The following is a 144,179-nucleotide window of genomic DNA, read 5'->3' as shown; positions in this document are numbered from 1 at the left end:
GATACACCCTGACGCATTTTTTTTTGATGTTTTGGATCATAACTGTGAAGATTCTATCCCAATCCAGGTCTGTTTCCTGATTAGTAACTACGTTGTTCCCCTCAAACTATCTACACCTGCCTGGATATCAGGTGCACCTACTAGAGATGTCCCTGTACAGTTAATACGTCATTTGCTATAGATCTCCTCTGTCTTCCTTCTTTGTGTCTCAGCTGCTTGTGTTACTCCCTTGCTCCTGATGTGTCACTAGCTATTCTCAGGATTGTGTCTACCAATCGTGTTTACAATGCTTTAGTCTTGTGGCTAATTTTTTCTGGCTGTTCAATTTATGCTCACAGGTCACATTTCATGCTGGACTTTGTGAAATAACAACATTACTTCTGTTCCAGTTTTAACTACCAAGCAATTTCCCAAGGTTAATTCCCCTGGTTTACAATATTCAGGTAACATTTGTTACACACTTATCTTCAAGACAAACGCTCCTGACATTTAGATGCCGCCCCCTTGAGGCTGCTTTACGTTGTTGTTGTAACCTCCGGTGTGGTAAAATGCTTCTGGGCCCCCTAGGGGCGGCCTTGCAGCTTGTCCTTGTAGAATCGAAAGCACGGTGATGATCACGTTTATATTCTGTTGATAAAACACATCCTGGATATTCCAGGTTTTAGTTACCTTTTCCATTTCAACCGGATTTTCCTTTCACTAGCCGCTGTACTGGTTCTGCAATTGCTGTGGTTAGGCACAAAATTCCTGCAATAGCTGAAGAACCCCAGTGTCTTACATATGCCTCAGGCTGGTTTTGGTCGGGGCATAATCCTAATGTCCTGCTTCCTGTCATTGGACATGGACCGAGTTCCTTGGGATATTTAGTGTCCCAGGTACTGTACGACAGCTTGTCCAATTTGTGCCTTTTTGGGACTTACTTTAAAACCTATTTCCGTTATCTCAAATGTCTTTTCCATAACTCGAACAGAGTCTAGCACGGAGGCTTTGATAACTGCTTTCCGTTATCTCAAATGTTCCAGTATCAAAGCCTTTACTTCTCACTTTCTGTGGTTCTTCAACCACTGTATCTGAAGTCACAAGTTCAACTTATATTTTCCTTTGTTCAAAACTGCTAAAGCCTGCCGTTTTAACATTTTAATTTTTTCAAAGTTCCTTTTAACTTTCGCAGATAGCTCCCCACTTGCCCAGGAGTTTGACCTGATCCCTGAAGGTATTTCTACATTGTTTCCAAACATTATAGTTTTATTTCTATTTTTTGAAAACAGATCAGATTTAACTTTTTATGTTAAATGTAACTCATTTTGTTGTGTATTTTCTTAAACAGTGGTACTTGAAATATTCACACCAAAATTAACTCTTCACTGCTTCCATCCTAATTTCTGCTCCCCTTTTCTTGTATTTGTATTTATTGTTGGATTATGAAATGTCAAATATGGTAAAACTGTTTTTGAATCGGACTTCTCATTTATGCTTATAGTGATTCACAGATCACAGAATGCAAATTACTTGCTTTATAATTATGTGCCTAACTTCTGTTTTAGAAGCTGAACATCAAAAACTCTGATCTTTTGCGCTGTAACTTCAATTTTGTGACACAGTATCTCAGAAATTACCTCTTTTTAAGCTTCAGCTTCTGACTCAGTATGTTTACTTTTAGTAAAAGGCTTCCAAACACAAGAGTTTCCAATACAAACAAAACGTTTATCAAGGAGAATCACCTGAAATATCTCAAAGTCCCAATTCAAATATTGTATTGCCAATCTTTTATTTAAAAATCTTTTTACTGAGCTGGAAGCTTTCGCATCAAGATTTTACACAAAGGAATATGGGGCGTACTTCCCCAGTGATTTTATTTTTAAAGCAACATGCATTTTTTACTTTTGCTTAACAAACCTATCCTTTGTGCATTTCCTAGCTCCAGAACAGATCTTCCGAATAACTCCACAACTGGGTTTCTAAATTAAAATGTAATTCAATTCTAGGTTCATACTTTCTTAAAACTTCCCTCATACAGGGCAACACTGCAATGGGTTAACAAAAACTTTCACTCTGTCTGAAAAAGTGCGTGGAGCCAAAACAACAGACAGCTCCACCACTTTCTGAAGCAGGCTTTCAGACACATGAAAAATTCATTAATTCCCACCTCAAATATTTCCTGTCAAAAATCACACAATCACTTTCATTCAAAGACAGACATTCACAAAAGTATCTCTTCATTCAACAAAACTTATTGTTTGGCTGGCTCTAATTTTGGATCCATACTTTAATTAAAAGTAGTCAGTAACAGTTTTTATTATGGTCTTCCGAAAAATATCAACTAAGCTTGCCTTATGGCCCCCAATGAATCCTTTATTTTCCTCTGCTCCTAATCATAACCCTGTTCGTGTGGGGATACAAATGTGGGGCAAATTCGTCTGTCCATTCCCTTCCGTCATTTATATCTATTTTTATACTTTCATCCTTTTGTCTTTTGTCACTTTCTCTGTCCATCTCACCATCGGGTGTCTTTCTATTCATCTTTCCGGCTGTTAAACTGCTCTTTTTCACTTCATCATATCCTGGCTTATCTATCTTCTTAACCTTTTCAGATTTATCTCTCAGAAACTCTTCTGGTAGTTTATACCTCACCCCTCCAAATGCCTTCGCAGATTCCTTTGCCATTTCTTACACTGGGGCTTTTTCCCCAGTTCCCGTTTTACCATCTTTACTTAAGCGGAACTATTTACACCGAGGCTTTTACACCGATATCCCCTATACATACTTATTCTCCCGACACATGTATTTACTTACAGTGTCCTGACGCAGCCCTCAACTGGATTTACTGGCTGCATGGACTCTGCTTCAGATTCGTTGGATCTGGTTACTTTGCGAGGAGAATTCCTCAAGGTAATTCTCTACTCTCTCGTTTTTCGGTTGGTTTGGTTTTTTGAGTCTAATCTGCCCGTCCAGTAGATCCTGCTGACTGCGCCAAATTGTTAGGGTGAACTTCAAACCACCACTCGGAGTCCGTTAGCCTTAAAGTAAATGCAGTTTTAATGAATAAAAGATACAAGCCAGCAGGAGAGCTATCCTTGAAGGAATGCTCAGAGAAACTGCCAGAGACATCTTATTGTATACAGTTTCAGATTATAGCATTACGTAATTACGCAAGTTACAATTAATACGTGCTGATTGATTAATACATGATTATCTGGTAGGTTGCTTCCTCCAATCTGGCCTCTATATGCTTTAATTGGTAATTCAGGATACATGTTCTTATGATTCTTCTTATTTAACTTGTAGTTTGTTATAGAATTCAAATTCTATGTTATCTGTGTCTGTGCCGAGCTCCCAACGCATTTCGTCTATGAATTGGAACATCTGCTCCTCTGCGGAAGGCATCCCACACATGCTTCTCACAGTCTGAAAAACAGGATGTGGGATCCATTTAAAAAATCTGTTAACTCCATTTTAAAACATCCCAATTATTATTATTAATTGTAATTACGATTTGTGATCTGCCCTTTCAGTCGATTATGTGGTATCTTATCGAAGGCCTTTGGAAAATCTACATAAATTACATCTACTACATTACGTTAGTTTACGCTATCTGCTACTTCTTCGAAAAATTCAAACAATTTGGTCAATTCAAGACTTTCCCTTTTATAATCCATGCTGACTATTCATTTTTGATTTCTAGTTGTTATTCCACTTTCTCCTTTAGTAGGGATTCCATTATTTTTCCTACCAACGACGTTAAGTTGACTGGGCTATAGTTCCTCAGACACGTTCCATCTCCCTTCTTAAAAATAGGTATTACATGAGGTATCTGCCAATCCTCCGGCACTGCACCTTATTCGAACGAAATATTAAATATGTTTATTAATGCCTCTGCTATCTCTTCCCAAGATGTAATTCGTCCGAAGCAACCATTTTATCCTTTTTCGGTTTGATTAGTTTAAATAATATTTTCCTTTTGTTCTTATTAAATGCAGTTATTTCATTTCTAATATCATCCGATGTCATGTCCACCTTTTTGTCTCCCTGATCAATACTGATGCAAAGTAATTGTTTAATATTTCTACCTATCTCTGCCTGTGGACAACCTTCTGTGCCATGTACCTTGGTATGTATTGTGGCTGTCCTCCACTCAATCTGTATCTATATCGTTAAAGGTAACGAGTATATCATACCATTTGGATAGGAGCAGTGTCTCATTCTCAGCCTCTCCTCAGTTCTCGCTACACGGCACCCAACCAGCCACGGACTTTCCTGAACCTGGGTTTTTTGTAGGATGTGACTGTTTTCTGGATTAAACTATCCAGAAATCACTTATCCTGTGTGATTCAGAATGTGTCGAACTCGCACTCCAGCCCAATTACTCTGAGCCAGAGAGAATAAAGCAGAGACATTTCCTGCAGATGTGGGAATGCGGGGCGGATTTGCTGTGCACAAACTCACACACATTACAGTCTCGACTCATTGCCTACCCTGCCATCTTTAGTTATTTTTTAAAAATGTATTTGCTTATTTACACACTGAATTAATTCAATTAGTTATTTTTTTTACAACGGTTATTTATAATGATATTAATTAATTAGGTTATATAGTTAAATTATTAATTTAATAAAGTGTTGTTATTGCTCCCAGGTCTTAGTTTAGACCAAGCTTCGAGAAAAAGGCAATACTCACCAAACATTCATCTATCTGCTCTATTTTGGAGACGAAAGCAGCACATCCTTCCACCACTGTTCCCATTCTAATTCTCTCCAAATTCCGTTTAATATCACTGTGCTGAACACACTGTGCATCAGCAGTTAGTGTTTATTCTTATACCTTTGGAGACACACACAAGGTGTCTCAGCTCCATGCCCATTGCTCGCAGTAATTAGCACATATTGAAGACTAACACTTACAGCTGACTGATAGTTAACTACCACTAACAGGCAGTTTCTGCTAACTACATTTGTTAAAGTCCTAAGTTCAATTCAAAACGTTAAACTAAATTTCCCTTCTTGCAGTTAATACTCAGCCAGACTCACCCAGGACTTACCATTGAATCTCACTCGCTCCCCATTCCCAAGTTTAACACTCTCTTTGTGCCCTCCGTTTAAGATCAGGATGTGGTGACAGAGTAAACTCTGGCATGGTGTGCTGGGCGGAAAGGGGACGGGGTGTGGAAGGTCGCTCTGTAAATTTGCAGTCTACAGGCAGTCGGGCTGCTGACTCCACGAGCCCCCAGGGAAACCACAAGAAACAGGCTCAGACCAACGTGCAGCTGTGGCCACCAAATGTCCTCTTTCTATGTTGCAGACGTTAAGCAACTCGATGTAAGTTGATGTGTGAAGGAGAAGGGATGTCTGAAAGGCGATTGTGGGTCAACCACAGACCAGGGCTTGGTCAGAAGGGCAGGTCTGTGATGTCACAATACTCAGGCACAGTGTCATGGGGGTTTCACCGCTGTATTACTTCACAGGTACAGCAATACCTAGCAACAAACTCGTTACGACCTTCTTTGAACACTGTATACTATGGGCTATGTTTAGCAAGGAGAATTTACAGAGAGTGAGGAGGAGCTGAGTTCAATGTGCGGGGATCACTTCATCCTGCATATCACCGCATTGTTCAGGCAGATTTACAAACGAACTTCCCAGTGGTGAATGTCACTGGGACATACTCCGTCTGCAGGAGACCCTTTAATCCCAAAGGTAGATTATCTGAAACAAGGATACGTCGCTATCAGCAGGCGCTGGGGCTGCTCAGGTTAAACCCCACTGGGAGAAAAACACAAGGAGCCTGCAAAAGGCTGAAAGCACTGACATTTGACCTTTTGAAAGCCTCCCTCCCTGGCTGTTGTTTGGTCCCAGGCCATTTCCCCCGCAGTTTCCCTGTGAGTGCTGGGACTGAGCGGCCCTTCCCCGCGCCTCTGTGTAACCACATCAGACCCGAGCCTGGCGGTCGGGAGCTTTATACACCTGTCCCAGGCCGCACCAGAGGTCTTAGTGGGGTTAGAATCTGCAGGGGCCCAGCTGTACTGATCCCCGTGGACTTCCCCACCTCTATCATTTTTGTTAGTCACTGAATCCGCGCGGTGAAAGATGAAAACAGGCCTCACTGTGTGTGTATCACAGAGATGAGCGGATTGGGCAGAACGCCCGCCCAACACATTGTGTGATTCTCATTATTTAACACATTTAACAATTACAGTAAAGATTTATTTCACCACATTCTTCAACTCCTCTCAGAATTTCGTCTGGGTAAGGCATCAATACATGTGTTGGTGCAGCAACTCAGGAGCTGAAGCATAAATCCCATTTCCTGTATATAATCAGGTAGATGTACAGGAATAAATTTTAACGAATACAATCGATTAACCACAGAAGACAACATAAACACTGCCCATAAGAGGATAAAATTCCCGGTAAAACAAAGAGTAAAATTATGGATTTCCTTCGCTTCTCCATCTCTGGCTCACTGGGATTCTCCCCACTTCTGTGGGCCTGGAGTCTCCTGCGGGCTCTGCTCGATACTAAAAGTGTTTGACAGTTAAAGCATTGAGCAGACGTAAGAACAAATGGAAAAACGGTGTAATAATATAATGAAGGAATTCAATTACTGTCCGTGACGCATAGACATCCCATCCAACAAAACGCAATCAGGGATTATTGGAAATCTGATACATACCTCCAAACATAAACTACCAGAAAGTGTTCTATACACAGAACAGCGCACTCACTGTTCCCACAACCACAGTCACCGTTTTCTCGGTGCAATATTTGGGTTTGAGCTTCTGACAAGAAATGGCTATACGTCGATCAAAGGTAAAAGCAGCTGTGAACCAGATGGAACAGTCTGTGACTGCGTAAAGAAGGATGGCATGGATATTACACACTTTAATGTCCCACATGAACTCAAACGCGGTTGAATAACGAATAGAAATCTTCCTGGATATCAGGTCGAGGAGAACGACAGCAGATCCACCGCTGCCATTGCCACCAGGTAACGGGTGACACACTTGGAGAGACCGCACCTTCGTCGAGACAGGATCATTATTGTCACTAAGTTCACTGCAAGGAAGAGAAAAACAGGGGATTTTATTTCAGCTTGAGAGCAACAACAGCTCTCTCAAAAAATTATGTGTGAAATGTGTCACGATTAAATGAACCAGCCAATGGGACTGGTGGTGTGTGGGTCAGGACTGATGAAATCATCGGATGGGATATGTGGTGTTTGGCACAGGTACAGAATGAACCAATGTATGGGACGTGTGGATGTTGAGACAGGAACTGAATGTACCAGTGGATGGGATGTTTTGGTATTGTGACAGGGAGTGAGTGAAGTGGTGGATGTGATGTGTGGGTTCTGGGTCATAACTGAAAGAATTAGTGGATTGGACTTTTGCCAGGTGGGGAAAGCGCTGAATGAGACTCTAATATAACGCCATATCCAAGTCAGAGGAAGCAATTATTCAGCAGAAGAAGCCGCGAGTTTTTGAATAGCCTGTGTCCATTGAGGGGAATAGATTAATTGTTGCAGGGATGGGAATGTAGTATGTGGACAGCGAGGGGAATGGAATCTGTGTCCATGGAGGAGAATGAAGTTGGGGGCCAAGGAAGGGAATGGAGTCTGTCGCCAAGGAAAGGAATGGAGTCTGTGGCCAAGAAAAGGAATGGAGTCTGTGACAGTGAGGGGAATGGAGTATTTGGCCAGGGAGAGGAATCGATTCTTTTCCAGGAAGAGGAATGGAATCTGTGTCCAGGGAGGGGACTGGAATCTTTGGCGAGGTTACGGCGGTTGTGTCAAAGGCTGAAGAAGATGACTTGAATTGCATTATGTGTCGAAATCAGAACCTTTACAACCATTGTATTGAAAGTACACTTTGTAACTGGCTTAAGCTGACTTTCCAAGAATATTGCAAATAATCTTTAAAGAAGGGGCTGTCGTTTACAATAGACTGATGATGACCCATGTTGTAAGATGTCACAGAAGATTTTCGAACGTCTCTGTTTACAGATGGAACCGTGTCAACCAGCTGCCTTTCACCTTGTGTGAGAAAGTTACAGACTTCCACTTGACAGAGAGAGTTTGAGACTGGAAATATCAAAATATTTCACAATTCAGTGTTCCGTTTTGAATCCGCCAAAATAGTTGCTACCATGCGGCTCACGCCGAGATGTCCTGAACTGTGGCTGAACAAGGGAAATAAATCAACTCAAACTTAACTGAATAAACATTTTACTGGAAGACGTATTGCAGTTTTAACCCTATACTGATCATCTGGAATTAGTGACTGTGAGGCAGAGCGGGAGGCGGTGGAAATTATGACAACTGTCTATAGCTGAATCATTAGTGGATAATATCTCATATCTCAGTGTATTTGTGAACGAACTCTCAACGCTGGTTTCCACACATCTGTGTCATTAATTATAACCAGCGGTCTTAAAACTCTTGTTACGGCTGAACACATATTTATTATCCAACACTGGACATCAGTGCAGAAAGCTGACTGCAAGCTGTTCAATAAAGTAAATCGTTCACTAACATATCTTGTGTCAATAAAATCAAATTTCTGCCAAATTCTGTAAACCACTAACATCGGAAGCAAGTTGTGGAAACAACATACTGTTCATTGAACTGGGAGCAGCGAATCAGCAAATGATCAAACATTACATGACAGAAACTTCTGTGCATTGCAGACACAGAACAAGAGGTTTAAATTGATACAATTAATAACTAGAACTAAAGGACAAGGACAGCAAATACAGAGAAACATGGGTTACATAATTAATTGCAGATGAAGGACTCACCAGGAACACCAACAGCAGCGAGAAGCGTGTAATCAAAACGTTCCACATTGAAAAGTGACCACAGGATCCAAAGCTCAGTTGGAATCTCCCAGAACATGATTTGACTTTCTGTGAGCTCCTATGAGCGTTGTTATTTTTAGACAACAACCTCAGTCAAACATTGCTATACAGACATGAAAACAAATCCCTAATTATAGCCTGAGGGAACTCTCCAGTGAGACAATTAAACTGCATACTGAAGGATATTAATTACAGTCACTGAATAAACAAGTTGTCCGAACCTTTTCTTTGCATCACATTCAATTGCAAGATATCTTAAAAGCAACTTGGCTTTCAGATCAAATAACTTTATTCAAAACCAAGCACTATTGCTAAAAACAGAAATTGATCATCCCACAGTATCACAGCATGCATGTGAAGTGAGCAGCTTCATTTAGGGAGTTTCTATTATTACTGCGATATAAAATAACTCTTTAATTTCAGATTTTCAATTCACTTCTCGGGGTAACACAAGAGAATTAAAACAAATGGAAGGATAGAGGCAGGCTACGTAAAGGTCAGTAACATACATGGGGACTAACAGTACAGTGCTAATTAAGGATACATGGGGACTGATAATATAATGGTCAGTAAGGATACATGGGGATTAATAATACAAGATCAGTAAGAGTACATGGAGACAGATAATACAGTGGTCAGTAAGGATACATGAGGACTGATAATACAATTGTCTGTAAGGATACATGGGTACAGGTAATACAGTGGTCAGTAAGGATACATGAGGACTGATAATACAATTGTCAGTAAGGATACATGGGTACTGATAATACAATGGTCAGTAAAGGTATATGAGGACTGATAATACAATGGTCTCTAAGGGTACATGGTAACTGTAAATAAAATGGCGAGTAAGGATCCATGTGGACTGATAATACAATGGTCATAAAGTGTTCATGGGGACGGATAATACAATGGTCAGTAAGGGTACGTAGTGACTGTTAATATAATGGTGAGTAAGGATACATGGAGGCAGCTAATACAGAGGTCAGTAAGGATACATGGTGACAGATAATACAGTGGTCAGTAAATGGACATGGGGACAGAAAATATATTGGTCAGTAAGCTTACATGGGGACAGATAATACAATGGTCAGTAAGGATACGTGTATGCTGTTAATACAATGGTCAGTAAGGATTCATGGCTCCAGATGCTATACTGAAAGTCACAGGCCATCCTATGATTTATTTTCCTCAGAGCAGTGAATGGGGAGATTGAAGGTCAAGAATGGAGTGAAAGGAGCCGAGAAGTGAGGAGGGGAGAAGAGAGGACAGGAGGAGGGAGGGAGTAGATGAGAGGAGATGAGTGCGGAGGACAGGAGAGGAGGGGAATAGGAGAGCAGAGGTGAGGGGAGGAGATGAGTGGTGTGGAGAAGACAGCAGAGCAGAGTAGAGGATAGGAGGTGAGAGGAGAGGGTGGGAAGAGGAAAGAGAGAAGGGGAGCAAGAAGGGGAGGAAAGGTTGCTGGAGGAGAGGATAGATAAGAGGGGAAGTAGAGAGGAGAACAGAGGAGAGCAGAGCAGAGATGAGTAGAGGAATGGAGAGGAGACTTGATAAGGGGAGAGGAGAGGACAAGAGAGGATAGGAGGATATAGCAGAGGGGAAGAGAGAGGAGGGGAATGGAGATGATAGTGTAGGGGAGATGGTAGGAGAGGAGAGTGGAATAGAGGTGGGGAGAAGGTAGGAGAGAGAAGAGAGATGAGAGGAGAGGGGAGAGGAGGAGAGGAGCAGAGTGGAAAAGGGAGGAATGGGGAGAAGTGGAGAGGGGCGAGAGGATGAGAGGAAAGGAGTGTAGAGCAGAGGAGAGGGGAAGGGCGGTGGGAGAGCAGAGGAGAGACCATCAGAGGAGAGAATAGGAAGAAAGTGGGGGGAGCAGGGGCGAGAAGAGATGAGAAGGGAGGGGAGGAGAGGGGAGAAGAGAGGGGAAGTGGAGAGGTGAGTAGAAGAGAAGGCAGGAGAGGAGAGTGTAGCGGAGAGGTGAGTAGAGGTGAATGGAAAAGAAGGGTGGTGAAGTTAGGGGAGAAGAGGAGGAGGTGAAAAGAGGGTAGAGGAAAGGAGAGCAGTGGGGAGGAGAGCTTAGGAGGGCGAGGAGAGGAGTGAAGAAGAGAGCAGTGGAGAGGGTACAGGAGAGCAGAGAATGGAGAGGAGCGGGAAGGAGAGGAGAGGGGAGAACATCAGAGGACACAAGTGAGGAGAGGAGTTAAAATGAAAGGGGAGAAGAGGTGAGGAGGAGAGGAGAGGGGCGAGGAGAGGAGGGGAGAATTAGGGGAGCGAAGTAGAGATGATTGGAGTGGAGAGGATGGAGAGGAGAGAGGAGAGTGGAGATCGAAGCGACTTGAAAACAGGGGGGAGGAGAGGATAGGTGAGGATAGGATAGGAGAGGAGATGAGAGAGCAGAGGAGAGGAGATGAGAGGAAAATGGAGGAGAGGAAAGGGGAGGAGAAGAGGGTAGAAGAGAGGGGAGAATGGAGTAGAGGCGTGGAGAAGATAGGCGAGAGGGGAGAAAATGAGGACACAAGAGAGTTGAGGAGAACAGCTGAAAGGGGAGGAGAGTTGCGGAGAGGGGAGAGGAGAGAGGAGAGGGGAGAGGAGAAGGGAGAGGAAGGGAAGACAGGTGAGGAGAGAAGTGGAGAGGAGAGAGAAGGAGATGGGAGAAGGGAGGAGCCGAGTGATGATGATAGGGGAGTAGAGGTGAGAGGAGGAGAGAAGTTGAAAGGAAAAGGAGTTGAGCAGAGGGGAGAGGAGATGAGAGGAGTGTGGAGAAGAGGAGAGGCGAGAGGAGGAGAGTAGTGGAGAGGGGAGGAAAAGAGAGATGAGGGGAGAGAGGAGGGAAGAGATGAGCAGGGAGGGGACGAGAGTGTATCGGAGGAGAAGGGAGAAGAAAGCAGAGCAGGGGAGAGTGGAGGAACGGAGAGTAGATGTGATGAGAGGAGAGGAGAGGAGAGGAAAGTGGAGTGAAGAGGGGAGGGGATTAGAGGAGAGGACTGGGGAGAGGAGAGGAGAGGGTAGGGACGAGGGTAGTAGAGGAGAATAGAGTAGAGGAGGGGAGAAGGTAGGGGAGAGGAGATGAGATGAGCATAGGACACACGTGAGGAGAGAGGAGAGGAGAGGGGAGAGGTGAGGAAGGGAAGTGTTCGGGTAAAAAGGAGGCTTCTCTCCTTCAAGGTGGAGTAACTGATGTAGTTAATCGATACCTGCCCGTTCGTTGGGCTAAAAGGAGGCTTCTCTCCCTCGGAATGGACTAACTGATATAGTTAATCAACACCTCGCCCAGCTTCCCACTGTATAACGACCATGGAAGGAAACAAACGAACCTCAGGTTTATCGGTTTTATTACAAGCAATGGACGGGAAGGTTCAATCTTGAAACCTCTGAAATAGAGCGTTTTCAAGCATAACTTACACAGGTGTTGGAGAGGAGCAATCCTCCTACAAAATCATCGACAGGTATATTGCTATCAGCGAAGTTACATTGATTTGTTGACTCTTATCAGACGGGCTCTGAGTGGTACATACAACTGCCCGTCTCTCATCATTGTTTTGTTCAATTTTGCCCTCTACCCCAGTCGATCCGACGCCTGGTGTGGTTGTCCTGGCTTCTTTATCTCTTCGCAGGGACATTTAAACAAAACTGCTGGCTTTGGCTGTTTAAGTGGTACTAAGGTTAAGCTATAATATAATGCGTATAAGTGTGTTGTACCTTTATAAGGAAGTGTTGCATACATAGGCAATTGAAAAGTTCACAACCTTCAGCATAATTCTAATATCTACATACTTACTATTAATCCTTCACAATTCCCCCAAATGGCCCTTGGCTATATGCCCAAGATAGGCAATTTCGCAATTAATTCCACATGGGTGAGCTTCCAGGGTTGTCCTTGCACTTGGATAGTGACACTTCCCGAGCTCTTGGACCTATCTGTTGGCTTTCCCATCAAGGTTATACTATGTAAGTCATTTCTGCCGGATTGTCTGATTTCCCTTTCTTCAATGTTTTAACTATAGTACAGGCTAGGGTCTGCCTCTTACGTCGGTTACAGCTTTTAAAAGGATAATACTAGCAAGGTGACTACCCTTGCACAACAACCAGTACATTGAGTCCAGCATAGTTCGTGTGCAAGTCCTTTCTAGCCAACATTTTCTCGGTGTTCGAATTATGCCCCGCATGGGGTATCCTCTCATTCTTCTTTCTTTCCTGCACTTGGGGTCTTCCCTATTCTGCCGAATTTCTGCCCTGCCTAGGCTATCTTCTATGTTGTCGAATGGCGTCCAATTCAGTCGAGTTTGTTTCTCTTTCAGTTTGAATATCGGTTTTGCTTGTGGCCCGATGGCCTTCGTATAACCTCCTCAGGTAATGTCCATCATGGTCCCATCGATCTTTCCTCCTTTAGCTCAGGGCTTATAATAAATCCATTTATATCTGTCTCGTCAAGTGGAGTAAAGCAGAAATCAACAAGACTTAATTAATTCCTTCTCATTGCACAATACCCAATCTAGGATAGCCTGTTCCTGCTTAGGCTCCTCAACATACAGGTCGAAAAAAACGTCTCGTACACACTCCAGGAATTTATCTTCCATGGTATTATTGCTCATTTGGTTTGGCCAGTATAAATTCAGATTAAAGTCACCTACGATTACCGTAGTACCCTTGTTACATGCTTCTCTAATTTCCTGTTTGATGCCGTCCCCTACATTACCACCGTTGTTTAGAGGCCTATAGATAACTCCCACCAATGTTTTCTGCCCCTTGGTGCTGCTTAGCTCCACCTTTACTGATTCTACATCTTGATTTTCTGAGCCAATATCCTTTCTCACTCTTGATCGGATTTCATCCTTTACTACCAACGCACACCACCCCCTTTTCCATTTTGCCTGTCCTGCCTAAATATCTATTATCCTTGCCTATCGAATTCACACTGATCACGCTGCAACCATGTACCGTAATTGCAACTATATCGTATCCGTTTACATCCATTTGCGCTGCTAATTCATGTTCCTTATTACGGATGCTTCGTGCTCTCATATACAATGCTTTTAGATTAGTATTTTTAGAATTATTAGACATCTTAACATTATTTTGTACTATAGCCCTATTTGTCTTATCGCTATTTTTTCTTACCTGGACCCTATTTGCTAGTGCACTTTTTTGTTTGTATGCTCTATCCCTTCCTGATGTAAACTGTGTATCATTACCAAAGTCAGTTTCCTGCATTATTTCCTTTTCTTTTCTCCAGCATTCTGGATTCCTCTTCATTGTGAACCTCCCCTCCGCATTATTTATTTTAAATCCCAATCCACCTCCATAGTTATTTGATTCGCTAGAATTGTGGTCCCAGCATAGTTCAGGTGTAGTCTGTCCCTACGGAACAGCTCTCTCTTTCTCGAGTATTGGTGCCAGTGCCCCAAGAATCTAAATCCACTTCTTCGCCACCAACCTCTGAGCCACGTAGTCATCTCCCTGATTCGACTGACCCTATGCCAATTTGCTCGTGGCTCAGGTAATAATGCAGAGATTATTACCTTTGTGGTTCTGCTTTTCCATTTAGTCCCTAGCTGTTCAAACTCTCTCAGCAGAAACTCTTTCTTCGTCCTACCTCTGTCATTGGTACCAACGTGTAATACGACAAATGGACTCTCCCCCTCCCACTAAAACTTCTTCTCCAGTCCGGAAGCGATGTCCTTTATCCTGGCAACGAGTATGACACACAGCCTTCGGGACCCACGCTCCAGGTTGCAGAGAACCCTATCTCTCCCCCTAACTATAATGTTCCCTACCAAAACCAACTTCCTCTTTGCTCCCCCCACTTGAACGGCGTTCTGCAGCACCGTGCCTTGGTCAATCTGCTACTTCACCCCGCAGTCTGCACACTTGTCCACAAGGGTTTCAAGAACATCAAATCTATTAGAGAAGTGCAGGGACTAAGGCTCCGGCAATACTAACCCCTGGATCCCCGTACCTGCCTCACTCTCAGTCACACCCTCCTGTCCCTGACTACGTGCCAATTCTAAAGTATTTAATTTACACGGTGTAGCTGCCTCCTGGAGGAAAAGGTCCAGGTAACTTGCTCCCGCCCTGATGTCTCGCAATGTCTGCAGCTCGGAATCCAGCTCCTCAACTTGGAGTCGAAGTTTGTCGATTCGCAGACACTTACCGCAGATGTAATCGCCCTGGGCCAAAACTTCCAGAAGCTCCCACATATTGCAGCAGCTCCTGTTTCACCCTTATTTTATTTAATTATTTAGTTTAGTGTTAATCAAATTATTTATCATATATTCTTTATTCAATTAGTTGAACAAATATAGGTCAGTTTTTAGAATGAAGTTATATGCTATATGTTAATTTAAAAGAAAAAATTAGCCCACAATCTCTACCAATCACTTACCTGTGCTGTCACACAGCAGAGTTCTCCCCATCCGGAGCCGTGCAATCTCCTGGGAGAGGCAAAAAAACAGATAAAAACCCAGGCCAATTGTGGAATAAATCTGGGAAAATTCCTCTCCGTCCCAACCACGTGATGGAAATAAGCCCAGGATATCACACTGGCCTTCTTAAATTCCTTGAATTTTCAGGTCTGCTTTTATCCCCAATCTCGGGCCTCAGTCTACTCCAGCTCAGTTACGCCGCCGCTCTGCAGAAAAAGTTAGGAAAAACAAGGCAAAGAAACACCTCCACCCCCAACTTCACCAAACTCTCCCACTTACCAAACTCTCAGGTTTCCCACTCTGAGCTGCTGCACTCCGTCCTACCTGCACCCAGCCCTCGGTTTTGAAGCTGCTTGTCGCTCATATGAGTCACCGCTGGTCAACTATTTAAGTAACCGGTTTAATTAGCTTTAACCATCCAGTTTTTCGCAAACTTGTGGAGATCTAGCAAGTTTGTCTCTGCTTAAGTTTGAAAGAATCCTAAATATTTAACGGTTAACCTTACTTAGAAGCTATCAACACTTGTCAGTTGCCTCCAAATCGTTTAAAACAGATTGCTCGTTTAAACTCTCCCACTGACCAAAATCTCAGGTTTCCCACTCTGAGCTGCTGCACTCCTGGAGACCCGAATAATTGGGCTGGAGAGAGGGCTTTAACCTAAATAGTTGGGGGAGGTGTCAGGTGAGCAGACATTTAAAAAGTCAAAGGCAATAGAGTAGGGTAGCGGTGGGCGAAATGAGAACCAGAGAGGAAGGGACAGAATGCATAAAGATATGTGTACCAGAAAGTGGAGTCAAACCAGGGAAAAACGGTAAAAAGGCAACATTTAAATCTCTTTATCTCAATGCAAGTAGCATTCGAAACAATATTGACGATTTGACAGAACAGGTAGATAGATATACATGGGTGTGATCTGATAGCCAATGCAGAGACGTGATGGCAAGCTGACCAAGGCTAGGAATGGAAAAGTCAGGGGTATTTGACAATACGGATGGGTAGACAGAAAGAAAATGTAGTTGGGGTAGCTCTGTTAATAAAGGATGAGATCAGTGTATTAATGAGAAATGATATTGGATCAGAAAATCAATCAGTTTGGTTGGAGATAAGAAATAATAAGGGGAAGAAAACACTGTTGGGCGTAGTCTATAGGCCCCCTAAGTAGCTACACTGTTGTACAGAATATAAATCAAGATAATAACGGAGGCTTTTAAGAAAGGTACGACAATAAAGACTGGACAAATGAAATTGCCCAAGGTAGCCTTGAAGAAATGTTCATAGAGTGTATCCGGGATGTTTTCTTGAACAGTATGTTACAGAACCAATCAGGTAGCAAGCTATCCTGGAACTGGTACTGTGTGATGAGTTACGATTAATAAATAATGTCGTAGTAAGGGATCCTCGAGGAAAGAGAGATCATGGCAGGGTTGAATTTCAAATTCAGTTGGAGGGTGAGCAAGTTGGATATCAAACCAATATCCTGAAGTTAAATGAAGGCGATTAGAAAGGTATGAAGGCAGAATTGGAAAAAGTGGACTGGAAAAATAGATTAAAATGTAAGATGGTTGATAAGCAGTGGCAGACATTTAAGGAGTTATTTCATAACTCTCAAAAAACATTTATTCCTGTGAAAAGGAAATAATTTAAGAGAAGGGAGAAGCATTGTGTCTAACTAAGAAAGTAAAGGACGGTATAAAATTGAAAACAATGACATACAAAGTGGCCAAGATTAGTGGGAGGCGAGAGGATTGGGAATTTAAAAAAATCCAAAAAAGTACGACTAAAAAATGAATAAAGAAAGGGAAGATAGAGTATGAGAGCAAACTAGCAAGAAATTTTAAATCAGATAGTAAGAGCTCCTACAGGTACATAAAAAGTAAGAGAGTAGCTAAAGTAAACGTTGTCGCTCAGAGGATGAGACTGGGGAATTAATAATAGGGAACAGGGAAATGGCGGAGATTTTAAATATATATTTTGTATCGGTCTTCACGATAGAAGACAATAAAAACATCGCAATAATGGATAATCAGGGGGCTCCGGGGAGGGAGGAACTTAAAACAATCACTATCACTAAATAAAAAGTATTTGGTAAAATAAGGGGACGAAAGGTGGACAAGTTACCTGGAACTGATGGCTTGCATCCTCGGGTCTTAAAAGTGGCTGCAGAGATAGTGGATGTATTGGTGGTAATCTACATAAATTCCCTGGAATGTGGAGAGATCACAATGGATTGGAAAACTGCAAATATAACGCCCCTATTTTAAAAAGGAGATACACAGAAAGCAGGAAACTATTGACCATTTAGTCTAACATCTGTCGTTGGGAAAATGCTGGAGTCCATTACTAAGGAAGCACGAGCAGGACATTTAGAAAAGCATAATATGGTCATGCAGAGTCAGCATGGTTTCATGAAAGGGAAATCACATTTGACAAATATGCTGGAGCTCTTTGAGGGTGCAACACGCAGGGTAGAAGGTTGGATAAGGGGGAACCAGTGGATGTCATGTATTTGATTTCCAGAAGACATTCGTTAATGTTACTGCATAAGGGGCTGGGGGCATTGTATAATCCGGTTGGCAAACGGTACCTAGTGGGGTGCCTCAAGGATCAGTGTTGGGGCCTCAAATATTTACAATTTACATTATTGATGTGGATGAAGGGACCGAGTGTAATGTAGCCAAGTTTGCTGATGATACAAAGATGTTTGGAAAAGCAAGTTGTGATGAGGATACAAAATATCTGCAAAGGGACATAGACAGGCTAACTGCGTAGGCAAACATTTGTTGAATGAAGTATAACGTGGGTAAGTGTGAGGCTATCCACTTTGACAGGAAAATTAAAAATCAAATTATTATTTAAATGGGGAGAATTTACAAAATTCTGTAGTAGAGCGGGACATGGGGTCCTTGTGCATGAAACACAAAAGGTAAGTATACAACTGCACAGGTTACTGTGAAGCCACACCTGGAGGACTGTGTCCAGTTTTATTGTCCTTATTTAATTAAGCATATTTTGCGTTGGAGGCAGTTCAGAGAAGGTTCACTCTTTTGATTCCTGAGATGAAAGGGTTGACTTATGAAGAAATATTGAGCAGGTTGGGCATTTACTCATTGGAGTTTAGAGGAATGAGAGGTTATCTTAATGAAACGTATAGAATTTTGAGCGGCCTCGACGAGGTAAATGCAGGGAGGATGTTTCAACTCGTGGGGCATACTTTCAGAATAAGTGATCGCCCATTTGGAAGTCAGATGAGAAGGAATTTCTTCTATCAGAGGGTTGCAAATCTGTGGCATTCTCTGCCCCAGAGAATCCAACCTTGATCTTCAAATGTAATCACTGCAATGTTTGCAATATTAGAGGGCAGCAACGCTCCACCAATTGAACTAATGTAATACACACAGTCCAATCATCATGGCGATGGTTCCCTTAACCGAGACCAGTATATTTTTCTGTGGCATTATATGAGCGCAGTTCATGTTTATGGAGCACCACCTTGTTTTAGTTCAGTTATCTACTGGTGGAGTGCTGCACTATCGGAAGCGCCCTCCTTCACTCCAGTCCACTACTGGTGGAGCGTTGGTTTGTCTGAGGCGCCCTCCTTCACTGCAGTTCACTACTGGTCGAGCGCTGCACTGTCAGAGGCACCCTCCTTCACTCAGGTCACTACTGCTGGAGCGCTGTACTGTCTGAGGCACCCTCCTTGACTGCAGTTCACTATTCGTGGAGAGCTGCATTATCAGAGGCACCCTCCTTGACTGCAGTTCACCACTGGTGGAGCGCTACATTGTCGGAGTTGTCCTCTTTCCAAGGTAGTGCTTAATCAGAGATTGCTTCGACCTTCTCTTCACATTCATGGTCCGTCAAACATAGGGCTATTTCAAAGAAGAACATGGTGCTCTCGGTGTCCGCACCAGTATTGCCACACCAGCCAACATCAGAAAAACAATTTACCAGCTGCTGCGTGAAAATTTGCGGCTAATTTTCCTACACGTGCTCTTTACTTAAGGTGTGCAAATGTAAAACACTTGCTACATTTCTCACAGATAGGATGCAAAGCTGTTTTAATAGATATTAAAGAGATATTTTAATTTAAAATGAGTGTTTCCAGTTCAAATATATATTGCAATGAATGTTTCCACTCAAACCGGGAAATGTTGAACGTAACAGTGCTCGGGGCACCGCTCCCACTGAATCAATGCAATTGAGAAATCAAAGGAGCAGCGTATTTATAAAAACATAAGAATATGAGAAATAGGAGCAGGAGTAGGTCCTTTGGCACCCGACCCTGTTCCGCCATTTAATACCATCATGGATGATCTGATCATGGACTGAGCTCCGCTCATTTCCCGCTCACCAAAACCCTGTATTCCCTTATCGCTCAAAAATCTGCCAATCTCGACCTGAAATACATACACAGCTCTCTGGGGCAGATAATTCCACAGATTTTCAACCTCATCTCAGTTTTTAATGACCGGTCCCATATTATGAGACTATGCCGCTTTGTTTTGTACCCAAATGAGTGGAAATATCCTCCCTGCATCCATCTTGTCGAGCCCCCTCATTGTCTTATATATTTCGATAAGATCACATCTCACTGTGGGACCCCAGCTATTTATAATCTATATTAATCTCTTATGGGGTAGCGTGTGCTAATTATACCCGACTCTGTGATCACAATACAAGCAACATTTTGGATTAGGAGAGGCACCACCTTCAAACTTTCTGGACCCAAACACAAAGCTCACCGACAGTAACCATTAACACCCAAAGCTGAGCTAGCGGTCTGTCAGATAGTGCAGGAATTAGAGGAGCAAAGTGTATTGAAACAGGCAATAGCCTTAACTAATTCACCTGTGTGGCCGGTAAAGAAACCCGACAGGTCTTACCGACTGACTGTCGATTATACCACGTTGAATAAAGTGACACCCCCAGAACACACAATAGTGGCAAGTCCAGCCACAAATTTAAATGGCCTGGATTCAGAGCATAAGATATTCACCGTGCTGGATATAGCGAGTGGAACTTGGGCCATACCCTTGGACAAAGAGTCGCAAGGAAAATTTGCCTTCATGGTAAAGGGAAAACAATATACATGGCCAGAGTACTACAGGGATTCCATAACAGGCGGAGCACACTTCATTGAATATTTTCAGGGATGTTCGAACCATTAGACGTAGGAGAAGTTAGGAGCAAAGTAACATCTCTACATAATATCGTAAGGGAAGAGACAGATTCCCGCGGACAGAAAGGAAGCAATTCAATCAATCCCCAGGCCAGGAACCGTGAAAAGGGTCAGGCAGGTACTAGGGCTATTCAACTACTGCAGGAATTTTATTCCCGAATATATCGAGATGGTCTAACCTATACAGGACCAGGTCAAACCACCCAAGAGCCAGTAAACTGGGGCCCAGATCAAGAAACTGCATGTGCGCGGTTAAAACAAGCTCTCACAAGTGCTCCAGCCCTGCGACTACTAGACCAGAATAAGCCTTTTCACGTCTATACCTGCCATACTAACCATCATTATAACGCGTTAGTGTTTCAATTACATGGGGACAGGCAAATACCAGTGGCATATTACTCAGATAAATCGCAACCTGCAGCTGCAGGATTGTCCAGGTGTGTTGCTGCCCCTGTCTGTGCGACTTGGCCATCAGAGTTAGCGAACCAATAATAATGTCAGGATGCATTATTCTACATACCCAGCATACCTTTGTAGAATTATTTAACACTGGAAGGCTAAACACGAGGCATAAAGGCAAGGTGGGAATCAATGCTCTTACCTCCCCAATGGGGCGGTAACAATAATAAAAGACGACTGTAACACCCCTGCAGGGTGGATCATTACGGAAGGAGCAGAGCATCAGTGTAGCCCCAACAGAAGAAGACGAGGGAAGTAGTCAGGCAAGTGAAACACCGCTTGAGCAGGCAGACATGGATCTATATATAGATGGGTGTCAGCGCTGTATCAATGGCACACCAAGGACGGGATGCACCATGGTAGATAGCATCGGACAGGTCAAAGGGGAAGGACGGTTAGAAGAGAGTCTATCAGCTCAAATGGTTGAATGAGTGGCTCTCACTCTGAGTCTAGCTAAAGGAAAAAGTGTAAACATCTATACAGGCAGTCAATATGCTTTTGGAGTATTGCATGATTATATGCTAGCCTGGAGCAGATGCAGATACATGACCTTTGGAGAAGCACCGATTCAAAATGAGATTGTTAAGAACCTAGTGGAAGCCTCCCTCTTACCCCAGGAGTGTGCGATATTAAAGATCAAAGAGCACATAAAAATTAATGATCAGTATGAACAGGGGAATGAATGGACAGATGAAGCAGCCAATTGAGTGGCAGAAACAGGTACACTGGCCGGGGAAGCCCAAGGCGGAGCATGTACAATCGGACCTGAGGAAGTAAACATGCTTCAAGTACAGGGAGAAGCCACTCCGCAGGAACCGGAGGGGTGGATGCAGAGATGGGCCCAACAAGAGACCAATGGGATATGGAGGAAAGATGGGAATGTGCTGGCCCGGTATGCATCCAGCGGAGCCTATTAAATTCATACCACGGGTATTTCCATACAGGTAGAAACATCATGATAAACTCGATGTCCAGATGCTGGTGGTGGAAGGGATTGGGTAGAGATATAGGGGACCACTGTCGAAGGCGCGTCACAAGCATAAAATACAACCCAGGGGGAAAGTAAAGATCAGAATGGGACATCAGCCCCGACCGAAAAGACCTTGGGAAAACTTGCAGTTAGATTTTACTAGTCCGTTACCCAGCAACAAGGGGAAGGCATGCTGCTTAGTTATAATAGTCCAGTTTACGAAGTGAGTAAAAGCTTTTGCCACTTGAAATTGTTCAGCAGAAACCATGGCCAGGATCCTAGCAGAAGAAATAATGGCACTACAGCTGAACTCAGATCAAGGTGCACAATTCACAGGGAAAATAATGAAACAGGCCTGCGCTTAGGGATTAGGCAAAATTATCCCATATCAAGGAGACTGGAAAGTGATGGATAGACAGCATACCCCGCGGACTAATAAAGCTGAAGGCAAACCCTAATCGGACGACTGGACTGATATACTTTGAATTAAATGAAAGACTGGATATGAAAATTTGTAATGGAACTCTGTAAACAGTTACGTGATGTAAAGACACAGGCTAGAGATTAGCAAATCAAGGATTTAGGGAACGACACTAAGAAACAGAAGGTCCAACCACCCCAAATAGGCAGTCAGGTGATTACTCCAGAGAGGTCCAGGCTGGCACCCAAATGGACCGGACTTTATCAGGTAATAATGGTAAGTTATGATAGTTACAAGGAGTATCGGCAAGTGGAAACATTGGACCCAGTTAAAAAAGCATGGTCACTAACTAATCGGTGACGACCGGGAAATATTGCTTTTTGCAGGACTCTGGTGCTCGTGAAAACAACGTGGGGTAAGGTAGCCTCATATCAAGGACAACAGACTGAGGGATGGCAAGGCCTGTATTACAGGAACTCGGGCGACATTAGTTTAATAAAGAATCAAAAACACTGATGGTGACGGACGGAGCAACAGTAGACTTAAATAACGGGCATAAAACAAGGTAACAACGAAACGAAACAACATTGAGGATGGGCCAGTAATACGGGACCATAATGAGTGGAAATAAGACCGCGGTGAGTTTTATAATCAGGAGGGACAAACATACTGCATCCGGGGAAGGGGGTGCAGATTTCACTAACATCTATGAATGGTGGTGGCGGGATATCTCCAGAGATATTATATAATGACTTATACACGAACTAAGCTGGACTCAATGTATTGGTTGTAGTGCAAGGGAACTCACCTTGCTAGTATTATCCTTTAAAAAGGTGTAACCAACATAAGAGGCAGGCCCTAGCCTGCACTATCGTTAAAACATTGAAGAAAGGGAAATCAGACAGCCCGGCAGAAAGGACTTACATAGTATAACCTTGATGGGGAAGTCAACAGATATATCCAGGAGCTCGGGAAGTAGCACTACCTAATTGAAAGGACAACCCTGGAATCTCACCCATGTGGAATTAATTGCGAAATTGAATATCTTGGATATATAGCCAAGGGCCATTAGGGGGGAATTGTAAGGGATAAATAGGAAAGTTCTAGATAGGGGTTCAGAATGATGCTGAAGGTTGTGAACTTATCAATTGTCTATGCATGCAACATTTGCTTATATAGGTATAAAACACTTATATGCATCATATTATAACTTATGCTTAGAAACACTTAAACAGCCAAAGTCAGCAGTTTTGTTTAAAAGTCCCCGAGGAAGAGATAAAGAAGCCAGGAGAACCACACCAGGCGTCGGATAGACTGGGGTAGAGGGTAAAATGGAACAAAACAATGATGAGAGATGGGCAGTTGCATGTACCGCTCAGAGCCCGTCTGATAAGAGTCGACAAATCACTGTAACTTCGCTGATAGCAATAAACCTATCGATGATTTTGTAGGAGGATAGCTCCTCTCCAACATCTGTATAAATTATGCTTCAAAACTCTTCTATTTCGGAGGTTCTAAGACTGAACCTTCCCGTGCATTGTTCGTAATAAAACCGGTAAACCTGAGGTTTTGTTTGTTTACTTCCGTGGTCGTCATACAGTGGGAAGCTGGGCGAGGTGTCGATTAACTATATTAGTTAGTCCACCCAGACGGAGAGAAGACTCCTTTTAGTCCAACGGGTGGGCAGGTGTCGATTAACTACATCAGTTAGTCCACCATGAAAGAGAGAAGCCTCCTTTTTACCCCAACACCTTCCCTCCTCACCCCTCCCCTCTCCTCTCCTCTCTCCTCACGTCTCTCCTATGCTCATCCCCTCTCCTCTCCCCTACCTTCTCCCCTCCTCCACTCTATTCTCCACACCGACCGTCGCCCCTACCCTCTGCTCTCCTCTCCCCAGTCCTCTCCTCTAATCCCCGCCCCTCTTCACTCCGCTTTCCTCTCCTCTCCTCTCCTCTCATCAGATCAACTCTCCGTTCCTCTACTCTCACCTGCTCTGCTTTCTTCTCCCCTCTCCTCCCCTACACTATCGTCCCCTCCCTGCTCATCTCTACCCTCCTCTCTCCCCTCGTCTCTCTTTTCCTCTCTTCTCCACTACTCTCCTCCTCTCGCCTCTCCTCTCCTCCACACTCCTCTCCTCTCCTCTCCCCTCTGCTCACCTCCTTATTCAATCATCTTCTCTCCTCCTCTCCCCTCTCCTCCCCTATCCTCTCCACTCGGCTCATCCCTTCTCCCATCTCCTACTCTCTCCTCTCCACTTCTCTCCTCACCTGTCTTCCCATCCTCTCCCCTCGGCAACTCTCCTTCCCTTTCAGCTGTTCTCCTCAACTCTCTTGTGTCCTCATTTTCTCCCCTCTCGCCTACCTTCTCCACGCCTCTACGCCATTCTCTACTCTCCCCTACACTCTTCTCTTCCCGTTTCCTCTCCTCCATTCTCCTCTCATCTCTTCTCCTCTGCTCTCTGATCTCGACTCATCTCCTCTCCTTCCCTATCCTCACCTATCTTCTTCTCTCCACTGTTTTCAAGTCGCTTCTCTCTCCACTCTCCTCTCTCCTCATCCTCTCCTCTCCACTCCAATCATCTCGACTCCTCTCCCCTAAATTCTCCCCTCCTCTCATCTCCCCTCCTCCTCACCTCTTCTCCCCTTTCATTTTAACTCCTCTCCTCATTTGTGTCCTCTGATGTTCTCCTCTCTCCCCTCCTCCCTGCTCCTCTCCTTCCCTCTGCTCTCCCCTACCCTCTCCACTCCTCTCTTCCCCACTCCTCTCCTCCCCCTCCTACCCTCTCCTCCCCTCTGCTCTCCTTTCCTCTACCCTCTTTTCAGCTCCTCCTCTCATTCACTATCTTCTCCCTCCTCTCCTCTCCCCTAACTTCACCACCCCTCTTTTCCATTCACCTTTACCCACCTCTCCGCTACCCACTCTTCTATCCTCTCCTGCCCTCTCTTCTACTCTCCTCTCTTGTCCCCTATCTTGTCCTCTCCTCTCCTCTAATCTACTATCCTCCTTTCTCCACTCTGCTTTCTTCTTTTCTCTTTTCTCCTCTCATCTCCTCTACTCTCCTCTCTGTTGCTCAACTCTCCACAGCTCTTCTCTCCTCCACTCTCCTCTCCACTTCCCCTCTCTTCTTCCCACTCCTCCCCTCCCTTCTCATCTCTTCTCTCCCCTGCTCTCCCCACTCTCTTCCTCTCCTCTACTCTGATGGTTTCTCCTATGCTCTCCCGCCGCCCTTCCCCTCTCCTCTGCTCTACTCTCCTTCCCTCGCTTCCTCTCTCCACTCTCCACTTGTCTCCATTCCTCCCTTCTCCGCTCTGCTCCTCTCCTCCACTCCACGCTCCTCTTATCTCTCTTCTCTCCCCTACCTTCTCCTCACCTCTACTCCACTCTGCTCTCCTACCATCTCCCCTACACTCTCATCTCCACTCCCCTCGCCTTTCCTCTCATCTCTCTCCCCTCCCCTACCTTCTCCCCACCTCTATTCCACTTTCCTCTTCTCCCATCTCCCTTACACGATCATCCCCATTCCCCTCCTCTCCGCTCTTCCCCTCTCCTATCTTCTCCTCTCCTCTCTTTTCTCCTCTCTTGTCCTCTCCTTCCTCTTATCAACTCTCCTCTCCGTTCCTCTACTCATCTCTGCTCTGCTCTCCTCTGCACTCCTCTCTATTTACTCTATCATCTATCCTATCCTCCACCAACCTTTCCTCCCCTTCTTGCTCTCCTTCTCTCTTTCCTCCTCCCAACCTTTTCTCTCATCTCCTAACCTCGACTCTGATCTGCTGTCTTCTCCACTCCACTCATCTCCTCCCCTCACCTCTGCTCTCATATTCCCCTCTCCTCGCCTCTGCACTCATCTCCTTTCGTATACTCCCGTCCCGCCTCCTGTCCTCTCTCTTCTCCCCTCCTCACCTCTCTGCACCTTTCATCTCCATTCCTCACCTCCAGTCTCTCCATTCCCTGTACTGAGGAAAATAAACCATAGGACGAGCTGTGACTGTCAGTATGGCATCGGTCGCCATGAATCCTTACTGCCCATTGTATTAACAGCAGACACGTATCCTTACTGACCAATATATTATCTGTCCCTGTAAATGTAGATTATTTTCTCTCAATCTGGTTCAGCAAAATTACTGAAACGAATACCGTTTGTGCTTTAAACAAAGCAAGCTTTTATTTAAAAAGCAAATCCCGATCGGGGACTTATCAGACAGAAGGAATGCAACTCTGATAGAATGCACCCACTTCCTACGGACAAAGTGACGTTACATTTTAAAGGGACGACGGTTATACATTTTCGGCAAAAGATAACAAGATAGGGCGAGAGTGACATCCTCGTCCAGCCTATCCCTTTTGATCCCTCTTTCCCTTTGTCCACTCAAAAGCCGACCTAAGTATGGTTCTGATTTTAGACAAAGAGCTTCTGTTAATTTTTCAGGTTAATAACATGATTTAATAAGACCTTGAGGTTTTTCTGCAAGCTGTGGGTTTTGTTTCAATATGTGTTAGTGTTGTAACATTTCGCAATCTCGAGTCTGAGATGTCATGGCTATTCCTCCATGCATTCTTTGTTAGCTTATACTGTCCCTATACAATTCCCACGTTCTCAACTTCAATGTCTCTATAAATTTTTAAACATTCACATTCCCCTCTTTTATCATTCCATGATAACCCTGGTGACTATTCCAGGAGTATCGCATTCAGCCTTTCGCACTCTCTTTCCTGATCCATATTGTTGTTATTGTCGAGTAGTTCTTTACTTCGTTGGATCATAACTCGGGAGCCCTTGACCACAAGAAGGTTTGCTAACCTTGCCATCATTACTTTACAACAAAGGTTACGGCAACCAACAATTGGATAGGATCTCCAAGATCCATCTGATAGTAAATCAAACCAGCTAGATCCTTCTGCTGTTGTGTATAACTTCTGCACCTCCCTTCTTATGTGATCAGCGAGATTGGTTATGTTTTCTGAACTATCAGTAATGTAAGTGCAACATTCAGACCCTATCAGGGCACACGTTCCCCCTTTCTCAGTTAACAGGTAATCGAGGGCCATTCGGTTTTGTAATGCTACGCTCCTTATTGCTTCCATTTCAGCTGTGATGCCCTCCAGAGCTTCAGCAGTATTGTATTGGCCCCCCTCCTCTCGTGATAGTTTGGCTCTGAATCCATCTGACAGTCTCAGTTAGGGTTATTGGAATGGGGCGCAAAGGAATTCCCCCTTTGGAATGTATAGGGAATGTATAGGGAATGTGAACACACCCAACATCTAGAAAAGTTCCCATTTTGCGCATAAACATAAGACATGTACAAAAAGGTGTTTACATGGAGCTCTCGTCTCTGTCTCCCCTCCCATGCGCCGAAACTGTCATATATCAAGACTATTATACAGACTGTGGCATACAGACACAGTTTCATCTTATGGCTCAGGATTCAGATAAATAGTCCAATTATTTTGCTGATTAAAAGAGTTCAGTTTTCCCGTCTCTCTTCTCAGGTCACCGTCAGTGTAGCTGGCTATCTATCACTACGGGTAAAAGTTCAAACTGGTCCACGTTCCAATTAGGATGCCAACGACCTTGTTCAGCTATGGAGAAGAGGAAGTCTGGAACAGAAACAGGAGTTAGAATAACCAGTAAAATAGGTTCGTTAGAGGGTGGTGAGCTTGCAGTGGTGCAGGTGAACCCAGGCACTTTTCCCATCAACCTTGGTTGCAGTGGGGGTAGTGAGTAACACCTGAAAAGGCCCCTCACGTTGTGGCTCTAATCATTTCCGAAACCACACTTCCCTGGTGCCAGGAGGGACAATTCGGGCAAAACTGTGAGGTCGAGGTGAGCATCTTGAACCTGGTTGTGAGCTAGTCGCAGAGCCTGAGTCAGAGAAAGAAAATAGTTGGTCGTCAGTCGAGCTGAGATACCATATCTAGAAACGATTGCCCTCATTAACACCTTAACAACAGTTTGAGCCTTATTGTCCAGGGTAGGGTAGGCTACAATCCATCTGCTAAACACATCCACTATTACTAACAGATATTTGTAACACTGAACTTTTTGCAACTCAATGTAGTCCAACTGAAATGTCTCAAAGGGCCCTTCGGGTAGGGGCGTTTTACCCCAATCACAGGGGACTCCCTTCCCTGGATTATGTTGCTGGCAAACCAGGCAACGACTACTGATGTTCTGGGCGAGCACCTGGAGTCTAGGTTGCCACCAAGTAGCCAAAAGTGTATCACTCGTGGTCCTTGCTCCACAATGAGTAGCAAAATGCATACATTCAATAACCCACAGAGCTAACTCGTCAGACATGCAAGTCTGTTCCGCGGGAGTGGTCCAGTTTAGAAACATTGTCATAAGTACATCCATAATATTTCCACAACAGTTTATCTTTTTCAGGAGCGTCCTCCTGTGCTTTTATAACATCTTGGATGGTTGGCATTGGTTTTTCCGAGGCTAAATTATCCTTCGCAGGATTTTTTAAATCTGACTCATCATTTTGGGCACTACCATCTGTTGGTCACGAGAGGCCTGTTTAGCCTCTTTGTCAGCACAGTGGTTCCCTATATCAACCGGGTTTTTCCGGTGGTGTGGGCGGTACATTTATCAACGGCAATGTGATTGGGGAGCATGAGGGCTTGCAACAAATCAGATACTAGTTGCTTATGGGATATCTTATTCCCCTGTGAGGTTAGGAATCCTCTATTTTTCCATAATTGTCCGAAATCATGGGCCACCCCAAAGGCATACCTAGGTCGGTATAGATATTGACTTTGATGTCTTTGGCCAAGATACAGGCTCGGGTGAGGGCGAATAGTTCAGCTTGTTGGGCAGAATAGGCTGTTTCAAAAGCGGCAGATTCCAAGACCTGATTCTCCTGGTTTACTATGGCGTATCCCGAGATTTGTGTACCTTCTGGATTAATAGAAAAACTTCCATCAACAACAATAATACAGTCTGGATCTTCCATTGGTACATCAACTAAATCTTCCCTGATTGATGTGGCCTCTTGAATTAAAGATGAACAATCAAGACTGGGTTCTTCCTCATCTTGGGGTGGCTCCGTAAGAAAACAGGCCGGATTAATGGCAGTACAGTGCCGAAAGGACAGTTAGGATTGTTTAGTAATAGATCTCATATCTGCTTTGCCTGGCCATGGTGAGGTGTTGAGTCTGCAGTTGGCCCAGGAGGGCAGCTACGGAGTGAGAGGTGTTAAGGTAACGGTAGCACAGTCTTTCGGAATTGTACAATACAGTTGAAAGATCCGGTCATAGAGGGGCCGGCCCAAAGCCGGAGCTTGCAGCAGGGCTGTTTTTAGTTCCTTAAAGGCTTGGACGTCTGCGGTTTCTATTTCAAAGCTGCCTTACTTATTTGTATACGGGGTGAGTTGCTTAGTCATCAGGGCAACATTAGGGATCCAGGATCTGCAGTAATTGATCATCCCCAACCATTGTCGCATTTGTTTAGCCGTGCAAGGGACAGGAAACTGGCAAATTGTTTCGACTCGGCTAGCCTCCAAATCTCGGTGGATACTCGGTATTGCCTGTGATTTCAGTGGGTACTGTCGGATAAGCGCCAGTCCACATTGCCCTGCACTGGGATCTCAGTCGGATCAATGCGAGTATAACCCACTTGGGAGGGGTCCTCTGCCCACACATGAGGATCCACATAGTCAGGTATGTCAGAGACAGTATGATGCTGCAGAGTCGTTAAGACATTTCTCGGGGTCCCCGTGGAATTGGACTGTTCGGCCATGTTTTACAATTTGCACATCCCGGCTGGTAGTGTCAGCCTCGTCTATAGCCTGGCGCACCATAACTCCCAAATCTTTAGCGGGTGGGGAGGTAATACTTCACGAGTAATATGTTTTGCCACCGTTGGGGGCTGTCCATATCCACAAAATCTGCCTTCCCTTCCGGTCCAGTCACTCTAGCCCTTAATAGAATTTGCTTCACTTCCCCTTCGTAATCCTGATAAAAGTTCTGCAGGTCCTGATTCTTTCCACTGGGATCTTATGCTAGGGTCACGTGATAGGGTGCCTGTGGCAGGTCCAGAGACCACCACTGAGGGGTTCTAGTGGTATAATACTGCCGCTTAAGTGTTCCCTGTTTTACAATAATCCCATCATCTCCACACTCCAAATGCAACTGGAATTTGCAGAGGAGGTCTCTAGCCATCAAGTTACAGTCCAGATTGCTTGTGAAAACAAATCAATGTTCCACCGATTCTTCCTGGTAACCCATTTTAACCTGTTCTGACACTGGGAATATAGAGACTTGTCCCAGGAATCCTGACAGTCCCTGTGTTTCAGTGAAGGCGGGGAGTTTAAGCTTTGATTGTACAGAAGACATGAAGGCTCCCGTATCTATCAAGAAGGGTTGCCACTCATTCCGAATTTTTAACAATATCATCGGTTCGTCATCCAGGGAGGGTCCCTGCACAATCAAGCTGCGTAGTCATTACGAATCGCGGGACGGTTGGCCAAAGGGGTTGTTCTGGGAGAAGTTAGTGTAAGATCGCTGTCCTCTCCCCCCTTGCCCCCCTCCTCTTCCTCCTCTTCCTTTTTCGTGCTGACGGGAGGGACAATTTCTATTCCAATGTCCTTCTTGCCCACAAATAAAGCATCCATCTCGTCTTTCCCAGCCCCGACCTCTTCCCATACCAGGCCGGGGACAGTAGGGCGGTCCGTAATTAGCAGGGCCCGGGCCGTTTGGGTGTTTAGTATAACCGTATCCATGTTTATCCACACAATCCTGCGCGCAATAGTGCGGTTCCATCTGGTATCCCCTTGGGTCGGGTTCTGGTCCTTCCATCTGAGGCGGCTCTTCCTTTCTCGTCACGTATTCAGTCTTGACCCGGGTTGGGGGCGCACCTCCCCCCTCTCCTTTCTTTTACTGCCAATAATATTTAACCGCCCTTTCCATCTGCGCTTTACTGTTATCTGCCCAATTATTTGTCCGGATAGCGTGAGCAAACGAATAGGGCAGGCAATGAAGTTGGATAGCGCCGAATTGAGGAAAATCCTCTCCTGCCCTGAAGGCATTATCTCCTGATTGACTTCCGTATATTTCAATAAATCTTTCCATGAATTCATCGGCAGTTTCTTCTCGTTTGGGTTTAGTTTCTAATACTTTGGCCATATTGATGGGCTACTGAAGGGTCGTGCTGAGAGCATTAAAGATAGCGTTGAGGCGATCCTGCACATCGTTCGGGTGAGCAACCACCAATGCATCATGAGTAGCACGTCCTCGGTGAGTTAGAAATCCGGCATGCTCAGTTGGGCTCAGGGTTTGCTTTACCAGGGCCCACAGGACCCTTGATTCTGCATTTTATCCATGCATGTCGAGATCACTCCGTGAAATCGGAGTTCAGGGTTAAGTTGGGTTTGTGGATCCCTTTCAGCTTATTTATCTTAGCCTTTTAACTCTTCAATTTGTTTTGTTTGAGTATCTATTTCTTTATTGTATCAGGCAAGTATTATTACATAAGCTAGTTCTGTTTTTATTTTTATTCTGACTATCGCACCATTCCTCTGTTAGGTGAGTCGTTTTTCTATTAAGAAATCCGAATTGATAATGTTCAGTGTGAAACGGCTGTCAATGGAAAGGGTTAACTCCTTTACAGGTTTGTAAGAAGACCTGATGTCATTATGTGACTTCACGTAACCATCTGAGAAAAAAAAAATCTTTTCATCAGGAAAGGCAGCATTTGATTAAACTCCAATTCAAGTACTTGCCAAAGATATTTTTTTTAATTGATTTAAAACGAGACCACACATTTGTTTACTGAAATTCAATTTCGTCATCAGCCTCGGTCAATGCAAAGCCAACCATTTTAACTAAGTAGTGTATCGATACATTTCTGAGAGGTCCCAGTGGAACTCTGAGTACGTTTCTCGTGCGTGCAATCTTTCTTTAAGGCGTCTACGGTTTTTAATATGTCCTCCTTCTGTCAATGAAAGCCCTAATTTAATGGAGTTTTTCTGCCAACTCCACACGAGTGATTTTTTTTAGACTGCAGTAGAATTTTTCTCATAATTTAAAATCTCAGGTCATTTTTTTTTCTTTCAGCACCTATTTAGTACGTTACTTTTTTTTTGTCTTTTCCATAACTAGAGGGAAGTCTGTCACGTAGGCTGTGGACTGCTTTTCGTTATCTCAATTGTTCCAGCCTCAAGGTCGTGTTATTTTATTTTTTGAATCCTTTTGAATCCATCTCAGTATTTTCTGTGCCTTCTCTGAATATCTCAAAATCCCGATTCAAACTTTGTAATTCAATAAGGTTCACACTCTTAAACTTCCCACATACAGGACAACACTACGAAGGGTTAAAAAAAACTTTCATTCTGTTTGAAAAAGTGAGTGGAGCTAAAACAAACCACAACTCCCTGGCTTTTTTTTTTACCAGTAAAAATCACCCAAGCATTTCTCATTTAAAACAAACGTTCACAAGAGTCTCTTTTCTTTCTTATTAATTTTTGGATCCATGATTGATCATCTATCCCTATCTAGCTCTAACTATCCCTACTTTCCGTGTCGCTGCACGGATCTACTTGGGCCTCGAACCCACACAGACACTGGGCCTCAAACCCAGGCAGGCTCTGGGCCTCGAACCCAGGAAGCTTTCCAATTCGCCGCTTGGTTGGTGTCACTGCGCAAGACTTACCTATTCGAACCTATCTTTCCAAGTCGCCGCTTGGTTTGCATCACCGCGCAATACTTACCTATTCTAAGTTTGAAAGGTATTCACCAGATTGTCCTGGATCTCGTTCAGACACTACCTGAGAACCAGCGAGTGGCTAAACTTTCCTCAGACTTTTGAAACCGGGGGAATCTGGAACAGTATTGAAATCATACTCACACTAGTGGCCACTTTCCCCTCGTCTCGTCCAAGGCTAGTCTGGCTCTTAATTCGCAAGTTTTCGGCAGTCGTCCGTTGAGATCCCACTTCTGACACCAAATGTAAATGTAGATTCTTTTCTCTCAATCTGGTTCAGCAACATTACTGAAACGAATACCGTTTGTTCTTTAAACAAAGCAAGCTTTTATTTAAAAAGCAAATCCCGATCGGGGACTTATCAGACAGAAGGAATGCAACTCTGATAGAACGCACACACTTCCTATGGACAAAGTGACGTTACATTGTAAAGGGACGACGCTTATACATTTTCGGCAAAAGATAGCAAGATAGGGCTAGAGTGAATTCCTACTCCAGCCTATCTCTTTTGATCCCTCTTTCCCTTTGTCCACTCATAAGCCGACCTAAGTATGGTCTGATTTTCTGTTAATGTTTCAGGTTAATAACATGATTTTAATAAGACCTTGAGGTTTTTCTGCGAGCTTTGGGTTTTGTTTCAATATGTGTTAGTGTAGTAACATTTTGCAGTCTCGAGTCTGAGATGTCATGGCTATTCCACCATGAATTCTTTGTTAGCTTATACTGTCCCGAAACAATTCCCACGTTCTCAACTTCAATGTCTCTATACATTTTGAAACATTCACATCCCCATGTGCCCTTACTGACCACTGTATTATCTGTCCCCATGAACCATTACTGACCAATATATGATCTGCCCCATGTCCCCTTACTAACCATTGTATTAACTGTCCCCATGTACCCTTACTGTCCATTGTATTATCTGTCCCAGTATATCCTTATTGACCATTGTATTATCATTCCTCATGTACCCTTACTGACCATTGTATTATCAGTACCCATGTACCCTTACTGACAATTGTATTATCAGTCCTCATGTACCCTTACTGACCACTGTATTATCTATCCCCATGTACTCTTACTGACCACTGTATTATCTGTCCCCATGTACCCTTACTGACCACTGTATTATCAGTCCACATGTATCCTTACTCACCATTACATTAATAGTCAACATGTACCCTTACTGACCATTGTATTATCAGTCCTCATGTACCCTTACTGACCACTGTATTATCAGTCCCCATCTACCCTTACTGACCATTGTATTATCAGTTCTCATGTATCTTTACTGACCATTGTGTGATCAGTCGTCATATATATTTGCTGACCATTGTATTATCAGTGCCCATGTATCCTTACTTAGCACTGTACTGTCAGTCCCCATGTATGTTACTGACCTTTTCTTAGAAATCTATCCTTCCATTTGTTTTATTTCACTTGTGTTACCCCGAGAAGTGAATTGAAAATCTGAAATTACAGAGTTATTTTACATCTCAGCAATAATATAAACTCCCTAAATGAAGCTGCTCCCTTCACATGCATGCTGTGATTCTGTGGAATTAACTATTTCTGCTTTTACCAATAGTGCTTGGTTTTGGATAAAGTTATTTGATCTGAAAGCCACGTTGCTTTTCAGATATTTTGCAATTGAAAGTGATGCAAAGAAAAGGTTCGGACCACTTGTTTATTCAGTTACTGTGATTAATATCCTTCAGTGTGCAGTTTAATTGTCTCACTGGATAGTTCCTTCAGGCTATAAATAGGGATTTTTTTTCAGTCTGTACAGCAACGTTTGACTGAAGTTGTTGTCTAAAATGAACAGTGTTAATTGGAGCTCACAGAAAGTCAAATCATGTTCTGGGAGATTCCAAGTGAGCTTTGGATCTTGTGGGCATTTTTCAATGTAGAACGTATTTATTACCCGCTCCTCGCTGCTGTTGGTGTTCCTGGTGAGTCCTTCATCTGCAATTAATTATGTAACCCATGTTTCACTGTATTTTTTGTCCTTGTCCTTTAGTTCTCGTTATTAATTGTATCCAATTTAAACCTCTTGTTCTGTGTCTGGCAATGCAAAGAAGTTTCTGTCATGTAATGTTTGATCATTTGTTAATTCGCTGCTCCCAGTTCAATGAACAGTATGTTGTTTCCTCAATTTAAACCTCTTGTTCTGTGTCTGGCAATGCATGGAAGTTTCTGTCATGTAATGTTTGATAATTTGCTGATTCGCTGATCCCAGTTCAATGAACAGTATGTTGTTTTCACAAACTAAATCTCTTGTTCTGTGCCTGGCAATGCACAGAAGTTTCTGTCATGTAATGTTTGATCATTTGCTGACTCGCTGCTCCCAGTTCAATAAATAGTGTGTTGTTTCCGCAACTTGTTTCCAGTGATAGTGGTTTACAGAATTTGACAGAAATTTGATTTTATTGACACAAGATATGTTAGTGAACGATTATGTTATTGAACAGCTTGCAGTCAGCTTGCTGCACTGATGCCCAGTGTTGGATAATAAATATGTGTTCAGAGGTAACAAGTGTTGCAAAGACCACTGGTTATTGTTCATGACACTGATCTGTGGAAATCAACGTTGAGAGATCCTTCACAAATACACTGAGATATGCGACATTATCCACGAATGATTCAGCTATAGACAGTTGTCGTAATTTCCACCGCCTCCCACTCTGCCTCACGGTCACTAATTCCAGATGATCAGGACAGGGTTAAAACTGCAATACGGCTTCCAGTAAAATGTTTATTCAGTTGTGTTTGAATTGATTTATTTCCCTTGTTCAGCCACAGTTCAGGAGGTCTTGGTGTGGGCCGCACGATAGCAACTATTCAAAATGTAGCACTATATTGTGATATATATTGATATTTCCAGTCTCAAACTCTTTCTGTCAACTGGAAGTCTGTAACGTTCTCATACCAGGTGACAGGCAGCTGGTTGACACGGTTCCAGCTGTAAACAGACACGTTCGAAAATCTTCTGTGACATCATATAACATGGGTCATCATCAGTCTATTGTAAAGTGACAGTCCCTTCTTTAAAGATTATTTTCAATATTGTTGGAAAGTGTACTTTCAATACAATGGTTGTAAAGGTTCCGATTTCGAAACATAATACAATTCAATTCATCTTCTTCAGCCTTCAACACAACGACAGTAACCTCGCCAACGACTCCATTCCCCTCTCTGGCCACAGATTGCATTTCCCACCTTGGCCACAGACTCCATTCCCCTCCCTGTCACTAACTCCATTCCTTTCCTTGGCGACAGACTCCATTCCATCCCCTGGCCCACAAATCCATTCTCCTCCCTGGACACAGATTCCATTCCCCTCGCTGTCCACATACTACATTCCCATCCCTGGACAATGTCTCTATTCCCCTCAATGTACACAGGTTATTCACAAACTCGCGGCTTCTTGTGCTGAATTATTGTTACCTCTGACTTGGATATGGCGTTATATCATAGTCTCATTCTGAGCTTTACCCACCGGCAAAAGTCCAAAATATTAATTCTTCAGTCATGACCCAGCACCCTCACATCACATCCACCGCTTCACTTACTCCCTGTCACAACACCCAAACATCCCATCCACTGGTACATTCAGTCCAGAGCCAACACACACACGTTCCATCCATTGGTACATTCAGTCCTTGTCACGACACCCACACGTCCCATATATTGGTACTTTCAATACCTGTTCCAAACATCACACGTTCCATCCGCTGGTGTAATCAGTCCTGACCCAAACACCACACGTCCCATCCGATGATTTCATCAGTCCTGACCCAAACACCACAAGTCCCATTGGCTGGTGTAATCAGTCCTGACCCAAACACCACACGTCCCATCCGCTGGTGTAATCAGTCCTGACCCAAACAGCACACGTCCCATTGGCTGGTTCATTTAATCCTGACACATTTCATACAAAATTCTTTGAGACAGCTGTTGTTGCTCTCAATCTGAAATATAAATTCGCTGTTTTTCTCTTTCTTGCAGTGAACTTAGTGACGATAATGATCCTGTCTCGAGGAAGGTGCGGTCTCTCCAAGTGTGTCAGCCGTTACCTGGTGGCAATGGCAGCGGCGGATCCACTGGTCGTTATCATCGACCTGATATCCAGGCAGATTCCTATTCGTTATTGGACCGCGTTTGAGTTCATGTGGAAGATTAAAGTTTGTAATATCCATGCCATACTGCTTTACGCAGTCACAGACTGTTCCGTCTGGTTCACAGTTGCTTTTACCTTTGATCGATGTAAAGTCATTTGTTGTCAGAACCTCAAAACCAAATATTGCACCGAGAAAATGGCGACTGTGGCTGTGGGAACATTGACTGCGCTGTTCTGTGTAAAGAACACTTTCTGGTACTTTATGTATGGAGGTGTGAATCATATTTCCAATAGTCCCTGGTTTTGTTTTGTTAGATGGGAAGTCTCTGACTCACTATCATGGGCAGTAATTGAATTCCTTCATTATATTATAACACCAATTATTCCATTTGTTCTGATCCTTCTGCTCAATGCTTTAACTGTCAGACACGTTTTAGTGTCGAGCAGAGCCCGCAGGAGACTCCGGGCCCACAGCAGTGGGGAGAGTCCCAGTGACCAGAGATGGAGAAGCGAAGGAAATCCATCATTTTACTCTTTGTTATATCCGGCAATTTTATTTTGTTATGGGCAATGTTTCAGTTATATTCTGTGGTTAAACGATTGTATTCGTTAAACGTTATTCGTGTATCTCTACCTAGATATGTGCAGGAAATGGGATTTATGCTTCAGCTCCTGAGTTGCTGCACCAACACATGTATTTATGCCGTGACCCAGACGAAATTCAGAGAGGAGTTGAAGAATGTGGTGAAATATCCCTTTACTGTAATTTTTAAATGCATTAAATAATAAGAATCACACAATGAGTTGGGCGGGAGTTCTGCCCAATCCGCTCATCTCTGTGATACACACACAGTGAGGCCTGTTTTCATCTTTCACCGCGCGGATTCAGCGACTAACAAAAATGATAGTGGTGGGGAAGTCCACGGAGATCAGTCCCGCTGGACCCCTGCAGGTTTTATCCCCGCTAAGACGTTTGGTGCGGCCTGGGACGGATTTATAAAGCTCCCGACTGCCAGGCTCGTGTCGCATGTGTTTAGCCAACGGGAGCGGCATGGGGAAGGTGGCTCTGTTACTGCACAGTGCTCGGGTGGAAGGGCTGCTCAGTCCCCAGCACTCCCATGGAAAGCTGGGGGGAAATGGCCTGGGACCAAACAACAGCCAGGGAGAGAAGGTTTCAAAGGCTCAAAGGTCAGTGCTTTCATCCTTTTGCAGGCTCCTTGTTTTTTTCTCCCAGTGGGGTTTAACCTGAGCAGCCCCAGCGCCTGGTGATAGCGACGTATCCTTGTTTCAGATAATCTACCTTTGGGATTAAAGGGTCTCCTGCAGACGGAGTATATCCCAGTAACATTCACCACTGTAACGTTCATTTGTAAGTTTGCCTGAACAATGCGGTGATCTGCAGGATGAAGTGTTCCCCGCACACACTCGACACACATTAAACTCAGCTCCTCCTCACTCTCTGTAAAATCTCCGAGCTCAACATAGCCCATAATAGGCAGTGTTCAGGGAGGGTGGTAACGAGCTTTGTTGCTAGGTATTGCAGTATGTGTGTTGTAATAAAGCGGGGAAACTCGCATGACACTGTGCCTGAGTATTGTGACATCAGAGACCTGCCATTCTGACCACGCCCTGGTCTGTGGTTGACCCAGAGTCGCATTTCAGACATCCCATATATTTCACACATCATCTTACATCGAGTTACTTAATGTCTGCAACACAGAAATAGGCCATTCGATGCTCGCGGCTGCAAACTGGTCTGAGGCGGTTCCCCTGAGGTTTCCCTGGCGGTGCTGGAAGTTAGCAGCCCGTCTGCCTGTGGACTGCAAATTTACAGAGCGACCTTCCCCACCCCGACTCTTTCGGCCCAGCAGAGCATGCCAGAGTTTACTCCATCATTACGTCATGATCCTAAACGGAGTTCACAAAGAGAGTAGTAAACTTGGGAACGTAGAGAAAGTGAGATTCAGTGGTAAGTCCGGGGTGAGTCTGGCTGAGTATTAGCTGTAAGAAGGGACATTTAGATTAACGTTTTGAATTGAACTTCGAACTTTAAAAACAGAAGTTAGCAGAAACTGCCTGTTAGTGGTAGTTAATCATCAGTCAGCTGTAAGTGTTAGTCTTAAATATGTGCTAATTACTGCGAGCAATGGGCATGGAGCTGAGACAGCACTTGTAACTTGTGTGTGGCTCCAAAGGTATAAAACTAAACACTAACTGCTGATTCACATTGTGTTCTGCACAGTGATATTAAACGGAATTTGGTGAAAGTTGGTATGATAACACTGGTTGAAGGATACTGCTTTGGCCTCCAAAATACAGTAGGTCGATGAACGTTTGGTGAGTATTACCTTTTTTCTCGAAGATTGGTCTAAACAAAGACCTGGGAGCAATAACAATAATTTATTAAATTAATAATTTAACTATATAAACTAATTAATTAATATCATTATAAAAATACATTTGAATAAACATTAAGTAGTTAAATTAATTCAGTGTGTAAATAAGCAAATAAATTTATAAAAAATAACTAAAGATGGCAGGGCAGGCAATGAGTCGAGACTGTAATGTGTGTGAGTTTGTGGACATCAAATCTTTCCCACATTCCCACATCTGCCGGAAATGTTGATGCTTTACTCTCTCTGGCTCAGGGTAATTGGGCTGGAGTGCGAGTTCGACACACTCTGAAACACTCAGGATAAGTGATTTAATCTAGAAAACAGTCACATCCCACAGAAAAGCGCAGGTTCAGGAAAGTCCGTGGCTGATTGGGTGCCGTGAAGCGAGAAATGAGAAGAGACTGAGAAGAAGGCACTGCTCCTGTCCAACAGGTACTATATACTCATTACCTTTAACGATAAGGATAAAGATTGCGTGGAGGAAATCCACAATACATACCAAGGTACGTGGCTCAGAAAGTTGTTCACAGGCAGAGAAAGATAGAAATATTAAACAATTACTTTGCATCAGTATTTATCAGGGAGACAACACAGGTGGACATGACATCGGATGATATTAGAAATGAAATAACTGCATTTAAAAACACGAGGAAAATATTATATAAACTAATCAAACCGAAAATGGATAAAATGCCGACTTTGGACGAATTACATCAAGGGAAGAGATAGCAGAGGCATTAATAAACATATTTAATACTTCATTAGAAAAAGGTGCAGTGCCGGAGGATTGGCAGACACCTAATGTAATACCTATTTTTAAGAAGGGAGGTAGAACGTGTCTGAGGAACGATAGTCCAGTCAACTTAACGTCGTTGGGAGGAAAAATAATGGATTCCCTACTAAAGGAGAAAGTGGAAGAACAATGAGAAACCAAACATGAATAGTCAGCATGGATTATAAAAGGGAAAGTCTTGAATTGACCAAATTTTTCGAAGAGGTAACAGATAGCGTAAACTAACGTAATGTAGTAGATGTAATTTATCTAGATTTCCAAAGGCCTTCAATAAGATACCCCATAATAGACTGAAAGGGCAGATCACAAATCGTAATTACAATTAATAATAATAATTGGGATGTTTTAAAATGCAATTAACACAATTTTAAAATGGATCCCACAGCCTGTTTTTCAGGCTGTGGGAAGCATGTGTGGGATGCCTTCCGCAGAGGGTCAGATGTTGCAATTCATAGACCAAAGGCCTTGGGAGCTGGGCACAGACACAGATAACATAGAATTTGAATTCTATACAAGATACAAGTTAAATAAAAAGTATCATAACAACATGTATCCTGAATTACTAATTAAAGCATATAGAGGCCAGATTGGAGGAAGCAACCTACCAGATAATCATGTATTAATCAATCAGCACATATTAATTGTAACTTGTGTAATTACATAAAGCTATAATCTGAAACTGTATAAAATAAGATGTCTATGGCAGTTTCTCTGAGCATTCCTACAAGGATAGCTCCCCTGTTGGCTTGTATCTTTTATTAATAAAAACTGCATTTACTTTAAGGCTAACGGACTCCGAGTGGTGGTTTGAAGTTAACGCTAACAACTTGGCGCAGTCAGCAGGATCTACTGGGCGGGCAGATTAGACTCAAAAAGCCAAACCAAACTAACAACAAGTGAGTAGAGAATTACCTTGAGAAATTTTCGTCCCAAATTAACCAGATCCAACGAATCTGAGGTAGAGTCCATGCAGCCAGTAAATCCAGTTGAGGGGTGCGTCAGGACACTATAAGTAAATACTGTAAGTGTCGGTCGAATAAATACGTATATGGGATATCGGGGGGAAAAGCCTCGGTGTAAATAGTTCCGCATAAGTAAAGGCGGAAAAACAGCACTAGGTAAAAAGCCTCGGTGTAAATAGTTCCGCATAAGTAAACGCGGAAAAACAGCACTAGGTAAAAAGCCTCGGTGTAAATAGTTCCGCTTAAGTCAAGGTGGTATAACGGGAACTGGGGAAAAAGCCCCGTTGTTAGAAATGGCAAGGGGATCTGCCGAGGCCCTTGGAGGGCTGAGGTATAAACCACCAGAAGAGTTTCTGAGAGATAAATCTGAAAAGGTTAAAAGATGGTTAAGGCAGGATATGATGAAGGGAAAAAGATAATTTTAACAGCCGGAATGATGATTAGAAAGATACCCGAAGGTGAGATGGATATAGAAAGTGACACAAAAGAACAGGATGTAAGTATAAAAATAGAAATAGATGACAGAAGGGAATGGACACAGGAATTTGACCCAAATTTGTATACCCCACTAACAGGGTTATGATTAGGAGCCGAGGAAAATAAAGGATTGATTGGGGGCCCGAAGGCTTGCTTAGTAGATATTTTTCAGAAGTCCATAACAAACACTGTTAGTGACTATCTTAAATAAAGTATGGATCCAAAAATAGAGCGGGCCAAACAATAAGCTTTGTTGAATGAAGAGAGACTTTTGTGAATGTCTGTCTGTGAATGAAAGTGCTTGTGTGATTTTTGACTGCGGAATATTTGAGGTGGGAATTAATGAATTTTTCAGGTGTCAGAAAGCCTGCTTCAGAAAGTGGTGGAGCTGTCTGTTGTTTTGGCCCCACCCACTTTTTCAGACAGAGTGAATTTTTTTTAACCCTTTGCAGTGTTGTCCTTTATGAGGGAAGTTTTAAGAAAGTGTGAACCTAGAATTGAATTACATTTTAAGTTAGAAACCCAGGTGTGGATTTATTCAGATGATATGTTATGGAGCTAGGAAATGCACAAATGGTAGGTTTGTTGAGCAAAAGATAAAAGATTCGTGGTCCTGTTGGTTTTTAAAAGAAAATTTTGACACGCTCACTTGTCAAAAGAAAATATGTAATCATTGATTAGATTTGTTTGAAAGACAATACATTTAGTCTAGGAATGAGATAAAGAACGGAGAAGGGAAATTGTAATGCCTTAAAAAAAAGGAGCCTGCGTGGGTGTCTCAAGGCTGAGGGCTGGGGAAGTACGCCCCCATATTCCTTTGTGTAATATCTTGATGCGAAAGCTTCTAGCTCAGTAAAAATATTTTTAATTAAAAGATAGGCAATACAATATTTGAATTGGGATTTTGAGATATTTCAAGTAATTCTCCTTGATAAACATTTTGGTTGCATTGGAAAATCTTGCGTTTGGAAGACTTTTAATAAAAGTAAACATACTGAGTCAGAAGCTGAAGTTTAAAAAGATGAAATTTATGAGATAATGTATCACAAAATTGAAGTTACAGCGCAAAAGATTAGAGTTTTTGATGTTCAGCTTCTAAAACAGAAGTTAGGCACGTAATTATAAAAAAGTACTTTGCATTCTGTGATCTGTGATTCACTATAATCATAAATGATAAATCCGATTTAAAAAAAAGTATCACCATGTTTGATATTTCATAATCCAACAATAAATACAAATACTACAAAAGGGGAGCAGAAATTAGGATGGAAGCAGTGAAGAGTTAATTTTGTTTTGAAGATTTCTGGTACCACTGTTTAAGAAAATACAAAACAAAATGAGATACATTTAAAATAAAAATTTTAATCTGATCTCTTAAGAAAAAAAGAAATAAAACTATAATGTTTGGAAAGAATATAGAAATACCTTCAGGGATCAGATCAAGCTCCTGGGCAAGTGGAGAGCTATCTACGAAAGTGTAAAGGAATTTTGAAAAAAATTAAAAGTTATAACGGCAGGATTTAACAATTTAGAACAAAGGAAAATATAAGTTGAACTTGTGACTTCAGATATGGTGGTTGAAGTACCACAGAAAGTGAAACGTAATAACTTTGAAACTGGAACATTTGAGATAACGGAAAGCAGCTATCAAAGCCTACGTGCTAGACTCTGTTCTAGTTATGAAAAATACATTTGAGATAACGGAAAGCAGGATTTAAAGTAAATTCCAAAAAGGCACAAATCGGACAAGCTGTGGTACAGTACCTGGGACACGAAATGTCCCAAGGAACTCGGACCATGTCCAATGACAGGAAGGAGGACATTAGGATTATGCCCCAACCAAAACCAGCCTGAGGGGTTTATAAGGTACTGGGGTTCTTTAGCTATTGTAGGAATGTTGTGCCTAACCACAGCAATTGCAGAACTAATACAGTGGCAAGTGAAAGGAAAATCCGGTTGAAATGGAAAGGGTAAGACTCGAACTAAAACCTGGAATATCCAGGATGAGTTTTATCAACAGAATATAAACGTGATCATCACCGCCATTCAGATTCGACAAGGACAAGCTACAAGGCCACCCCAAGGGTGCCCAGAAGCATTTAACCACAGCGGAGGGTACAGCAACTACGTAAAGCAGCCTCTAGGGGGCGGCATCTAAGTGTCAGGATCGTTTGTCTTGAAGCCATAAGATAAGTGTGTAAAAAATGTTACCTGAATATTGTAAACCAGGGGAATTAACCTTGGGAAATTGCGTGTTAGTTAAACCTGGAACAGAAGTAATGTTGTTATTTGACAATGTGCAGCATGAAATGTTACCTGTGAGCATAAATTAATCAGCCCTATACCTGCCAGAAAAAATTAGCCACAAGACTAAAGCGTTGTAAACACGATTGCTAGATACAATCCTGAGAATAGCTAGTGACACATCAGGAGCAAGGGAGTAACACAAGAAGCTGAGACACAAAGAAGGAGGACAGAGGAGATCTATAGCAAATGACGTATTAACTTTACAGTGACATCTCTAGTAGATGCACCAGATATACAGGCGATCCAGGCAGGTGTAGATAATTTGAGGGGAACAACGGAGGTACGAATCAGGAAACAAGCCAGGATTGGGATAGAATCTTCAGAGTTAGGATCTAAAACATCCAAAAAAAAATGCTAGACGGTGTATCCATATTGGAAGGCCATGCACGAACAATTAACGAGCAAAATAAGCAGGAATTGAGAGGACGATGCCGATGACAGGAAAAGAGACACATGTCATGCCTATGGGAGATGGATGATTGGTCAGGTGAAACACAATCTGGATCAGATACAAAGCGGGCGAGTTATAGGTTCAATAAATAGTACCCAGTTGAAAGAAATGGCACAGCGCGCTGAGCCATTAGATGCATGCACTCTGAAACATAGAAACATAGAAAAAGGTTGCAGGAATAGGCCATTCGCCCCTTCAAACCTGCACCAACATTCAATAAGATCATGGTTGATCATTCACCTCAGTACCCCTTTCCTGCTTTCGCTCCACACCCCTTGATCCCTTTATCTTAAGGGCCATATCCAACTCCCTCTTGAATATATCTAATGAACTGGCATCAACAACGTTCTGCGGAAGAGAATTCCACAGGTTAACAACTCTCTGAGTGAAGACGTTTCTCCTCATCTCGGTCCTAAATGGCTTATCCCTTGTCCTCAGACTGTGACCACTGGTTCTGGACTTCCCCCAACATCGGGAACATTCTACGTGCATCTAACCTGCCCAGTCCCATCAGAATTTTATGTTTCTAAGGACCCCTCTCATTCTTCTAAACTCCAGTGAATACAGACCCAGTCGATCCTATCTCTCCTCATATGTCAGTCCTGCCATTCCGGAAATCAATCAGGTGAACCTTCGCTGCACTCCCTCAATAGCAAGAAAGTCCTTCCTCAGATTAGAACAAAACTGAATACAGTATTCCAGGTGAGGCCTCACCAAGGTCCAGTACAGCTGCAGCAAGACTGCTCTGCTGCTATATTCAAATCCCCAAGATATGGGGCCAACATGCTATTTGCCTTCTTTCTGTCTGCTGCACCTGCATGCCAACCTTCAATGACTGATGTACCATGACACCCGGATCTCGTTGCACTTCCCCTTTTCCTAATCTGCCACCATTCAGATAATATTCTGCCTTCGTGTTTTTGCCACCAAAGTGCATAACCTCACATTTATCGTTATTACACGACATCTGCCACGCAATTGCCCACTCACCTAACCTGTCCAAGTCAGCCTGCAGCCTCTTAGCATCCTCCTGACATATCACACCGCCATCCAGCATAATGTCATCTGCAAAATTGGAGATATTATACACAATTCCTTCATCTAAGTCATTGATGTATATTGTAAATTGATGGGGTCCCAGCACTGAGCCCTGCGGCACCCAACTAGTCACTGCCTGCCATTGTGAAAAGGACCCGTTTATCCCGACTCTGTCAAGCAGTTCTCTATCCACATCAATACATTACCTCCAATGCCATGTGCTTTGATTTTGTACACCAACCTCTTGTGTGGGACCTTGTCAAAAGTCTTTTGTAAATCCCACTACACCACATCCACTGGTTCTCCCTTGTCCGCTCTGCTCGTTACATCCTCACAAAATTCTAAAAAATTTGTCAACCATGATTTCCCTTTCATAAATCCATGCTGATTTGGACCGATCCTGTTCGTGCTTTCCAAATGTGCTGCTATTTCATCTTTAATAATTGATTCCAACATTTTCCTCACCACTGATGTCAGGCTAACTGGTCTGTAATTACCCGTTTTCTCTCTCTCTCCTTTTTCAAAATGTGGTGTTGCATTCGCTACCCTCCAGTCCATACGAACTGATCTAGAGTCGATGGACTGTTAGAAAATGATCACCAATGCATCCACTATTTCTAGGGCCACTTCCTTAAGTATTCTGGGATGCTTCATCAGGTCCAGGGGATTTATCGGCTTTTAGTCCCATCAATTTTCCGAACATAATTTCCAACAAATAAGGATTTCCTTCAGTTCCTCCTTCTCACAAGCCCGTCGGTCACGTACTATTTCCAGAAGGTTATGCGTGTCTTCCTTCGTGAATGCAGAGCCAAAATATATGTTCAACTGGTCTACCATTTCTTTGTTCCCCATTATAAATTCACCTGGATCTGACTGCAAGGGACCTACGTTTGCCTTCACTTATCTTTTTCTCTTCACATATCTATAGAAGTTTTTTTCTTCCCAGCAAGCTTCCTCTCATACTCTATTTTCCCCCTCCTAATTAAATGCTTTGTCCTCCTCTGCTGAATTCTAAATTTCTCCCCGTCCTCAGGTTGATGCTTTTTCTGACCAATTTATATGCCTCTTCCTTGGATTTAACACTATCCTTAATTTACCTTGTTAGCCACGATTGAGCCACCTTTCCCGTTTTATTTTTTACTCCAGACAGGGATGTCCAATTGTTGAAGATCATCCATGAGATTTTAAATGTTTTCCATTGCCTATCTGCAGTCAACCCTTTAAGTATCATTTCCCAGTCTATTCTAGCCAATTCATGTCTCATACAATCGAAGTTACCTTTCCTTAAGTTCAACACCCCAGTCTCAGAATTAATTGTTTCACTCTCCACCTTAACAAAGAATTCTCCCTTATTATGGTTACTCTTCCCCAAGGGGCCTCGCACAACAAGATTGATAATTAGTCCATTCTCATTACACATCAAGCAGTCTAGGATGGCCAGCCCTCTAGATGGTTCCTCGACATATTGGTCGAGAAAACCATCCCTAGTACACTCCAGCAAGTCCTCCTCCACCGTATCGCTACCAGTTTGGTTAACCCAATCTATATGTAGATTAAAGTCGACCATGATAACTTCTGTACCTATATTGCACACATCCCTACTTTCTTGTTTGATGCTGTCCCCAAACTCACTACGATTGTTTGGTGATACACAACTCCCACTAGCGTTTTCTTCCCTTTGATATTCCGCAGCTCAAACCACAGAGAATCCACGCGAATGTCCTTCCTGACTATTGCGTTAATTTCCTCTTCAACCAACAAAGCCACCCCACCTCCTTTTCCTTTCTGTCTATCCTTCCTGAATGGTGAATATCCCTGGATGTTGCATTCCCAGCCTTCGTCACCCTGGAGCCATTTCTCCGTGATGCCAATACATCATATTCATTAATTGCTGCCTGTGCAGTTAATTTGTCCACCTTATTACGAATACTCCTCGCATCTAGGCACAGTGCCTTCAGGCTTGTTATCTTAACACACTTTGTCCCTTTAGAATTTGGCTGCAATGTGGCCCTTTTTGATTTTTGCCTTGGGTTTCTCTGCCCTCCACTTTTACTTTTCAGCCCCCATTTTACTTCCCTCTGTCTCCCTGCATAGGTTCGCATCCCACTGCCATATTAGTTCAACCCCTCCCTAACAACACGAGCAAACTCTCCCCTGTGGACATTGCTTCTGCCCAGGTGCAGAGCGTCCGGTTTTCACTGGTCCCAGCTCCCCCAGAACCGGTTCCAATGTCCCAGGAAATTGAACCCCTCCCTTCTGCACCACACATTCATCTGAGCTATCCTGCGATTCCTACTCTGACTAGCAGATGGCAGTGGAGCTATCCTGAAATTGCTACCTTTGAGGTCCTATTTGTTAATTTAGCTCCCAGCTCCCTAAATTCAGCTTGTAATTCCTCAGACAGAGTGAGTCAGGCTCAAATACAAACACATAAAGAGCTCTCTTAAGACAGAGAGTGAGAGGCACAGAAACATTGCATAATCCCATTTCTTTGTCAGTTGAGAATGTTATAAAATTATCGACATGGACAGATTACATTCGGATATAACTGAGCAGGATGGGAGGAAATCGGTTTGAATTTAAAGAATTACCAGGAGTGGGGTTCGAACCCACGCAGCTATACACCCATTGGATTTTATGTGCAACGCCTGAACCAATCGGCCATCCTGGTTTTGTCAGCATTCGGATTTTGTCTTTGTGAGAATATGGGCTGCAGCTCCACTCTCACATAGACAGGTTTTCAATGAGCATTTTCAAATATTTATAATAATAATGACACAGGGGCAACTCTCCTATTCTTTTTTGAGCAATGCTCTGGGAACTTTCACACCCACCCGAGGGTGCAGACGGAGCTTCAATTTAACATTTTATCCGAAAGTCAACAGCTTCAACAATGCAAAATTCCCCAAGCACTGCATTTGAGTGTCAGCCAAGATTATATGCTCAAGTCTCAGGAGTGGGACTTACACACACAGCCTCCTGATTCAGTCGAGAATGCTGCCACTGAACCAAAGCTCACATCCATATTACTTTCCCCAAGTCTTTTTATAAATTTCCAGGACATATCGAAGTAATATTCAACATTTTGAAAAAGCTCCACCCTCGTCGGGGAATTGAACCCCGACCTCACGCGTGACAGGGAGGGATACTAACTACTACACTAACGAAGAACTGACGGGTATTTATTTTGTCAGTGCAGGAATCGAGCTGTGAACAGAAATGGACACCATGAGAAGTCGACAGGCACATTGAGAGACAGAGACAAACCGACAAACAGGGAGAGACAGACAGTGAGATAGAAACAACGTGAGACAGAAAGTATGAGACTGAGAAGGAGAGGCAGACTGAGTGAGAAAAAGACTCAAACACACACATATACAGAGGTGTGTGTGTGTGTGATCTGTAAAAAGAGAGAGGGAAAGAGTGAGAGAAAGACAGTGACAAATAAAGTGACAAAGAGAGAGACAAAGAGGGAGACAGATAGAGAGAAAGACAGATATAGAGAGAGATAGAGACAATAATTCGGTTCTGTCCTTACAAAGGAAGAAACAAAAAACCTTCCAAATGTACTCGGGGACTGTGAGTCTAGTGAGAATGAGGAACTGAAAGATATCCTTATTGGCGGGAAATTGTGTTATGGAAATTGATGGGAATAAAGGCCGATAAATCCCTGGGTCCTGATAGTCTGCATCCCAGAGTATTTAAGGAAGTGGTCCTAGAAATAGTGGATGCATTGGTGATCATTTTCCAATAATCTATCGATTCTGGATCAGTTCCTATGGACTGGAGGGTAGCTAATGTGACGGCACTTTTTTAAAAAGGAGGGAGAGAGAAAGCGGGTAATTATAGACCGGTTAGCCTGACATCAATAGTGGGGAAAATGTTGGAATCAATCATTAAGGATGAAATAGCAGCCCATTTAGAAAGCAGTGACAGGATCGGACCGAGTCAGCATATATTTATGAAAGGGAAATCATGCTTGACGAATCTTCTGGAATTTTTTGAGGATGTAACGAGTAGAGTGGACAAGGGAGAACCAGTGGATGAGGTGTATTTGGACTTTCAATAGGCTTTTGACAAGGTCCCGCACAAGAGATTGTTGCACAAAATCAAAGTGCATGGTATTGGGATTAATGTACTGACGTGGATAGAGAACTGGTTGGCAGACATGAAGCAGAGAATCGGGATAAACAGGTCTTTTCAGAATGGCAGGCAGTTACTAGTGGGGTGCCACAGGGCTCAGTGCTGGGACCCCAGCTCTTTACAATAAACATTAACGATTTGCTTGAAGGAATAGAGTGTAATATCTCCAAGTTTGCAGATGACACTAAACTGGGTGGCGGTGCGAGCAGTGAGGAGGATGCTAAGAGGCTGCAGGGTGAATTGGAAAGATTAGGTGAGTGGGAAAATATATGGCAGATGCAGTATAATGTTGATAAACGTGAGGTTATCCATTTTGGGGGCAAAAACACGAAGGCAGAATATTATCTGAATGGCGGCAGACTAGAAAAAGGGGAGGTGCAACGAGACCTGGGTGTCATGGTTTATCAGTCACTGAAAGTGGGCACGCAGGTACAGCAGGCGGTAAAGAAGGCAAATGGTATGCTGGCCTTCATAGCTAGAGGATTTGAATATAGGAGCAGGGAGACCTTACTGCAGTTGTACAAGGCCTTAGTGAGGCCAGACCTGGTATATTTTGTTCAGTTTTGGTCTCCTAGTCTGAGGAAGGACGTTCTTGCTATTGAGGGAGTGCAGCAAACCAGTTGCCAAACAGTTCTCTATTCACGTCAGTACATTAATCCCAATACCATGCGCTTGGACTTTGTGCACCAATCTCTTGTGCGGGACCTTGTCAAAAGCCTATTGAAAGTCCAAATACACCACATCCACTGGTTCTCCATTGTCCACTCTACTCGTTACATCCTCAAAAAATTCCAGAAGATTCACCAAGCATGATTTCCCTTTCATAAATCCATGCTGACTCGGTCCGATATTGTCAACAGACTGATTCCAGGGATGGCAGGATTGTCACATGAGAAGAGATTGATCAACTGGGCCTTTATTCACTGGCGTTTAGAATGATGAGAGGGGATCTCATAGAAATATAGAAGATTCTGACGGGACTGTATAGGTTAGATGCTGGAAGAATGTTCTCGATGTTGGGGAAGTCCAGAACCAGGGGACATAGTCTAAGGATAAGGGGTAGGCCATTTAGCACTGAGATGAGGAGAAACTTCTTCACTCAGAGAGTTGTTGACCTGTGGAATTCCCTGCCGCAGAGAGTTGTTGATGCCAGTTTATTGGATATATTCAAGAGGGAGTTCGATATGGCTCTTACGGATAAGGGAGTGAAGGGGTATGGAGAGAAAGCAGGAAAGGGGAACTAAAGGATTGATCAGCCATGAACATATTGAATGGCGGCGCAGGCTCGAAGGGCCTAATGACCTACTCCTGCAGCTATTTTCGATGTTTCTGTGTTTCTAAAACAGAAAATGATTAAAATACTCATCAGGTTAGAGACAGGGACAAAGTGAGACAGGCAAAGACATGGGCAGAGATGATGGGAAAGAGTGAGACAGTCCGACAGAGAGTCTGAGAGAATCCCATTGGAACAGACATGGGCACCGTGAGAAAGAGACAGATTGAGAGACAGAGACAAACAGAGAAACAGTCACAAACAGAGTGAGTCAGAGAGAGGCAGACTCAGACTCAAGCACACAAAAACATGCACAGCTCTCTAAAGACAGAAAGGCAGAGACTGAGATACACAGATACATTTCACAAGTTCATTTCATGATCGGCTCAGAGTGTCACAGAGTAACAGAAAATTGTTGATTCAACAGATGAAAATCAGGTGTCACTGATCAGCATGGGAGGAAATCAATGATAAATTAAAGAGGTTCGAGGAGTGGGGTACGAACTCTCGTGGGAAAATATCAGTGAATTTTAAGGCCAACGCCTTAACCACACGGCCATCCTGGTCCTTCCAGTGTTTCGATTCAGTTTCTGAGAATCTGGGCTTCAACTCCACCCCACAGACACACACATACACATCGGGTTTCAGTGAGCATTTAGGAAAATTTTTAGTAATATTGAGACGGGGGCAACTCTCCTATTCTTTTTCGAGTAATGCTGTGATCCACCCGAGGGTGCAGACAGAGCTTTAATTTAACATTTCTTCCGAAAGTCAACAGCTTCAACAATGCAAAATTCCCCAAGTACTGCACTTGAGTGTCTGCCAAGATTATCTGCTCAAGTCTCAGGAGTGGGACTTAAACACACAAAGTCCTGATTCAGTCGAGAATAACGCCACTGAACCAAAGCCGATACCAAAGTTCACAACCATATTATTTTCCTCAAGTCTTTTTAAAAAGTTCCATGACATACCAAATTCATGATGATGATCTATACAGACAGTTACACATACACAGATATATATACATACAGATAGATAGACACAGACAAGCACACACATAAGCAAAAATATACTCGCACCAACCGACATGCACAGATGTCTTAGACATATAGAGGGATGGACAGGCTAAATCACTGTCGCAACTTTGGCTGATTTTTGCGTTTTTCTATACTTTAGTATCGTGAATATTGCAGTTTAATAAAAATGATTAAAAAAATGTCAGTTTTGAAAGGTGTGGGACTTTATTCCGCCTATCTCAGGATGAGTTTTGCAGAGACCTGGTGAAGTTGTGAAATGGAATGTAAAATGCTGAGAATCGTCGTCGGCAGGATACGACCGGCACAGGGAAAATACGATGGATTTTCTAGTCCATCGCTGTAACCTCTTGTCCACGACTACTGACTCGTTATTTCTTCAAATGTTACTCAGATAAAACTCACTCATCCACCTCTCTGCAGCAGATGACACAGAATTCTGAAAAAATCTCCTCTTCCTGTATTTTTACTGTTCTGCATTGCACTGGAACTTTTTAATATGAATCTATACCAAGAAACAGAAGTAAAATCATGCATTTTGAAAAAGCTTCCTGCCCGTTGGGGAATTGAAACCCTGTTTTCTGCATAACAGGCCGGGATACTAAGCACTATACCAACGAATATGGGTTTGGTCAGAGCAGGAATCGAGCTGTGAAGAGAACTGGACTCCATGAGAAGTAGAGAGACACATTGAGAGACAGAGACAAACCGACAAACAGGGAGAGACAGACAACGAGATAGAGACAACGAGAGACAGAAAGTGTGAGATTCAGAAGGAGAGGCAGACGCAGTGAGAAAAAGACTCAAACACATACATATACCGAGATATGTGTGTGTGCTCTATAAAGAGAGAGAGGGAAAGAGTGAGACAAAGACAGTGTTAATGACAGTGACAAGGAGAGAGACAGATAGAGAGAGAGCGACAGATAGAGAGAGAGACAAAGATATAAACAAACAATGATGGAAATACTCAGCAGGTTAGAGACAGGAATTAACAGCGACAGGCAAAGAGATACAGACAGGCAGAGGCATAGACAGACAGAGATGATGGAAAAGAGAGAGACATTCACCCAGAGAGATTAAGAGAATCCCATTCGAACAGGACTGGACACCGTGAGAAAGAGACAGACACATTGAGAGACAGAGACAAACAGGGAAACAAGGAGAGACAGACAGCGAGATAGAGACAGAGAGAGACAGAAAGTTTTAGACTGAGAGGGAGGGTCAGACTGAGTGAGACAAAGACTCAAATACTTACATACACAGAGATGTGTTTGCGTGCTCCATAAAGAGAGGGAGGCAAATAGTGATGGAATGACAAGAAAAAGACAGAGACAAACAGGGAGACAGATGGAGAGAAAGACAGATAGAGAGAGACATAGAAACAAAAACAGAAAATGATGGAATGACTCATCAGGTTAGAGACAGGGACCAACACAGACAGATAAAGACATGGACAGAGATGATGGGAAAGAGAGAGACGGTCAGACAGAATCCCTTTGGAACAGAACTGGACACAGTGAGAAAGAGACAGAGGTGGACTTCGAGAGACAAAGACTCAAAACACATACACAGCTCTCTCAAGAGAGAGAGAGAAGCAGAGACTGAGCGACACAGATACATTTCATGATCTGCTTAGAGTGTCACCGAAACATGCAAACGCAACAGATGAAAATCGGGTATCACTGAGCAGCATGGGAAGTAGTCTATGTTTAATTAAGTAATTACCAGGCGTGGGGGTCGAACCTGCGCAGTTATAAATCCATTAGATCTAAGTCCAACACTTTAACCACTCGGCCATCCTGGTCCTGGCAGAAACGGGCTTTGTCTCTGTCAAAATTTGGGCTTCAACTCCACCCCCACAGACACACACATACACAGAGGGTTTCAGGGAGCATTTCCGAACATTTTTCGTGATATTGACACGGGTGCAACTCTCCTATTCTTTTTCGAGTAATGCTCTGGGACCTTTCACATCCACCCGAGGGAGCAGGCGGAGCTTCAATTTCACATTTCATCCGATGGTCAACAGCTTCAACAATGCAAAATTCCCTAAGTACTGCATTTGATTGTCAGCCAAGATGATGCGCTCAAGTCTCAGGGACTTGCACACACGAGCTTCTGAATGGAGCCACTGAAAAAAGCCAATACCAAAGATCACAACTGTATTATTTTCCCCAAGTTTTTAAAAAAGTTCCAGGACATACCAAATTCTTGGTGATGATTTCCATAGACAGTTGGGCATACACAGAGACATACATACAGATAGACATACACAGACACACACACACATAAAATAACCAAAAATATACACGCATCAACATAGAAACATAGAAATTAGTTGCAGGAGTAGGCCGTTCGGCCCTTCGAGCCTGCACCGCCATTCAATAAGATCATGGCTGATCATTCAACCTCAGTACCCATATCCTGCTTTCTCTCCATACCCCTTGATTCCTTGAGCCGTAAGGGCCATATCTCACTCCATCTTGAATATATCGAACGAACTGGCTTCAACAACTTTCTGCGGTAGAGAATTCCACAGGTTAACCACTCTATGAGTGAAGACGTTTCTCCTCATCTCGTTCCTAAATGGCTTACCTCTTATTCTTAGACTGTGACCCTGGTTCTCCAACTTCCCAGCAACAGAAACATTCTTCCTGCCTCTCACTTGTCCAATCTCGTCAGAATTTTATATGTTTCTATGAGATCCCCTCTCATTCTTCTAATCTCCAGTGGATACCAGCAGAGTTGATCCAGTCTCTCATCATATGTCAGTCCTGCCATTCCTGGAATCAAGCTGGTGGACCCTCGCTGTGCTCCTTCAATAGCAAGAACTCCTTCCTCAGATTTGGAGATCAAAACTAACAAAATATTTAACGTGTGGCTTCACCAAGGCCCTGTACAACTGAAGGAAGACCTCCCTGCTGCTATATTCAAATCCCCTAGCTATGAAGGCGAACATGCCATTTGCCTTCTTCACCGCCTGCTGCACCAGCATGCCCACTTTCAATGACAGATGTACCATGACACGCAGATCAAGATATACACGGAGTACCTTAGACAAATAGCCGGATAGACAGGCAGGGTCACTGTCGCTACTTTGGCTGGCTTTTGCGTTTTTCCGTCGAGAGTGCTGCCACTGAACCAAAGCCGATACAAAAGTTCACAACCGTATTGTTTTCCCCAAGTCTTTTGAAAAAATTCCAGGACATACCAAATTCATGGTGATGATTTCCACAGACAGTTGCACATACACAGAGACATATATACAGAGAGACAGTCACAGAGACACACACACACATAACCAGAAATATACATGCACCAACGGACACACACAGATGCCTGAGACATATCGAGGGATGGACAGGCTGAGTCACTACTTTGGGTGATTTTTGCATTTTTCTATCCGTATATATCGTGAATATTGCAGACTAATGAAAATGTGAAAAAAATATCAGTGTTGAAAGGTGTGGGACGTTATTCCATCTATCTCAGGATCAGTTTTGCCAAAACCTGGTTAAATTGTAAAATTGTAAAATTGAAAAATGCTGAGAATCGTAGTCGGCAGGATTCTAACCTACGCGCAGAAAATCCAAAATGTTTCTAGTCCATCGCTTTAACCACACGGCCACAATTACTGCGTCTCTGGCATTTTAAATGTTACTCAGAAAAAACTCAGTCGTCCATCTCTGTGCAGCAGACGGCCACAGAATCCTGAAAAAGTCACCGTTTGCAAAAAATCTGGAAGAGGCAATCTCATCTTGCTGTATTTTTACTGTTCTATATTGCTCTGGAACTTTTTAATAAAATCTATACCAAGAGACAGAAGTAAAATTCGACATTTTGAAAAAACTGCTGCGCCGTCAGGGAATTGAACGCGGTTCTCCCGCACAACAAGCGGGGATAATCACCACTATACGGACGAGGTTGCCTTAGAGCAGTAATCGAGCTGTCAACAGAAGTCGACAGACACAGTGATCGATAGAGACAAACCGACAAACGGGGAGAGACAGCCAGCGAGAGAGAGAGACAACGAGAGACAGAAAGGGTGAGACTGAAAAGTGAGGCAGACTCAGTGAGAATAAGACTCAAACACCTACATATACAGAGATATGTGTGTGTGATCTATAAAGAGAGAGAGGGAAAGAGTGAGAGAAATACAGTGATAAAGACAGTGACAAGGAGAGAGGCAGATAGAGAGAGAGCGACAGATAGAGAGAGAGACAAATATATAAACAGAAAATGATGGAAATACTCAGCAGGTTAGAGGTAGGAACTACCAGCGACAGGCAAAGAGAGACAGATCGGCAGAAACATAGACAGACAGAGATGATGGGAAAGAGTGAGACAGTCAGACAGAGAGACTGAGTGAATCCCATTCGAACAGAACTGGACACCGTGAGAAAGACACAGACACATTCAGAACCAGAGACAAACAGGGAAACAGGGAGAGACAGACAGTGAGATAGAGACAAAGAGAGACAGAAAGTTTGAGACTGAAAGGGAGGATCAGACTGAATGAGAAAAAGACTCAAACACATACATACACAGAGATGTATTTGCGTGCTACATAAAGAGAGGGGCAAAATAGTGATGGAATGACAGAGGAAAGGACAGGGACAAAGAGAGAGAAAAAGAGGGAGACAGATAGAGAAAAAGACAGATACAGAGAGCGACAGAGAGACAAAAACAGAAAATAATGGAAATACTCATCAGGTTAGAGACAGAGACTAACAGAGACAGGCAAGGACATGGACAGACAGAGATAATGGGACAGAGAGAATGGGACAGAGAGAGGCAGTCAGACAGAGAGTCTGAGGGAATACCATTGCAACAGAACTAGACACCGTGAGAAAGAGACTGATTGAGAGACAGCGACAAACAGGGAAGCAGGGACAGACAGAGAGGGTTAGAGAGAGCCAAAGACTCAAATACATACACAGCTCTCCAAAGAGAGAGATCGGCAGAGACATTTCATTATCGGCGCAGAGTGTCACATAGTTACAGAAAATTGGAGATTTTGCAGATGAAATTTGGGTATCACTGAGCAGGGTGGGAAAAATCTCTGTTTAATTAAGGAATTACCAGGAGTGGGGTTCGAACCCACGCGGGTGCAAACCCATTAGATCTTAGGTCCAATGCCTTCACCACTCGGCCATCCTGGTCCTGATCCTGTCAGTGGTTGGACTCTGCCTCTGTGAGAATCTGGGCTTCAGCTCCACCCCCACAGCGACACACAGACACATCGGATTTCAGGGAGCATTTACGAACATTTTTCTCAATATTGACACGGGCGCAACTCTCCTATTATTTTTCGACTAAGGCTCTGGCTACTTCCACATCCACCCGAGGGTGCAGATGGAGCTTCAATTTAAAATTTCAGCCCATGGTCAACAGCTTCATAAATGCAAAATTCCCCAAATACTGCATTTGAGTGTCAGCCAAGATGATGGGTTCAAGACTCAGGAGTGGGACTTACACACACAACCTCCTGATTCAGTCGAGAATGGAGCCACTGAACCAAAACCGATACCAAAGTTCACATCCGTATTATTTTCCCCAAGTTTTTTAAAAAGTTCCACGACGTACCAAATTCATGGTGATGATTTCCACAGACAGTTGCACATACACAGAGACATACATACAGGTAGACATACACAGACACACACATACATAAAATAACCAAAAATATACACGCATCAACATAGAAACATAGAAATTAGGTGCAGATATATGCCATTCGGCCCTTAGAGCCTGCACCACCATTCAATAACATCATGGCTGATCATTCAACCTCAGTACCCCTTTCCTGCTTGCTCCCCATACCCCTTCATCCCTTTCGCCGTAAGGGCAATATCTAACTCCCTTTTGAATATATCTAACGAACTGGCTTCAACGACTTTTTGCAGTCGAAAATTTCACAGGTTAACCACTCTCTGAGTGAAAACGTTTCTCCTCAGCTCGTTTCTAAATGGTTTACCCCTTACTCAAAGACTGTGATCCTTGGTCCCGAACTCCCCAGCAGCGAGAACATTCTTCCAGCCTCTAAGCTGTCCAATCTCGTCAGAATTTTATATGTTTCTTTGAAATCTCCTCTCATTCTTCTAAACTCCAGTGGATACCAGCCCAGTTGATCCAGTCTCTCCTCATATGTCAGTCCTGCCATCCCGGGAATCAAGCTGGTGATCCTTCGCTGTACTCCCTCAATAGCAAGGATGTCCTTCCTCAGTTTCGGAGACCAAAACTGAACACAATGTTCCAGGTGTGGCCTCATGGAGGCCCTGTACAACTGCAGTAAGACCTCCCTGCTCCTATACTGAAATCCCCTAGCTATGAAGGGGAACATGCCATTTGCCTTCTTCACCGCCTGCTGCACCTGCATACCATAGAAACATAGAAACATAGAAAATAGGTGCAGGAGTAGGCCATTCGGCCCTTCTAGCCTGCACCGCCATTCAATGAGTTCATGGCTGAACATTCAACTTCAGGACCCCATTCCTGCTTTCTCGCCATACCCCTTGATCCCCCTAGCAGTAAGGACCTCATCTAACTCCTTTTTGAATATATTTAGTGAATTGGCCTCAACAACTTTCTGTGGTAGAGAATTCCACAGGTTCACCACTCTCTGGGTGAAGAAGTTCCTCCGCATCTCGGTCCAATATGGCTTACCCCTGATCCTTAGACTGTGACCCCTGGTTCTGGACTTCCCCAACATTGGGAACATTCTTCCTGCATCTAACCTGTCTAACCCCGTCAGAATTTTATATGTTTCTATGAGGTCCCCTCTCATTCTTCTGAACTCCAGTGAATACAAGCCCAGTTGATCCAGTCTTTCTTGATAGGTCAGTCCCGCCATCCCGGGAATCAGTCTGGTGAACCTTCGCTGCACTCCCTCAATAGCAAGAATGTCCTTCCTCAGGTTCGGAGACCAAAACTGGACACAATACTCCAGGTGTGGCCTCACCAATGCCCTGTACAACTGTAGCAACACCTCCCTGCCCCTGTACTCAAATCCCCTTGCTATGAAGGCCAACATGCCATTTGCTTTCTTAACCGCCTGCTGCACCTGCATGCCAACCTTCAATGACTGATGTACCATGACACCCAGGTCTCTTTGCACCTCCCCTTTTCCTAATCTGTCACCATTCAGATAATAGTCTGTCTCTCTGTTTTTACCACCAAAGTGGATAACCTCACATTTATCCACATTATACTTCATCTGCCATGCATTTGCCCACTCACCTAACCTATCCAAGTCGCTCTGCAGCCTCACAGCATCCTCCTCGCAGCTCACACTGCCACCCAACTTAGTGTCATCCGCAAATTTGGAGATACTACATGTAATCCCCTCATCTAAATCATTAATGTACAGTGTAAACAGCTGGGGCCCCAGCACAGAACCTTGCGGTACCCCACTAGTCACTGCCTGCCATTCTGAAAAGTACCCATTTACTCCTACTCTTTGCTTCCTGTCTGACAACCAGTTCTCAATCCATGTCAGTACACTACCCCCAATCCCATGTGCTCTAACTTTGCACATCAATCTCTTGTGTGGGACCTTGTCGAACGCCTTCTGAAAGTCCAAATATACCACATCAACTGGTTCTCCCTTATCCACTCTACTGGAAACATCCTCAAAAAATTCCAGAAGATTTCTCAAGCATGATTTCCCTTTCACAAATCCATGCTGACTTGGACCTATCATGTCACCTCTTTCCAAATGCACTGCTATGACATCCTAAATAATTGATTCCATCATTTTACCCACTACCGATATCAGGCTGACCGGTCTATAATTCCCTGTTTTCTCTCTCCCTCCTTTTTTAAAAAGTGGGGTTACATTGGCTACCCTCCACTCCATAGGAACTGATCCAGAGTCAATGGAATGTTGGAAAATGACTGTCAACGCATCCACTATTTCCAAGGCCACCTCCTTAAGTACTCTGGGATGCAGTCCATCAGGCCCTGGGGATTTATCGGCCTTCAATCCCATCAATTTCCCCAACACAATTTCCCGGCTAATAAGGATTTCCCTCAGTTCCTCCTCCTTACTAGACCCCCCGACCCCTTTTATAACCGGAAGGTTGTTCGTGTCCTCCTTCGTGAATACCGAACCAAAGTACTTGTTCAATTGGTCCGCCATTTCTTTGTTCCCCGTTATGACTTCCCCTGATTCTGACTGCAGGGGACCTACGTTTGCCTTTACTAACCTTTTTCTCTTTACATATCTATAGAAACTTTTGCAATCCGTCTTAATGTTCCCTGCAAGCTTCTTCTCATACTCCATTTTCCCTGCCCTAATCAAACCCTTTGTCCTCCTCTGCTGAGTTCTAAATTTCTCCCAGTCCCCAGGTTCGCTGCTATTTCTGGCCAATTTGTATGCCACTTCCTTGGCTTTAATACTATCCCTGATTTCCCTTGATAGCCACGGTTGAGCCACCTTCCCTTTTTTATTTCTATGCCAGACAGGAATGTACAATTGTTGTAGTTCATCCATGCGGTCTCTAAATGTCTGCCATTGCCCATCCACAGTCAACCCCTTAAGTATCATTCGCCAATCCATCTCAGCCAATTCACGCCTCATACCTTCAAAGTTAGCCTTCTTTAAGTTCTGGACCATGGTCTCTGAATTAACTGTTTCATTCTCCATCCTAATGCAGAATTCCACCATATTATGGTCACTCTTCCCCAAGGGGCCTCGCACAACGAGATTGCTAATTAATCCTTTCTCATTACATAACACCCAGTCTAAGATGGCCTCCCCCCCCTAGTTGGTTCCTCGACATATTGGTCTAAAAAACCATCCCTTATGCACTCCAGAAAATCCTCCTCCACCGTATTGCTTCCAGTTTGGTTAGCCCAATCTATGTGCATATTAAAGTCACCCATTATAACTGCTGCTCCTTTATTGCATGCACCCCTAATTTCCTGTTTGATGCCCTCCCCAACATCACTACTGTTTGGAGGTCTGTACACAACTCCCACTAACGTTTTTTGCCCTTTGGTGTTCTGCAGCTCTACCCATATAGATTCCACATCATCCAAGCTAATGTCCTTCCTAACTATTGCCTTAATCTCCTCCTTAACCAGCAATGCTACCCCACCTCCTTTTCCTTTTATTCTATCCTTCCTGAATGTTGAATACCCCTGGATGTTGAGTTCCCAGCCCTGCTCATCCTGGAGCCACGTCTCCGTAATCCCAATCACATCATATTTGTTAACATCTATTTGCACAGTTAATTCATCCACCTTATTGCGGATACTCCTTGCATTAAGACACAAAGCCTTTAGGCTTGTTTTTTTAACACCCTCTGTCCTTTTAGAATTTTGCTGTACAATGGCCCTTTTTGTTCTTTGCCTTGGGTTTCTCTGCCCTCCACTTTTCCTCATCTCCTTTCTGTCTTTTGTTTTTGCCTCATTTTTGTTTCCCTCTATCTCCCTGCATTGGTTCCCATCCCCCTGCCATATTAGTTTAACTCCTCCCCAACAGCACTAGCAAACACTCCCGCGAGGACATTGGTTCCGATTCTGCCCAGGTGCAGACCGTCCGGATTGTACTGGTCCCACCTCCCCCAGAACCGGTTCCAATGCCCCAGGAATTTGAATCCCTCCCTGCTGCACCATTGCTCAAGCCACGTATTCATCTGAGCTATCCTGCGATTCCTACTCTGACTAGCACGTGGCACTGGTAGCAATCCCGAGATTACTACTTTTGAGGTCCTACTTTTTAATTTAGCTCCTAGCTCCTTAAATTCATTTCGTAGGAACTCATCCCTTTTTTTACCTATGTCATTGGTACCAACGTGCACCACGACAACTGGCTGTTCTCCTCCCTTTTTAGAATGTCCTCCACCCGCTCCGAGACATCCTTGACCCTTGCACCAGGGAGGCAACATACCATCCTGGAGTCTCGGTTGCGGCCGCAGAAACGCCTATCTATTCCCCTTACAATTGAATCCCCTATCACTATCGCTCGCCCACTCTTTTTCCTGCCCTCCTGTGCAACAGATCCAGCCACGGTGCCATGAACTTGGCTGCTGCTGCCCACTCCTGATAAGTCATCCCCCTCAACAACACTCAAAGCAGTGTATCTGTTTTGCAGTGGGATGACCACAGGGGACCCCTGCACTACCTTCCTTGCACTACTCTTCCTGCTGGTCTTCCATTCCCTCGCTGGCTGTGGACCCTTCTCCTGCAGTAAGACCAACTCGCTACACGTGATACTCACGTCATTCTCAGCATCGTGGATGCTCCAGAGTGAATCCACCTTCAGCTCCAACTCCGCAACGCGGACCGTCAGTAGCCGGAGGTGGACACACTTCCCGCACATGTAGTCGTCAGGGACACTGGTGTTGTCCCCGTGTTCCCACATGGTACAGGAGGAGCATATCACGTGACCGAGCTGTCCTGCCATGACTTAACCCTTAGATACACTTAAATTGCCGACAACAATGTTAAAAGTTACTGACTAATAAAGAAAAAGAAAAACTACTCACCAATCAGCAGCCAATCACTTACCACGTTGGCTGTGACGTCACCTTTTGATTTCTTTCTACTTCTTTTTGCCTTTTTGCCTTCTCTCCCAGCTGGAGCTGCACCGGTACGCCTCTCTCGACTCCGCCTTTCTCGACGCTCCCCGGACTGCTGAGCCTTTTATAAGCCGCTGCCTCTCTCGACTCCCGCCTCTCTCGACGCTCCCCGGACTGCTGAGCCTTTTATAAGCCGCTGCCTCTCTCGACTCCCGCCTCTCTCGACGCTCCCCGGACTGCTGAGCCTTTTATAAGCCGCTGCCTTTCTCGACGCTCCCCGGACTGCTGAGCCTTTTATAAGCCGCTGCCTCTCTCGACTCCCGCCTCTCTCGACGCTCCCCGGACTGCTGAGCCTTTTATAAGCCGCTGCCTCTCTCGACGCTCCCCGGACTGTTGAGCCTTTTATAAGCCGCTGCCTCTCTCGACTCCCGCCTCTCTCGACGCTCCCCGGACTGCTGAGCCTTTTATAAGCCGCTGCCTCTCTCGACGCTCCCCGGACTGTTGAGCCTTTTATAAGCCGCTGCCTCTCTCGACTCCCGCCTCTCTCGACGCTCCCCGGACTGCTGAGCTTTTTATAAGCCGCTGCCTCTCTCGACGCTCCCCGGACTGCTGAGCCTTTTATAGGCCGCTGCCTCTCTCGACTCCCGCCTCTCTCAATCAATGACTGATGTATCATGAAACCCAGATCAAGATATACAAAGATTGCCTTAGACAAATAGATGGATAGACAGGCAGGGTCACTGTTGCAACTTTGGCTGTCTTTTGCGTTTTTCAGTCGACGATACTGCCACTGAACCAAAGCCGATACCAAAGTTCACAACCGTATTATTTTCCCCAAGTCTTTTTAAAAAGTTCCAGCACATACCAAATTCATGGTGATGATTTGCACAGACATTTGCACATACACAGAGACATATATACAGATAGACAGACTCAGAGACACACACACCCACACACTTAACCAAAAATATACATGCACCAACAGACATGCCTTTGACATATAGAGGGATAGACAGGCTGAATCACTGTCGCTACTTTGGCTGATTATTGCGTTTTTCTATCCGTATGTAACATGAATATTGCAGATTAATAAAAATGAGAAATAGATGTCAGTGTTGAAATGTGTGGAACGTTATTCCGCCTATCTCAGGATCAGTTTTGCAAAAACCTGGTTAAATTGTAAAATGTAATGAAAAATGCTTTGAATTGCAGTCGGCAGGATTCGAACCTACGTGCAGAAAACCCATCGATTTCTAAACCATCGCTTTAACCACTCGGCAACATCTACTGCCACTCAGGCACTTTAAATGTTACTCAGAAAAAACTCAGTCATCCATCTGTGTGCAGCAGACGGCCACAGAATCCTGAAAAAGTCTCCGTTGCAAAAAGTCTGGAAGAGGCAATCTCCTCTTGCTGTATTTTTATTGTTCTATATTGCTCTGGAACTTTTTGATATGAATCTATACCAAGAAACTGAAGAAAAATTCGACATTTTGAAAAAGCTGCTTTGCCATCGGGGAATTGAATCCGGTGCTCCCGCGTAACAGGGGAGCATAATCACCGCTATACGGACGAAGGAACGTGTTGCGTCAGAGCAGTAATCAAGCTGCGAACAGAAGTCGACAGACACATTGATAGACAGACACAAACCGACAAACAGGGATAGACAGACAATGAGAGAGAGACAACGAGAGACAGAAAGGGTGAGACTGAAAAGTCAGTCAGAGACAGCGAGAAAAAGACTCAAACACCTACATATACAGAGATGTGTAAGTGTGATCTATAAAAAGAGAGGGGAAGAGTGAGAGAAAGACAGTGATAAAGACAGTGACAAGGTGAGAGACAGATAGAGAGAGCGACAGATAGAGAGAGAGACAAAGATTTCAACAGAAAATGATGGAAATACTCAGCAGGTTAGAGACAGGAACTACCAGCGACAGGCAAAGAGAGACAGACAGGCAGAAACGTAGACAGACAGAGATGATGGGAAAGAGTGAGACATTCAGACAGAGAGATTGTGAGAATCCCATTCGAACAGAACTGGACACTGTGAGCAATAGACAGACACATTGAGAACCAGAGGCAAACAGGGAAACAGGGAGAGACAGACAGTGAGATAGAGACAAAGAGAGACATAAAGTTTGAGTCTGAAAGGGATGATCAGACTGAATGAGAAAAAGACTCAAACACATACATACACAGAGATGTATTTGCGTGCGCCATAAAGAGAGGGAGGCAAATAGCGATGGAATGACAGAGAAAAGGACAGGGACAAAGAGAGAGACAAAGAGGGCGACAGATAGAGAGAAAGACAGATAGAGAGAGAGAGACATAGAGACAAAAACATCAAATAATGGAAATACTTATCAGGTTAGAGTCAGGGACTAACAGAGACAGGCAAAGACATGGACAGACAGAGATAATGAGAAAGAGAGAGACAGTCAGACAGAGAGTGTCAAAGACTCAAACCCACAAGCACAGCTCTCGAAAGAGAGAGAGCGGCAGAGACCGAGCGACACAGATACATTTCGCAATTTCATTTCATTATCGGCTCAGAGTGTCATATCGTTATAGAAAATTGCAGATTCAACAGATTAGAATCGGGTATCACTGAGCAAGATGGGAAATATCTACGTTTAATTAAGGAATTACCAGGACTGGGGTTCAAACCCACGCGGGTATAAATCCATTACATCTTAAATCCAACGCCTTTACCACTCGGCCATCCTGGTCCTGATCCTGTCAGAGGTTGGACTCTGCCTGTGAGAATCTAGGCTTCAGCTCCACCCCCACAGCGACACACAGACACACAGGATTGCAGGCAGCATTTAAGAACATGTTTCTTAATATTGACACGGGCGCAACTCTCCTATTCTTTTTCGACTAAGGCTCTGGGAACGTTCACATCCACCCGATGGTGCAGATGGAGCTTCAATTTAAAATTTCAACCGATGGTCAACGGCTTCAACAATGCAACATTCCCCATGTACTGCATTTGAGTGTCAGCCAAGATGATGTGTTCTAGTTTCAGGAGTGGGACTTGCACACACAACCTCCTGATTCAGTCGAGAATGGAGCCACTGAACCAAAACCGATGTCAAAGATCACAACCGTATTATTTTCCCCAAGTTTTTTTAAAAGTTCCAGGACGTACCAAATTCATGGTGATGATTTCCACAGACAGTTGCACATACACAGAGACATACATACAGATAGAAATACACAGACACACGCACACACAATAACCAAAAATATACACGCATCAACATAGAAACATAGAAATTTGATGCAGGAATATGCCATTCGGCCCTTCGAGCCTGCACCACCATTCAATAAGATCATGGCTCATCATTCAACCTCAGTACCCCTTTCCTGCTTTCTCTCCATACCCCTTGATCTCTTTAGCCGTAAGGGCCCTTTTGAATATATCTAACGAACTGGCCTCAACGATATTCTGCGGTAGAAAATTTCACAGGTTAACAACTCTCTGAGTGAAGAAGTTTCTCCTCATCTCGGTCCTAAATGGTTTACACCTTATTCTTAGACTATGATCCTTGGTCTCGAACACCCCATCAAGGGGAACATTCTTCCAGCCTCTAAGCTGTCCAATCTCGTCAGAATTTTATATGTTTCTATGAGATCCCCTCTCATTCTTCTAAACTCCAGTGGATACCAGCCCAGTTGATCCAGTCTCTCCTCATATGTCAGTCCTGCCATTCCGGGAATCATGCTGGTGAACCTTAGCTGTACTCCCTCAATAGCAAGGACGTCCTTCCTCAGATTTGGAGACCAAAACTGAACACAATATTCCAGGTGTGGCCTCACCAAGGCCCTGTACAACTGCAGTAAGACCTCCCTGCTCCGATACTCAAATCCCCTCACTATGAAGGCGAACATGCCATTTGCCTTCTTTACCGCCTTCTGCACCTGCATACTAAAAATCAATGAATGATGTACCATGGCACCCAGATTAAGATATACACAGGTTGCCTTCGACAAATAGATGGATAGACAGGCAGGGTCACTGTCGCTACTTTGTCTTGCTTTTTCATTTTTCAGTCGAGGATGCTGCCACTGAACCAAAGCCGATACCAAAGTTCACAATCGTATTATTTTCCCCAACACTTTTTTAAAAGTTCCAGGACGTACCAAATTCATGGTGATGATTTCCGCAGACAGTTGCACATACACAGAGACATATATACAGATAGACAGACACAGACACACACACACACACACACACATAACCAAAAATATACATGCACCAAGGGACTTGCACAGATGCCTTATACATCTAGAGGGATAGACAGGCTGAATCACTGTCGCTACTTTGGCTGATTTTTGCGATTTTCTATCCGTATATATCTTGAATATTGCAGATATTGAGATATTGCATAAAAATGAGAAATAGATGTCAGTGTTGAAAGGTGTGCGACGTTCTTCCGCCTTTCTCAGGATCAGTTTTGCAAAAACCTGGTTAAATTGTAAAATGGAATGAAAAATGCTGAGAATCGTAGCCGGCAGAATTCTTCATTCGCAGGGAAAACCCAAAGGATTGCTAGACCATCGCGTTAACCACTCGGCGACAACTACTGCGTCTCTGGCACTTTAAATGTTACTCAGAAAAAACTCAGTCATCCATCTCTGTGCAGCAGACGGCCACAGAATCCTGAAAAAGTCTCTGTTTGCAAAAAATCTGGAAGAGCCAATCTCCTCTTGCTGAATCTTTACTGTTCGAAATTGCTCTGAAACTTTTTAATATGAATCTATACCAAGAAACAGAAGTAAAATTCGACATTTTGAAAAAGCTGCTTTTCTGTTGGGGAATTGAACCCGGTTCTCCAATGTAACAGGCGGGGATACTCACCACTATACGGACGAGGGTACGGGTTGCATCAGAGCAGTTATCGAGCTGTGATCAGAAGTCGACAGACACATTGAGAGACAGAGACAAACAGTAGAGACAGATAGCGAGAGAGAGAGACAATGAGAGACAGAAAGGGTGAGACTGAAAAGTCAGACAGACTCTGAGAAAAAGACTCAAACACCTCCATATACAGAGATGTGTGTGTGTGATCAATAAAGAGAGAGAGGGAAAGAGTGAAAGAAAGACAGCGATAAAGACAGTGACAAGGAGAGAGACAGATAGAGAGAGAGCGACAGATCGAGAGAGAGGCAAAGATATAAACAGAAAATGATGGAAATACTCAGCAGGTTGGAGACAGGAATTACCAGCGACAGGCAAAGAGAGACAGATAGGCAGAAACATAGACAGACAGAGATGATGGGAAAGAGTGAGACAGTCAGACAGAGAGACTGAGAGAATTGCATTCGAACAGCACTGGACACCGTGAGAAAGTGACAGACACATTGAGAACCAGAGAAAAGGACAGGGACAAAGTGAGAGACAAAGAGGGAGACAGATAGAGAGAAAGACAGATAGAGAGAGAGACATAGAGACAAAAACAGAAAATAATGGAAATACTTATCAGGTTAGAGACAGCGACTAACAGAGACAGGCAAAGACATGGACAGACAGAGATAATGGGACAGAGAGAGACAGTCAGACAGAGAGTCTGAGAGAATCCCATTGCAACAGGACTGGACACCGTGAGAAAGAGACAGATTGAGAGACAGAGACAAACAGTGAAACAGGGACAGACAGAGTGGGTCAGACTGAGAGAGACAAAGACTCAAACACACAAACACATACACAGCTCTCTAAAGAGAGAGAGCGACACAGATACATTTCACAATTTCATTTCATTATCGGCTCAGAGTGTCACATAGTTACAGAAAATTGGAAATTCAGCAGATGAAAATCAGGTATCACTGAGCAGGATGGGAAAAATCTCTGTTTAATTAAGGAATTACCAGGAGTGGGGTTTGCAGCCCCGCGGGTATAAATCCATTACATTTTATGTCCAACGCCTGTACCACTCGGCCATCCTGATCCTGATTCTGTCAGTGGTTGGACTCTGCCTCTGTGAGAATCTGGGCTTCAGCTCCACCCCCACAGCTACACACAGAGACATTGGATTTCAGTGAGCATTCACGAACATTTTTCGTAATATTGACACGGGCGCAGCTCTCCTATTATTTTTCGACTAAGGCTCTGGGAACTTTCACATCCACACGAGGGTGCAGATGGAGCTTCAATTTAAAATTTCAGCCGATGGTCAACAGCTTCAACAATGCAACATTCCCCAAATAGTGCATTTGAGTGTCATCCAAGATGATGTGTTCAAGTCTCAGGAGTGGGACTTACATACACAACCTCCTGATTCAGTCGAGAATGGAGCCACTGTACCAAAACCGATTCCAAAGTTCACAACCGTATTATTTTCCCGAAGTTTTTTTTAAAGTTCCAGGACGTACCAAATTCATGGTGATGATTTCCACCGACAGTTGCACATACACAGAGACATACATACAGATAGACATACACAGACACACGCACACACAATAACCAAAACTTTGCACGCATCAACATAGAAACATAGAGACATAGAAATTAGGTGCAGGAATATGCCATTCGGCCCTTCGATCATGGCTCATCATTCAACCTCAGTACCCCTTTCCTGCTTTCTCGCCATACCCCTTGATCGCTTTAGCCGTAAGGGCCATATCTAACTCCCTTTTGAATATATCTAACGAACTGGCCTCAACGACTTTCTGCGGTAGAAAATGTCACAGGTTAACCACTCTCTGAGTGAAGAAGTTTCTCCTCATCTCGGTTCTAGATGGCTTACTCCTTACTCTTAGACTGTAATCCTTCGTCTCATACTCCCCCGCAACGAGAACATTCTTTCAGCGTCTAAGCTGTCCAATCTCGTCAGAATTTTATATGTTTCTGTGTGATCCCCTCTCATTCTTCTAAACTCCAGTGGATACCAGCCCAGTTGATCCAGTCTCTCCTCATATGTAAATCCTGCCATCCCGGGAATCATGCTGGTGAACCTTCGCTGTGCTCCCTCAATAGCAAGGACTTCCTTGCTCAGATTCGGGGACCAAAACTGAACACAATATTCCAGGTGTGGCCTCACCAAGGCCCTGTACAACTGCAGTAAGACCTCCCTGCTCATATACTCACATCCCCAAGCTATGAAGGCGAACATGCCATTTGCCTTCTTCACCACCTGCTGCACCTGCATGCAACTTTCAATGACGGATGTACCATGACACCCAGATCAAGATATACACAGGTTGCCTTCGAAAAATAGATGGATAGACAGGCAGTGTCACTGTCGATACTGTGGCTGCCTTTTGCATTTTTCTATCCGCATGTATCGTGAATACTGCAAATTAATGAAAGAAAGAAAAAAGCGGCTGCATCGAAAGATGTGGGACGTTGCTCCATCTATCTCAGATTCAGTTTTGCAGTAACGTGGTTAAATTGTGAAACAGAATGAAATATGCTGTGAAACATAGTCGGCAGGATTCAAACCTGCTCAGAGAAACCCCGATAGATTTGTTGTCCATTGTCTAACCCACTCGGCCACGACTACTGGCTCGCTGCATCATTAAATGTTACTCAGATAACTCAGTCATCCATCTCTGTGCAGCAGACGGCCACAGAATCAGGAAAAAGTCTCCGTTTGCTAAAAATCTGGAAGAGGCAATCTCCTCTACCTGTATTTGTACTGTTCTATATTGCTCTGGAACTTTTTAATATGAATCAACAACAAGAAACAGAAGTAAAATTCTGCATTTTGTAAATGCTGCCACCGCGTCGGGAAGCAGAACCACGGTCTCCGGCGGAACAGGCGGGGATACTCACCACTATACTAACGAGCATGAGTTCTATCAGAGGAGGAATCGAGCTGTGAACAGAACTGGACACCATGAGAAGTCGACAGACACATTGCGAGACAGAGACAAACCGACAAACAGGGAGAGACAGACAGCGAGATAGAAACAACGAGAGACAGAAAGTGTAAGACTGAGAAGGAGAGGCAGACTGAGTGACAAAAAAGACACAAACACACACATATACAGAGATGTGTGTATATGTGATCTATTAAGAGAGAGAGGTAAGAGTGAGAGAAACAGAATGATACAGTCAGTGACAAGGAGAAAAACAGGCAGAGAAAGAGAGCGATAGAGACTAAAACAGAAAATGATGGAAATACTTCTCAGCTTACAGGCAGGGACTAACAGAGGCAGGCAAAGACATGGACAGACCGAAATGATGGGAAAGAGAGAGCCAGTCAGACAAAGAGTCTGAGAGAATCCCATTGGAACAGACGTGGGCACCGTGAGAAAGAGAGAGATTGAGAAACAGAGACAAACAGAGAAACAGGGACAGACAGAGTGAGTCAGACTGAGAGAGACAAAGACTCAAACATACAAACACATACACAGCTCTCTGAAGAGAGAGAGAGAGGCAGAAACCGAGCGACACAGATACATTTCACAATTTCATTTCATTATCGGTTGAGAGTGTCACATATTCACATAAAATTGCTGATTCAACCGATGAAAATCCGGTATCACTGATTGGAAAGGGAGGAAATCCGTGTTAAATTAAAGAGGTACCAGGAGTGGGGTACGAACCCACGGGGAAAAAAACATTGAATTTTACGGCCAACGCCTTAACCACTCGGCTATCCTGGTCCGGTGGGACACTACATTCTGTCTCTGTGAGCATCTGGGCTTCAACCCCAACGCCACATACAAACACATACACATCGGCTTTCAGTGAGAATTTACGAACATTTTTCGCAATATTGACACGGGGGCAACTATCCGATTCTTTTTCGAGTAATGACCTGGGGACTACCATATCCACCCGAGGGTGCAGACGGAGCTTCAATTTAACATTTCATCCGAAAGTCAACAGCTTCAACATTGCAAAATTCCCCAAGTGCTGCACTTGAGTGTTAGTCAAGATGATATGCTCAAGTCTCAGGAGTGCGACTTGAGCATACAAGCTCCCGATTCAGTCGCTAATGCTGCCACTGAACCAAAGCTGATACAAAAGTTCGCAACCGTATTATTTTCCCCATGTCTTTTTTATAAGTTCCAGGACGTACCAAATTCATGGTGATGATTTCCACAGACAATTGCACATACACAGAGACATATATAGAGATAGACAGACACAGAGACACACACACACATAACCAAAAATGTACACGCACCAACGGACATGCACAGATGCCTTAGATATCTCGAGGGATAGACAGGCTGAATCACTGTCGCAACTTTGACTGATTGTTGCGATTTTTTAAATGGATTTATCGTAAATATTGCTGATTAATAAAAATGAGAAAAAAAATACCAGTGGTGAAAGGTGTCGGACGATATTCCATCTATCTCAGGATCAGTTTGGCAGAGACCTGGTGAAATTGAATGGAAAATGCTGAGAATCGCAGTCGGCAGGATTCGACCTGCGTGGGATAATCCCAATGGATTATCTACTCCATCGCCTTAATGGGAGGAAATCTGTGCTAAAATAAATAGAAACCAGGAGTGGGGAAGAACCCATGGTGGAAAAACCCTTTGAAGTTTAAAGCCACATAGAAACACATGCACATCGTCTTTTAGTGAGCATTTACGAACATTTTTGGAATATTGACACGGGGGAAACTTTCCTACTCTGTTTCGAGTAATGCACTGGGACCTTTCATATCCACCCGAGGGTGCAGACGGAGCTTCAATTTAACATTTCATCCAAAAGTCAACAGCTTCAACATTGCAAAATTCCCCAAGTGCTGCACTTGAGTGTTAGCCAAGATGATAATGCTCAAGTCTCAGGAGTGCGACTTGAACACACAAACTCCCGATTCAGTCGAGAATGCTGCCACTGAACCAAAGCAGATACAAAAGTTCACAACCGTATTATTTTCCCCAAGTCTTTTTTATAAGTTCCAGGACATACCAAATTCATGGTGATGATTTCCACAGACAGTTGCACATACACAGAGATAGACAGACACAGAGACACACACACATATCCAAAAATTTACACGCACCAACGGGCATGCAGAGATGCCTTAGACATCTCGAGGGATAGACAGGCTGAATCACTGTCGCAAATTTGACTGATTGTTGCGATTTTTTAAACGGATGTATCGTGATTATTGCAGGTTCATAAAAATGAGAAACAAATGTCAGTGTTGAAAGGTGTGGGTCTTTATTCCATTTATCTCAGGATCAGTTTGGCAGAGAACCGGTTAAATTGTGAAATGGAATGAAAAATTCTGAGAATGGTAGTCGGCAGGATTCGAACCTGCGCAGGATAACCCAATGGATTTCTAGTCCATCGCCTTAACCACTCGGTCACGACTACTGTGTCGCTGGCTTTTTAAACGTTACTCTGAAAAAACTCAGTCATCCATCTCTGTGCAGCAGACGGCCAAAGACTCCTGAAAAATTCTCTGTTTGTTAAAACTCTGGACGAGGCAATCTCATCTACCTGTATTTTTACAGTTCCATTTTGCTCTGGAACTTTTTAATATGCATCTCTTCCAAGAAACAGAAGTAAAATTCGACATCATGAAACAACTGCCTCCCCGTCGGGGAATTGAACCCCGGTCTCCCGCGTGACAGGCGGGGATACTCACCACTATACTAACGAGGAACTGACGGGTACCAGTTCTGTCAGAGCAGGAATCGAGTCATTGTGAACAGAACTGGACACCAGGAGAAGTCGACAGACACATTGAGAGATGGAGACAAACCGACAAACAGGGAGAGACAGACAGCGAGATAGAGACAACGAGAGACAGAAAGTGTGATATTGAGAAGGAGAGGCAGACTGAGTGAGAAAAAGAATCAAATATATACATATACAGAGATGTGTGTGTGTGATCTATTAAGAGAGAGAGGGAAAGAGTGAGAGAAAGACAATGATAAAGACAGTGACAAGGAGAGAGACAGATAGAGAGAGAGCGATAGAGACTAAAACAGAAAATGATGGAAATACTTCTCAGCTTACAGGCAGGGACTAACAGAGACAAGCAAAGACATGGAGAGACCGAAATGATGGGAAAGAGAGAGCCAGTCAGAAAAAGAGTCTGACAGAATCCCATTGGACCAGACGTGGCACCGTGAGAAAGAGACAGATTGAGAGAAAAAGACAAACAGAGAAACAGGGACAGACAGAGTGAGTCAGACTGAGAGAGACAAAGACTCAAACATACAAAACTCTCTGAAGAGAGAGAGAGAGAGGTAGAAACCGAGCGACACAGATACATTTCACAATTTCATTTCATTATCGGTTCAGAGTGTCACATTGTTACAGAAAATTGCTGATTCAACCGATGAAAATCCGGTCTCACTGATCAGAATGGGAGGAAATCCGTGTTAAATTAAAGAGATACCTGGAGTGGGGGACAAACCCACGCGGGACAAACCCATTGAGTTTTAAGGCCAACGCCTCAACCACTCGGCTATTCTGGTCCTGTGAGAACCTGGATTCTGTCTCTGTGAGAATCTGGGCTTCAACCCCAACCCCACATACAAACACATGCACATCGGCTTTCAGTGAGCATTTACGAACATTTTTAGTAATATTGACACGGGGGCAACTCTCCTATTCTTTTTCGAGTAATGCACTGGGAACTTTCATATCCACCCGAGGGTGCAGACGGAGCTTCAATTTAACATTTCATCCGAAAGTCAACAGCTTCAACATTGCAAAATTCCCCAAGTGCTGCACTTGAGTGTTAGCCAAGATGATATGCTCAAGTCTCAGGAGTGCGACTTGAACAGACAAACTCCCGATTCAGTCGAGAATGCGGCCACTGAACCAAAGCCGATACAAAAGTTCACAACCGTATTATTTTCCCCAAGTCGTTTTTATAAGTTCCAGGACATACCAAATTCATGGTGATGATTTCCAGTGACAGTTGCACATACACAGAGACATATAAATAGATAGACAGACACAGAGACCCACACACACATAACCAAAAATTTGCACGCACCAACGGGCATGCACAGATGCCTCAGACATCTCCAGGGATAGACAGGCTGAATCACTGTCGCAACTTTGACTGATGTTTGCGATTTTTGAAACGGATCTATCGTGAATATTGCAGATTAATAAAAATGAGAAAAAAATTTCAAAGTTGAAAGGTGTGGGACGTTATTCCATCCATCTCAGGATCAGTTTGGCAGAGAACCGGTTAAATTGTGAAATGGAATGAAAAATGCTGAGAATCGTAGTCGGCAGGATTCGAACCTGCGCGGGATAACCCAATGGATGTCTAGTCCATCGCCTTAACCACTCGGCCACGACTACTGTGTCGCTGCCTTTTTAAACTTTACTCAGAAAAAACTCAGTCATCCATCTCTGTGTAGCAGACGTCCAAAGACTCGTGAAAAATTCTCCGTTTGCTAAAAATCTGGACGAGGCAATCTCATCCACCTGTATTTTTACAGTTCGATATTACTCTCGAACTTTTTAATGTGCCTATCTTCCAAGAAACAGAAGTAAAATTCGACATTTAGAAAGAACTGCCTTCCCGTCGGGGAATTGAACCCCGGTCTCCCACGTGACAGACGGGGATACTCACCACCACACTAACGAGGAACTGACGGCTCCAGCTCTGTCAGAGCAGGAATCGAGTCACTGTGAACAGAACTGGACACCAGGAGAAGTCGACAGACACATTGAGAGAAAGAGACAAACCGACAAACAAGGAGAGACAGACAGCGAGATAGAGGCAACGAAAGACAGAAAGTGTGAGACTGAGAAGGAGAGGCAGACTGAGTGAGAAAAAGACCGAAAGGTATACATATACAGAGATGTATGTGTGTGATCTATTAAGAGAGAGAGGGAAAGAGTGAGAGAAAGACAATGATAAAGACAGTGACAAGGAGAGAGACAGATAGAGAGAGAGCGATAGAGATTAAAACAGAAAATGATGGAAATACTTCTCAGCTTACAGGCAGGGACTAACAGAGACAAGCAAAGACATGGAGAGACGGAAATGATGGGAAAGAGAGAGCCAGTCAGAAAAAGAGTCTGACAGAATCCCATTGGACCAGACGTGGCACCGTGAGAAAGAGACAGATTGAGAGACAAAGACAAACAGAGAAACAGGGACGGACAGAGTGAGTCAGACTGAGAGAGACAAAGACTCAAACATACAAAACTCTCTGAAGAGAGAGAGAGAGAGGCAGAAACCGAGCGACACAGATACATTTCACAATTTCATTTCATTATCGGTTCAGAGTGTCACATTGTTACAGAAAATTGCTGATTCAACCGATGAAAATCCGGTCTCACTGATCAGAATGGGAGGAAATCCGTGTTAAATTAAAGAGATACCTGGAGTGGGGGACAAACCCACGCGGGACAAACCCATTGAGTTTTAAGGCCAACGCCTCAACCACTCGGCTATTCTGGTCCTGTGAGAACCTGGATTCTGTCTCTGTGAGAATCTGGGCTTCAACCCCAACCCCACATACAAACACATGCACATCGGCTTTCAGTGAGCATTTACGAACATTCTTAATAATATTGACACGGGGGCAACTCTCCTATTCTTTTTCGAGTAATGCACTGGGAACTTTCATATCCACCCGAGGGTGCAGACGGAGCTTCAATTTAACATTTCATCCGAAAGTCAACAGCTTCAACATTGCAAAATTCCCCAAGTGCTGCACTTGAGTGTTAGCCAAGATGATATGCTCAAGTCTCAGGAGTGCGACTTGAACAGACAAACTCCCGATTCAGTCGAGAATGCGGCCACTGAACCAAAGCCGATACAAAAGTTCACAACCGTATTATTTTCCCCAAGTCGTTTTTATAAGATCCAGGACATACGAAATTCATGGTGATGATTTCCAGTGAGAGTTGCACATACACAGAGACATATAAATAGATAGACAGACACAGAGACCCACACACACATAACCAAAAATTTGCACGCACCAACGGGCATGCACAGATGCCTCAGACATCTCCAGGGATAGACAGGCTGAATCACTGTCGCAACTTTGACTGATGTTTGCGATTTTTGAAACGGATGTATCGTGAATATTGCAGATTAATAAAAATGAGAAAAAAATGTCAAAGTTGAAAGGTGTGGGACGTTATTCCATCCATCTCAGGATCAGTTTGGCAGAGAACCGGTTAAATTGTGAAATGGAATGAAAAATGCTGAGAATCGCAGTCGGCAGGATTCGAACCTGCGCGGGATAACCCAATGGATGTCTAGTCCATCGCCTTAACCACTCGGCCACGACTACTGCGTCGCTGCCTTTTTAAACTTTACTCAGAAAAAACTCAGTCATCCATCTCTGTGTAGCAGACGTCCAAAGACTCGTGAAAAATTCTCCGTTTGCTAAAAATCTGGACGAGGCAATCTCATCCACCTGTATTTTTACAGTTCGATATTACTCTCGAACTTTTTAACGTGCATCTCTTCCAAGAAACAGAAGTAAAATTCGACATTTAGAAAGAACTGCCTTCCCGTCGGGGAATTGAACCCCGGTCTCCCACGTGACAGGCGGGGATACTCACTACCACACTAACGAGGAACTGACGGCTCCAGCTCCGTCAGAGCAGGAATCGAGTCACTGTGAACAGAACTGGACACCAGGAGAAGTCGACAGACCCATTGAGAGAAAGAGACAAACCGACAAACAAGGAGAGACAGACAGCGAGATAGAGGCAACGAAAGACAGAAAGTGTGAGACTGAGAAGGAGAGGCAGACTGAGTGAGAAAAAGACCGAAAGATATACATATACAGAGATGTATGTGTGTGATCTATTAAGAGAGAGAGGGAAAGAGTGAGAGAAAGACAATGATAAAGACAGTGACAAGGAGAGAGACAGATAGAGAGAGAGCGATAGAGACTAAAACAGAAAATGTTGGAAATACTTCTCAGCTTACAGGCAGGGACTAACAGCGACAAGCAAAGACGTGGACAGACCGAAATGATGGGAAAGAGAGAGCCAGTCAGACAAAGAGTCTGACAGAATCCCATTGGACCAGACGTGGCACCGTGAGAAAGAGACAGATTGAGAGACAAAGACAAACAGAGAAACAGGGACAGACAGAGTGAGTCAGACTGAGAGAGACAAAGACTCAAACATACAAAACTCTCTGAAGAGAGAGAGAGAGAGGCAGAAACCGAGCGACACAGATACATTTCACAATTTAATTTCATTATCGGTTCAGAGTGTCACATAGTTACAGAAAACTGCTGATTCAACCGATGAAAATCCGGTCTCACTGATCAGATTGGGAGGAAATCCGTGTTAAATTAATGAGATACCAGGAGTGGGGGACAAACCCACGCGGGACAAACCCATTGAGTTTTAAGGCCAACGCCTCAACCACTCGGCTATTCTGGTCCTGTGAGAACCTGGATTCTGTCTCTGTGAGAATCTGGGCTTCAACCCCAACCCCACATACAAACACATGCACATCGGCTTTCAGTGAGCATTTACGAACATTTTTAGTAATATTGACACGGGTGCAACTCTCCTATTTATTTTCGAGTAATGCACTGGGAACTTTCATATCCACCCGAGGGTGCAGACGGAGCTTCAATTTAACATTTCATCCGAAAGTCAACAGCTTCAACATTGCAAAATTCCCCAAGTGCTGCACTTGAGTGTTAGCCAAGATGATATGCTCAAGTCTCAGGAGTGCGAATTGAACAGACAAACTCCCGATTCAGTCGAGAATGCGGCCACTGAACCAAAGCCGATACAAAAGTTCACATCCGTATTATTTTCCCCAAGTCGTTTTTATAAGTACCAGGACATTCCAAATTCATGGTGATGATTTCCAGTGACAGTTGCACATACACAGAGACATATAAATAGATAGACAGACACAGAGACCCACACACACATAACCAAAAATTTGCACGCACCAACGGGCATGAACAGATGCCTCAGACATCTCGAGGGATAGACAGGCTGAATCACTGTCGCAACTTTGACTGATGTTTACGATTTTTGAAACGGATGTATCGTGAATATTGCAGATTAATAAAAATGAGAAAAAAATGTCAAAGTTGAAAGGTGTGGGACGTTATTCCATCTATCTCAGGATCAGTTTGGCAGAGAACCGGTTAAATTGTGAAATGGAATAAAAAATGCTGAGAATCGTAGTCGGCAGGATTCGAACCTGAGCAGGATAACCCAATGGACTTCTAGTCCATCGACTTAACCACTCGGCCACGACTACTGTGTCGCTGCCTTTTTAAACTTTACTCAGAAAAAACTCAGTCATCCATCTCTGTGCAGCAGACGGCCAAAGACTGCTGAAAAATTCTCCGTTTGCTAAAACTCTGGACGAGGCAATCTCATCTACCTGTATATTTACAGTTCCATATTGCTCTGGAACTTTTTAATATGCATCTCTTCCAAGAAACAGAAGTAAAATTCGACATCTTGAAACAACTGCCTCCCCGTCGGGGAATTGAACCCCGGTCTCCCGCGTGACAGGCGGGGATACTCACCACTACACTAACGAGGAACTGACGGGCACCAGTTCTGTCAGAGCAGCAATCGAGTCACTGTGAACAGAACTGGACACCAAGAGAAGTCGACAGACACATTGAGAGACAGAGACAAACCGACAAACAGGGAGAGACAGACAGCGAGATAGAGACAACGAGAGACAGAAAGTGTGAGACTGAGAGTGAGAGGCAGACTGAGTGAGAAAAAGACTCAAATATATACATATACAGAGATGTATGTGTGTGATCTATTAAGAGAGAGAGGGAAAGAGTGAGAGAAAGACAATGATAAACACAGTGACAAGGAGAGAGACAGATAGACAGAGAGCGATAGAGACTAAAACAGAAAATGATGGAAATACTTCTCAGCTTACAGGCAGGGACTAACAGAGACAAGCAAAGACATGGACAGACCGAAATGATGGGAAAGAGAGAGCCAGTCAGACAAAGAGTCTGACAGAATCCCATTGGACCAGACGTGGCACTGTGAGAAAGAGACAGATTGAGAGACAAAGACAAACAGAGAAACAGGGACAGACAAAGTGAGTCAGACTGAGAGAGACAAAGACTCAAACATACAAAACTCTCTGAAGAGAGAGAGAGAGGCAGAAACCGAGCGACACAGATACATTTCACAATTTAATTTAATTATCGGTTCAGAGTGTCACATTGTTACAGAAAACTGCTGATTCAACCGATGAAAATCCGGTCTCACTGATCAGAATGGGAGGAAATCCGTGTTAAATTAATGAGATACCAGGAGTGGGGGACAAACCCACGCGGGACAAACCCATTGAGTTTTAAGGCCAACGCCTCAACCACTCGGCTATTCTGGTCCTGTGAGAACCTGGATTCTGTCTCTGTGAGAATCTGGGCTTCAACCCCAACCCCACATACAAACACATGCACATCGGCTTTCAGTGAGCATTTACGAACATTTTTAGTAATATTGACACGGGGGCAACTCTCCTATTTATTTTCGAGTAATGCACTGGGAACTTTCATATCCACCCGAGGGTGCAGACGGAGCTTCAATTTAACATTTCATCCGAAAGACAACAGCTTCAACATTGCAAAATTCCCTAAGTGCTGCACTTGAGTGTTAGCCAAGATGATAATGCTCAAGTCTCAGAAGTGTGACTTGAACACACAAACTCCCGATTCAGTCGAGAATGCTGCCACTGAACCAAAGCCGATACAAAAGTTCACAACCTTATTATTTCCCCCAAGTCTGTTTTATAAGTTCGAGGACATACCAAATTCATGTTGATGATTTCCACAGACAGTTGCACATACACAGAGACATATATAAAGATAGACAGACACAGAGACACACACACACAAAACCAAAAATTTGCACACACCAACGGGCATGCACAGATGCCTTCGTCATCTCGAGGGATAGACAGGCTGAATCACTGTCGCAGCTTTGACTGATGTTTGCGATTTTTGAAACGGATGTATCGTGAATATTGCAGATTAATAAAAATGAGAAAAAAATGTCAGTGTTGAAAGGTGTGGGACGTTATTCCATCTATCTCAGGATCAGTTTGGCAGAGAACCTGTTAAATTGTGAAATGGAATGAAAAATGCTCCGAATCGTAGTCGGCAGGATTCGAACCTCCGCAGGATAACCCAATGGATTTCTAGTCCATCGCCTTAACCACTCGGCCACGACTACTGTGTCGCAGCCATTTTAAACTTTACTCAGAAAAAACTCAGTCATCCATCTCTGTGCAGCAGACGGCCAAAGACTCCTGAAAAATTCTCCGTTTGCTAAAAATCTGGACGAGGCAATCTCATCTACCTGTATATTTACATTTCGATATTGCTCTGGAACTTTTTAATATGCATCTCTTCCAAGAAACAGAAGTAAAATTCGACATCTTGAAACAACTGCCTCCCCGTCGGGGAATTGAACCCCGGTCTCCCGCGTGACAGGCGGGGATACTCACCACTATACTAACGAGGAACTGACGTGTACCAACTCGGTCAGAGCAGTAATCGAGCCACTGTGACCAAAACTGGGCACCATGAGAAGTCGACAGACACATTGAGAGACAGAGACAAACCGACAAACAGGGAGAGACAGACAGCGAGATAGAGACAACGAGAGACAGAAAGTGTGAGACTGAGAGTGAGAGGCAGACTGAGTGAGAAAAAGACTCAAATATATACATATACAGAGATGTATGTGTGTGATCTATTAAGAGAGAGAGGGAAAGAGTGAGAGAAAGACAATGATAAACACAGTGACAAGGAGAGAGACAGATAGACAAAGAGTCTGACAGAATCCCATTGGACCATACGTGGCACCGTGAGAAAGAGACAGATTGAGAGACAAAGACAAACAGAGAAACAGGGACAGACAGAGTGAGTCAGACTGAGAGAGACAAAGACTCAAACACACAAACACATACACAACTCTCTGAAGAGAGAGAGAGAGAGGTGGAGACCGAGCGACGCAGATGCATTTCACAATTTCATTTCATTATCGGTTCAGAGTGTCACATTGTTACAGAAATTTGCTGATTCAACCGATGAAAATCCGGTCTCACTGATCAGAATGGGAGGAAATCCGTGCTAAATTAAAGAGGCACCAGGAGTGGGGTACGAACCCACGCGGTAAAGAACCATTAAAATTCAAGGCCAACGCCTCAACCACTCGGCTATCCTGGTCCTATGAAAACCTGCATTCTGTCTCTGTGAGAATCTGGGCTTCATCCCCAACCCCACATACAAACACAGACACATCGGCTTTCAGTGAGCATTTACGAACATTTTTAGTGATATTGAGACGGGGGCAACTCTCCTATTTTTTTTCGAGTAATGCACTGGGAACTTTCATATCCACCCGAGGGTGCAGACGGAGCTTCAATTTAACATTTCATCCGAAAGACAACAGCTTCAACATTGCAAAATTCCCTAAGTGCTGCACTTGAGTGTTAGCCAAGATGATAATGCTCAAGTCTCAGAAGTGTGACTTGAACACACAAACTCCCCATTCAGTCGAGAATGCTGCCACTGAACCAAAGCCGATACAAAAGTTCACAACCTTATTATTTCCCCCAAGTCTGTTTTATAAGTTCGAGGACATACCAAATTCATGTTGATGATTTCCACAGACAGTTGCACATACACAGAGACATATATAGAGATAGACAGACACAGAGACACACACACACAAAACCAAAAATTTGCACACACCAACGGGCATGCACAGATGCCTTCGTCATCTCGAGGGATAGACAGGCTGAATCACTGTCGCAGCTTTGACTGATGTTTGCGATTTTTGAAACGGATGTATCGTGAATATTGCAGATTAATAAAAATGAGAAAAAAATGTCAGTGTTGAAAGGTGTGGGACGTTATTCCATCTATCTCAGGATCAGTTTTGCAGAGAACCGGTTAAATTGTGAAATGGAATGAAAAATGCTGCGAATCGTAGTCGGCAGGATTCGAACCTGCGCAGGATAACCCAATGGATTTGTCGTCCATCGCCTTAACCACTCGGCCACGACTACTGTGTCGCCGCCATTTTAAACGTTACTCAGAAAAAACTCAGTCATCCATCTCTGTGCAGCAGACGGCCAAAGACTCCTGAAAAATTCTCCGTTTGCTAAAAATCTGGACGAGGCAATCTGCTCCACCTGTATTTTTACAGTTCGATATTGCTCTGGAACTTTTTAACATGAATCTCTTCCAAGAAACAGAAGTAAAATTCTACGATTTGAAATAACTGCCTCCCCGTCGGGGAATTGAACCCCGGTCCCCCGCGTGACAGGCGGGGATACTCACCACTATACTAACGAGGAACTGACGTGTACCAATTCGGTCAGAGCAGTAATCGAGCCACTGTGACCAAAACTGGGCACCATGAGAAGTCGACAGACACATTGAGAGACAGAGACAAACCGACAAACAGGGAGAGACAGATAGCGAGATAGAGACTACGAGAGACAGAAAGTGTGAGACTGAGAAGGAGAGGCAGACTGAGTGAGAAAAAGACTCAAACATTTCCATATACAGAGATGTGTGTGATCTATTATGAGAGAGAGAGGGAAAGAGTGATAGAAAGACAATGATAAAGACAGTTACAAGGAGAGAGACAGATGGAGAGAGAGCGATAGAGACTAAAACAGAAAATGATGGAAATAATTCTCAGCTTACAGGCAGGGACTCACAGAGACAGGCAAAGACATGGACAGACCAAAATGATGGGAAAGAGAGAGCCAGTCAGACAAAGAGTCTGAGGGAATCCCATTGGAACAGACGTGGCACCGTGAGAAAGAGACAGATTGAGAGACAGAGACAAACAGAGAAACAGGGACAGACAGAGTGAGTCAGACTGAGAGAGACAAAGACTCAAACACACAAACACATACACAACTCTCTGAAGAGAGAGAGAGAGAGGTGGAGACCGAGCGACGCAGATGCATTTCACAATTTCATTTCATTATCGGTTCAGAGTGTCACATTGTTACAGAAATTTGCTGATTCAACCGATGAAAATCCGGTCTCACTGATCAGAATGGGAGGAAATCCGTGCTAAATTAAAGAGGTACCAGGAGTGGGGTACGAACCCACGCGGTAAAGAACCATTAAAATTCAAGGCCAACGCCTCAACCACTCGGCTATCCTGGTCCTATGAAAACCTGCATTCTGTCTCTGTGAGAATCTGGGCTTCATCCCCAACCCCACATACAAACACAGACACATCAGCTTTCAGTGAGCATTTACGAACATTTTTAGTGATATTGAGACGGGGGCAACTCTCCTATTTTTTTTCGAGTAATGCACTGGGAACTTTCATATCCACCCGAGGGTGCAGACGGAGCTTCAATTTAACATTTCATCCGAAAGACAACAGCTTCAACATTGCAAAATTCCCTAAGTGCTGCACTTGAGTGTTAGCCAAGATGATAATGCTCAAGTCTCAGAAGTGTGACTTGAACACACAAACTCCCCATTCAGTCGAGAATGCTGCCACTGAACCAAAGCCGATACAAAAGTTCACAACCTTATTATTTCCCCCAAGTCTGTTTTATAAGTTCGAGGACATACCAAATTCATGTTGATGATTTCCACAGACAGTTGCACATACACAGAGACATATATAGAGATAGACAGACACAGAGACACACACACACAAAACCAAAAATTTGCACACACCAACGGGCATGCACAGATGCCTTCGTCATCTCGAGGGATAGACAGGCTGAATCACTGTCGCAGCTTTGACTGATGTTTGCGATTTTTGAAACGGATGTATCGTGAATATTGCAGATTAATAAAAATGAGAAAAAAATGTCAGTGTTGAAAGGTGTGGGACGTTATTCCATCTATCTCAGGATCAGTTTGGCAGAGAACCGGTTAAATTGTGAAATGGAATGAAAAATGCTGCGAATCGTAGTCGGCAGGATTCGAACCTCCGCAGGATAACCCAATGGATTTCTAGTCCATCGCCTTAACCACTCGGCCACGACTACTGTGTCGCCGCCATTTTAAACGTTACTCAGAAAAAACTCAGTCATCCATCTCTGTGCAGCAGACGGCCAAAGACTCCTGAAAAATTCTCCGTTTGCTAAAAATCTGGACGAGGCAATCTGCTCTACCTGTATTTTTACAGTTCGATATTGCTCTGGAACTTTTTAACATGAATCTCTTCCAAGAAACAGAAGTAAAATTCTACGATTTGAAATAACTGCCTCCCCGTCGGGGAATTGAACCCCGGTCTCCCGCGTGACAGGCGGGGATACTCACCACTATACTAACGAGGAACTGACGTGTACCAATTCGGTCAGAGCAGTAATCGAGCCACTGTGACCAAAACTGGGCACCATGAGAACTCGACAGACACATTGAGAGACAGAATCAAACCGACAAACAGGGAGAGACAGATAGCGAGATAGAGACTACGAGAGACAGAAAGTGTGAGACTGAGAAGGAGAGGCAGACTGAGTGAGAAAAAGACTCAAACATTTCCATATACAGAGATGTGTGTGATCTATTATGAGAGAGAGAGGGAAAGAGTGATGGAAAGACAATGATAAAGACAGTTACAAGGAGAGAGACAGATGGAGAGAGAGCGATAGAGACTAAAACAGAAAATGATGGAAATAATTCTCAGCTTACAGGCAGGGACTCACAGAGACAGGCAAAGACATGGACAGACCAAAATGATGGGAAAGAGAGAGCCAGTCAGACAAAGAGTCTGAGAGAATCCCATTGGAACAGACGTGGCACCGTGAGAAAGAGACAGATTGAGAGACAGAGACAAACAGAGAAACAGGGACAGACAGAGTGAGTCAGACTGAGAGAGACAAAGACTCAAACACACAAACACATACACAACTCTCTGAAGAGAGAGAGAGAGAGGTGGAGACCGAGCGACGCAGATGCATTTCACAATTTCATTTCATTATCGGTTCAGAGTGTCACATTGTTACAGAAATTTGCTGATTCAACCGATGAAAATCCGGTCTCACTGATCAGAATGGGAGGAAATCCGTGCTAAATTAAAGAGGTACCAGGAGTGGGGTACGAACCCACGCGGTAAAGAACCATTAAAATTCAAGGCCAACGCCTCAACCACTCGGCTATCCTGGTCCTATGAAAACCTGCATTCTGTCTCTGTGAGAATCTGGGCTTCATCCCCAACCCCACATACAAACACAGACACATCGGCTTTCAGTGAGCATTTACGAACATTTTTAGTGATATTGAGACGGGGGCAACTCTCCTATTTTTTTTCGAGTAATGCACTGGGAACTTTCATATCCACCCGAGGGTGCAGACGGAGCTTCAATTTAACATTTCATCCGAAAGACAACAGCTTCAACATTGCAAAATTCCCTAAGTGCTGCACTTGAGTGTTAGCCAAGATGATAATGCTCAAGTCTCAGAAGTGTGACTTGAACACACAAACTCCCCATTCAGTCGAGAATGCTGCCACTGAACCAAAGCCGATACAAAAGTTCACAACCTTATTATTTCCCCCAAGTCTGTTTTATAAGTTCGAGGACATACCAAATTCATGTTGATGATTTCCACAGACAGTTGCACATACACAGAGACATATATAGAGATAGACAGACACAGAGACACACACACACAAAACCAAAAATTTGCACACACCAACGGGCATGCACAGATGCCTTCGTCATCTCGAGGGATAGACAGGCTGAATCACTGTCGCAGCTTTGACTGATGTTTGCGATTTTTGAAACGGATGTATCGTGAATATTGCAGATTAATAAAAATGAGAAAAAAATGTCAGTGTTGAAAGGTGTGGGACGTTATTCCATCTATCTCAGGATCAGTTTGGCAGAGAACCGGTTAAATTGTGAAATGGAATGAAAAATGCTGCGAATCGTAGTCGGCAGGATTCGAACCTCCGCAGGATAACCCAATGGATTTCTAGTCCATCGCCTTAACCACTCGGCCACGACTACTGTGTCGCCGCCATTTTAAACGTTACTCAGAAAAAACTCAGTCATCCATCTCTGTGCAGCAGACGGCCAAAGACTCCTGAAAAATTCTCCGTTTGCTAAAAATCTGGACGAGGCAATCTGCTCTACCTGTATTTTTACAGTTCGATATTGCTCTGGAACTTTTTAACATGAATCTCTTCCAAGAAACAGAAGTAAAATTCTACGATTTGAAATAACTGCCTCCCCGTCGGGGAATTGAACCCCGGTCTCCCGCGTGACAGGCGGGGATACTCACCACTATACTAACGAGGAACTGACGTGTACCAATTCGGTCAGAGCAGTAATCGAGCCACTGTGACCAAAACTGGGCACCATGAGAACTCGACAGACACATTGAGAGACAGAGACAAACCGACAAACAGGGAGAGACAGATAGCGAGATAGAGACTACGAGAGACAGAAAGTGTGAGACTGAGAAGGAGAGGCAGACTGAGTGAGAAAAAGACTCAAACATTTCCATATACAGAGATGTGTGTGATCTATTATGAGAGAGAGAGGGAAAGAGTGATGGAAAGACAATGATAAAGACAGTTACAAGGAGAGAGACAGATGGAGAGAGAGCGATAGAGACTAAAACAGAAAATGATGGAAATAATTCTCAGCTTACAGGCAGGGACTCACAGAGACAGGCAAAGACATGGACAGACCAAAATGATGGGAAAGAGAGAGCCAGTCAGACAAAGAGTCTGAGAGAATCCCATTGGAACAGACGTGGCACCGTGAGAAAGAGACAGATTGAGAGACAGAGACAAACAGAGAAACAGGGACAGACAGAGTGAGTCAGACTGAGAGAGACAAAGACTCAAACACACAAACACATACACAACTCTCTGAAGAGAGAGAGAGAGAGGTGGAGACCGAGCGACGCAGATGCATTTCACAATTTCATTTCATTATCGGTTCAGAGTGTCACATTGTTACAGAAATTTGCTGATTCAACCGATGAAAATCCGGTCTCACTGATCAGAATGGGAGGAAATCCGTGCTAAATTAAAGAGGTACCAGGAGTGGGGTACGAACCCACGCGGTAAAGAACCATTAAAATTCAAGGCCAACGCCTCAACCACTCGGCTATCCTGGTCCTATGAAAACCTGCATTCTGTCTCTGTGAGAATCTGGGCTTCATCCCCAACCCCACATACAAACACAGACACATCGGCTTTCAGTGAGCATTTACGAACATTTTTAGTGATATTGAGACGGGGGCAACTCTCCTATTTTTTTTCGAGTAATGCACTGGGAACTTTCATATCCACCCGAGGGTGCAGACGGAGCTTCAATTTAACATTTCATCCGAAAGACAACAGCTTCAACATTGCAAAATTCCCTAAGTGCTGCACTTGAGTGTTAGCCAAGATGATAATGCTCAAGTCTCAGAAGTGTGACTTGAACACACAAACTCCCCATTCAGTCGAGAATGCTGCCACTGAACCAAAGCCGATACAAAAGTTCACAACCTTATTATTTCCCCCAAGTCTGTTTTATAAGTTCGAGGACATACCAAATTCATGTTGATGATTTCCACAGACAGTTGCACATACACAGAGACATATATAGAGATAGACAGACACAGAGACACACACACACAAAACCAAAAATTTGCACACACCAACGGGCATGCACAGATGCCTTCGTCATCTCGAGGGATAGACAGGCTGAATCACTGTCGCAGCTTTGACTGATGTTTGCGATTTTTGAAACGGATGTATCGTGAATATTGCAGATTAATAAAAATGAGAAAAAAATGTCAGTGTTGAAAGGTGTGGGACGTTATTCCATCTATCTCAGGATCAGTTTGGCAGAGAACCGGTTAAATTGTGAAATGGAATGAAAAATGCTGCGAATCGTAGTCGGCAGGATTCGAACCTCCGCAGGATAACCCAATGGATTTCTAGTCCATCGCCTTAACCACTCGGCCACGACTACTGTGTCGCCGCCATTTTAAACGTTACTCAGAAAAAACTCAGTCATCCATCTCTGTGCAGCAGACGGCCAAAGACTCCTGAAAAATTCTCCGTTTGCTAAAAATCTGGACGAGGCAATCTGCTCTACCTGTATTTTTACAGTTCGATATTGCTCTGGAACTTTTTAACATGAATCTCTTCCAAGAAACAGAAGTAAAATTCTACGATTTGAAATAACTGCCTCCCCGTCGGGGAATTGAACCCCGGTCTCCCGCGTGACAGGCGGGGATACTCACCACTATACTAACGAGGAACTGACGTGTACCAATTCGGTCAGAGCAGTAATCGAGCCACTGTGACCAAAACTGGGCACCATGAGAACTCGACAGACACATTGAGAGACAGAGACAAACCGACAAACAGGGAGAGACAGATAGCGAGATAGAGACTACGAGAGACAGAAAGTGTGAGACTGAGAAGGAGAGGCAGACTGAGTGAGAAAAAGACTCAAACATTTCCATATACAGAGATGTGTGTGATCTATTATGAGAGAGAGAGGGAAAGAGTGATGGAAAGACAATGATAAAGACAGTTACAAGGAGAGAGACAGATGGAGAGAGAGCGATAGAGACTAAAACAGAAAATGATGGAAATAATTCTCAGCTTACAGGCAGGGACTCACAGAGACAGGCAAAGACATGGACAGACCAAAATGATGGGAAAGAGAGAGCCAGTCAGACAAAGAGTCTGAGAGAATCCCATTGGAACAGACGTGGCACCGTGAGAAAGAGACAGATTGAGAGACAGAGACAAACAGAGAAACAGGGACAGACAGAGTGAGTCAGACTGAGAGAGACAAAGACTCAAACACACAAACACATACACAACTCTCTGAAGAGAGAGAGAGAGAGGTGGAGACCGAGCGACGCAGATGCATTTCACAATTTCATTTCATTATCGGTTCAGAGTGTCACATTGTTACAGAAATTTGCTGATTCAACCGATGAAAATCCGGTCTCACTGATCAGAATGGGAGGAAATCCGTGCTAAATTAAAGAGGTACCAGGAGTGGGGTACGAACCCACGCGGTAAAGAACCATTAAAATTCAAGGCCAACGCCTCAACCACTCGGCTATCCTGGTCCTATGAAAACCTGCATTCTGTCTCTGTGAGAATCTGGGCTTCATCCCCAACCCCACATACAAACACAGACACATCGGCTTTCAGTGAGCATTTACGAACATTTTTAGTGATATTGAGACGGGGGCAACTCTCCTATTTTTTTTCGAGTAATGCACTGGGAACTTTCATATCCACCCGAGGGTGCAGACGGAGCTTCAATTTAACATTTCATCCGAAAGACAACAGCTTCAACATTGCAAAATTCCCTAAGTGCTGCACTTGAGTGTTAGCCAAGATGATAATGCTCAAGTCTCAGAAGTGTGACTTGAACACACAAACTCCCCATTCAGTCGAGAATGCTGCCACTGAACCAAAGCCGATACAAAAGTTCACAACCTTATTATTTCCCCCAAGTCTGTTTTATAAGTTCGAGGACATACCAAATTCATGTTGATGATTTCCACAGACAGTTGCACATACACAGAGACATATATAGAGATAGACAGACACAGAGACACACACACACAAAACCAAAAATTTGCACACACCAACGGGCATGCACAGATGCCTTCGTCATCTCGAGGGATAGACAGGCTGAATCACTGTCGCAGCTTTGACTGATGTTTGCGATTTTTGAAACGGATGTATCGTGAATATTGCAGATTAATAAAAATGAGAAAAAAATGTCAGTGTTGAAAGGTGTGGGACGTTATTCCATCTATCTCAGGATCAGTTTGGCAGAGAACCGGTTAAATTGTGAAATGGAATGAAAAATGCTGCGAATCGTAGTCGGCAGGATTCGAACCTCCGCAGGATAACCCAATGGATTTGTAGTCCATCGCCTTAACCACTCGGCCACGACTACTGTGTCGCCGCCATTTTAAACGTTACTCAGAAAAAACTCAGTCATCCATCTCTGTGCAGCAGACGGCCAAAGACTCCTGAAAAATTCTCCGTTTGCTAAAAATCTGGACGAGGCAATCTGCTGTACCTGTATTTTTACAGTTCGATATTGCTCTGGAACTTTTTAACATGAATCTCTTCCAAGAAACAGAAGTAAAATTCCACGATTTGAAATAACTGCCTCCCCGTCGGGGAATTGAACCCCGGTCTCCCGCGTGACAGGCGGGGATACTCACCACTATACTAACGAGGAACTGACGTGTACCAATTCGGTCAGAGCAGTAATCGAGCGACTGTGACCAAAACTGGGCACCATGAGAAGTCGACAGACACATTGAGAGACAGAGACAAACCGACAAACAGGGAGAGACAGATAGCGAGATAGAGACAACGAGAGACAGAAAGTGTGAGACTGAGAAGGAGAGGCAGACTGAGTGAGAAAAAGACTCAAACATTTCCATATACAGAGATGTGTGTGATGTATTATGAGAGAGAGAGGGAAAGAGTGATAGAAAGACAATGATAAAGACAGTTACAAGGAGAGAGACAGATGGAGAGAGAGCGATAGAGACTAAAACAGAAAATGATGGAAATAATTCTCAGCTTACAGGCAGGGACTCACAGAGACAGGCAAAGACATGGACAGACCAAAATGATGGGAAAGAGAGAGCCAGTCAGACAAAGAGTCTGAGAGAATCCCATTGGAACCGACGTGGCACCGTGAGAAAGAGACAGATTGAGAGACAGAGACAAACAGAGAAACAGGGACAGACAGAGTAGTCAGACTGAGAGAGACAAAGACTCAAACACACAAACACATACACAACTCTCTGAAGAGAGAGAGAGAGAGGTGGAGACCGAGCGACGCAGATGCATTTCACAATTTCATTTCATTATCGGTTCAGAGTGTCACATTGTTACATAAAATTGCTGATTCAACCGATGAAAATCCGGTATCACTGATTGGAAAGGGAGGAAATCCGTGTTAAATTGAAGAGGTACCAGGAGTGGGGTACGAACCCACGCGGTAAACAACCATTAAAATTCAAGGCCAACGCCTCAACCACTCGGCTATCCTGGTCCTATGAAAACCTGCATTCTGTCTCTGTGAGAATCTGGGCTTCATCCCCAACCCCAGATACAAACACAGACACATCGGCTTTCAGTGAGCATTTACGAACATTTTTAGTGATATTGAGACGGGGGCAACTCTCCTATTCTTTTTCGAGTAATGCACTGGGAACTTTCATATCCACCCGAGGGTGCAGACGGAGCTTCAATTTAACATTTCATCCGAAAGACAACAGCTTCAACATTGCAAAATTCCCTAAGTGCTGCACTTGAGTGTTAGCCAAGATGATAATGCTCAAGTCTCAGAAGTGTGACTTGAACACACAAACTCCCGATTCAGTCGAGAATGCTGCCACTGAACCAAAGCCGATACAAAAGTTCACAACCTTATTATTTACCCCAAGTCTGTTTTATAAGTTCAAGGACATACCAAATTCATGTTGATGATTTCCACAGACAGTTGCACATACACAGAGACATATATAAAGATAGACAGACACAGAGACACACACACACAAAACCAAAAATTTGCACACACCAACGGGCATGCACAGATGCCTTCGTCATCTCGAGGGATAGACAGGCTGAATCACTGTCGCAGCTTTGACTGATGTTTGCGATTTTTGAAACGGATGTATCGTGAATATTGCAGATTAATAAAAATGAGAAACAAAATGTCAGTGTTGAAAGGTGTGGGACGTTATTCCATCTATCTCAGGATCAGTTTGGCAGAGAACCTGTTAAATTGTGAAATGGAATGAAAAATGCTCCGAATCGTAGTCGGCAGGATTCGAACCTACGCAGGATCACCCAATGGATTTCTAGTCCATCGCCTTAACCACTCGGCCACGACTACTGTGTCGCCGCCATTTTAAACGTTACTCAGAAAAAACTCAGTCATCCATCTCTGTGCAGCAGACGGCCAAAGACTCCTGAAAAATTCTCCGTTTGCTAAAAATCTGGACGAGGCAATCTCCTCTACCTGTATTTTTACAGTTCGATATTGCTCTGGAACTTTTTAACATGAATCTCTTCCAAGAAACAGAAGTAAAATTCTACGATTTGAAATAACTGCCTCCCCGTCGGGGAATTGAACCCCGGTCTCCCGCGTGACAGGCGGGGATACTCACCACTATACTAACGAGGAACTGACGTGTACCAATTCGGTCAGAGCAGTAATCGAGCCACTGTGACCAAAACTGGGCACCATGAGAAGTCGACAGACACATTGAGAGACAGAGACAAACCGACAAACAGGGAGAGACAGATAGCGAGATAGAGACTACGAGAGACAGAAAGTGTGAGACTGAGAAGGAGAGGCAGACTGAGTGAGAAAAAGACTCAAACATTTCCATATACAGAGATGTGTGTGATCTATTATGAGAGAGAGAGGGAAAGAGTGATAGAAAGACAATGATAAAGACAGTGACAAGGAGAGAGACAGATGGAGAGAGAGCGATAGAGACTAAAACAGAAAATGATGGAAATAATTCTCAGCTTACAGGCAGGGACTCACAGAGACAGGCAAAGACATGGACAGACCAAAATGATGGGAAAGAGAGAGCCAGTCAGACAAAGAGTCTGAGAGAATCCCATTGGAACAGACGTGGCACCGTGAGAAAGAGACAGATTGAGAGACAGAGACAAACAGAGAAACAGGGACAGACAGAGTGAGTCAGACTGAGAGAGACAAAGACTCAAACACACAAACACATACACAACTCTCTGAAGAGAGAGAGAGAGAGGTGGAGACCGAGCGACGCAGATGCATTTCACAATTTCATTTCATTATCGGTTCAGAGTGTCACATTGTTACAGAAATTTGCTGATTCAACCGATGAAAATCCGGTCTCACTGATCAGAATGGGAGGAAATCCGTGCTAAATTAAAGAGGTACCAGGAGTGGGGTACGAACCCACGCGGTAAAGAACCATTAAAATTCAAGGCCAACGCCTCAACCACTCGGCTATCCTGGTCCTATGAAAACCTGCATTCTGTCTCTGTGAGAATCTGGGCTTCATCCCCAACCCCACATAAAAACACAGACACATCGGCTTTCAGTGAGCATTTACGAACATTTTTAGTGATATTGAGACGGGGGCAACTCTCCTATTTTTTTTCGAGTAATGCACTGGGAACTTTCATATCCACCCGAGGGTGCAGACGGAGCTTCAATTTAACATTTCATCCGAAAGACAACAGCTTCAACATTGCAAAATTCCCTAAGTGCTGCACTTGAGTGTTAGCCAAGATGATAATGCTCAAGTCTCAGAAGTGTGACTTGAACACACAAACTCCCCATTCAGTCGAGAATGCTGCCACTGAACCAAAGCCGATACAAAAGTTCACAACCTTATTATTTCCCCCAAGTCTGTTTTATAAGTTCGAGGACATACCAAATTCATGTTGATGATTTCCACAGACAGTTGCACATACACAGAGACATATATAGAGATAGACAGACACAGAGACACACACACACAAAACCAAAAATTTGCACACACCAACGGGCATGCACAGATGCCTTCGTCATCTCGAGGGAAAGACAGGCTGAATCACTGTCGCAGCTTTGACTGATGTTTGCGATTTTTGAAACGGATGTATCGTGAATATTGCAGATTAATAAAAATGAGAAAAAAATGTCAGTGTTGAAAGGTGTGGGACGTTATTCCATCTATCTCAGGATCAGTTTGGCAGAGAACCGGTTAAATTGTGAAATGGAATGAAAAATGCTGCGAATCGTAGTCGGCAGGATTCGAACCTCCGCAGGATAACCCAATGGATTTCTAGTCCATCGCCTTAACCACTCGGCCACGACTACTGTGTCGCCGCCATTTTAAACGTTACTCAGAAAAAACTCAGTCATCCATCTCTGTGCAGCAGACGGCCAAAGACTCCTGAAAAATTCTCCGTTTGCTAAAAATCTGGACGAGGCAATCTCCTCTACCTGTATTTTTACAGTTCGATATTGCTCTGGAACTTTTTAACATGAATCTCTTCCAAGAAACAGAAGTAAAATTCTACGATTTGAAATAACTGCCTTCCCGTCGGGGAATTGAACCGCGGTCTCCCGCGTGACAGGCGGTGATACTCACCACTATACTAACGAGGAACTGACGTATATCAATTCTGTCAGAGCAGTAATCGAGCCACTGTGACCAAAACTGGGCACCATGAGAAGTCGACAGACACATTGAGAGACAGAGACAAACCGACAAACAGGGAGAGACAGACAGCGAGATAGAGACAACGAGAGACAGAAAGTGTGAGACTGAGAAGGAGAGGCAGACTGAGTGAGAAAAAGACTCAAACATTTCCATATACAGAGATGTGTGTGATGTATTATGAGAGAGAGAGGGAAAGAGTGATAGAAAGACAATGATAAAGACAGTTACAAGGAGAGAGACAGATGGAGAGAGAGCGATAGAGACTAAAACAGAAAATGATGGAAATAATTCTCAGCTTACAGGCAGGGACTCACAGAGACAGGCAAAGACATGGACAGACCAAAATGATGGGAAAGAGAGAGCCAGTCAGACAAAGAGTCTGAGAGAAACCCATTGGAACAGACGTGGCACCGTGAGAAAGAGACAGATTGAGAGACAGAGACAAACAGAGAAACAGGGACAGACAGAGTAGTCAGACTGAGAGAGACAAAGACTCAAACACACAAACACATACACAACTCTCTGAAGAGAGAGAGAGAGAGGTGGAGACCGAGCGACGCAGATGCATTTCACAATTTCATTTCATTATCGGTTCAGAGTGTCGCATTGTTACAGAAAATCGCTGATTCAACCGATGAAAATCCGGTCTCACTGATCAGAATGGGAGGAAATCCGTGTTAAATTAAAGAGATACCAGGAGTGGGGTACGAACCCACGCGGTAAAAAACCATTAAATTTCAAGGCCAACGCATCAACCACTAGGCTACCCTGGCCCTGTGAAAACCTGCATTCTGTCTCTGTGAGAATCTGGGATTCAACCCCAACCCCACATACAAACACAGACACATCGGCTTTCAGTGAGCATTTAAGAACATTTTTAGTGATATTGACACGGGGGCAACTCTCCTATTCTTTTTCGAGTAATGCACTGTGAACTTTCATATCCACCCGAGGGTGCAGACGTAGCTTCAATTTAACATTTCATCCGAAAGACAACAGCTTCAACATTGCAAAATTCCCCAAGTGCTGCACTTGAGTGTTAGCCAAGATGATAATTCTCAAGTCTCAGAAGTGCGACTTGAACAGACAAACTCCCGATTCAGTCGAGAATGCTGCCACTGAACAAAAGCTGATACAAAAGTTCACAACCTTATTATTTCCCCCAAGTCTGTTTTATAAGTTCCAGGACATACCAAATTCATGGTGATGATTTCCACAGACAGTTGCACATACACAGAGACATATGTAGAGATAGACAGACACAGAGACACACATAGACAAAACCAAAAATTTGCACGCACCAACGGGCATGCACAGATGCCTTCGTCATCTCGAGGGATAGACAGGCTGAATCACTGTCGCAGCTTTGACTGATGTTTGCGATTTTTGAAACGGATGTATCGTGAATATTGCAGATTAATAAAAATGAGAAAAAAATGTCAGTGTTGAAAGGTGTGGGACATTATTCCATCTATCTCAGGATCAGTTTGGCAGAGAACCGGTTAAATTGTGAAATGGAATGAAAAATGCTGCAAATCGTAGTCGGCAGGATTCGAACCTGCGCACGATAACCCAATGGATTTCTAGTCCATCGCCTTAACCACTCGGCCACGACTACTGAGTCGCTGCCATTTTAAACGTTACTCAGAAAAAACTCAGGCATCCATCTCTGTGCAGCAGACGGCCAAAGACTCCTGAAAAATTCTCCGTTTGCTAAAAATCTGGACGAGGCAATCTCCTCTACCTGTATTTTTACAGTTCGATATTGCTCTGGAACTTTTTAACATGAATCTCTTCCAAGAAACAGAAGTAAAATTCTACGATTTGAAATAACTGCCTTCCCGTCGGGGAATTGAACCGCGGTCTCCCGCGTGACAGGCGGGGATACTCACCACTATACTAACGAGGAACTGACGTGTACCAATTCGGTCAGAGCAGTAATCGAGCCACTGTGACCAAAACTGGGCACCATGAGAAGTCGACAGACACATTGAGAGACAGAGACAAACCGACAAACAGGGAGAGACAGACAGCGAGATAGAGACAACGAGAGACAGAAAGTGTGAGACTGAGAAGGAGAGGCAGACTGAGTGAGAAAAAGACTCAAACATTTCCATATACAGAGATGTGTGTGATGTATTATGAGAGAGAGAGGGAAAGAGTGATAGAAAGACAATGATAAAGACAGTTACAAGGAGAGAGACAGATGGAGAGAGAGCGATAGAGACTAAAACAGAAAATGATGGAAATAATTCTCAGCTTACAGGCAGGGACTCACAGAGACAGGCAAAGACATGGACAGACCAAAATGATGGGAAAGAGAGAGCCAGTCAGACAAAGAGTCTGAGAGAAACCCATTGGAACAGACGTGGCACCGTGAGAAAGAGACAGATTGAGAGACAGAGACAAACAGAGAAACAGGGACAGACAGAGTAGTCAGACTGAGAGAGACAAAGACTCAAACACACAAACACATACACATCTCTCTGAAGAGAGAGAGCGGTAGAGACCGAGCGACGCAGATACATTTCACAATTTCATTTCATTATCGGTTCAGAGTGTCGCATTGTTACAGAAAATTGCTGATTCAACCGATGAAAATCCGGTCTCACTGATCAGAATGGGAGGAAATCCGTGTTAAATTAAAGAGATACCAGGAGTGGGGTACGAACCCACGCGGTAAAAAACCATTAAATTTCAAGGCCAACGCCTCAACCACTCGGCTACCCTGGCCCTGTGAAAACCTGCATTCTGTCTCTGTGAGAATCTGGGATTCAACCCCAACCCCACATACAAAAACAGACACATCGGCTTTCAGTGAGCATTTACGAACATTTTTAGTGATATTGAGACGGGGGCAACTCTCCTATTCTTTTTCGAGTAATGCACTGGGAACTTTCATATCCACCCGAGGGTGCAGACGTAGCTTCAATTTAACATTTCATCCGAAAGACAACAGCTTCAACATTGCAAAATTCCCTAAGTGCTGCACTTGAGTGTTAGCCAAGATGATAATGCTCAAGTCTCAGAAGTGTGACTTGAACACACAAACTCCCCATTCAGTCGAGAATGCTGCCACTGAACCAAAGCCGATACAAAAGTTCACAACCTTATTATTTACCCCAAGTCTGTTTTATAAGTTCGAGGACATACCAAATTCATGTTGATGATTTCCACAGACAGTTGCACATACACAGAGACATATATAAAGATAGACAGACACAGAGACACACACACACAAAACCAAAAATTTGCACACACCAACGGGCATGCACAGATGCCTTCGTCATCTCGAGGGATAGACAGGCTGAATCACTGTCGCAGCTTTGACTGATGTTTGCGATTTTTGAAACGGATGTATCGTGAATATTGCAGATTAATAAAAATGAGAAACAAAATGTCAGTGTTGAAAGGTGTGGGACGTTATTCCATCTATCTCAGGATCAGTTTGGCAGAGAACCTGTTAAATTGTGAAATGGAATGAAAAATGCTCCGAATCGTAGTCGGCAGGATTCGAACCTCCGCAGGATAACCCAATGGATTTCTAGTCTATCGCCTTAACCACTCGGCAACGACTACTGTGTCGCCGCCATTTTAAACGTTACTCAGAAAAAACTCAGTCATCCATCTCTGTGCAGCAGACGGCCAAAGACTCCTGAAAAATTCTCCGTTTGCTAAAAATCTGGACGAGGCAATCTCCTCTACCTGTATTTTTACAGTTCGATATTGCTCTGGAACTTTTTAACATGAATCTCTTCCAAGAAACAGAAGTAAAATTCTACGATTTGAAATAACTGCCTCCCCGTCGGGGAATTGAACCCCGGTCTCCCGCGTGACAGGCGGGGATACTCACCACTATACTAACGAGGAACTGACGTGTACCAATTCGGTCAGAGCAGTAATCGAGCCACTGTGACCAAAACTGGGCACCATGAGAAGTCGACAGACACATTGAGAGACAGAGACAAACCGACAAACAGGGAGAGACAGATAGCGAGATAGAGACTACGAGAGACAGAAAGTGTGAGACTGAGAAGGAGAGGCAGACTGAGTGAGAAAAAGACTCAAACATTTCCATATACAGAGATGTGTGTGATCTATTATGAGAGAGAGAGGGAAAGAGTGATAGAAAGACAATGATAAAGACAGTGACAAGGAGAGAGACAGATGGAGAGAGAGCGATAGAGACTAAAACAGAAAATGATGGAAATAATTCTCAGCTTACAGGCAGGGACTCACAGAGACAGGCAAAGACATGGACAGACCAAAATGATGGGAAAGAGAGAGCCAGTCAGACAAAGAGTCTGAGAGAATCCCATTGGAACAGACGTGGCACCGTGAGAAAGAGACAGATTGAGAGACAGAGACAAACAGAGAAACAGGGACAGACAGAGTGAGTCAGACTGAGAGAGACAAAGACTCAAACACACAAACACATACACAACTCTCTGAAGAGAGAGAGAGAGAGGTGGAGACCGAGCGACGCAGATGCATTTCACAATTTCATTTCATTATCGGTTCAGAGTGTCACATTGTTACAGAAATTTGCTGATTCAACCGTGAAAATCCGGTCTCACTGATCAGAATGGGAGGAAATCCGTGCTAAATTAAAGAGGTACCAGGAGTGGGGTACGAACCCACGCGGTAAAGAACCATTAAAATTCAAGGCCAACGCCTCAACCACTCGGCTATCCTGGTCCTATGAAAACCTGCATTCTGTCTCTGTGAGAATCTGGGCTTCATCCCCAACCCCACATACAAACACAGACACATCGGCTTTCAGTGAGCATTTACGAACATTTCTAGTGATATTGAGACGGGGGCAACTCTCCTATTTTTTTTCGAGTAATGCACTGGGAACTTTCATATCCACCCGAGGGTGCAGACGGAGCTTCAATTTAACATTTCATCCGAAAGACAACAGCTTCAACATTGCAAAATTCCCTAAGTGCTGCACTTGAGTGTTAGCCAAGATGATAATGCTCAAGTCTCAGAAGTGTGACTTGAACACACAAACTCCCCATTCAGTCGAGAATGCTGCCACTGAACCAAAGCCGATACAAAAGTTCACAACCTTATTATTTCCCCCAAGTCTGTTTTATAAGTTCGAGGACATACCAAATTCATGTTGATGATTTCCACAGACAGTTGCACATACACAGAGACATATATAGAGATAGACAGACACAGAGACACACACACACAAAACCAAAAATTTGCACACACCAACGGGCATGCACAGATGCCTTCGTCATCTCGAGGGAAAGACAGGCTGAATCACTGTCGCAGCTTTGACTGATGTTTGCGATTTTTGAAACGGATGTATCGTGAATATTGCAGATTAAAAAAATGAGAAAAAAATGTCAGTGTTGAAAGGTGTGGGACGTTATTCCATCTATCTCAGGATCAGTTTGGCAGAGAACCGGTTAAATTGTGAAATGGAATGAAAAATGCTGCGAATCGTAGTCGGCAGGATTCGAACCTCCGAAGGATAACCCAATGGATTTCTAGTCCATCGCCTTAACCACTCGGCCACGACTACTGTGTCGCCGCCATTTTAAACGTTACTCAGAAAAAACTCAGTCATCCATCTCTGTGCAGCAGACGGCCAAAGACTCCTGAAAAATTCTCCGTTTGCTAAAAATCTGGACGAGGCAATCTCCTCTACCTGTATTTTTACAGTTCGATATTGCTCTGGAACTTTTTAACATGAATCTCTTCCAAGAAACAGAAGTAAAATTCTACGATTTGAAATAACTGCCTTCCCGTCGGGGAATTGAACCGCGGTCTCCCGCGTAACAGGCGGGGATACTCACCACTATACTAACGAGGAACTGATGTATACCAATTCTGTCAGAGCAGTAATCGAGCCACTGTGACCAAAACTGGGCACCATGAGAAGTCGACAGACACATTGAGAGACAGAGACAAACCGACAAACAGGGAGAGACAGACAGCGAGATAGAGACAACGAGAGACAGAAAGTGTGAGACTGAGAAGGAGAGGCAGACTGAGTGAGAAAAAGACTCAAACATTTCCATATACAGAGATGTGTGTGATGTATTATGAGAGAGAGAGGGAAAGAGTGATAGAAAGACAATGATAAAGACAGTTACAAGGAGAGAGACAGATGGAGAGAGAGCGATAGAGACTAAAACAGAAAATGATGGAAATAATTCTCAGCTTACAGGCAGGGACTCACAGAGACAGGCAAAGACATGGACAGACCAAAATGATGGGAAAGAGAGAGCCAGTCAGACAAAGAGTCTGAGAGAAACCCATTGGAACAGACGTGGCACCGTGAGAAAGAGACAGATTGAGAGACAGAGACAAACAGAGAAACAGGGACAGACAGAGTAGTCAGACTGAGAGAGACAAAGACTCAAACACACAAACACATACACAACTCTCTGAAGAGAGAGAGAGAGAGGTGGAGACCGAGCGACGCAGATGCATTTCACAATTTCATTTCATTATCGGTTCAGAGTGTCGCATTGTTACAGAAAATCGCTGATTCAACCGATGAAAATCCGGTCTCACTGATCAGAATGGGAGGAAATCCGTGTTAAATTAAAGAGATACCAGGAGTGGGGTACGAACCCACGCGGTAAAAAACCATTAAATTTCAAGGCCAACGCATCAACCACTCGGCTACCCTGGCCCTGTGAAAACCTGCATTCTGTCTCTGTGAGAATCTGGGATTCAACCCCAACCCCACATACAAACACAGACACATCGGCTTTCAGTGAGCATTTAAGAACATTTTTAGTGATATTGACACGGGGGCAACTCTCCTATTCTTTTTCGAGTAATGCACTGTGAACTTTCATATCCACCCGAGGGTGCAGACGTAGCTTCAATTTAACATTTCATCCGAAAGACAACAGCTTCAACATTGCAAAATTCCCCAAGTGCTGCACTTGAGTGTTAGCCAAGATGATAATTCTCAAGTCTCAGAAGTGCGACTTGAACAGACAAACTCCCGATTCAGTCGAGAATGCTGCCACTGAACAAAAGCTGATACAAAAGTTCACAACCTTATTATTTCCCCCAAGTCTGTTTTATAAGTTCCAGGACATACCAAATTCATGGTGATGATTTCCACAGACAGTTGCACATACACAGAGACATATGTAGAGATAGACAGACACAGAGACACACATAGACAAAACCAAAAATTTGCACGCACCAACGGGCATGCACAGATGCCTTCGTCATCTCGAGGGATAGACAGGCTGAATCACTGTCGCAGCTTTGACTGATGTTTGCGATTTTTGAAACGGATGTATCGTGAATATTGCAGATTAATAAAAATGAGAAAAAAATGTCAGTGTTGAAAGGTGTGGGACATTATTCCATCTATCTCAGGATCAGTTTGGCAGAGAACCGGTTAAATTGTGAAATGGAATGAAAAATGCTGCAAATCGTAGTCGGCAGGATTCGAACCTGCGCACGATAACCCAATGGATTTCTAGTCCATCGCCTTAACCACTCGGCCACGACTACTGAGTCGCTGCCATTTTAAACGTTACTCAGAAAAAACTCAGGCATCCATCTCTGTGCAGCAGACGGCCAAAGACTCCTGAAAAATTCTCCGTTTGCTAAAAATCTGGACGAGGCAATCTCCTCTACCTGTATTTTTACAGTTCGATATTGCTCTGGAACTTTTTAACATGAATCTCTTCCAAGAAACAGAAGTAAAATTCTACGATTTGAAATAACTGCCTTCCCGTCGGGGAATTGAACCGCGGTCTCCCGCGTGACAGGCGGGGATACTCACCACTATACTAACGAGGAACTGACGTGTACCAATTCGGTCAGAGCAGTAATCGAGCCACTGTGACCAAAACTGGGCACCATGAGAAGTCGACAGACACATTGAGAGACAGAGACAAACCGACAAACAGGGAGAGACAGACAGCGAGATAGAGACAACGAGAGACAGAAAGTGTGAGACTGAGAAGGAGAGGCAGACTGAGTGAGAAAAAGACTCAAACATTTCCATATACAGAGATGTGTGTGATGTATTATGAGAGAGAGAGGGAAAGAGTGATAGAAAGACAATGATAAAGACAGTTACAAGGAGAGAGACAGATGGAGAGAGAGCGATAGAGACTAAAACAGAAAATGATGGAAATAATTCTCAGCTTACAGGCAGGGACTCACAGAGACAGGCAAAGACATGGACAGACCAAAATGATGGGAAAGAGAGAGCCAGTCAGACAAAGAGTCTGAGAGAAACCCATTGGAACAGACGTGGCACCGTGAGAAAGAGACAGATTGAGAGACAGAGACAAACAGAGAAACAGGGACAGACAGAGTAGTCAGACTGAGAGAGACAAAGACTCAAACACACAAACACATACACATCTCTCTGAAGAGAGAGAGCGGTAGAGACCGAGCGACGCAGATACATTTCACAATTTCATTTCATTATCGGTTCAGAGTGTCGCATTGTTACAGAAAATTGCTGATTCAACCGATGAAAATCCGGTCTCACTGATCAGAATGGGAGGAAATCCGTGTTAAATTAAAGAGATACCAGGAGTGGGGTACGAACCCACGCGGTAAAAAACCATTAAATTTCAAGGCCAACGCCTCAACCACTCGGCTACCCTGGCCCTGTGAAAACCTGCATTCTGTCTCTGTGAGAATCTGGGATTCAACCCCAACCCCACATACAAAAACAGACACATCGGCTTTCAGTGAGCATTTACGAACATTTTTAGTGATATTGAGACGGGGGCAACTCTCCTATTCTTTTTCGAGTAATGCACTGGGAACTTTCATATCCACCCGAGGGTGCAGACGTAGCTTCAATTTAACATTTCATCCGAAAGACAACAGCTTCAACATTGCAAAATTCCCTAAGTGCTGCACTTGAGTGTTAGCCAAGATGATAATGCTCAAGTCTCAGAAGTGTGACTTGAACACACAAACTCCCGATTCAGTCGAGAATGCTGCCACTGAACCAAAGCCGATACAAAAGTTCACAACCTTATTATTTACCCCAAGTCTGTTTTATAAGTTCGAGGACATACCAAATTCATGTTGATGATTTCCACAGACAGTTGCACATACACAGAGACATATATAAAGATAGACAGACACAGAGACACACACACACAAAACCAAAAATTTGCACACACCAACGGGCATGCACAGATGCCTTCGTCATCTCGAGGGATAGACAGGCTGAATCACTGTCGCAGCTTTGACTGATGTTTGCGATTTTTGAAACGGATGTATCGTGAATATTGCAGATTAATAAAAATGAGAAACAAAATGTCAGTGTTGAAAGGTGTGGGACGTTATTCCATCTATCTCAGGATCAGTTTGGCAGAGAACCTGTTAAATTGTGAAATGGAATGAAAAATGCTCCGAATCGTAGTCGGCAGGATTCGAACCTCCGCAGGATAACCCAATGGATTTCTAGTCTATCGCCTTAACCACTCGGCAACGACTACTGTGTCGCCGCCATTTTAAACGTTACTCAGAAAAAACTCAGTCATCCATCTCTGTGCAGCAGACGGCCAAAGACTCCTGAAAAATTCTCCGTTTGCTAAAAATCTGGACGAGGCAATCTCCTCTACCTGTATTTTTACAGTTCGATATTGCTCTGGAACTTTTTAACATGAATCTCTTCCAAGAAACAGAAGTAAAATTCTACGATTTGAAATAACTGCCTCCCCGTCGGGGAATTGAACCCCGGTCTCCCGCGTGACAGGCGGGGATACTCACCACTATACTAACGAGGAACTGACGTGTACCAATTCGGTCAGAGCAGTAATCGAGCCACTGTGACCAAAACTGGGCACCATGAGAAGTCGACAGACACATTGAGAGACAGAGACAAACCGACAAACAGGGAGAGACAGATAGCGAGATAGAGACTACGAGAGACAGAAAGTGTGAGACTGAGAAGGAGAGGCAGACTGAGTGAGAAAAAGACTCAAACATTTCCATATACAGAGATGTGTGTGATCTATTATGAGAGAGAGAGGGAAAGAGTGATAGAAAGACAATGATAAAGACAGTGACAAGGAGAGAGACAGATGGAGAGAGAGCGATAGAGACTAAAACAGAAAATGATGGAAATAATTCTCAGCTTACAGGCAGGGACTCACAGAGACAGGCAAAGACATGGACAGACCAAAATGATGGGAAAGAGAGAGCCAGTCAGACAAAGAGTCTGAGAGAATCCCATTGGAACAGACGTGGCACCGTGAGAAAGAGACAGATTGAGAGACAGAGACAAACAGAGAAACAGGGACAGACAGAGTGAGTCAGACTGAGAGAGACAAAGACTCAAACACACAAACACATACACAACTCTCTGAAGAGAGAGAGAGAGAGGTGGAGACCGAGCGACGCAGATGCATTTCACAATTTCATTTCATTATCGGTTCAGAGTGTCACATTGTTACAGAAATTTGCTGATTCAACCGATGAAAATCCGGTCTCACTGATCAGAATGGGAGGAAATCCGTGCTAAATTAAAGAGGTACCAGGAGTGGGGTACGAACCCACGCGGTAAAGAACCATTAAAATTCAAGGCCAACGCCTCAACCACTCGGCTATCCTGGTCCTATGAAAACCTGCATTCTGTCTCTGTGAGAATCTGGGCTTCATCCCCAACCCCACATACAAACACAGACACATCGGCTTTCAGTGAGCATTTACGAACATTTCTAGTGATATTGAGACGGGGGCAACTCTCCTATTTTTTTTCGAGTAATGCACTGGGAACTTTCATATCCACCCGAGGGTGCAGACGGAGCTTCAATTTAACATTTCATCCGAAAGACAACAGCTTCAACATTGCAAAATTCCCTAAGTGCTGCACTTGAGTGTTAGCCAAGATGATAATGCTCAAGTCTCAGAAGTGTGACTTGAACACACAAACTCCCCATTCAGTCGAGAATGCTGCCACTGAACCAAAGCCGATACAAAAGTTCACAACCTTATTATTTCCCCCAAGTCTGTTTTATAAGTTCGAGGACATACCAAATTCATGTTGATGATTTCCACAGACAGTTGCACATACACAGAGACATATATAGAGATAGACAGACACAGAGACACACACACACAAAACCAAAAATTTGCACACACCAACGGGCATGCACAGATGCCTTCGTCATCTCGAGGGAAAGACAGGCTGAATCACTGTCGCAGCTTTGACTGATGTTTGCGATTTTTGAAACGGATGTATCGTGAATATTGCAGATTAAAAAAATGAGAAAAAAATGTCAGTGTTGAAAGGTGTGGGACGTTATTCCATCTATCTCAGGATCAGTTTGGCAGAGAACCGGTTAAATTGTGAAATGGAATGAAAAATGCTGCGAATCGTAGTCGGCAGGATTCGAACCTCCGAAGGATAACCCAATGGATTTCTAGTCCATCGCCTTAACCACTCGGCCACGACTACTGTGTCGCCGCCATTTTAAACGTTACTCAGAAAAAACTCAGTCATCCATCTCTGTGCAGCAGACGGCCAAAGACTCCTGAAAAATTCTCCGTTTGCTAAAAATCTGGACGAGGCAATCTCCTCTACCTGTATTTTTACAGTTCGATATTGCTCTGGAACTTTTTAACATGAATCTCTTCCAAGAAACAGAAGTAAAATTCTACGATTTGAAATAACTGCCTTCCCGTCGGGGAATTGAACCGCGGTCTCCCGCGTAACAGGCGGGGATACTCACCACTATACTAACGAGGAACTGATGTATACCAATTCTGTCAGAGCAGTAATCGAGCCACTGTGACCAAAACTGGGCACCATGAGAAGTCGACAGACACATTGAGAGACAGAGACAAACCGACAAACAGGGAGAGACAGACAGCGAGATAGAGACAACGAGAGACAGAAAGTGTGAGACTGAGAAGGAGAGGCAGACTGAGTGAGAAAAAGACTCAAACATTTCCATATACAGAGATGTGTGTGATGTATTATGAGAGAGAGAGGGAAAGAGTGATAGAAAGACAATGATAAAGACAGTTACAAGGAGAGAGACAGATGGAGAGAGAGCGATAGAGACTAAAACAGAAAATGATGGAAATAATTCTCAGCTTACAGGCAGGGACTCACAGAGACAGGCAAAGACATGGACAGACCAAAATGATGGGAAAGAGAGAGCCAGTCAGACAAAGAGTCTGAGAGAAACCCATTGGAACAGACGTGGCACCGTGAGAAAGAGACAGATTGAGAGACAGAGACAAACAGAGAAACAGGGACAGACAGAGTAGTCAGACTGAGAGAGACAAAGACTCAAACACACAAACACATACACAACTCTCTGAAGAGAGAGAGAGAGAGGTGGAGACCGAGCGACGCAGATGCATTTCACAATTTCATTTCATTATCGGTTCAGAGTGTCGCATTGTTACAGAAAATCGCTGATTCAACCGATGAAAATCCGGTCTCACTGATCAGAATGGGAGGAAATCCGTGTTAAATTAAAGAGATACCAGGAGTGGGGTACGAACCCACGCGGTAAAAAACCATTAAATTTCAAGGCCAACGCATCAACCACTCGGCTACCCTGGCCCTGTGAAAACCTGCATTCTGTCTCTGTGAGAATCTGGGATTCAACCCCAACCCCACATACAAACACAGACACATCGGCTTTCAGTGAGCATTTAAGAACATTTTTAGTGATATTGACACGGGGGCAACTCTCCTATTCTTTTTCGAGTAATGCACTGTGAACTTTCATATCCACCCGAGGGTGCAGACGTAGCTTCAATTTAACATTTCATCCGAAAGACAACAGCTTCAACATTGCAAAATTCCCCAAGTGCTGCACTTGAGTGTTAGCCAAGATGATAATTCTCAAGTCTCAGAAGTGCGACTTGAACAGACAAACTCCCGATTCAGTCGAGAATGCTGCCACTGAACAAAAGCCGATACAAAAGTTCACAACCTTATTATTTCCCCCAAGTCTGTTTTATAAGTTCCAGGACATACCAAATTCATGGTGATGATTTCCACAGACAGTTGCACATACACAGAGACATATGTAGAGATAGACAGACACAGAGACACACATAGACAAAACCAAAAATTTGCACGCACCAACAGGCATGCACAGATGCCTTCGTCATCTCGAGGGATAGACAGGCTGAATCACTGTCGCAGCTTTGACTGATGTTTGCGATTTTTGAAACGGATGTATCGTGAATATTGCAGATTAATAAAAATGAGAAAAAAATGTCAGTGTTGAAAGGTGTGGGACATTATTCCATCTATCTCAGGATCAGTTTGGCAGAGAACCGGTTAAATTGTGAAATGGAATGAAAAATGCTGCAAATCGTAGTCGGCAGGATTCGAACCTGCGCACGATAACCCAATGGATTTCTAGTCCATCGCCTTAACCACTCGGCCACGACTACTGAGTCGCTGCCATTTTAAACGTTACTCAGAAAAAACTCAGGCATCCATCTCTGTGCAGCAGACGGCCAAAGACTCCTGAAAAATTCTCCGTTTGCTAAAAATCTGGACGAGGCAATCTCCTCTACCTGTATTTTTACAGTTCGATATTGCTCTGGAACTTTTTAACATGAATCTCTTCCAAGAAACAGAAGTAAAATTCTACGATTTGAAATAACTGCCTTCCCGTCAGGGAATTGAACCGCGGTCTCCCGCGTGACAGGCGGGGATACTCACCACTATACTAACGAGGAACTGACGTGTACCAATTCTGTCAGAGCAGTAATCGAGCCACTGTGACCAAAACTGGGCACCATGAGAAGTCGACAGACACATTGAGAGACAGAGACAAACCGACAAACAGGGAGAGACAGACAGCGAGATAGAGACAACGAGAGACAGAAAGTGTGAGACTGAGAAGGAGAGGCAGACTGAGTGAGAAAAAGACTCAAACATTTCCATATACAGAGATGTGTGTGATGTATTATGAGAGAGAGAGGGAAAGAGTGATAGAAAGACAATGATAAAGACAGTTACAAGGAGAGAGACAGATGGAGAGAGAGCGATAGAGACTAAAACAGAAAATGATGGAAATAATTCACAGCTTACAGGCAGGGACTCACAGAGACAGGCAAAGACATGGACAGACCAAAATGATGGGAAAGAGAGAGCCAGTCAGACAAAGAGTCTGAGAGAAACCCATTGGAACAGACGTGGCACCGTGAGAAAGAGACAGATTGAGAGACAGAGACAAACAGAGAAACAGGGACAGACAGAGTAGTCAGACTGAGAGAGACAAAGACTCAAACACACAAACACATACACATCTCTCTGAAGAGAGAGAGCGGTAGAGACCGAGCGACGCAGATACATTTCACAATTTCATTTCATTATCGGTTCAGAGTGTCGCATTGTTACAGAAAATTGCTGATTCAACCGATGAAAATCCGGTCTCACTGATCAGAATGGGAGGAAATCCGTGTTAAATTAAAGAGATACCAGGAGTGGGGTACGAACCCACGCGGTAAAAAACCATTAAATTTCAAGGCCAACGCCTCAACCACTCGGCTACCCTGGCCCTGTGAAAACCTGCATTCTGTCTCTGTGAGAATCTGGGATTCAACCCCAACCCCACATACAAAAACAGACACATCGGCTTTCAGTGAGCATTTACGAACATTTTTAGTGATATTGAGACGGGGGCAACTCTCCTATTCTTTTTCGAGTAATGCACTGGGAACTTTCATATCCACCCGAGGGTGCAGACGTAGCTTCAATTTAACATTTCATCCGAAAGACAACAGCTTCAACATTGCAAAATTCCCCAAGTGCTGCACTTGAGTGTTAGCCAAGATGATAATTCTCAAGTCTCAGAAGTGCGACTTGAACACACAAACTCCCGATTCAGTCGAGAATGCTGCCACTGAACCAAAGCCGATACAAAAGTTCACAACCTTATTATTTCCCCCAAGTCTGTTTTATAAGTTCCAGGACATACCAAATTCATGGTGATGATTTCCACAGACAGTTGCACATACACAGAGACATTTGTAGAGATAGACAGACACAGAGACACACATACACAAAACCAAAAATTTGCACGCACCAACGGGCATGCACAGATGCCTTCGTCATCTCGAGGGATAGACAGGCTGAATCACTGTCGCAGCTTTGAATGATGTTTGCGATTTTTGAAACGGATGTATCGTGAATATTGCAGATTAATAAAAATGAGAAAAAAATGTCAGTGTTGAAAGGTGTGGGACATTATTCCATCTATCTCAGGATCAGTTTGGCAGAGAACCGGTTAAATTGTGAAATGGAATGAAAAATGCTGCAAATCGTAGTCGGCAGGATTCGAACCTGCGCACGATAACCCAATGGATTTCTAGGCCATCGCCTTAACCACTCGGCCACGACTACTGAGTCGCTGCCATTTTAAACGTTACTCAGAAAAAACTCAGGCATCCATCTCTGTGCAGCAGACGGCCAAAGACTCCTGAAAAATTCTCCATTTGCTAAAAATCTGGACGAGGCAATCTCTTTTACCTGTATTTTTACAGTTCGATATTGCTCTGGAACTTTTTAACATGAATCTCTTCCAAGAAACAGAAGTAAAATTCTACGATTTGAATTAACTGCCTCCCCGTCGGGGAATTGAATCCCGGTCTCCCGCGTGACAGGCTGGGATACTCACCACTATACTAACGAGGAACTGACATGTACCACTTCTGTCAGAGCAGTAATCGAGCCACTGTGACCAAAACTGGGCACCATGAGAAGTCGACAGACACATTGAGAGACAGAGACAAACCGACAAACAAGGAGAGACAGATAGCGAGATAGAAACAACGAGAGACAGAAAGTGTGAGACTGAGAAGGAGAGGCAGACTGAGTGAGAAAAAGACTCAAACATTTCCATATACAGAGATGTGTGTGTGTGATCTATTATGAGAGAGAGAGGGAAAGAGTGATAGAAAGACAATGATAAAGACAGTTACAAGGAGAGAGACAGATGGAGAGAGAGCGATAGAGACTAAAACAGAAAATGATGGAAATACTTCTCAGCTTACAGGCAGGGACTCACAGAGACAGGCAAAGAAATGGACAGACAGAAATGATGGGAAAGAGAGAGCCAGTCAGACAAAGAGTCTGAGAGAATCCCATTGGAATAGACGTGGCACCGTGAGAAAGAGACAGATTGAGAGACAGAGACAAACAGAGAAACAGGGACAGACAGAGTAGTCAGACTGAGAGAGACAAAGACTCAAACATACAAACACATACACAACTCTCTGAAGAGAGAGAGAGAGGTAGAGACCGAGCGACGCAGATACATTTCACAATTTCATTTCATTATCGGTTCAGAGTGTCGCATTGTTACAGAACATTGCTGATTCAACCGATAAAAATCCGGTCTCACTGATCAGAATGGGAGGAAATCCGTGTTAAATTAAAGAGATACCAGGAGTGGGGTACGAACCCACGCGGTAAAAAATCATTAAAATTCAAGGCCAATGCCACAACCACTCGGCTATCCTGTTCCTGTGAGAGCCTGCATTCTGTCTCTGTGAGAATCTGGGCTTCAACCCCAACCCCACGTACAAAAACATACACATCGGCTTTCAGTGAGCATTTACGAACATTTTTAGTGATATTGAGACGGGGGCAACTCTCCTATTCTTTTTAGAGTAATGCACTGGGAACTTTCATATCCACCCGAGGGTGCAGACGGAGCTTCAATTTAACATTTCATTCGAAAGTCAACAGCTTCAACATTGCAAAACTCCCCAAGTGCTGCACTTGAGTGTTAGCCAAGATGATAATGCTCAAGTCACAGAAGTGCGACTTGAACGCACCAACTCCCGATTCAGTCGAGAGTGCTGCAACTGAAACAAAGCCGATACAAAAGTTCACAACCTCATAATTTCCCCCAACTCTGTTTTATAAGTTCCAGGACATACCAAATTCATGGTGATGATTTCCACAGACAGTTGCACATACACAGAGACATATATAGAGATAGACAGACACAGAGACACACACACACATAATCAAAAATGTGCACGCACCAACGGGCATGCACAGATGCCTTCGTCATCTCGAGGGATAGACAGGCTGAATCACTGTCGCAGCTTTGACTGATGTTTGCGATTTTTGAAACAGATGTATCGTGAATATTGCAGATTAATAAAAATGAGAAAAAAATGTCAGTGTTGAAAGGTGTGGGACGTTCTTCAATCTATCTCAGGATCAGTTTGGCAGAGAACCGGTTAAATTGTGAAATGGAATGAAAAATGCTGCGAATCGTAGTCGGCAGGATTCGAACCTCCGCAGGATAACCCAATGGATTTCTAGTCCATCGCCTTAACCACTCGGCCACGACTACTGTGTCGCCGCCATTTTAAACGTTACTCAGAAAAAACTCAGTCATCCATCTCTGTGCAGCAGACGGCCAAAGACTCCTGAAAAATTCTCCGTTTGCTAAAAATCTGGACGAGGCAATCTCCTCTACCTGTATTTTTACAGTTCGATATTGCTCTGGAACTTTTTAACATGAATCTCTTCCAAGAAACAGAAGTAAAATTCTACGATTTGAAATAACTGCCTCCCCGTCGGGGAATTGAACCCCGGTCTCCCGCGTGACAGGCAGGGATACTCACCACTATACTAACGAGGAACTGACGTGTACCAATTCTGTCAGAGCAGTAATCAGCCACTGTGACCAAAACTGGGCACCATGAGAAGTGGACAGACACATTGAGAGACAGAGACAAACCGACAAACAGGGAGAGACAGATAGCGAGATAGAGACAACGAGAGACAGAAAGTGTGAGACTGAGAAGGAGAGGCAGACTGAGTGAGAAAAAGACTCAAACATTTCCATATACAGAGATGTGTGTGTGTAATCTATTATGAGAGAGAGAGGAAAAGAGTGATAGAAAGACAATGATAAAGACAGTTACAAGGAGAGAGACAGATGGAGAGAGAGCGATAGAGACTAAAACAGAAAATGATGGAAATACTTCTCAGCTTACAGGCAGGGACTCACAGAGACAGGCAAAGACATGGACAGACCGAAATGAAGGGAAAGAGAGAGCCAGTCAGACAAAGATTCTGAGAGAATCCCATTGGAACAGACGTGGCACCGTGAGAAAGAGACAGATTGAGAGACAGAGACAAACAGAGAAACAGGGACAGACAGAGTAGTCAGACTGAGAGAGACAAAGACTCAAACATACAAACACATACACATCTCTCTGAAGAGAGAGAGCGGTAGAGACCGAGCGACGCAGATACATTTCACAATTTCATTTCATTATCGGTTCAGAGTGTCGCATTGTTACAGAAAATTGCTGATTCAACCGATGAAAATCCGGTCTCACTGATCAGAATGGGAGGAAATCCGTGTTAAATTAAAGAGATACCAGGAGTGGGGTACGAACCCACGCGGTAAAAAACCATTAAATTTCAAGGCCAACGCCTCAACCACTCGGCTACCCTGGCCCTGTGAAAACCTGCATTCTGTCTCTGTGAGAATCTGGGATTCAACCGCAACCCCACATACAAACACAGACACATCGGCTTTCAGTGAGCATTTACGAACATTTTTAGTGATATTGAGACGGGGGCAACTCTCCTATTCTTTTTCGAGTAATGCACTGGGAACTTTCATATCCACCCGAGGGTGCAGACGTAGCTTCAATTTAACATTTCATCCGAAAGACAACAGCTTCAACATTGCAAAATTCCCCAAGTGCTGCACTTGAGTGTTAGCCAAGATGATAATTCTCAAGTCTCAGAAGTGCGACTTGAACACACAAACTCCCGATTCAGTCGAGAATGCTGCCACTGAACCAAAGCAGATACAAAAGTTCACAACCTTATTATTTCCCCCAAGTCTGTTTTATAAGTTCCAGGACATACCAAATTCATGGTGATGATTTCCACAGACAGTTGCACATACACAGAGACATTTGTAGAGATAGACAGACACAGAGACACATACACAAAACCACAAATTTGCACGCACCAACAGGCATGCACAGATGCCTTCGTCATCTCGAGGGATAGACAGGCTGAATCACTGTCGCAGCTTTGAATGATGTTTGCGATTTTTGAAACGGATGTATCGTGAATATTGCAGATTAATAAAAATGAGAAAAAAATGTCAGTGTTGAAAGGTGTGGGACATTATTCCATCTATCTCAGGATCAGTTTGGCAGAGAACCGGTTAAATTGTGAAATGGAATGAAAAATGCTGCAAATCGTAGTCGGCAGGATTCGAACCTGCGCACGATAACCCAATTGATTTCTAGTCCATCGCCTTAACCACTCGGCCACGACTACTGAGTCGCTGCCATTTTAAACGTTACTCAGAAAAAACTCAGGCATCCATCTCTGTGCAGCAGACGGCCAAAGACTCCTGAAAAATTCTCCGTTTGCTAAAAATCTGGACGAGGCAATCTCTTTTACCTGTATTTTTACAGTTCGATATTGCTCTGGAACTTTTTAACATGAATCTCTTCCAAGAAACAGAAGTAAAATTCTAGGATTTGAAATAACTGCCTACCCGTCGGGGAATTGAATCCCGGTCTCCCGCGTGACAGGCGGGGATACTCACCACTATACTAACGAGGAACTGACATGCACCATTTCTGTCAGAGCAGTAATCGAGCCACTGTGACCAAAACTGGGCACCATGAGAAGTCGACAGACACATTGAGAGACAGAGACAAACCGACAAACAAGGAGAGGCAGATAGCGAGATAGAGACAACGAGAGACAGAAAGTGTGAGAGTGAGAAGGAGAGGCAGACTGAGTGAGAAAAAGACTCAAACATTTCCATATACAGAGATGTGTGTGTGTGATCTATTATGAGAGAGAGAGGGAAAGAGTGATAGAAAGACAATGATAAAGACAGTTACAAGGAGAGAGACAGATGGAGAGAGAGCGATAGAGACTAAAACAGAAAATGATGGAAATACTTCTCAGCTTACAGGCAGGGACTCACAGAGACAGGCAAAGAAATGGAAAGACAGAAATGATGGGAAAGAGAGAGCCAGTCAGACAAAGAGTCTGAGAGAATCCCATTGGAATAGACGTGGCACCGTGAGAATGAGACAGATTGAGAGACAGAGACAAACAGAGAAACAGGGACAGACAGAGTAGTCAGACTGAGAGAGACAAAGACTCAAACATACAAACACATACACAACTCTCTGAAGAGAGAGAGAGAGGTAGAGACCGAGCGACGCAGATACATTTCACAATTTCATTTCATTATCGGTTCAGAGTGTCGCATTGTTACAGAAAATTGCTGATTCAACCGATAAAAATCCGGTCTCACTGATCAGAATGGGAGGAAATCCGTGTTAAATTAAAGAGATACCAGGAGTGGGGTACGAACCCACGCGGTAAAAAATCATTAAAATTCAAGGCCAATGCCACAACCACTCGGCTATCCTGTTCCTGTGAGAGCCTGCATTCTGTCTCTGTGAGAATCTGGGCTTCAACCCCAACCCCACGTACAAAAACATACACATCGGCTTTCAGTGAGCATTTACGAACATTTTTAGTGATATTGAGACGGGGGCAACTATCCTATTCTTTTTCGAGCAATGCACTGGGAACTTTCATATCCACCCGAGGGTGCAGACGGAGCTTCAATTTAACATTTCATTCGAAAGTCAACAGCTTCAACATTGCAAAACTCCCCAAGTGCTGCACTTGAGTGTTAGCCAAGATGATAATGCTCAAGTCTCAGAAGTGCAACTTGAACACACAAACTCCCGATTCAGTCGAAAATGCTGCAACTGAAACAAAGCCGATACAAAAGTTCACAACCTCATAATTTCCCCCAACTCTGTTTTATAAGTTCCAGGACATACCAAATTCATGGTGATGATTTCCACAGACAGTTGCACATACACAGAGACATATATAGAGATAGACAGACACAGAGACACACACACACATAATCAAAAATGTGCACGCACCAACGGGCATGCACAGATGCCTTCGTCATCTCGAGGGATAGACAGGCTGAATCACTGTCGCAGCTTTGACTGATGTTTGCGATTTTTGAAACGGATGTATCGTGAATATTGCAGATTAATAAAAATGAGAAAAAAATGTCAGTGTTGAAAGGTGTGGGACGTTATTCCATCTATCTCAGGATCAGTTTGGCAGAGAACCGGTTAAATTGTGAAATGGAATGAAAAATGCTGAGAACCGTAGTCGGCAGGATTCGAACCTGCGCGGGATAACCCAATGGATTTCTAGTCCATCGCCTTAACCACTCGGCCACGACTACTGTGTCACTGCCTTTTTAAACTTTACTCAGAAAAAACTCAGTCATCCATCTCTGTGCAGCAAACGGCCAAAGACTCCTGAAAAATTCTCCATTTGCTAAAAATCTGGACGAGGCAATCTCATCCACCTGTTTTTTGACAGTTCCATATTGCTCTGGAACTTCTTAATATGCATCTCTTCCAAGAAACAGAAGTAAAATTCGACATCTTGAAACAACTGCCTCCCCGTCGGGGAATTGAACCCCGGTCTCCCGCGTGACAGGCAGGGATACTCACCACTATACTAACGAGGAACTGATGGGTACCAGTTCTGTCAGAGCAGGAATCGAGTCACTGTGAACAGAACTGGACACCAGGAGAAGTCGACAGACACATTGAGAGACAGAGACAAACCGACAAACAGGGAGAGACAGACAGCGAGATAGAGACAACGAGAGACAGAAAGTGTGAGACTGAGAAGGAGAGGCAGACTGAGCGAGAATAAGACTCAAATATATACATGTACAGAGATGTGTGTGTGATCTATTAAGGGAGAGAGGGAAAGAGTGAGAGAAAGACAATGATAAAGACAGTGACAAGGAGAGAGACAGATAGAGAGAGAGCGATAGAGACTAAAACAGAAAATGATGGAAATACTTCTCAGCTTACAGGCAGGGACTAACAGAGACAGGCAAAGACATGGACAGACCGAAATGATGGGAAAGAGAGAGCCAGTCAGACAAAGAGTCTGAGAGAATCCCATTGGACCAGACGTGGCACCGTGAGAAAGAGACAGATTGAGAGACAAAGACAAACAGAGAAACAGGGACAGACAGAGTGAGTCAGACTGAGAGAGACAAAGACTCAAACATACAAAACTCTCTGAAGAGAGAGAGAGATGCAGAAACCGAGCGACACAGACACATTTCACAATTTCATTTCATTATCGGTTCAGAGTGTCACATTGTTACAGAAAATTGCTGATTCAACCGATGAAAATCCGGTCTCACTGATCAGAATGGGAGGAAATCCGTGTTAAATTAAAGAGACACCAGGAGTGGGGGACGAACCCACGCGGGACAAAGCCATTGAGTTTTAAGGCCAACGCCTCAACCACTCGGCTATTCTGGCCCTGTGAGAACCTGGATTCTGTCTCTGTGAGAATCTGGGTTTCAACCCCAACCCCACATACAAACACATGCACATCGGCTTTCAGTGAGCATTTACGAACATTTTTAGTAATATTGACACGGGGGCAACTCTCCTATTCTTTTTCGAGTAATGCACTGGGAACTTTCATATCCACCTGTGGGTGCAGACGGAGCTTCAATTCAACATTTCATCCGAAAGTCAACAGCTTCAACAATGTAAAATTCCCCAAGTGCTGCACTTGAGTGTTCGCCAAGATGATATTCTCAAGTCTCAGGCGACTTGAACACACAAACTCCCGATTCAGTCGAGAATGCGGCCACTGAACCAAAGCCGATACAAAAGTTCACAACCGTATTATTTTCCCCAAGTCTTTTTTATAAGTTCCAGGACATACCAAATTAATAGTGATCAATTCCACAGACAGTTGCACATACACAGAGACATATAAAGAGTTAGACAGACACAGAGACACACACACACATAACCAAACATTTGCACGCACCAACAGGCATGCACAGATGCCTTCAACATCTCGAGGGATAGACAGGCTGAATCACTGTCGCAACTCTGACTGATTGTTGCGATTCTTTAAACGGATGTATGGTGAATATTGCAGATTAATTAAAATGAGAAACAAATGTCAGTGTTGAAATGTGTGGGACGTTATTACATCTATCTCAGGATCAGTTTGGCAGAGAACCGGTTAAATTGTGAAATGGAATGAAAAATGCTGAGAATCGTAGTCGGCAGGATTCGAACCAGCGCGGAATAACCCAATGGATTTCTAGTCAATCGCCTTAACCACTCGGCCACGACAACTGTGTCGCTGCCTTTTCAAACGTTACTCAGAAAAAACTCAGTCATCCATCTCTGCGCAGCAGACGGCCAAAGACTCCCGAAAAATTCTCCGTTTGCTAAAAATCTGGACGAGGTAATCTTCTCCACCTGTATTTTTACAGTTCGATATTGCTCTGGAACTTTTTAATCTGCATCTCTTCCAAGAAACAGAAGTAAAATTCGACATCTTGAAACAACTGCCTCCCCATCGGGGAATTGAACCCCGGTCTCCCGCGTGACAGGCAGGATACTCACCACTATACTAACGAGGAACTGATGGGTACCAGTTCTGTCAGAGCAGGAATCGAGTCACTGTGAACAGAACTGGACACCAGGAGAAGTCGACAGACACATTGAGAGACAGAGACAAACCGACAAACAGGGAGAGACAGACAGCGAGATAGAGACAACGAGAGACAGAAAGTGTGAGACTGAGAAGGAGAGGCAGACTGAGCGAGAATAAGACTCAAATATATACATATACAGAGATGTGTGTGTGATCTATTAAGGGAGAGAGGGAAAGAGTGAGAGAAAGACAATGATAAAGACAGTGACAAGGAGAGAGACAGATAGAGAGAGAGCGATAGAGACTAAAACAGAAAATGATGGAAATACTTCTCAGCTTCCAGGCAGGGACTAACAGAGACAGGCAAAGACATGGACAGACCGAAATGATGGGAAAGAGAGAGCCAGTCAGACAAAGAGTCTGAGAGAATCCCATTGGACCAGACGTGGCACCGTGAGAAAGAGACAGATTGAGAGACAAAGACAAACAGAGAAACAGGGACAGACAGAGTGAGTCAGACTGAGAGAGACAAAGACTCAAACATACAAAACTCTCTGAAGAGAGAGAGAGATGCAGAAACCGAGCGACACAGATACATTTCACAATTTCATTTCATCATCGGTTCAGAGTGTCACATTGTTACAGAAAATTGCTGATTCAACCGATGAAAATCCGGTCTCACTGATCAGAATGGGAGGAAATCCGTGTTAAATTAAAGAGATACCAGGAGTGGGGGACAAACCCACGCGGGACAAGCCCATTGAATTTAAGGCCAACGCCTCAACCACTCGGCTATTCTGGTCCTGTGAGAACCTGGATTCTGTCTCTGTGAGAATCTGGGTTTCAACCCCAACCCCACATACAAACACATGCACATCGGCTTTCAGTGAGCATTTACGAACATTTTTAGTAATATTGACACGGGGGCAACTCTCCTAATCTTTTTCGAATAATGCACTGGGAACATTCATATCCACCCGAGGGTGCAGACGGAGCTTCAATTTAACATTTCATCCGAAAGTCAACAGCTTCAACATTGCAAAATTCCCCAAGTGCTGCACTTGAGTGTTAGCCAAGATGATATGCTCAAGTCTCAGGAGTGCGACTTGAACAGACAAACCCCCGATTCAGTCGAGAATGCGGCCACTGAACCAAAGCCAATACAAAAGTTCACAACGGTATTTTTTTTCCCCAAGTCGTTTTTATAAGTTCCATGACATACCAAATTCATGGTGATGATTTCCAGTGAAAGTTGTACATACACAGAGACATATAAATAGATAGACAGTCACAGAGACCCACACACACATAACCAAAAATGTGCAAGCACCAACGGGCATGCACAGATGCCTCAGACATCTCGAGGGATGGACAGGCTGAATCACTGTCGCAACGTTGACTGATGTTTGCGATTTTTGAAACGGATGTATCGTGAATATTGCAGATTAATAAAAATGAGAAAAAAATATCAAAGTTGAAAGGTGTGGGACGTTATTCCATCTATCTCAGGATCAGTTTGGCAGAGAACCGGTTAAATTGTGAAATGGAATGAAAAATGCTGAGAAACGTAGTCGGCAGGATTCGAACCTGAGCGGGATAACCCAATGGATTTCTAGTCCATCGCCTTAACCACTCGGCCACGACTACTGTGTCGCTGCCATTTTAAACGTTACTCAGAAAAAAACTCAGTCATCCATCTCTGTGCAGCAGACGGCCAAAGACTCCTGAAAAATTCTCCGTTTGCTAAAAATCTGGACGAGGCAATCTCATCTACCTGTATTTTTACAGTTCGATATTGCTCGAGAACTTTTTAATATGCATCTCTTCCAAGAAACAGAAGTAAAATTCTACATTTTGAAACAACTACCTCCCAGTGGGGGAATTGAACCCGCGTCCCCGACGTGACAGGTGGGGATACTCACCACTATACTAACGAGGAACTGACGGGTACCAGTTCTGTCAGAGCAGGAATCGACTCACTGTGAACAGAACTGGACAGCATGAGAAGTCGACAGACACATTGAGAGACAGAGACAAACCGACAAACAGGGAGAGACAGACAGCGAGATAGAGACAACGAGAGACAGAAAGTGTGAGACTGAGAAGGAGAGGCAGACTGAGTGAGAAAAAGACTCAAATATGTACATATACAGAGATGTGTATGTGTGATCTATTAAGAGAGAGAGGGAAAGAGTGAGAGAAAGACAATGTTAAAGACAGTGACGCGGAGAGAGAGAGATAGAGAGAGAGCGATAGAGACTAAAACAGAAAATGATGGAAATACTTCTCAGCTTACAGGCAGGTAATAACAGAGACAGGCAAAGACATGGACAGACCGAAATGATGGGAAAGAGAGAGCCAGTCAGACAAAGAGTCTGAGAGAATCCTATTGGAACAGACGTGGCACCGTGAGAAAGAGAGAGATTGAGAGACAGAGACAAACAGAGAAACAGGGACTGACAGAGTGAGTCAGACTGAGAGAGACAAAGACTCAAACATACAAAACTCTCTGAAGAGAGAGAGAGGCAGAAACCGAGCGACACAGATACATTTCACAATTTCATTTCATTATCGGTTCAGAGTGTCACATTGTTACAGAAAATTGCTGATTCAACCGATGAAAATCCGGTCTCACTGGTCAGAATGGGAGGAAATCCGGGTTAAATTAAAAAGATACCAGGAGTGGGGGACGAACCCACGCGGGACAAGCCCATTGAATTTAAGGCCAACGCCTCAACCACTCGGCTATTCTGGTCCTGTGAGAACCTGGATTCTGTCTCTGTGAGAATCTGGGCTTCAACCCCAACCCCACATACAAACACATGCACATCGGCTTTCAGTGAGCATTTACGAACATTTTTAGTAATATTGACACGGGGGCAACTCTCCTATTCTTTTTCGAGTAATGCACTGGGAACTTTCATATCCACCCGAGGGTGCGGACGGAGCTTCAATTTAACATTGCATCCGAAAGTCAACAGCTTCAACAATGTAAAAATTCCCCAAGTGCTGCACTTGAGTGTTCGCCAAGATGATATTCTCAAGTCTCAGGCGACTTGAACACACAAACTCCCGATTCAGTCGAGAATGCGGCCACTGAACCAAAGCCGATACAAAAGTTCACAACAGTATTATTTTCCCCAAGTCTTTTTTATAAGTTCCAGAACATACCAAATTAATAGTGATGATTTCCACAGAAAGTTGCACATACACAGAGACATATAAAGAGATAGACAGACACAGAGACACGCACACACATAACCAAAAATTTGCACGCACCAACGGGCATGCACAGATGCCTCAGACATCTCGAGGGATAGACAGGCTGAATCACTGTCGCAACTTTGACTGATGTATGCGATTTTTGAAACGGATGTATCGTGAATATTGCAGATTAATAAAAATGAGAAAAACATGTCAAAGTTGAAAGGTGTGGGATGTTATTCCATCAATCTCAGGATCAGTTTGGCAGAGAACCGGTGAAATTGTGAAATGGAATGAAAAATGCTGAGAATCGAAGTGGGCAGGATTCGAACCTGCGCGGGATAACACAATGGATTTCCAGTCCATCGCCTTAACCACTCGGCCACGACTACTGCGTCGCTGCCTTTTTAAACATTACTCAGAAAAAACTCAGTCATCCATCTCTGTGCAGCAGACGGCCAAAGACTTCTGAAAAATTCTCCGTTTGCTAAAAATCTGGACGAGGCAATCTCATCTACCTGTATTTTTACAGTTCCATATTGCTCTGGAACTTTTTAATATGCATCTCTTCCAAGAAACAGAAGTAAAATTCGACATCTTGAAACAACTGCCTCCGCGTCAGGGAATTGAACCTCGGTCGCTGGCTTGACAGGCGGGGAAACTCACTACTACACTAGCGAGGAACTGACAGGTACCAGTTCTGTCAGAGCCGGAATCGAGTCACTGTGAACAGAACTGGACACGAGGAGAAGTCGACAGACACATTGAGAGACAGAGAAAAAACCGACAAACAGGGAGAGACAGACAGCGAGATAGAGACAACGAGAGACAGAAAGTGTGAGACTGAGAAGGAGAGGCAGACTGAGTGAGAAAAAGACTCAAATATATACATATACAGAGATGTATGTGTGTGATCTATTAAGAGAGAGAGGGAAAGAGTGAGAGAAAGACAATGATAAAGACAGTGACAAGGAGAGAGACAGATGGAGAGAGAGCGATAGAGACTAAATCAGAAAATGATGGAAATACTTCTCAGCTTACAGGCAGGGACTAACAGAGACAGGCAAAGACATGGACAGACCGAAATGATGGGAAAGAGAGAGCCAGTCAGACAAAGAGTCTGAGAGAATCCCATTGGACCAGACGTGGCACCGTGAGAAAGAGACAGATTGAGAGACAAAGACAAACAGAGAAACAGGGACAGACAGTGTGAGCCAGACATGATGAGACAGACTCAAACATACAAAACTCTCTTAAGAGAGAGAGAGAGAGGCAGAAACCGAGCGACACAGACACATTTCACAATTTCATTTCATTATCGGTTCAGAGTGTCACATTGTTACAGAAAATTGCTGATTCAACCGATGAAAATCCGGTCTCATTGATCAGAATGGGAGGAAATCCGTGTTAAATTAAAGAGATACCAGGAGTATCTCAACCACTCGGCTATTCTGGTCCTGTGAGAACCTGGATTCTGTCTCTGTGAGAATCTGGGCTTCAACCCCAACCCCACATACAAACACATGCACATCGGCTTTCAGTGAGCATTTACGAACATTTTTAGTAATATTGACACGGGGGCAACTCTCCTATTCTTTTTCGAGTAATGCACTGGGAACTTTCATATCCACCCGAGGCTGCAGACGGAGCTTCAATTTAACATTTCATCCGAAAGTCAACAGCTTCAGCATTGCAAAATTCCCCAAGTGCTGCACTTGAGTGTGAGCCAAGATGATATGCTCAAGTCTCAGGCGACTTGAACAGACAAACTCCCGATTCAGTCGAGAATGCGGCCACTGAACCAAAGCCGATACAAAAGTTCACAACCGTATTATTTTCCCCAAGTCTTTTTTATAAGTTCCAGGACATACCAAATTAATAGTGATGATTTCCACAGACAGTTGCACATACACAGAGACATATAAAGAGATAGACAGACACAGAGACACACACACACATAATCAAAAATTTGCACGCACCAACGGGCATGCACAGAATGCCTCAGACATCTCGAGGGATAGACAGGCTGAATCACTGTCGCACCTTTGACTGATGTTTGCGATTTTTGAAACGGATGTATCGTGAATATTGCAGATTAATAAAAATGAGAAAAAAATATCAAAGTTGAAAGGTGTGGGACGTTATTCCATCTATCTCAGGATCAGTTTGGCAGAGAACCGGTTAAATTGTGAAATGGAATGAAAAATGCTGAGAAACGTAGTCGGCAGGATTCGAACCTGTGCGGGATAACCCAATGGAATTCTAGTCCATCGCCTTAACCACTCGGCCACGACTACTGTGTCACTGCCATTTTAAACGTTACTCAGAAAAAAACTCAGTCATCCATCTCTGTGCAGCAGACGGCCAAAGACTCCTGAAAAATTCTCCGTTTGCTAAAAATCTGGACGAGGCAATCTCATCTACCTGTATTTTTACAGTTCGATATTGCTCGAGAACTTTTTAATATGCATCTCTTCCAAGAAACAGAAGTAAAATTCTACATTTTGAAACAACTACCTCCCATTGCGGGAATTGAACCCGCGTCCCCGACGTGACAGGCAGGGATACTCACCACTATACTAACGAGGAATTGACGGATACCAGTTCTGTCAGAGCAGGAATCGACTCACTGTGAACAGAACTGGACAGCATGAGAAGTCGACAGACACATTGAGAGACAGAGACAAACCGACAAACAGGGAGAGACAGACAGCGAGATAGAGACAACGAGACACAGAAAGTGTGAGGCTGAGAAGGAGAGGCAGACTGAGTGAGAAAAAGACTCAAATATGTACATATACAGAGATGTGTGTGTGTGATCTATTAAGAGAGAGAGGAAAAGAGTGAGAGAAAGACAATGATAAAGACAGTGACGCGGAGAGAGAGAGATAGAGAGAGAGCGATAGAGACTAAAACAGAAAATGATGGAAATACTTCTCAGCTTACAGGCAGGGACTAACAGAGACAAGCAAAGACATGGACAGACCGAAATGATGGGAAAGAGAGAGCCAGTCAGACAAAGAGTCTGACAGAATCCTATTGGAACAGACGTGTATTTAGATTTACAGAAGGCATTCGATGAGTTGCCTCACAAGAGATTATTATACGAGCAAGGATTAAGGATTGGTTAATTGACAGAAAACAGAGAGTAGGAATAAACGGGTGATTTTCGGGTTGGCAGGCTGCAACTGGTGGGGTGCTGCAAGAATCGGTGCTTGGGCCCCAGCTATTCACAATCTATATCAATAATTTGGATGAGGGGACCAAATGTCATATATCGAAGTCTGCTGAGGCTACAAAGCTTGTTGGGGATGTAAGTGTGAGGAGGATGAAAAGAGGTTTCAAACGGATATGTACAGGCTCAGTGAGTGGGCAAGAACATGGAAAATAAAATATAATGTGAAGAAATGTTAAGTTAGACACTTATAGTAAAAATAGAAAGGCAGAGTATTTTTTTTAAATGGTGAGAGTTTGGGAAACATTCTGTTCAGAGGGACGTGGGTGTTCTTGTACACAAATCGCTAAAAGTTAATATGCAGGTGCAGCAAGCAATTAAGAAATCAATAGATTTATTGGCCTTTATTAAAAGAGGATTTGAATATTTACGTCTTACTGCAATTATACAGGGCCCTGGTGAGACCACACCTGGAGTATTGTGTGCAGTTTTGGTCTCCTTACCGAAGGAAAGATAAACTTGCTATAGAGGGAGTGCAATGAAGATTCACCAGACTGATTGCTGGGATGGGGGGATTGTCCTATGAGAGATTGAGTAGACTAGGCCTTTCTTCTCCATCGTTTAGAAGAATGAGAGGTGAGAGACGAGACACACATCCCCTGAACAAATTTTTAAAAAGAGATGTGAGGTGCTTAAATTTAATCAAGGGCACCAGCTAAATTATTAGAGACACTCCCGGTCCTTCAGGGCCTGTGTCCAGGGGAGAAGCTGATGGGTTTATCTGATCATCTTTGGGTAAAATGTTGTGTTCATTGAGCTGAGCACCTCGTGCCAGCATCAAACACTCTCCAGTCGGGCACAGCATGGGTTAGATACAGATTGAACCCATCGGTCGCTCCTCGACACAGATACTGAGGGACAGGGAGTGTCTGGGACACTGACATTTCTCACTCAATAAGGTATAAATTGATCCTGTACCTCTCCCCATTAATCCTGGGCTCCACACAGCTCGAATCCTGCTCCTGTTGCCCTCCCTGTGACAGCACTGAGCTCAACCCAGCCCATAATGAGCAGGGCTCAGGAAGGGTGGTTGCTCGGCGCTGCAGCGATGTCACTAAGCAGGGCCATTCAGCCAAGCTGGTCCTCTCCTTGTCCCTTTAAAGGTGGAGAACTGGGACATCCTGTCTCAACACACACACCCTGTTCATACTGAGAATCCCCAGGGAAGGCCCAAGGCCCAGAATGTGGAACACAACCAAGGGGGAAAGAGGAGGAGAGAAGGGGATGTAAATCAAGGAGTAGGGACTGAGGGCCACCAAGCTTCAGTTTTAGAGCCTGTAGACTTCAGGAGGGGGAAGAGTTAGTTAGAAATATAGAAACATAGAAAATAGGTGCAGGAATTGGCCATTCGGCCCTTCGAGCCTGCACCACCATTCAATAGATCATGGCTGATCATTCACCTCAGTACCTCTTTCCTGCTTTCTCTCCATACCACTTGATCCCTTTAGAGGTAAGGGCCATATCTAACCCACTCTTGAATATATGTAACGAACTGGCATCAACAACTCTCTGCGGCAGAAAATTCCACAGGTTAACAACTTTGAGTGAAGAAGTTTCTCCTCATCTCGGTCCTAAATGGCTTACCTCTTATCCTTAGACTATGTCCCCTGGTTCTGGACTTTCTCAACATCGGGAACATTCTTCCTGCATCGAACCTGTCCAGTGCCATCAGAATCTTATATGTTTCTTTGAGATCCCCTCTCATTCTTCTAAACTCCAGTGAATACAGGCCCAGTCGATCGAGTCTCTCATCATAGGTCAGTCCTGCCGACCCTGGAATCAGTCACGTGAACCTTTGCTGCACTCCCTCAATAGCAAGAATGTCCTTCTTCAGATTAAGAGACCAAAACTGAGCACAAAATTCCAGTTGAGGCCTCACAAAGGCCCTGCACAACTGCAGTAAAACCTCCCTGCTTCTATACTCAAATCCGCTTGCAATGAAGGCCAACTTACCATTTGCCTTTTTCACCACCTGCTGTACCTGCAAGCCAACTTGCAATGACTGATGTACCATGACACCCTTGTCCCATTGCAACTCCCCTTTTCTTAATCTGTCGCCATTCAGATAATATTCTGTCTTCATGTTTTAGCCATCAAGTGGATAACCTCACATTTATCCACATTATACTTCATCTGCCATGCATTTGCCTGTCCAAGTCACCCTGCAGCCTCTTAGCATCCTCCTCACAGCTCACACCGCGATCCAGCTTAGTATCATCTGCAAACTTGGAGATATTACACTCCATTCCTTCATCTAAATCATTGATGTATATTGTAAATAGCTGGGGTCCCAGCACTGAGCCATGCGGCACCTCACGAGTAACTGCCTGCCATTCTGAAAAGTACCCGTTTATCCAGACTTTATGCTTCCTGTCTGCCAACCAGTTCTCGATCCACATCCATACTTTAACCCTAATACCATGTGCTTTAATTTTGCACACCAATCTCTTGTGTGGGACCTTGTCAAAAAACTTTTGAAAGTCCAAATACACCACATCCACTGGTTCACCCTTGTCCACTCGACTAGTTACATCCTCAAACAATTCTCGAAGATTTGTCAAGCATGATTTCCCTTTCATAAATCCATGCTGACTTGGACCGATCCCGTCACTGCTTTCCAAATGCGCTGCTATTTCATCTTTAATAATTGATTCCAACATTTTCCCCACGACCGATGTCAGGCTAACCAGTCTATAATTACCCGTTTTCCTCTCCCCCCTTTTTTAAAAAGTGGTGTTACATTAGCCACCCTCCAGTTCATAGGAACTGATACCGAGTCGATCGACTGTTGGAAAATGATGAGCAATGCATCCACTATTTCTCGGGCCACTTCCTTAAGTACCTTGGGATGAAGACTGTAGTTTCAGGATCCAGGGAGAGAACAAGGAGCAGATGGGGAGACTGGCGTGGACTCCAGCACAGTGAGGATGTCGGGGGAGGGAGATTGTGTCGGGTCGTGTATTAAGGGTGAAGGAGGGAGAAGAGAGGAAAAGTCAAAGGAGCAATTACTGCAGCAGTGTCCATCAATAGTGATAGAGAGAAGGTGGGGGCCAGAGTGGGCCTGGACTGGCAGGTAAACTGTTTGTTTGCTGTGAGCAGCTTTCCTTCTGTCACAAATAGCCTCCTGTAGCCCAGTGACACAAACAGCCCATTAAACGCCTCCAATGTCCTTTGGTCTGGTGAGGTCTCCCTTTGTGAAACATCAGCTGTTGTTAAAGCTTCTCATTCTTAATCGCTTACAGTGAGACAGTATCCACTGTCCGTTTTATTCCATGGGCTTCATCTTTGCTGGTATTGGTAACACGCCCGGGATCACTAAACATAAAACCCAGTCTGTGAATCACTTTCAGCTACTGGACTTAGTATGTTCCCCACTGCACCTCTCTCACCTTCTATGTGTGAATAGAGCATCACGTCTGCAAAGCTGGTTTAAGTTTATATCCAGGCAGAAAATATATTTAAGAAAAGCCTGTAGGCCGATGAGACAGTGCTCAGGTGCCAGTGTGCTGCTGGTTTGCCCGGCATTTTGCCTGTAATGGAAGATAACTGAACATGTCTCCCAGTGTAACCTTTGCTGTAATGAAATGTGTCTTTTAATAAGCCTCATGTCCTTGCTCATGTCTGCTGCAATTGTGTAGAAAGGGGATGTGTGGATGATGGTGTTTGTATGGAGATGTGAAACAAGGAAACGGTATGTGTGTGTGGCAGTGACACAGCCTTGTGGTCACAGGCAGAACCATGCACCGATATCCTTGTGGTTATGGTTTGAGCAGGGTCAGTTCATGAATGCTCAAGCTCAGAGGTGCCAGAGATCGGGAGCAGAGGCAGTAAATCAAATCTAAATGTAAATTCCGATGTAGTTTATTTCATGTATTCCTATTTTAATAGGTTTTTCTGAATGTGGCCTATGCCAAGTGCCAGGATATTGGATCAGGCCCACTATAGAAAATGAGTTTGACACCTTGAGGTAGACAATGTCAACCAGATTCCCCCATCCACCAACCGAACAACTTCTTCACAAACTCAAGCTAGCTTGTAAGACGTGACCATGTTTACCGGAATCCATGTTCAGTATCTCTAATGGCCCCTTCCCTTTCCCCATGATGGAAAACAGCATCTCCCAGGAACACTTCAAGCACCTTCCCAGTGATTGAGGTCACGTTGATGGGCCTTCAATTCCAGAGCTCTGACTTGTGACCAATTTGAAAAATGGGAACTACGTGTGCTACCTTCCACTCTCAGGGAACAACCCATGATTCTACTAAGCTGTTGGAGATATGGGCAAGGGGCTAACAGAGCACCCATCCCATCTCTTTAAACACACTTGGGTGGATATCATCCGCACCTTACACCATCAAGTTTACCGCTCGGTGACTTTGCTGACAGTGAAGTGTGATGAGAAAGACCAAAGTGCCGTTTGCCCCTCTCAGTGTGACCCTGAAGGACTGTGCCCATGCAGAAGTTCTCCCGCCATACAATCCTCCCCACAGATTGTCCTCACTGAGCTCCAGCCAGGTGATGCTAAACACTCCCGCATGGTAAAGACAAAAATCCACAGCAATATGTTGAAAGCAACACTAATTTATTTGTCTATATCGCAAATATTAAACTCCAGTCAAGTTACAGGAGTTATTAGCATCAGCAGAAACAAACCTCAACTGTCAGAATGAACATGGTTCAGTCGGGATGTGATTAACAGCAGCAATAACAGCAGAATCCCACCCCTGCAGTCACTTGTGAACTCTCTGGTGTTTCATCAGGGTGGATGACTGAGTGAATCCCCTCCCACACTCAGAGCAGGTGAATGGCCGCTCTCCAGCGTGAATTCGCTGGTGCCTCAGCAGGTGGGAGGACCGAACGAATCCCTTCCCACAATCGAAGCAGGTGAACGGCCTCTCCCCAGTGTGAACTCGCTGGTGTATCAGCAGGTTGGATGGCTGAGTGAATCCCTCCCCACACTCGGAGCTGGTGAACGGCCTCTCTCCAGTGTGAACTCGCTGGTGCCTCAGCAGGTCGGCTGACCAAGTGAATCCCTTCCCACAATCGGACCAGCTGAATGGCCTCTCCCCAGTGTGAACTCGCCAATGTGTTTCCAGCTTGAAACATTTCCCACAGTCCCCATATTTACACAGTTTCTCCCCAGTATGACTGCACTTGTGTCTCTCCAGGTTGGCTGATCGGCTGAAGCCTTGTCCACATGCAGAGCACGTGTACCATTTCTCCCCACTGTGAACAGTGCTTTTTGCTTCCATGGTCAGAGGCCGATGATATTCCATTCCCGATGAATCGAGTGACTCAGTCATATCTTAATGTGATGTTTGGTTTGAGCCTCTGGTCGACAAATCTTCTCCTTTTAATAACCTGTAAAGTGAGTTTCAAACAAAAAAAAAGGTGGGTGAGAGAGAACCCATAAAAACACAAAGGCAGGTTCTGAAATTGAGCTGAATGAACCTGGCTATTTGTGCGGCCGCCAACAGAAAAAGTGACCACGAAAGCTGCCGGATTGTCATAATAACCCAACTGATCACCAATGTCCTTCAGGGAAGGGAACCCACCACCCGGTCTGGGCCTACACAAGACTCTGGCCTCTATGGGAGGAGGGAGAGGTGGGCAGGGCGAAGGGGAGGGAATTTAAACATCTGTAACTCGACCAGAACTTTGACAGAACATCCCAAACCCACAACCTCTCCCACCTAGATGGACCAGGGCAGCAGGTGCATGGAAATCCATCACCTCCAAGTTCCCCTCCAAGTCTCACACCATCCTGACTTGGGCATATATCACCGTTCCTACATCGTCACTGGGTGAAAATCCTGGAACTCCTCACCTAACAGCATTGTGGGAGGGCCTTCACCACACGGACTGCAGCGGTTCGAGAAGGCCCACCATCACCTTGTCAAGGGGCAAATGGAAATTGGAAATATATTCTGGCCCTACGAGCGACACCCACATCCTAAGAATGGATTCAAACAAATCTGTATATTGAAAGCCTCTGCAGAAATACTTGTTCCTAAAACAATACGCTTCTACCTTGTGCGGGCAGTGTCTGTTTCACAACCTAATCTCCCCTAGAATCCACCGCCGTTGATAGTCTCTCATCGGAAATTGTTGGTCCCGACTGGGCCCAGAGGTACTGGAGGTTAAACCCAGCAGCTTCTCCCCCCTCTCCAATCCAGCTCAAACTGATGCAACAAACCGATCCACACAGGAGGCCAGGGAGCGACTTCCGCATCCAGCACCCACCCTGATACAGAGCGGCTCTGGATTGGTCTCTCTGTGTTTCCAGTATCGATGGACTTACGATCAGCATATGAGGGAGAAGGGAATGGAGGCTTATGCTGAGAGAGTTAGAACCATAGAATCAGAGAATGGTTACAGCACGAAACAAGATCATTCGGCCCGTCGAGCCCGTGCCAGCTCTCTGTAAGAGCACCTCAGCTAGTCCCACTCCCCCACCCTTACCCCACAGCCCTGCCAATGTTTTTCTTTCAGGTACTTATCCAACTCCCTGTTGAAAGCCGTGATTGAGTCTGCCTCCACCACCCTTTCAGGCCGTGCAATCCAGATATTAAACACTCGCCACGCAAAAAGGTTTCTTCTTGTGTCGCCTCTGGTTCTTTTGCCAATCACCTCAAATTTGTGCCCTCTGGTTCACGACCCTTCTGCCAATGGGAACAGTATCTCACGATCTACTCTGGCAAGACCACTCATGATTTTGAACACCTCTATCAAATCTCCGCTCAATCTTCCCTGCTCTAAGGGGAACATAAGAAATAAGAATGGGAGTCGGCCATTTGCCCCTCGAGCCTGCTCCGTCATTCAATAAAATCATGGCTGATCTAATCATGGACTCAGCTCCACCTCCTCGCCCGCTCCCCATAAACCTTTACTCCCATAATCGCTAAAAAATCTATCTATCTTCGCCTTAAATATATTCAATGATCCGGTCTCCACAGCTCACTGGGGCAAAGAATGCCACAGAATTAGAACCCTGAGAGAAGAAATTCCCCCTCATCTCAGTTTTAAATGGGCAATCCCTTATTCTGAAACTATGCCCCCAAGCTCTAGATTCCCCTATGAGTGGAAATATCCTCTCTGAATGCACCTTGTCAAGCCCCCTCAATATCTTATATGTTTCAATTATATCACCTCTCAGTCTTCTGAACTCGAATGAGTATAGGCGCAAGCTACTCAATCTTTCTTCATAAGTCAACCCCCTCATGTCAGGAATCAACCTAGTGAACCTTCTCTGAGCTGCCTCCAATGAAAGTATATCCTTCCTTAAATACAGAGATCAAAACTGTACGCAGTACTCCAGGTGTGGCCTCATCAAAACCCTGTACCGTTGTAGCAGGACTTCTCTGCTTTTATACTCTATCCCCCTTGCAACCTCAGCTGCTCCAGTTGTCCAGGTAACTGAAGTCCCTCATCCCTGGAATCATTCTCGTAAATCTTTTCTGCACCCTCTCCAAGGCCTTCACATTATTCCCAAAGTGTGTTGCACAAAATTGGGCATAATACTCCAGTTGAGGCCGAACCAGTGTTTTGTACAGCTTCATCATAATATCCACGCGTTTGTACTCTATACTTCTATTTATAAGCAATGATACTGTGTAGTGTAATATAAACAGGGACAGGGTCTAGTGTAATATAAACAGAGGCAGGGTCGAATGTAATATAAACCGAGACAGGGTCATGTGTAATTTTAAACAGTGACATGGTCTAAGGTAATATTTAAAATTACTCCTGGTGCCATGAGCTAGTGAGTACAGAAATAGGAGGATAGAGCAGATGAATGTGTGGCTGGAGAGATGGTACAGGAGGGAGGGCTTTAGATTCCTGATGCATTGGGACCGCTTCTGGAGGGAGGTGGGACCAGTACAAGCCAGACGGGTTGCACCTCAACAGAGCCGGGACCAATATCCTCGCCGGGGGTGGGGGGGTTTGCCAGTGCTGTTGGGGAGAGTTTAAACTAGCTTGGCAGGGGAATGGGAACCTGAGAATAGATTCAGTAGGTAGGGAAGTAAATCTGGAATTAGAAAGCAAAAATGTAGAAAGTGAGTTTGAAGGACAGAAGAAAAAAGCAGGAAAAACAGGTAAAAAAACAAATTTAAAAGTTCTTTGTCTAAATGCACATAACATTCGTAGGAGAGAGGCGGGAGTCGAGAGAGGCAGCGGCCTATAAAAGGCTCAGCAGTCCGGGGGGAGTCGAGAGAGGCAGCGGCCTATAAAAGGCTCAGCAGTCCGGGGAGCGTCGAGAGAGGCAGCGGCCTATAAAAGGCTCAGCAGTCCGGGGAGCATCGACAGGCGCGGGAGTCGAGAGAGGCAGCGGCCTATAAAAGGCTCAGCAGTCCGGGGAGCGTCGAGAGAGGCGGGAGTCGAGAGAGGCAGCGGCCTATAAAAGGCTCAGCAGTCCGGGGAGCATCGAGAGAGATGGGAGTCCAGAGACGCAGCGGCCTATAAAAGGCTCAGCAGTCCGGCGAGCGTCGAGAGAGGCGGGAGTCGAGAGTGGCAGCGGCCTATAAAAGGCTCAGCAGTCCGGGGGGAGGCGAGAGAGGCAGCGGCCTATAAAAGGCTCAGCAGTCCGGGGAGAGTCGAGAGAGGCGTGAGTCGAGAGAGGCAGCGGCCTGTAAAAGGCTCAGCAGTCCGGGGAGCGTCGAGAGAGGCGGGAGTCGAGAGAGGCAGCGACCCATAAAAGGCTCAGCAGTCCGGGGAGAGTCGAGAGAGGCGGGAGTTGAGAGAGGCAGCGGCCCATAAAAGGCTCAGCAGTCCGGGGAGAGTCGAGAGAGGCGGGAGTCGAGAGAGGCAGCGGCCTATAAAAGGCTCAGCAGTCCGGGGAGAGTCGAGAGAGGCGGGAGTCGAGAGAGGCAGCGGCCTATAAAAGGCTCAGCAGTCCGGGGAGTGTCGAGAGAGGCGGGAGTCGAGAGAGGCAGCGGCCTATAAAAGGCTCAGCAGTCCGGGGAGAGTCGAGAGAGGCGGGAGTCGAGAGAGGCAGCGGCGTATAAAAGGCTCAGCAGTCCGGGGAGCATCGAGAGAGGCGGGAGTCCAGAGAGGCAGCGGCCTATAAAAGGCTCAGCAGTCCGGGGAGCGTCGAGAGAGGCGGGAGTCCAGAAAGGCAGCGGCCTATAAAAGGCTCAGCAGTCCGGGGGGAGGCGAGAGAGGCAGCGGCCTATAAAAGGCTCAGCAGTCCGGGGAGAGTCGAGAGAGGCGTGAGTCGAGAGAGGCAGCGGCCTGTAAAAGGCTCAGCAGTCCGGGGAGCGTCGAGAGAGGCAGCGGCCTGTAAAAGGCTCAGCAGTCCGGGGAGAGTCGAGAGAGGCGGGAGTCGAGAGAGGCAGCGGCCCATAAAAGGCTCAGCAGTCCGGGGAGAGGCGGGAGTTGAGAGAGGCAGCGGCCCATAAAAGGCTCAGCAGTCCGGGGAGAGTCGAGAGAGGCGGGAGTTGAGAGAGGCAGCGGCCTATAAAAGGCTCAGCAGTCCGGGGAGCGTCGAGAGAGGCGGGAGTCCAGAAAGGCAGCGGCCTATAAAAGGCTCAGCAGTCCGGGGACTTGAGCAGCTCCAGCTGAGAGAAGTCAAAAAAGAAGTAGAAAGAAATCAAAAGGTGACGTCACAGCCAACGTGGTAAGTGATTGGCTGCTGATTGGTGAGTAGTTTTTCTTTTTCTTTATTAGTCAGTAACTTTTAACATTGTTGTCGGCAATTTAATTGTATCTAAGGGTTAACTCATGGCAGGACAGCTCGGTCACGTGATATGCTCCTCCTGTACCATGTGGGAACACGGGGACAACACCAGTGTCCCTGACGACTACATGTGTGGGAAGTGTGTCCACCTCCGGCTACTGACGGTCCGCGTTGCGGAGTTGGAGCTGAAGGTGGATTCACTCTGGAGCATCCACGATGCTGAGAATGACGTGAGTATCATGTGTAGCGAGTTGGTCTTACCGCAGGAGAAGTGTCCACAGCCAGCGAGGGAATGGAAGACCAGCAGGAAGAGTAGTGCAAGGAAGGTAGTGCAGGGGTCCCCTGTGGTCATCCCACTGCAAAACAGATACACTGCTTTGAGTGCTGTTGAGGGGGATGATTCATCAGGACCGGGCAGCAGCAGCCAAGTTCATGGCACCGTGGCTGGCTCTGTTGCACAGGAGGGCAGGAAAAAGAGTGGGCGAGCGATAGTGATAGGGGATTCAATTGTAAGGGGAATAGATAGGCGTTTCTGCGGCCGCAACCGAGACTCCAGGATGGTATGTTGCCTCCCTGGTGCAAGGGTCAAGGATGTCTCGGAGCGGGTGCAGGACATTCTAAAAAGGGAGGGAGAACAGCCAGTTGTCGTGGTGCACGTTGGTACCAATGACATAGGTAAAAAAAGGGATGAGTTCCTACGAAATTAATTTAAGGAGCGAGGAGCTAAATTAAAAAGTAGGACCTCAAAAGTAGTAATCTCAGGATTGCTACCAGTGCCACGTGCTAGTCAGAGTAGGAATCGCAGGATAGCTCAGATGAATACGTGGCTTGAGCATTGGTGCAGCAGGGAGGGATTCAAATTCCTGGGGCATTGGAACCGGTTCTGGGGGAGGTGGGACCAGTACAATCCGGACGGTCTGCACCTGGGCAGAATCGGAACCAATGTCCTCGGGGGAGTGTTTGCTAGTGCTGTTGGGGAGGAGTTAAACTAATATGGCAGGGGGATGGGAACCAATGCAGGGAGATAGAGGGAAACAAAAAGGAGGCAAAAACAAAAGACAGAAAGGAGATGAGGAAAAGTGGAGGGCAGAGAAACCCAAGGCAAAGAACAAAAAGGGCCATTGTACAGCAAAATTCTAAAAGGACAGAGGGTGTTAAAAAAACAAGCCTAAAGGCTTTGTGTCTTAATGCAAGGAGTATCCGCAATAAGGTGGATGAATTAACTGTGCAAATAGATGTTAACAAATATGATGTGATTGGGATTATGGAGACGTGGCTCCAGGATGATCAGGGTTGGGAACTCAACATCCAGGGGTATTCAACATTCAGGAAGGATAGAATAAAAGGAAAAGGAGGTGGGGTAGCATTGCTGGTTAAGGAGGAGATTAAGGCAATCGTTAGCAAGGATATTAGCTTGGATGATGTGGAATCTATATGGGTAGAGCTGCAGAACACCAAAGGGCAAAAAACGTTAGTGGGAGTTGTGTACAGACCTCCAAACAGTAGTAGTGATGTTGGGGAGGGCATCAAACAGGAAATTAGGGGTGCGTGCAATAAAGGTGCAGCAGTTATAATTGGTGACTTTAATATGCACATAGATTGGGCTCACCAAACTGGAAGCAATACGGTGGAGGAGGATTTTCTGGAGTGCATAAGGGATGGTTTTTTAGACCAATATGTCGAGGAACCAACTAGGGGGGAGGCCATCTTAGACTGGGTGTTATGTAATGAGAGAGGATTAATTAGCAATCTCGTTGTGCGAGGCCCCTTGGGGAAGAGTGACCATTATATGGTGGAATTCTGCATTGGGATGGAGAATGAAACAGTTAATTCAGAGACCATGGTCCAGAACTTAAAGAAGGCTAACTTTGAAGGTATGAGGCGTGAATTGGCTGGGATGGATTGGCGAATGATACTTAAGGGGTTGAATGTGGATGGGCAATGGCAGACATTTAGAGACCGCATGGATGAACTACAACAATTGTACATTCCTGTCTGGCATAAAAATAAAAAAGGTAAGGTGGCTCAACCGTGGCTATCAAGGGAAATCAGGGATAGTATTAAAGCCAAGGAAGTGGCATACAAATTGGCCAGAAATAGCAGCGAACCTGGGGACTGGGAGAAACTTAGAACTCAGCAGAGGAGGACAAAGGTTTGATTAGGGCAGGGAAAATGGAGTATGAGAAGAAGCTTGCAGGGAACATTAAGACGGATTGCAAACGTTTCTATAGATATGTAAAGAGAAAAAGGTTAGTAAAGACAAACGTAGGTCCGCTGCTGTCAGAATCAGGGGAAGTCATAACGGGGAACAAAGAAATGGCGGACCAATTGAACAAGTACTATGGTTCGGTATTCATGAAGGAGGACACGAACAACCTTCCGGTTATAAAAGGGGTCGGGGGGTCTAGTAAGAAGGAGGAACTGAGGGAAATCCTTATTAGCCGGGAAATTGTGTTGGGGAAATTGATGGGATTGAAGGCCGATAAATCCCCAGGGCCTGATGGACTGCATCCCAGCGTACTTAAGGAGGTGGCCTTGGAAATAGTGGATGCGTTGACAGTCATTTTCCAACATTCCATTGACTCTGGATCAGTTCCTATGGAGTGGAGGGTAGCCAATGTAACCCCACTTTTTAAAAAAGGAGGGAGAGAGAAAACAGGGAATTATAGACCGGTCAGCCTGACATCGGTAGTGGGTAAAATGATGGAATCAATTATTAAGGATGTCATAGCAGTGCATTTGGAAAGAGGTGACATGATATGTCCAAGTCAGCATGGATTTGTGAAAGGGAAATCATGCTTGGCAAATCTTCTGGAATTTTTTGAGGATGTTTCCAGTAGAGTGGATAAGGCAGAACCAGTGATGTGGTATATTTGGACTTTCAGAAGGCGTTCGACAAGGTCCCACACAAGAGATTGATGTGCAAAGTTAGAGCACATGGGATTGGGGGTAGTGTACTGACATGGATTGAGAACTGGTTGTCAGACAGGAAGCAAAGAGTAGGAGTAAATGGGTACTTTTCAGAATGGCAGGCAGTGACTAGTGGGGTACCGCAAGGTTCTGTGCTGGGGCCCCAGCTGTTTACACTGTACATTAATGATTTAGATGAGGGGATTAAATGTAGTACCTTCAAATTTGCGGATGACACTAAGTTGGGTGGCAGTGTGAGCTGCGAGGAGAATGCTGTGAGGCTGCAGAGTGACTTGGATAGGTTAGGTGAGTGGGCAAATGCATGGCAGATGAAGTATAATGTGGATAAATGTGAGGTTATCCACTTTGGTGGTAAAAAAAGAGAGACAGACTATTATCTGAATGGTGACAGTATAGGAAAAGGGGAGGTGCAAAGAGACCTGGGTGTCATGGTACATCAGTCATTGAAGGTTGGCATGCAGGTGCAGCAGGCGGTTAAGAAAGCAAATGGCATGTTGGCCTTCATAGCAAGGGGATTTGAGTACAGGGGCAGGGAGGTGTTGCTACAGTTGTACAGGGCATTGGTGAGGCCACACCTGGAGTATTGTGTACAGTTTTGGTCTCCTAACCTGAGGAAGGACATTCTTGCTATTGAGGGAGTGCAGCGAAGGTTCACCAGACTGATTCCAGGGATGGCGGGACTGACCTATCAAGAAAGACTGGATCAACTGGGCTTGTATTCACTGGAGTTCAGAAGAATGAGAGGGGACCTCATAGAAACATTTAAAATTCTGACAGGGTTAGACAGGTTAGATGCAGGAAGAATGTTCCCAATGTTGGGGAAGTCCAGAACCAGAGGTCACAGTCTAGGGATAAGGGGTAAGCCATTTAGGACCGAGATGCAGAGGAACTTCTTCACCCAGAGAGTGGTGAACCTGTGGAATTCTCTACCACAGAAAGTTGTTGAGGCCAATTCACTAAATATATTCAAAAAGGAGTTAGATGAGGTCCTTACTACTAGGGGGATCAAGGGGTATGGCGAGAAAGCAGGAATGGGGTACTGAAGTTGAATGTTCAGCCATGAACTCATTGAATGGCGGTGCAGGCTAGAAGGGCCGAATGGCCTACTCCTGCACCTATTTTCTATGTTTCTATGTTTCTAAAATAGATGAGTTGACGGCACAAATAGATACACATGGGTATGATCTGATAGCCATTACAGAAACGTGGTTGCAAGGTGACCAGGACTGGGAACTAAATATTCAAGGATATTTGACAATTCGGAAGGACAGACAGAAAAAAAAGGAGGTGGGATAGCTCTGTTAATAAAGGATGAGATCAGTGCGTTAGTGAGAAACGATATTTGCTCAGAGGATCAAGATATTGAATCAGTTTGGGTGGAGATGAGGAATAATAAAGGGAAAGTCACTGGTGGGCAGAGTCTATAGGCCCCCGAACAGTAGCTGCACTGTTGGACGGAGTATAAATCAAGAAATAATGGAGGCTTGTAATAAAGGAACGGCAATATTTATGGGTGATTTTAAACTTCATATTGATTGGACAAAGCAAATTGGCCAGGGTAGCCTTGAGGAGGAGTCCATAGAGTATATCCGGGATAGTTTCCTTGAACAGTACGTTGTGGAACCAGGGAGCAGGCTATCTTAGATCTAGTACTGTGTAATGAGGCAGGATTAATAAATGATCTCGTACTAAAAGATCCTCTTGGAATAAGTGACCATAATATGGTTGAATTTCAAATTCAGCTGGAGGGTGAGAAAGTTGGTTCTCAAACTAGGGTCCTAAGCTTAAATAAAGGAGACTGCAGAGGTATGAGGGCAGAGTTGGCTAAAATGGACTGGGAAAATAGATTAAAGAATGGGATGGTTGATGAGCAGTGGCAGACATTTAAGGAGATATTTCATTACCTGCAACAAAAATATATCCCAATGAGAAGGAGAGACTAAGAGAAGGGATAACCATCCATGGCTAACTAAGGAAATAAGGGAGGAATCAAATTGAAAACAAAGGCATACGGTGTGGCCAAGACTAGTGGGAGGCCAGAGGTTTATGACATTTTTAAAAGCCAGCAGAGAACGACTAAAAAAATGATTGAGAGGGAAGATAGATGATGAAAGTAAGCTAGCACAGAATACAGAATACAGTAAGAGTCCTTCATGGTAGAAGACACTAAAAACATCCCAGCAGTGGATAAGCGAGGGGCTATCGGTAGGGAGTTACGTAATACAATCACTAATGATGTATTATTAGGTAAAATAATGGGACTAAAGACAGAACAGTCCCCTGAACATGATGGCTTGCATCCTAGGGTCTTAAGAGAAGTGGCTGCAGAGATAGTGGAAGCATTGGTTGTAATCTACCAAAATTCCCTGGATTCTAGTGCGGTCCCAACAGATTGGAAAGCGCAAATGTAACTTGCCGATTTGAAAAAGGAGGCAGACAAAAAGCAGGAAACCATATACCAGGTAGCCTAACTTCTGTCGTTGGGAAAATGCTGGAGTCCATTATTAAGGAAGCAGTAGCAGGACATTTGGAAAAGCATCATTCATTCAAGCAGATTCAACATGGTTTTATGAAAGGGAAATCAAGTTTACAAATTCGCTGGAGTTCTTTGAGGATGTAACGAGCAGGGTGGATAAGGGGTAAGCAGTGGATGTGATGTATTTGGATTTCCAGAAGGCATTCGATAAGGTGCCACCTAAGAGGTTACTGCACAATATAAAAGCTCACTGGGTTGGGGGTAATATATTAACGTGGATAGGGGATTGGCTAACTAACAGAAAACAGAGGGTCGGGATAAATGGGTCATTTTCCAGTTGGCAAACATGACTAGTGGGGTGCCGCAGGGATTGGCGTTGGGTCCTCAACTATTTACAATCCATATTAATGATTTGGATGAAGGGACCGAGTTTGCAGTTGTTACAAAAATTGTGTGGAAGACACAAAAAATCTGCAAAGGGATACAGACAGGTTTAGTCAGAGGGCAAACATTTGGCAGATGAAGTATAATGTGGGAAAATGTGAGGTTATCCACTTTAGCAGAAATAATAGAAACGCAAATTATAATTTAAATGGAGAAAAATTGCAAAGAGCTGCATTACAGAGAGACTTGGGGGTCTTGTGCATGAAACACAAAAAGTTAGTATGCAGGTACGGCAAGTAATCAGGAATGGAATGTTGGCCTTTATTGCAAGGGGGATATGGTATAAAAGCAGAGAAGTCCTGCTACAACTGTACAGAGTAATGGTGAGGCCTCACCTGGAGTACTGCGTACAGTTTTGCTCTCCGTATGTAAGGAAGGATATACTTACATTGGAGGCTGTTCAGAGAAAGTTCACTAGGTTGATTCCAGAGATGAGGGGGTTGATTTCTGAGCATAGGTTGAGTAGGTTTAGCCCCTACACATTGGAGTTCAGAAGAATGAGAGGTGATCTTATTGAAACTTAATGATAATGAGGTGGCTCGCCAAGCTGGATGCAGAGGGGATATTTCCATTCATAGGGGAAACTAAAATTAGCGGAAATAGTCTCAGAATAAAGAGCCGCCCATTTAAAACTGAGATTTCTTCTCTGAGGGTTGTAAATCCATGGAATTAGCTGCCCCAAAGAGCTGTGCAAGCTGGGTCTTTGAATATATTTAAGGTGGAGAGAGACACATTTTCAGCGATAAGGGAGTAAAGGGTTATGGGGAGCGGGCACGGATGTGGAGTCGAGTCCATGATCAGATCAGCCATGATCTTATTGAATGGGGAGCAGGCTCGAGGGGCCAAATGGCCTACTCCTGCTCCTATTTCTTATCTTCTTATGTTATAGACTGCTTCACCTCCACTCCCAATTTTCCCCAATTCTAGCTGCGTACAGTTCGACACTCACTGGCTCCCCTCCCCCATTGATGGTGCTGACTCTGGCTGAGTCCAGTTCTACACACTGGTTTCATCTCCCTCTCCTCCAATAATGGTGCTAACTGTGGCTGGGTCTAGTTCTACACTCACTGGTTCCCCTCCCCTGAAGGCACTGACTCTGGCTGGGCTCAGTTCTACACACACTGGTTCCTCTCCCCTGAAGGTGCTGACTGTGGCTGGGTTCAGTTCTACACTCACTTGTTCCCCTTCCCTGAAGGTCCTGACTCTGGTTGGTTTCAGTTCTGCACTCACTGGTGCCCCTGCCCTGAAGGTCCTGGCTCTGGTTGGCTTCAGTTCTGCACTCACTGGTGCCCCTGCCCTGAAGGTGCTGACTCTGGCTGGGTTCAGTTCCAGACACGAACATTCCAGCACCAAGATGGCCGCGCATGCACTCTGCTACTAACTGCATCAAGATGGCGGAACGCTGAACATGCTTCCTGTACCAACATGGCCGCTGTTACCTTGGGCCTGTGACCGGGAGAAAGCCTCGAAGCTGTAACCGCCGATATTCCGGTTATTATAGAAACAAAGAAACATAGAAAATAGGGCAGGAGTAGGTCATTCGGCCCTTCGAGCCTGCACCGCCATTAAATGAGTTCATGGCTGAACATGCAACTTCAGTAACCCATTCCTGCTTTCTCACCATACCCCTTGATCCCCCTAGTAGTAAGGACTACATCGAACTCCTTTTTGAATATATTTAGTGAATTGACCTCAACAACTTTCTGTGGTAGCAAATTCCACAGGTCCACCACTCTCTGGGTGAAGAGGTTTCTCCTCATCTCGATCCTAAATGGCTTACACCTTCTCCTTAAACTCTGACCCCTGGTTCTGGGAACATTCTTCCTGCATCTAACCTGTCGAAAACCATCAGAGCCGCTCTCATTCTTCTGAACTCCAGTGAATGCAAGCCCAGTTGATCCTGTCTTTCTTGATATGTCAGTCCCACCATCCCGGGAATCAGTCTGGTGAACCTTCGCTGCACTCCCTCTATAGCAAGAATGTCGTTCCTCAAGTTAGGAGACCAAAACTGTACACAATACTCCAGGTGTGGCCTCAACAAAGCTCTGTACAACTGTACTAACACCTCCCTGCCCCTGTACTCAAATCCCCACGCTATGAAGGCCAACATGCCGTTTGATTTCTCAACCGCCTCCTGTATCTGCATGCCAACCGTCAATGACTGATGTACCATGACACCCAGGTCTCGTCGCACCTCTCCATTTCCTAATCTGTCACCATTCAGATAATAGTCTGTCTCTCTGTTTTTACCACCAAAGTGGATAACCTCACATTAATCCACATTATACTTCATCTGCCATGCATTTGCCCACTCACCTAACCTATCCAAGTCAATCTGCAGCCTGATAGCATCCTCCTTGCAGCTCAGGTCCCACTTCCCCCAGAACTGGTTCCAATGTCCCAGGAATTTGAATCCCTCCCTCTTGCACCACTGCTTAATCCACGTATTTATTGTAACTACCCTGCTCCCTCTACTCTGATTAGCACGTTGCACTGGTAGCAATCCAGAAATTACTACCTTTGAGGTTCTACTGTTTAATTTAACTCCTAGCTCCCTAAATTCAGCTTGTAGGACCTCTTCCCGCTTCTTACCTATAGCGTTGGTACCTACATGTACCACGACAACAGGCTGTTCACCCTCCCTCTCCAGAATGCTCTGCAGCTGCTCCGAGACATCCTTGACCCTTGCACCAGGGAGGCAACATACCATCCTGGAGTCTCAGTTGCGTCCGCAGAAACTCCTATCTATTCCCTTCACTATAGCTCTCCCACTCTTTTTCCCAGTGCCGTCATGCGGTCGGTCAGGAGCTGCAGTTGGACACACTTCCCACACACATAGTAGTCAGGGACAGTGGAAACGTCCCTGACTTCCCACGTAACACAGGAGGAGCATGACACATGTCCGAGCTCTGCTGCCATGACTGAACCCTTAAATTAATTTACTTACTAAAATTTACTTAAACACCAAACAGCTACTTATTGGTTGGCTGCCAATTAAACCAATCTAAAAGTCAGTCTAAAAGAGAGTTATACTTACCAGTCGAACAGCTAACCACTTGCCAGCTTGGCTGCGACGTCACCTCTCGATTTCAAACCCTCTATCTTTGTCTGCAACTGGTTGGGCTGGTCTCTGGGCCTCTGTCTCCTACTTTCGCACTCCTTATCAGCTGCTCCAGTGTCAGCACAGATAGCAAAAACAAGACAAAGCAGCATCTGCCACCCCTGCTTGCCCGAACTCACCCACTTCCGGGCTTGCAGCGGACACCGGTTGTTTATGAAGCCTCCCCGGTTCCCTGCTGGTCCATTACTCCGCTCCGTCCCGCTGAAAAGGACACTTCTGAGGAGCCTGTCCAAAACATGTCTCCTCCGCCATTACACACACCGCGTATGCTCCAAACACAACCAGCCCCGCGCCTGCGCACTGAGCTCCTGTAGTCTGGGTGCAGCACATTCTCCCCCGCGGAGCATGCTGGGTACATATGACCATGAGAAATAGGAACAGGAGTGGGCCACCCAGACCCCCGAGCCTGCTCCCCATTCAATAAGGTCATGGCTGATCTGATCATAGACACAGCTCTACTTTTTAGGAAGCTCAGATTTGAAGACTAGAAGTATCATCTGTTAGTTGGGAAGGGACTGTCGTTTCTCTCCGTTCTGTTCCTTGTGGAAATATATCCTGCAGTATTCTGACTATTATGGGCTTCTGAACTCGCACAGATGTTCTGACCACTGGGCAGAATAATGCAACGCTCCAATCTATGGGTGTGGAATTGCTGCTGGCAGGTATCAATCAGTCACATGCTGATTGCCGATTTAGGTCTAAGAGCAAAGCAATTTGAGAGTTGTTCAACCATGATTGGACAGCAATTTCAGTCCAATTGTATGGGTCGACATTTGACAGACAGAACCTTCTCCAGGCCAAAGCCTGGACCCATGTAAACCATAAAGCCACACCAGACTTCTAAGCTGCTATTCTGAAGCGTGAGACAGAACAATCAATGAGTTACTCAAGCAAAACGTTGACATTTCTATGAGCGCAGAAGGGTGCTCAAGAATAGACCTGGTGTCTCGCTGTACAGATTACAGAATCAGACATC

At 44.3% G+C, this 144,179-nt stretch overlaps 26 non-coding genes across 26 annotated transcripts; all 26 read right to left on the bottom strand.

The window, feature by feature from the left end:
* Positions 1 to 57,075: 57,075 nt before the first annotated feature.
* trnal-uaa (transfer RNA leucine (anticodon UAA)) lies at positions 57,076 to 57,158 on the bottom strand. Its single transcript has one exon. It is a non-coding gene; the product is annotated as a tRNA-Leu (tRNA).
* Positions 57,159 to 73,035: 15,877 nt separating this feature from the next.
* On the bottom strand, positions 73,036 to 73,107 carry trnad-guc (transfer RNA aspartic acid (anticodon GUC)). Its single transcript has one exon. It is a non-coding gene; the product is annotated as a tRNA-Asp (tRNA).
* A 1,584-nt stretch (positions 73,108 to 74,691) lies between these two features.
* On the bottom strand, positions 74,692 to 74,772 carry trnas-aga (transfer RNA serine (anticodon AGA)). The gene has a single exon. It is a non-coding gene; the product is annotated as a tRNA-Ser (tRNA).
* Positions 74,773 to 76,646: 1,874 nt separating this feature from the next.
* On the bottom strand, positions 76,647 to 76,727 carry trnas-aga (transfer RNA serine (anticodon AGA)). Its single transcript has one exon. It is a non-coding gene; the product is annotated as a tRNA-Ser (tRNA).
* Positions 76,728 to 78,901: 2,174 nt separating this feature from the next.
* Positions 78,902 to 78,973, bottom strand: trnad-guc (transfer RNA aspartic acid (anticodon GUC)). Its single transcript has one exon. It is a non-coding gene; the product is annotated as a tRNA-Asp (tRNA).
* Positions 78,974 to 80,856: 1,883 nt separating this feature from the next.
* trnad-guc (transfer RNA aspartic acid (anticodon GUC)) lies at positions 80,857 to 80,928 on the bottom strand. The gene has a single exon. It is a non-coding gene; the product is annotated as a tRNA-Asp (tRNA).
* Positions 80,929 to 82,399: 1,471 nt separating this feature from the next.
* Positions 82,400 to 82,480, bottom strand: trnac-aca (transfer RNA cysteine (anticodon ACA)). The gene has a single exon. It is a non-coding gene; the product is annotated as a tRNA-Cys (tRNA).
* A 219-nt stretch (positions 82,481 to 82,699) lies between these two features.
* On the bottom strand, positions 82,700 to 82,771 carry trnad-guc (transfer RNA aspartic acid (anticodon GUC)). Its single transcript has one exon. It is a non-coding gene; the product is annotated as a tRNA-Asp (tRNA).
* Positions 82,772 to 84,664: 1,893 nt separating this feature from the next.
* trnad-guc (transfer RNA aspartic acid (anticodon GUC)) lies at positions 84,665 to 84,736 on the bottom strand. The gene has a single exon. It is a non-coding gene; the product is annotated as a tRNA-Asp (tRNA).
* A 1,893-nt stretch (positions 84,737 to 86,629) lies between these two features.
* Positions 86,630 to 86,701, bottom strand: trnad-guc (transfer RNA aspartic acid (anticodon GUC)). The gene has a single exon. It is a non-coding gene; the product is annotated as a tRNA-Asp (tRNA).
* Positions 86,702 to 88,594: 1,893 nt separating this feature from the next.
* Positions 88,595 to 88,666, bottom strand: trnad-guc (transfer RNA aspartic acid (anticodon GUC)). The gene has a single exon. It is a non-coding gene; the product is annotated as a tRNA-Asp (tRNA).
* A 1,593-nt stretch (positions 88,667 to 90,259) lies between these two features.
* On the bottom strand, positions 90,260 to 90,340 carry trnac-aca (transfer RNA cysteine (anticodon ACA)). Its single transcript has one exon. It is a non-coding gene; the product is annotated as a tRNA-Cys (tRNA).
* A 219-nt stretch (positions 90,341 to 90,559) lies between these two features.
* On the bottom strand, positions 90,560 to 90,631 carry trnad-guc (transfer RNA aspartic acid (anticodon GUC)). The gene has a single exon. It is a non-coding gene; the product is annotated as a tRNA-Asp (tRNA).
* A 1,593-nt stretch (positions 90,632 to 92,224) lies between these two features.
* trnas-aga (transfer RNA serine (anticodon AGA)) lies at positions 92,225 to 92,305 on the bottom strand. Its single transcript has one exon. It is a non-coding gene; the product is annotated as a tRNA-Ser (tRNA).
* A 219-nt stretch (positions 92,306 to 92,524) lies between these two features.
* Positions 92,525 to 92,596, bottom strand: trnad-guc (transfer RNA aspartic acid (anticodon GUC)). Its single transcript has one exon. It is a non-coding gene; the product is annotated as a tRNA-Asp (tRNA).
* A 3,557-nt stretch (positions 92,597 to 96,153) lies between these two features.
* trnas-aga (transfer RNA serine (anticodon AGA)) lies at positions 96,154 to 96,234 on the bottom strand. The gene has a single exon. It is a non-coding gene; the product is annotated as a tRNA-Ser (tRNA).
* Positions 96,235 to 98,414: 2,180 nt separating this feature from the next.
* On the bottom strand, positions 98,415 to 98,486 carry trnad-guc (transfer RNA aspartic acid (anticodon GUC)). Its single transcript has one exon. It is a non-coding gene; the product is annotated as a tRNA-Asp (tRNA).
* Positions 98,487 to 102,041: 3,555 nt separating this feature from the next.
* trnas-aga (transfer RNA serine (anticodon AGA)) lies at positions 102,042 to 102,122 on the bottom strand. Its single transcript has one exon. It is a non-coding gene; the product is annotated as a tRNA-Ser (tRNA).
* A 2,180-nt stretch (positions 102,123 to 104,302) lies between these two features.
* On the bottom strand, positions 104,303 to 104,374 carry trnad-guc (transfer RNA aspartic acid (anticodon GUC)). The gene has a single exon. It is a non-coding gene; the product is annotated as a tRNA-Asp (tRNA).
* Positions 104,375 to 107,930: 3,556 nt separating this feature from the next.
* On the bottom strand, positions 107,931 to 108,011 carry trnas-aga (transfer RNA serine (anticodon AGA)). The gene has a single exon. It is a non-coding gene; the product is annotated as a tRNA-Ser (tRNA).
* Positions 108,012 to 112,156: 4,145 nt separating this feature from the next.
* Positions 112,157 to 112,228, bottom strand: trnad-guc (transfer RNA aspartic acid (anticodon GUC)). Its single transcript has one exon. It is a non-coding gene; the product is annotated as a tRNA-Asp (tRNA).
* A 3,555-nt stretch (positions 112,229 to 115,783) lies between these two features.
* trnas-aga (transfer RNA serine (anticodon AGA)) lies at positions 115,784 to 115,864 on the bottom strand. Its single transcript has one exon. It is a non-coding gene; the product is annotated as a tRNA-Ser (tRNA).
* Positions 115,865 to 116,083: 219 nt separating this feature from the next.
* Positions 116,084 to 116,155, bottom strand: trnad-guc (transfer RNA aspartic acid (anticodon GUC)). The gene has a single exon. It is a non-coding gene; the product is annotated as a tRNA-Asp (tRNA).
* A 3,527-nt stretch (positions 116,156 to 119,682) lies between these two features.
* Positions 119,683 to 119,763, bottom strand: trnas-aga (transfer RNA serine (anticodon AGA)). Its single transcript has one exon. It is a non-coding gene; the product is annotated as a tRNA-Ser (tRNA).
* A 1,868-nt stretch (positions 119,764 to 121,631) lies between these two features.
* Positions 121,632 to 121,712, bottom strand: trnas-gga (transfer RNA serine (anticodon GGA)). The gene has a single exon. It is a non-coding gene; the product is annotated as a tRNA-Ser (tRNA).
* A 1,824-nt stretch (positions 121,713 to 123,536) lies between these two features.
* Positions 123,537 to 123,617, bottom strand: trnas-aga (transfer RNA serine (anticodon AGA)). The gene has a single exon. It is a non-coding gene; the product is annotated as a tRNA-Ser (tRNA).
* Between the last annotated feature and the right edge of the window lie 20,562 nt (positions 123,618 to 144,179).

Source organism: Pristiophorus japonicus, chromosome 23 (assembly GCF_044704955.1).
Source record: "Pristiophorus japonicus isolate sPriJap1 chromosome 23, sPriJap1.hap1, whole genome shotgun sequence".
Classification (NCBI taxonomy): Eukaryota; Metazoa; Chordata; class Chondrichthyes; family Pristiophoridae; genus Pristiophorus; species Pristiophorus japonicus.
The sequence above is the reverse complement of the archived record's forward strand: the minus strand, read 5'-3'. Positions and strand labels throughout refer to the sequence as shown.